At 44.7% G+C, this 144179-nt stretch overlaps 1 protein-coding gene and 1 non-coding gene across 3 annotated transcripts; both read left to right on the forward strand.

The window, feature by feature from the left end:
* Nucleotides 1-2773: 2773 nt before the first annotated feature.
* On the forward strand, nt 2774-74525 carry SMAD6 (SMAD family member 6). 2 transcript variants are annotated; one of them, XM_088452769.1, is made up of 4 exons: nt 2774-4290; nt 33165-33221; nt 38977-39045; nt 73197-74525. In XM_088452769.1, exons 1-4 carry the CDS (start codon nt 3897-3899, stop codon nt 73733-73735), a joined length of 1059 nt encoding a protein of 352 aa, XP_088308895.1. In that variant the 5' UTR covers nt 2774-3896; the 3' UTR covers nt 73736-74525. The 2 variants fall into 2 exon arrangements, with proteins under 2 accessions (XP_088308895.1, XP_088308896.1); XM_088452770.1 differs by lacking the exon at nt 38977-39045.
* On the forward strand, nt 52601-52729 carry LOC148481980 (U8 small nucleolar RNA). Its single transcript, XR_015871832.1, has one exon. It is a non-coding gene; the product is annotated as a U8 small nucleolar RNA (small nucleolar RNA).
* Nucleotides 74526-144179: the final 69654 nt, after the last annotated feature.

Genomic DNA, 144179 nt, shown 5'->3' on the forward strand with positions numbered 1-144179 from the left:
CGCACTCTCCCTGTTTACAATATGGGGGGGGGGGCGCACCAATGCACTTTCTGGCACGAGGCACCAAAATGTTTTGTTACGGCTCTGGTTATTACCTGAAACGCTCAGTGGTTCTCCTGATTGATACTTGTACATTCCTGTGTAAGCTAAAGGTGTTGGAATTACACAGGAAAAGTATTATTTGGAGATGCTGCTGAAATACCTATGTTTGAGTAGAGTGGCTTAAGACAGCTCTGTGCATGTTTGTGCATGGAAATGGTATTAGATAATGTACTGTGTTTCAGAAGAGGATACAGGAATATGATGCAGCATCATGGATGTACAGTTACTAAAACATGCTGCAGCAAGCCATGGTGGCATGAAAGGGTCCTGCAATACACAGAAGCTGCACTGGGAGTGCTTACCTCGCAGATATGTAGGGTAAGACGGAAGGAACCACCTGGTGATAATACTGGTAGTCAGGGTATGAGGGAAGGGGCCACCTGGTCATCACATGCAGGTGTGTGCCGGGTAAGAGGGAAGGGGGTGTCTGGTAATAACATAGGTATGTTACTGGTAAAAAGGAAAGCGGCCATCTACTGTGCCTGATCACACAGGTATATACTGTGTAAGAGGGAAGGGGCCAGCTGGTGATCACACACAGGTAAGCGGGAAGGGGCTGCTATGTGATCACACACGTTTGTGCAGAGTAAGAGGAAGGGGGCTGCCAGATGATAACATACAGGTATGTGCCAGGTAAGAAGGAAGGGGCTGCCAGGTGATCACACACCTATGTGCAGAGTAAGGGGGCTGCCAGATGATAACACACAGGTATGTGCCAGGTAAGAAGGAAGGGGCTGCCAGGTGATCACACATAGGTATGTGCGGGTCAAAGTAAATGAACACCTGGTTTTCACACACAGCTATGTGCTGGGTAAGAGGGAAGGGGCTGCCATGTGATCACACACCTATGTGCAGAGTAAGGGGGCTGCCAGATGATAACACACAGGTATGTGCCAGGTATAAGGGAAGGGGCTGCCAGGTAATAACACACAGATATGTGCCGGGTATAAGGGAAGGGGCTGCCAGGTGATCACGGACAGGTATGTTTAGGGTATGAGGGTTTGGGGGTGCCAGGTATGAAGCAAGGGGCTGCGAGGTGATCACACACAGGTATGTGCCGGGTAAGAGGAAAGGGGCTGCCAGGTGATCACATACAGGTATGTGCCAGGTAAGAGGGAAGGGGCTGCGAGGTGATCACACACAGGTATGTGCCGGGTAAGAGGAAAGGGGCAGCCAGGTGATCACACGCAGATATGTGCAGAGTAAGAGGGAAGGGGCTGCCAGGTAATAACACACAGATATGTGCCGGGTATAAGGGAAGGGGCAGCCAGGTGATCACACACAGGTATGTGCAGAGTAACAGGGAAGGGGCTGCCAGGTGATCACACACAGGTATGTGCCAGGTAAGAAGAAAGTGGCTGCCAGGTGATCACACACAGCTATGTGCTTGGTAAGAGGGAAGGGGCAGCCAGGTGATCACACACAGGTATGTGCAGAGTAAGAGGGAAGGGGCTGCCACATGATAACACACAGGTATGTACCAGGTAAGAGGGAAAGGGCTGCCAGGTGATCACACACAGCTATATACTTGGGAAGGGGGCTGCTAGATGATAGCACACAGGTATGTGCCAGGTAAGAAGGAAGGGGCTGCCAGGTGATAACACACATATATGTGCTGGGTATAATGGAAGGGGCTGGCAGGTGATCACACACAGGTATGTTCAGGGTATGATGGTTTGGGGATGCCAGGTATGAAGCAAGGGGCTGTGAGGTGATCACACACAGGTATGTGCTGGGTAAGAGGAAAGGGGCTGCTAGATGATAACACACAGGTATGTGCCAGGTAAGAAGGAAGGGGCTGCCAGGTGGTAACACCCAGATATGTGCCGGGTATTAGGGAAGGGGCTGCCAGGTGATCACACACAGGTATGTTCAGGGTATGAGGATTTGGGGATGTCAGATATGAAGCAAGGGGCTGCGAGGTGATCACACACAGGTATGCGCCGGGTAAGAGGGAAGGGGCTGCCGGCGGTGATCACACACAGGTATGTGCCAGGTAAGAGGGAAGGGACTGCCAGATAACACACAGGTATGTGCCAGGTAAGAGGGAAAGGGCTGCCAGGTGATCACACACAGGTATGTACCAGGTAAGAGGGAAGGGGCTGCCAGCGGTGATCACACACAGGTATGCGCCAGGTAAGAGGAAAGGTGCTGCCACATGATAACACACAGGTATGCGCCGGGTAAGAGGGAAAGGGCTGCCAGGTGATCACACACAGGTATGTACCAGGTAAGAGGGAAGGGGCTGCCAGATAACACACAGGTATGTGCCAGGTAAGAAGGAAGGGGCTTCCAGGGGGTAACACACAGATATGTGCCGGGTATGTATGAGGGTTTGGTGATGTCAGATATGAAGCAAGGGGCTGCGAGGTGATCACACACAGGTATGTACCGGGTATAAGGGAAGGGGCTGCCAGCGGTGATCACACACAGGTTGTCCCTTATATAAGGGAAGGGGCTGCCAGGTGATCACATACCGGTATGTGCAGAGTAAAAGGAAAAGGGCTGCTAGATGATAATACAGATGTATGTGCCGGGTATGAGGTAAGGGGTTGCCAGGGTATCGCACACAGGTATGTGCCGGTAAGAGGGAATGAGCCGCCTGGTGAGTGGCTCCTTTAAGAGTTAAGAAACTTGAGATTTGTTTGCGCAACAGTCAGTGCAGCGGAGCCGCCAAAGTGTCTAGACTGTCACATGATTGCCGACAGCCAATAGGGCGCCGGCTGCTGGGCCCGAGTGTGTGAGAGAGCGTGAGCACAAAGAGACGGGAATCAGTGTGCAGGGACCGGACCGAGGGAGCACGAAGCAGCCTGCACGTTACCGGGGTACTGTGCACGGGGTTCTGGGAGCGTGTGTAACAGAGCACCGGGCGGACATTGTCCCCATGCAGAAAAACCTGCCTCTAAGAAGCAATTGACTGAATTGCCGTGCAAGGACCGGGAGTCCAGCAGCAGCAGCAGCTTGCAAGGGCCAGGTAGCCGGAGCCTCAGGAGAGTGGACTGTGGAACACTGCCTGCTGATCCGTGCATGAGAGCCCCCGCTACAGCGCTGAGCCTGGATCAGCGGCTTCCATGCAAGTCGTGACTACAGCAGCTTCCCAAGTCCGGACCGGGCACACTGGGCACCCGCAGCCCTGAGCCTAGCTACGGCGCAGCGGCATCACCCCTACCTACCTACACCCCGCCCTGGGCCGCAGCATCCCACCAGCCCGGCTGCGCATTGTGGTCCCCAGGATGCTGGATGTGCGATGCGCGGAGCTCCGTCCTTGCCCGGCGATGTGACAGCTCCGGAGACCGGTATAGGAAGAGAAGCTTCTGCCGCCAGCGAGGAGTCTGCGAGATGTGACCCGAGCGGCCACCTCGGGTTTCTGCTGTATTCCGTGGAGCCCCCAGCCGTCCTGCCCACTGTGCCCTGACTCCTGGTGGCCACCCCGTCCCGTCCCTCTGCTCGGGACCCATCATCTGAGCGCTGTGGTCCCCTCGGTGTTACTGCAGGGCGCAGCCGCTGGCAGAAGATTACGCAGCGCAGTATCCACTTTGGCACAAGGAAATATTACGCACAGAAGGGTCTCTGGCACAGGAGAAGGTGACGCAGCGCAGGGTCCCTCTGGCACAGGAGGGGGGCAGCCACCACTCTGCCTGCTGAGTACAGAAGTGGCCCCGCACAGGGCTGTGCTCCTGCCCACGGAGAGCCCTTCCCGGCTGTGCCACCCCCGCGCAGCCACATGCCGACACCCCCAGCTGGCCGCGGCCACTGAGGCTACGGTGACCCGGGCACAACCCCGGGGGCGCCGCATGTTCAAGTCCAGACGCACCGGGCTGGTTCGGCGCCTGTGGCGGAGCCGGGCGGGCGGCGATGGGGGAGTGTCTTGTTGCGGTCTATCCGAGCCGCCCGCCGGGTCCACGGAGCTGCGGTCAGCTGCATCGGGCGTCCTGAAGCGTTTGAAGGAGCAGGCTCTGTGCGCATTGCTGGAGGCCGTGGAGTCCCGGGGCGCAGCACCTGGAGGCTGTGTGCTGGTAGCTCGGATGGGTCCCCCTCCTCACCTGCTGCTTTGCAGACTGTTCCGCTGGCCAGAGCTACAGCATCCTGGGCAACTGAAAGCCCTGAGCGGGTGTCAGGGAGCCGGAGGACCTGAGAGCAACAATGTGTGCTGCAACCCCTACCACTATAGCAGGTTATGTGGACCGGGTGAGTAAATACAAACCTTTCATGGCCATATGATTTGAAACCATGATGCCCTCCCAATGCATGACACCTCAGGTGGCTTTCCTGTCTGTCATTGACTATAAAATATTTAAAAACAACTATATTTAAAAATAAGTAACACCCTTTTGCTCTTTTCTTGAGACTTTTAAATCAATTACTCCTGGCTGGGGAGCATGCTGGCTCCGAATGCTTTCAATTAGTTATTTTAAAGAGCTGCAGAGAGTGACAGAAAGCTTCTCTCCAGCATAGTCTATTTATTGAGTGGTCCTGTAGATCTCAATATTGGGCTAATGTCAGAATGACTGAAATATTCTCTGTAAAACCCTTCTTAATATGTGTGTGCTATATAACTTAACGTTAACACTTCTAAAGGTAATGTTGAAAGCGACGCAAAGCAAACGCTTGCCAGCAGTTGTGTGTGTATAGTATACAGGTTTGTTTGCATATATAGGCTCCATTTATCAACGAGTTACATATGTTTCTGGTATTTATCAATCATTACAGCGGCGGTATTTTTGTTTTCTTACACCCTTAAAATAATGTATTGCATACTGTATTTATCAACGAGCGGTATTTGGAAGTTACTGCTTGTAGGCTTATTTTGTTTTCTCTGTGGTGCAACCGATGTTATCCTGCGCTGTTGCGCACTATGGCCCAAGCTGCATGACACAGCATCCAGGTCTATGCCCAGACCCACACCTCCCTGATTTAGGCACGCCCCTGCAGTGCCCATGTCCCACGGCTGTCTCTCTGGACCTGTTTGCACAGCATCTATACATAGCGTATTGCTGTGTAAATGCATTTATTAATAGTTGTTTATATAGAGCCAGCATATTCCACTGCGTGTTACAATTGGGGACAAAACCATAATAAGATGAGACTGGGTAATAACATCCAGCGGTAAGAGGGCCCTGCTCACAATTTTTGCGCAGTTTATGGGGGAGATGTCATCGGCGACATCACCGATGCGGTACATCCCCCCCCCGACTTTGCGTACATACCGCGGTTAATTACCGCGGCATGTACCAAGAATATCGCAAAGAACAGCTCTCTCGATGAGAGCTGTACTTTGCAATGCTGCCGGGCAGAGGGACTTCCAGGTTTAACACCCAGAAGTCTGCGCAGAAGGCCGCGGACCGCGGGGGCTCATGGGAGGGATCCGTCCGGATCCCTCCCAGCCAGAGTGGTGCGCTAAAAAGCCCATAGACTTCTATTGGGTAACGCCACCTAAAAATTGGCGTTACCTAGCAACGCGAAGCTGCATTCTGCTGCTTAATACATACGGGGAATGCGGTAAAACCCCCAAAAACTGCATTTTCGGGGGTTTTACCGCATTCCCCGTATGTATTAAGCAGCAGAATGCAGCTTCGCGTTGCTAGGTAACGTCAATTTTTAGATGGCGTTACCTAGCAACGCGAAGCTGCATTCTGCTGCTTAATACATACGGGGAATGCGGTAAAACCCCCGAAAACTGCATTTTCGGGGGTTTTACCGCATTTTTGCCGTTAATACATCTCCCCCTATCTGTGTTAGTTATACACTTTGAGAATGAAATGGTGTAAAATTTTTGATATTTTTTTTTTTTTTTTTGAAGATTGTTGTAAGTTTTTTGTTATATTTTGACAGTTCTCCAGCAGTACATGGGGCCCCATTTGACAGAGACCACCTCTTTAGCATTCGCTAAAGGGGTTATGACCTCCTTTCAATATTTAGCAAACCGCGGTAAACTAAGATTACAGCTATTTGTCCCTGTATCGCCTACACCATCTATAGGGTCCTCATTGCCGCAAATGGTGACCCACCAACAGCATTTCCGGCTTCAGCACAGACTTTACTGTGTCCCCTCCCGGGTGAAAGTGTCATAATAACCGCGTGCAGACTGGCCGCCGCGCATGACAGAGCAACCTGTCGCTGGCAGCGGTAGACTGCCAGCAGCACAGTGGAGGATGCCGCCGAGGAGGGGGGACATTGCTGGACCTCTTCTGAGGAGTAAGTAATTTTGAATACCAGTGGTATATCCGTTAGTATCACTGCAATACTAAACGATATATGCTGGTGGTATTGACTCGTTATTAAATGATGCCCATAGTGTCCATGGAACATTTAAATCTGTTCTTAGACCACACACCCCCTAAGCTGCACAAGCAAGGAATAAAAAATTTCATGCACCAATACACAACACCTTAATGCGCCAAGTCTGTTATGTAAGAGCAGTTTGCATATTATTTTATAATTTTATTAATAGTTTTGCGCCAGGCTTCTCCCAAATATTCTGTTTCTGTATAATCTGGAATAACTATAAACTCGGGATAACCATATTAACCTTGTTAAGTATCTGATGAAACTCAGGACTAAACAAATGTTGAGACGAGGGCTGTATGTCTTCAGCCCCCCCTCCCCATGGACTGTTAATGTCTGATTTATATGGTCCACCTTTCTGCAGACTTCTAAAGTGCTCTTTCAGGGCTGTATACATGGGCGTTGACAAACAACGCTAATTAAAAGCATAGACAAAACTTTTTACTCTGTCCTCGCTTTTACAGAGCATTAGAAGCGCATTCATTAATGCGTCTCAAAGCTTTCCTGTATCATAGTGTACTTAATGAGTTCTGCCATGTAACTCCCTTGGATTTTACAGTGTGTTAACACTTATCAAAGCTGCAGGCAATATTGAAATTAAAATGAAGAAAATGCCAGAAAGTGTGTGCACAGGTCCATTCACTTGCGTTATATATTTGGACTATCTGCGTGAGAGCTATTAATAGACTGTAAGAACGTGTGTTAAATGCAGAGACCTTTAGCTGGAAGCAGGGAAAATATGCAGCCAAGTGGACATCCCTTGTAACAGAATGTGATGTACAAGTTTGAATAATTAATAAGGTTCATTCCAGGGCTGGACTCATTTCAGTCACCATGGTTACTAAATTGTATCCTGTCAAAGTGGAACAGGAGACATTTGGCACCTTGCTGGTCCCTTAGGAGTTGTCTTATCTTCAACCAGTGGTTCCCAAACTGTGCGCCGTGGCACACTGGTGTGCCTCAGGACACTTGGGTGCCTCAGGCTGGTGGTCCAGCACCAAATCATATTATCTTTGGTCAATGTAATGTAAATATGTGGACAAACAGAAGCGCAAACCTGTCCACCATCACATAAGTGACCCTAAGGGTGACAGGTCAGCACAATTTACTTCATTTTACTACTTTTACATGTTTTTTCTGAATTTCTCAATTACAAACTTTTGGCTTAGGGGTGCAGTGAAAACAATCCTGATACTCTAGGGCAGTGATTTTCAACCTTTTCCAACTCGAGGCACACTACAAAAAATTGCCAAGGCACACCACCCGACGATGCGCCGTGTGGGAACAATGAAAAGGCATACACAATAAAACACACTACATTGCCCTCCACAGGAATGAAACTCACTACATTAGCCTCCTCAGGAATAAAACACACTACAGTACATGTGTGCTGAGCTGACCGCCGTGGCACACTTGACAAGCACTCACGGCACACTAGTTGAAAAACGCTGCTCTAGGGTGCTGTGATTCATACAAGTTTGGGAACCACTGTCTTAACCCCCCCCCCCCCCTTTCCTATGCTCATACCCCTTGCTTCCCTGATGCCCGTATTGTGGAACAGTCATGAGTACACCACCCCATTTCTGGTCACACTCCAAAAAGTTATGTGCACATTACTGCTCCAATATAGAGGTTGGAGCCAACTTGTCAGCATCCCCATGTTTCTGTAAAGTACAATGAATTGGAATGGGTATTTATTTCCTATCTGAAGTGGAGGGGGTGAGAAGTAAAGAGCAGGAAGAAACCAGGGTTGGGATAAGTGTTGAGCTCTGGCAATTTTCAGTAGTGGAACGTGGCAGTCTAATGATAACCAGGCACTGGATAATCACTGTGGCAGAGAGCACAGCACTTTCTAAAACGTCTAACAATGCCAACAAGCCAAAGCTGTGCCATGCAGATAGGGTCTCCTCTCACCTTGTCATGTGCAATTACTTTTTGTCCTGGCATTGACAATATAGAGATATTCCAGTTAATGCAGTGTCAATTTCTGACAACGTTGACTGGACAGAGATGAAACTGGCACAGTACTGTATGAACTACACCCTTTTCACAGTTGTCTACGTCTGGCCTATAGCGTTATATATGGGTGGGAGTTCTGAACTGCATTTCTCACTGACACAGAAAGGGCACCTACATCCATATACTTTTAATTAATGTTTGCAGAAATCTAGGGAATACATACACTTTGCGATTACCCCTATGTCTGTAACTTCCAGCAGGGGAGTTTTCCATTTTGCTTTGGTGGGTCATCTTCTCATTTATGCAATTGAGAAGTTCACAAGTAAGGTGAGCCTCCAGCAAGAGGAGAGATCTTATGAACAGACTACTAACTGGGTCCTCAAGCGCCAATAAGTAGAAGACTGTGGCGTTCAATTTAATCAAAAGTAAATGTAGTCATTAGGGATTAGCATTAGTTTAAATGTATCTTATGTTATTCTGCGCTTACATACATACATACATACATACATTCGAATGCAATCGGTAAATCTGCAAACACAGAATAAAAACAACAACACAGTACTTTCAGGGTTTAGAAAAATGCATCATCTTCTAATCAAATCCCATATGATCGTCAGGGCTCCAAGTGGTAGATTGACCTTTTGGACTGCAACCATTGTTTGGAAGGGCACCCAAGTAGATGTATTTATGGGAGTGCTGAAACTTTTTGCATGTATAACATAGAGAAAAAAAATAAAATAAAATTATATATATATATATATATATATATATATATATATATATATATATATATATATACTATAATCTCCCGATCTATTTATTAAAAGCAACATATAGTAAATATTTTGACAAGAAACATGAGAACTGATGCTTGACATAAAGCTGTGATCATAATGGCGGCATAGTTACTAAGTATATCTCCTGCTTTTCTTTAAAGCTGGTTACACACTGGCATTAAATTGCACATTTTTACTAATGACTAACACCAGTAAAGCGGTGGCTGCATATGCTTTGGGACTTCACTTTCTCCACTTACTGCATGTTCACTAAAGTAAATACGAGCCCACAGGTATAAGGTTGTGTACACACCTATAGATATCTGTCTGGTGGGAAGGAAATTCTGGTAATGTATGGGAGAAAATAACTAGTAATTTGCTCCCAAACACTGGAAAACGGACCAGATTTTTCTTCCCACCAGACACATTGGACATACATTACCAGATTTTCATTCCAACCAGACAGATGTCTGACAGATAATTGTTTAGTTTATGCCCAGCATAAGGGTTGGTTTAATAACACTTTGTGAAGTGCCACTGACATTTTCTTGGCACTTGTGGTAACCAAATCAAATAGGTCAATGCAGGTAGACTGAAATGGCTGCTTGTACTAGACTTCAGGTGTATGCCTTATTTGAATGGGATTTATGTGTGGTGTCTTGTAAAATATTACATATATTCTGTATCATTCAAACAAAGGTTTGAATGGTACAGGATGGCTTTTTATACCCCATTCTCAAGTTGCTCTGTGGCACCAATGGTATACAATTGGGAAGCCGGCTGCCGGAATCCCAGCAGCCGGCTTCCCGACTACTTTATCCCGCCGTGGGATAAATGACCGGCGTCTATATCTAGACGCCGGTCATTTCCCAGACGCCGCTCATTTCCCCGAACGGATGCCGGGCGCCGCGAGCGGACAGCCGAGGGGGGGGGGGGGAGGGTTAGGTTTAGGGCACCTGGGGGGGGGACTTAGGGCTAGGCAGCCCCCGGGAGGGTTAGGGTTAGGCTAGGGGGAGGGTTAGGGTTAGGCACCCCCACGTGGGACTTTGGTTTAGGCAGCAGGGAAGGGGGAGGTTAGGGTTAGGCACAGGGGGGAAGTTAGGGTTAGGCACCCCTACGGAGGGTTAGGGGGGGTTAGGTTAGATTAGAGAATACTTACCTTACCGCGATCGGGATTTCCAGTGCTATCGGGCTTTCGCTGCCGGGCTCTGCTGTTTTGTTGGGCTGCTAGGATTCTAACTCCCGGCCATGTGGCAGCCGGCATATCAAACCTATTCCGCACCAATAGCCAAACACTGCAATTTGAAGTATCAATTATTTTAAAAATGTATAATTCTTGTATTTGAAGGAATGTACGCTGTTAAAATTGCAATTATTTAGTGGCCATAATATAATTCTTGTGTTTCAATTTCTATGGATTGGGGAACCAAAGATCACAGGGAAGACTGTGGCACGGTTTTATTAAGCTATTCCACACAAACATCCCTTTAATTCTTTGGGAGTAGAGCACAAAATGCCTGAAAAAGCTGTCATTAAATTAGAGCTGTGTTTCCAGGATTGCATTCCAGTGTAATAGAGGCAGAACACGGCAAGTCCCTCACCCTCCCTTTCTTGGGCAGAAAGCGGCTACAGGATATCTGAAAAGCAGCCCAATGACAAGGATCACACTGTAATCATATGCAGATCAATGTAACCGCGCAGAAAGCATTATAATATATATATGCAGTTCAGTATGGTTACGTAAAAGTGATCCCTTATGGACAAGGTATAAACCCTCCTTTTAGAATTAATAAAGTATCACCATATACTAATATCCACTTACTAAGAAGCGGTATACACCATTTTCCCACAGCTCACAGGAATATTTTCTAAATATCTAAATGTAAAAATAAATATCTGGCAGTGAGGAGTAATGGTGCATACACCCGTTCAGATAAGACAACGATAAAGCTATCGTCTGATCGTCCTGCATGTTCTGGATGATCGTTATCGCTGGTCCCTATAGTAACCTGGTCGATATCGACCAGGTTGGACTGCATGCACGGGCGATGGTCGTTATCTGTGCCCGCGCATTGTCCGTTGTTTGGCGGTTGAAAGGGGCCAGAAAATGGACGATTTAAACAATATCGTTATCGTTTATATCGTCCTACAAAATCTGACTGTGTGTATGCACCATAAAGCTTAGGTACACATTAGACTTGTCGTTTTCCGACTAATTGGAATGACCAATCATCCAGTGTGTGCCCACTACACGAGAGCTCCAGCGTGGTGTCTGTCACATCTTCGGATCTGCCGTACATGCTTCGCAATCTGAAGATGTGACTGATGACCCCATGCATTTGGATGCGGCGGGGGAACGACATATCGTGCGGTTATTCACCAAATCGTAAGGTGTGTACGGACTGCACGATATGTCGTCCGTCACAACTACCGTCGGATGGGTACATAGGTCGTCTAATGCGTACCCAGCTTACGTTTCATACGTTAATGAGCAAAATGCGAAATCCCGCAGTGAAGCATCTGATGACAACTGATGTGCTGTGATCACAGGAACCAATAGAGTTACAGAGTAGATGTGATAAAGTTACATTAGTTCATTTGTGGCCACTCTTTGAGCTGCTTATGACTATGGGTTTTGTTTATCAAGCAGTAATATCTCCTTTCTCCGGGATAAATGTAATGGGTAGCAGAATTTACCAATATTAAGATGATTTAGCTGTCACATAAATGTAATTTGGTGTGAATTGCGGGCGATGACCTCAATGTGTTTTGCAGTGATGTTGGAACACTGGCAACAGCACCCTGATTTTGCCCCAGTGCTACCAGTGTGGCATAGAAGTGTACTAAATTGCGGACCTCCCCCTTAATTGAATGGACTCCTTTTTAAAGTTGTTGTTTTTTTTTTTTGCAGTAAAAATTTTTTTAGCGCTTTTAATTTTGGAAATACATCAAATACTAGTAACAATGCAGCCCCCAGGCTTTTACATTTGGGTCTTTGTCGTTTTTTTTTTTGTTTTGCTGTAAAAAGAGGTTAACAGCTCTTTGTCCTATTTAACGAGGTAGAGAAATCGTTAATTTCTCCTGCGGCCTCTCTATTTACTTGGCTTTCCATCGCCCCTATAGCCTGCAATTGGGACTGCGATTTATGTGCGATATATCAAACTGCAAAAAGATATACTTTTTGCCGTTTTAGAAAAAAAAATGGCATCTCGGGCTGGCATTAGGCATATGGAGTAGGCGCTACAGGAGAAGAAAGCTTTCTCTTCCTGTTTATTTCTCCGGCAGAATGTCAATCAAATGGCTCCCGGCTTCTGTATTGGTTATAGCGGTCAAATACATTGATGAACTGTGCACAGTGCTTAATGCATATTTGAGACCTCTATGGCCCGCACTTGCAAACTACCATATTTAACTGTATGGAAATGATGATCTTCAGACTGGGTAAGTAAAAACATCTGACATAGGTTGTGGTCATAGTATGCTGAAGATGTACTGTATGGCACAGTGGTCATGTGCTATGCCACTTGACATGTGGGAGCTGTTTTGTAGTGGGTCTAGTGCTGTATGTGTAGGAGGATCTTTGTCCTTGGGTGACTGAGAGGAGTTGCAGTCAGCATCCCGGCGTGCTCCAGTAACTCGACCGCCGGCATCCCGAAGGTAAATATCGGGGGTTAGGTTTAGGGTTGGGCACTGAGGGCCTGATTCAGAGCCGCTCGTAAGCGGCCGCTCGTTCGCTCCGAGCGATGTTTGCACCACTGCGCATGCGTACGGATCGTAATATGCATGCGCGAACCAGTCAGAAAATTTTTTGTTCGCTAAATAGCGAATGCTTGCTATTTTGAGTGACAGAATGAGGCGTATGTGGGTGGTAACAGGGGAAGGTGCTTGAAAACAGGGAGTGGAGATCCGAACGCAGGCGTGCTTAAAGGTCAAAACGGGTGTTTTAAGGGTGTGCATAATTAATACAGCAGCGTCATTGACCACGTCACTGGGTTATTTTATAGCCAGAACTGCTCGCAAGATTGTGGTAGCAAAAACCAACCACAAGAATAGCGAGCAGTTCATACGCTGGTCGATGTACTCGATTAATCTAATAAATAGCGGACAGGACGTAGGATGCGAGCGGCCAGGGGGCGTATTTTTTCAAAAAACGACCGCAAGTTTTGTTAGCTCGTTCAGACAAAGAGGCGTGAACAGACCGCAAAGAGCGAATGGTTCATTTGAATAGCCACCCCTATTTTCTGGACGAACGACCGCAAATAGCATCCGGCTCTGAATCAGGCCCTAAGAGCGGAGGGTTAGGTTTAGGGTGCGGAGAGGGGGAGGTTAGGTTTAGGCACTGGGGGGGGAGCGTTGGTTAGGTTTAGTCACTGGGGAAGGAGTGTTAGGGTAGGGGTTAGGGTTAGTGCTACTATACGTACCTATGGGTGTCGGCATTCTGACTGTCGGGATGCCGCTGTCTGTATTCTGACCCGACCTCTGGGAATCCATACCCAACCCGACTGAGAGATCTATGCAGTTGGTCTTAAAAGGTATGCATAATGCTTGCTGTCTGTACACTGTGGCTCTGGGAACCTTATGAGGCAACTGGTTGCTGCAATGGGAATTGCTTGCTACTGCTACAAAGTGAATTGTGAATAATGGACGATGTTCGCTTTTAATCTAGCTGACAGGCTGCATGCTTGCTGTATTGCAATATACTAGATGGTTGCTCTCTTTGTGTAGCCATATTGGTGCAATGTTTCCAGCTGGAAACTGTTACCCTGCTTGCACTAAACAATCAGAATGTAGTTCATGCCAGTACATATCAGTGTGATGTGCTGCCCAACATCAAGTTTTCCTGGCACACATAAATGTCATTAAGTATGTCCGAACATCGCAAGATTTTCCTGCATACCTCTATGGGGTACAAGGGAAACCCTGGATGTAGCGTTCCGATAAATTAAATCCGCCTTAATTGATATTTTATATAGATATAGGCGATTCAATTGTTAGCGCCGGCATCTGTTAGTGCTGAGCACCCAACAGAGCAATTCAATTGTTGCTCCGTTCAGGCTTGGAACAGCCGCCAGTGATGACATTTCTGCTCACCCCTTCTGAGGTGACCAGCAGAAATTTGCGATTAGTCATGGTTTTGGGCACCCTAACCAGGACTTTAGACTGGTTTAGCCGTTCGTTTTTGTCTAAATAGGCGTGACAAGCGCAATAATTAATGGGCACACAAAAACAATTGAATTGCAACATTGGGTGCCCATTAATTAGGGCACCTTTTAAAAATTAAATTGCCCCCCATACATTTTTACAGAATAGGTGGTTTTACTCAAAAAGGGAGGAACGCATCAGAGGATCAGATTTTGAATGCGATGCATAGCGATATTTATTAACGCTGTACACATGACTAATTATGCAAGGAACAGCTCTTCCGATAGGAGCTGTCTCTTGCTAAGAGAGGACATCCGGGTTTATGTCCTGGGAGTACTGCTGCACATGCGCAAGCCGCGGGGAAACACTGGATCCTGTTGTATCCCTCTGGGGGAAGTGTCTGGGAAGAAGCCATAGGCTTCTATTTAACCTATAGATGGTGTTACCCATCGGGAACAAGTGCTGGAAAGTTTAGCTTAGCTTTCTGGAGCTTGAAGCATATGGAGAATGCGGTCACACATCAGAAAACGGCATTTTCTGTGGTTTGACCACATTTTTGAGAATAGTGCTTTCCGCCCAATATCTTATTTGGCAGAAAAATAGCATTTAATAACATGAAGGATGTTGTACAACTTCCAAAATATAATTCAGTATTAATATTGTTTAAACAAAGCAACCTTGTCATGGGTGTATCCTTATTTTATTGCAAAAAAATGTCCTCTTCTATACAGTCCCTTATTTAATAGTGCCCTAATTTCCAGAAGGAGACAGAGCAAAGCTATCTAGGTAGGTAAATCAAACTCAGCCAATTCAGTCAGGCAAATGGGTAAAGATGGGAGCCCCCATAAACACTAAACACTAGTGAAGTGGGCATTATTGATAAACAATGGGTTGCTGAAAGGTATCATAACTCTAATTTAAATTAAAAAGCAATTTTTTGTGAAAGAGCTATTCGGACTGGTTGACATCTACAGAAAATGCTATGGTCTGGTGCTCCTGTGGTGACACCAGTGACTGGGAAGAATGGTTTTCCTGTCACAGAGGTATTGTTTTAAGTATGACACTAGTGCATCATTTACATACCTTTTGATATAGATCTATTTTGGTCTGTTAAAGAAATTATCATTAATCAGGACCTAAATTAGCCCTCGCACATATTTTTGTTTATATACTTGTATAGTTTGGAATATAAATATACCATTTCTTATAGGTTTAATGGTATTTTACGGTTATTAAGTTCTTTAGTTAATCAGATTTGGTCACAAACATTTTAAACACCTGATTTATTGTTTTTGTATTCCACTCCTGCAAGCATTAGCTGTCTGAATTTAAGTTTACATTTGTCATTGTACCCTGGTTATGGGTTAAAAGAAGTACTGTACTCATAAATGTATGCAATATTCATAACTATAACATTTCTGAGGTAAAACTATGTATATAGATGCATGAAATGTATATTTGAGTAATGCGTTGTGTGTGTAAACCTTATTATGGCCTCTACAGTAAATGGGGTAAAAATATGCCCCAGTGTATGGGATACACATGCACTGTAGAAGAATGGGCGGAGTGATTTGGTTCCTGTCGGGAAAAGTGGGTCTGGTTGGAGAGAGGTATACAATAGCTGTCAGCAGCAGCTAGGGAGGTGTTGCCATCGATGGCAAAATAGCAAGTTGCCACCGATCCGGTGTACAATCTGGTGGCCAGGAGGCTGTCAGGGGCAGATTACACGTCAGCGGTGACTGACATCGTGGCCGAAAAGGGGGCGTGGATTATGCAAAGGGGTGGAGCCTGCCAAAAACGGGGTAGAGTCTGCCAAAAACAGGCGGAGCCTCACGGCTTCTCCCGTATTTGTCACTTTAGGGTCGTGCCCAGCACTGTCCGAGATGCTGGGCAGCCCGTACACATGAGAGCAGATGCTGTGCGCGTGTGCACGGAACCCGTTCTCCTCCTGCACACCCGCTGCTCCGCCCCTCCTCCCTCGCACCCTCCCCCCCTCATCCCCCCTACCGTGGGACACTGTGGCCTGCGGGTGGGAGAGCGGGACAGTCCCAGAAAAAACCAGGACTGTCCCGCTGGATGCGGGACAGTTGGGAGGTATGGGTAAGCTGTACTAAACCAGCACCTAACATTGCAGCAGGGACAGGTCACAGAGACACAGCAGAGTGATGGAGATGGTAAGCGCTGCTCAGGGGACAAGAACAGCTGTAGCTATCAGTGGTGGAGCTGTGTCTCCGGTACATACCGCTGTGGGGAAAAGACATAGATTACCAGCACTCCCTACCAAGCTAATTCACCCGAATAGAGGGGGATTATAATATGGAATCAGTATGATTTACCGCCGTACTCATGCCCGGCGGTTGGAATCCCGACAGCGGCATCCTGGCAGAGGAGGAAATCTCGATCGTCAAAGGTAAGTATATACTAACCTACAGTGCACACGGAACGTATTCACAGTGTCACTTTTTCCATATTTTGGTATGTTACAGCCTTATTTCAAAATGGAATAAATTCATTTTTCTCCTCAAAATTCTACACACAATACCCCATAATGATAACATGTAAAAAGTTTTTTGAGATTTTTGTAAATTTAATTAAAAAAAACAAAAAAAACCCCCTAAGAAATCACATGTACATAAGTATTCACAACCTTTGCTCAATACTTTGTTGATGCACCTTTGGCAGCAATTACAGTCTCAAGTCTTCTTGAATATGATGCCACAAGCTTGGCACACCAATCTTTGGGCAGTTTTGCCCATTCCTCTTTGCAGCACCTCTCAAGCTCCATCAGGTTGGATGGGGAGCGTCGGTGCACAGCCATTTTCAGATCTCTCCAGAGATGTTCAATCAGATTCAAGTCTGGGCTCTGGCTAGCCCACTCAGGGACATTCAGAGAGTTGTCCTGAAGCCTCTCCTTTGATATCTTGGCTGTGTACTTAGGGTCGTTGCCCTGCTGAAAGATGAATTGTCGCCCCAGTCTGAGGTCAAGAGCGCTCTGGAGCAGGTTTTCATCCAGTATGTCTCTGTACATTGCTGCATTCATCTTTCTCTCTATCCTGACTAGTCTCCCAGTTCCTGCCGCTGAAAAACATCCCCACAGTATGATGCTGCCACCACCATGCTTCACTGTAGGGATGGTATTGGCCTGGTGATGAGCGGTGCCTGGTTTCCTACAAACAGAACGCCTGGCATTCATGCCAAAGAGTTACTTCAATCTTTGTGTCTCATGGTCTGAGAGTCCTTCAGGTGCATTTTGGCAAATTCCAGACTGGCTGCCATGTGCTTTTTACTAAGGAATGGCTTCCGTCTGGCCACTCTACTATACAGGCCTAATTGATGGATTGCTGCAGAGATGGTTGTCCTTCTGGAAGGTTCTTGTCTCTCCACAGAGGAATGCTGTAGCTCTGACAGAGTGACCATCGGGTTCTTGGTCACCTCCCTGACTAGGGCCCTTCTTCCCCGATCGCTTAGTTTAGACGGCCGGCCAACTCTAGGAAGAGTCCTGGTGGTCCCGAACTTCTTACATCACATACTGATGATGGAGGCCACTGTGCTCATTGGGACCTTAAAAGCAGCAGATATTTTTCTGTACCTTCCCCAGATTTGTACCTCGAGACAATTCTGTCTCGGAGGTCTACAGACAACTCCTTGGACTTCATGATTGGCTTGTCCTCTGACATGCACTGTCAAGTGTGGGACCTTATATAGACGGGTGTATGCTTTTCAAAAACCTGTCCAATCAACTGAATTTACCACAGGTGGACTCCAATTAAGCTGTAGGAACATCTCAAGGATGATCAGTGGAAACAGGATGCGCTTGAGCTCAATTTTGAGCTTCATGGCAAAGGCCGTGAATACTTATGTACATGTGATTTCTTAGTGTTTTTTTTTTTTTTTTAATTAAATTTGCAAAGATCTCAAAAAAACTTTTTACACGTTGTCATTATGGGGTATTGTGTGTAGAATTTTGAGGACAATAATGAATTTATTCCATTTTGAAATAAGGCTGTAACATAACAAAATGTGGAAAAAGTGACGCGCTGTGAATACTTTCCGGATGCACTGTATTTCTACCTCCTAACCCTCCCTTAGGGGTGCCTAACCCTAACCTTCCCCCTCAGTGCCTAAACCTAACCACCCCTTCCGCACCGCCTAAACCTAAGTCCCCCCGGGGGTGCCTAACGCTAACCCACCCTTCCCCTAGCCTAAACCTAACCTACCGAGGGGTGCCTAACCCTAACAATCCCCCCCCCACTGCGGCTATCCGCACCTGGCATCCTTTCGATCGGGATGTCGGGCTCCCAGCGTATGTCTAATGACAGGCGTCGGCATATCGACGCCTGTCTTTAGACCCTTGCCGGGATATGACAGTTGGGAAGCCGGCTGTCGGGATTAGGTCCGCCGCCCCGGCTTCACGACTGCATACCTTTTTTATAATTATAAACCCCTGTTTTTTCGTTGGTTAAACATATGCTGTTATAGTTGCTCCACTAAGGAGAAAGCTGGGGAGTATTTACATGCTCGCTTACTGAGAATAGGTGGGCACTACACATAGTCATACACTATTTCATCTGAAGGCTATATTCATCCTATAGCAGCAAGATACAGTACTGTTCCTGACATAAAAGCCATCAAACTTGTAATGCAACTGGCAAAGTAGAAGAGAGTCTACCACTCAGGAGAAGAATTCTACTCTATAGACATTAAAAGGAACATATGTACCCAATTAACCTTTTTCAGTGGAGATGGACTTTAAAGGTCCCCATACACTGTGTAATTTGTAAACGTTCTGATATCGTTTACGATTTCCCTTGAAATTCTGAATGAACTATTTGTGCCAACAAATGGAATGATTGTACAAACTAGCAAATCATATAGATGTGTCGTTATTGATTTCAAATCGTTAACGATATATCATTTGCAGAAAACAACCTCACTATGCGTCTGCTGGAATGTCAATAGGGGAGGGCTTATCTAGGGGTTAATACACATTGGTGGGGAGGAGTTAATACACATTGGTGGCATAGTGGTTAACATTGGCAGAGCAGGGGTAAACATTGGTGCTGCAGTGGATATTGGTAGCAGGGTGTACATTGGTGTTGTAGTAGAATACATTGTGTACAGGCAATGTACATACTCACTATTCGAGAATAGCCAAATCGCCCCAGTCAGACTATCACACTGCTGTTTCCAGCTGCTCTCTTCGTCCACGTCGTCTGTCACAATATGAAGGAGTGGCCGGGGACATTGTCAACACATTGTACATCACAACGTTCATCAAGCAAAACACCGAACGATGTGTGTCACATTGTGCACGATAGGTCAAAATCTTTCTGCAGGTTCTGTTGATCAACAATGCCGATACACGACGCTGGGGACGCGCATCGTAATTGTCCAGTAAAAAACGCAACTTTTTACATGATTGGTTTGTTACGATCGATTGAAAATGGCCGAATCATGTAAAAAATTGCACAATGATTGGGGGCCTTAAGTATCTAATGACAGCTGGATTCATGCACTAACTGGCTGCTACAGATCGACTCCAACTTATTTTATACCAAGTAAGATATTAGCATAGTACCCTAGGTATAACAGGAACCTTGTGCTTATGGCCTCAGTGTGCAAATAACGAAGAGTTGAAAGGGACCTGGATTCATAATTACAAAAGAAGACCCTCATATTAAAGGATAGGCTGTAGTCTCTATATAATTTCATTATATGGATCCATATATATTAGTCTGATGTAATATTATAGTATTGCTCAGTTAAATTCTATGTATTGCCAGATATCAAACTGTATGTGAGAAGTTCTGTAATGCAAAAAAAAAAAAAAAAATTAATGCTCTTATATGCATGAATATCTTGTCTGTATAAATTGCGTTAAAACTAAACTATAATACTGCCTGAGAGCCCACCCCTACTCTAAGGATCAGGTTCAAGACTGTGCACTTGAACTATACATTATACATAGGTTACATTATACTGCACAGGACTATGGTCTATTTTCTACAATGCATTGCTGTTGTTAATCTGGTACAATATCATGCATGCACTAGCAGTATTTACTATACAGTGTATATTTTTAAGGGGGCCCAAACCATGCGCACTCTTATGGTTAGCCAAGCCTCTGCAGAGGCTGGCCCCACCCCTAAATGGGCCCCTATCACTACATTTCCCCCGGTGGGCCCTTCATGCACCAGTCCGACACTGGCCAAAAGATATTTCAATTTTAAATTGCTGAATGTCATCCCCTCAGGGGCAGCTGGAGTAACAGAACCACACCACCCAGTAAGCCTGAGGGGTCTTTTGCTGATTTCGCCTTTGTATGCGGACATCACTGCTCTCTCCCAGTCTCCTTACTCACAGACACCACACTAACCCAGAGCTACCACGCAGCCCTGGGAACAGCCCACAAGATCTGCCATTTTGGAGGTGCTCTGACCCAGTCGTCTCTCCATCACAATTGGTCCCTGTCAAAGTTGCTCAGATCCTTATGCTTACCCATTTTTCTTGCTTCAAACATATCAACTTCAAGAACTGAGTGTTCACTTGCTGCCTAATATATTCCAGCCCTTGAAAGGAGCCATTGTTACGAGCTAATCAATGTTACAGGTTGAGTCTCCCATATCCAAATATTCTGAAATACGGAAAGTTTTTAGCATGACTGAGATAGTGACACCTTTGCTTTCTGATGGTCCAGTGTACACAAACTTTGTTTAAAGCACATTTATTAAAAATACAGTATAAAATTACCGTTAGGCTGTGTGTATAAGGTGTATATAACACATAAATGCATTATGTGTTTAGATTTGTCCCATTTCCAAGATATTTCATTATTTTATGCAAATATTCCAAAATATGGAATATTCTGATATCCAAAATACCCCTGGTCCCCCAAGTATTTTGGATATGGGAGACTCAACCTGTATGTGCATCACCTGCCAGTGGTTTTAATTTTATGGCTGATCAGTGTTTATTTTCCTAATGGAAACATTTTAACACCTATGCATATGTAGATTTACATATGGTTAATATCTGTTAGCTTATATTCATCTGACAGGGTTATCAGAACGATTTTATGTTGGGGGGGGCAACATAAAATCATTCTAGCGCTGCTTCCCTCTCCTTTTCCCTCCCCTCTCTTCCCTTCCATCTTGCCTAAGCAGCAGCCGTGGGCTGTCAGGGGCTGTGCAGGTTTATAGTAATAGGCTACACAGCCTGTTTTAACTTGGGGCTGATTCTGAGGTGGACACTATATAGAAATTTACGCAAATGAGCAATTACTTTAATTGAGCATGCGTTGGAGCTGCCATGCACATGTCCAATGATGGTGCTGCAGATCTGATCGCAGTTCCCTGGACGCCACAGCCTGTTTGACATACTGCAGCTGTGTGGAGGCAGGGGCGGCGATGTGGCCAGACCTGTGACCCTCCAGTGTTCTGGTAATAAACACAATTATTTACTGTTCTTCAGGTTTAGTCAAGTTCCATGTAGGACCCTCTCTGAGTATGCACCTAGTGTACTTGCCATGACTATGCCTCCTGTAGTGGAAGGGGTTCAGGTATATGTAAGCCTCTCCAGCTGCTATTCACTGCAGTGGCGTAAGTTCATCCCAGACGCCTGGAGGCAAGTTATCATTTACTGCCCCCCTATCCCCCATATTTACAGCCCTAAATGGGCTGAATATATTGTGGGTGATGGAGGAGGTGGCCCTTCAGTGCTGGCGCCCGGTGGCAGGCACCTCCATTGTCTCCCATACTTCTGCCCCTGATTCACTGTTATAACTTCTGACGCTGTAGGAGGGCTGTCATTACTGGACGAAGAGTATAAGAGTATAGGGTGCAGATGACTTCTATATCCTGGCAATTGCTGGAGGAGCTAGTTGTCTTGCTGAGGCCTCAGCTTGTGGAAGCTGGTCTAGTAGAGGAAAGCGCATCAGAGAAGATGCAGCTGCTACCACAGTCAGAAGCACGGGCCCAGCTAGCAGGGAGAGGGTTTATCTGTCACTGCAGGACAAGTGGAGGAGCAATATAACTTATGCTTTGTTAGCCAATCGGCCGCCATCAGCTCTGCCTCTGTATGCTGTGGGGGAGTTATGGTTGGTCACACACAGGGCGGAATTCAATTGTTTCCAGCCCCTTCACGCCCGACGGAGCTATTCAATTGTTGCTTCTGTCCGGCGCGATCAGCTGGCGGTGCACAATTTCATATTGCAGGCCCTTCTAGGGATGTGAGCTAAAATTAGTGAAAAGTGACCTGTATGTGATTGCGCACAGAATATTGCGCTGATCGCGCCCGATGAGTTAGGGTTTAGCTGCGTAAAACTGCTACCCCCGCTTGGGACACTTGGAGATGTCCTCTCCAAGTGTCTCTGAAACCATCCAATCGGCTAGCATGCGTCGCGCCGTTTACATGGCAGGATGACACGGGAATGACCAGTGCTCAACCCTGCAAGCTAGCCGAGTCACTGGACCTGGGTTGATCCGTTTACACCAGGGGTCTTCAAACTTGGCCCTCCAGGTGCTGTGGAACTACACATCCCAGCATGCACTGCCACCTTTTTGATATAACAGCATGCTAAAACTATGTGCAGTGCATGCTGGGATGTGTAGTTCCACAGCATCTGGAGGGCCAAGTTTGAAGACCCCTGGTTTACACCAACAAAAATCCTGGGGTGATGCGCGTCCACGTGCATCAATCCGGGATTTTTAAGTCTGTGTAAAAGGGGTATAAGTAATATTAACTGGAAGAACAGAACTATGTATGCCGCCATCCCTATATATATATATATATATATATATATATATATATATATTTTTTCCCCTTCACTTCTTCCCATTAATTACGGTGGTTTTCCCCTTTCACTTTAGCAGAGCAATGTGTTATTCCTCAGCACACATAATTTACAATCAGGTGCATAAATATTGGGACATTGACAGAATTTTCATATTTAGGCGTCTATTCACCACTACAATGGCTTTGAAATGAAACAAACAATATGTGCTTTAACTGCAGACTTTCAGATTTAATTTGAGGGTAACTACATCCAAATCAGGTGAACGGTGTAGGAATTACAACGGTTTCTATATGTGCCTCCCACTTTTTAAGGGGCCAAAAGTAATGGGACTAACTAAACAATCCTAAATCTAACTTTCACTTTTTAATACTTTGTTGCAAATCCTTTGCAGGCAATTACAGCCTGAAGTCTGGAAAGCATCGACATCACCAGACGCTGGGTTTCATCCCTGGTGATGCTCTGCCAGGCCTCTACTGCAAATTTCTTCAGTTCCTGCTTGTTCTTGGGGCATTTTCCCTTCAGTTTTGTCTTCATTAAGTGAAATGCATGCTCAAATCGGATTCAGGTCAGGGGATTGACTTGGCCATTGCATAACATTCCACTTTTTAGCCTTAAAAAACTCTTTGGTTGCTTTTGCAGTATGCTTCTGGTCATTGTCCATCTGCACTGTGAAGCGCCGTCCAATGAGTTCTGAAGCATTTGACTGAATATGAGCATATAATATTGCCCGAAACACTTCAAAATTCATTCTGCTGCTTTTGTCAGCAGTCACATCAATAAATACAAGGGAACCAGTTCCATTGGCAGCCATATATGCCCACGCCATGACACTACCACCACCATGTTTCACTGATGAGGTGGTATGTTTTGGATCATGAGCAGTTCCTTTCCTTCTCCATACTCTTCTCTTCCCATCACTCTGGTACAAGTTGATCTTTGTCTCATCTGTCCATAGGATGTTGTTCCAGAACTGTAATGGCTTTTTTAGATGTTGTTTGGCAAACTCTAATCTGGTCTTCCTGTTTTTGTGGCTCACCAATGGTTTACATCTTGTGGTGAACCCTCTATATTCACTCTTGTGAAGTCTTCTCTTGATTGTTGACTTTGACACACATACACCTACCTCCTGGAGAGTGTTCTTGATTTGGCCAACTGTTGTGAAGGGGTTTTTCTTCACCAGTAAAATAATTGTTCTGTCATCACCACAGTTGTTTTCCGTGGTCTTCCGGGTCTTTTGGTGTTGCTGAGCTCTTCGATGCGTTCTTTCTTTTTAAGACTGTTCCAAACAGTTGATTTGGCCACACCTAATGTTTTTGCTATCTCTCTGATGGGTTTGTTTTGAATTTTCAGCCTAATGATGGCTTGCTTCACTGATAGTGACAGCTCTTTGGATCTCATATTGAGAGTCGACAGCAACTGATTCCAAATGCAAATGTCACACCCAGAATCAACTCCATACCTTTTACCTGCTTAATTGATAATGAAATAACGAGGGAATAGCCCACACTTGTCCATGAAATAGCTTTTGAGTTGATAGTCCCATTACTTTTGGCCCCTTAAAAAGTGGGAGGCACATATAGAAACCGTTGTAATTCCTACACCGTTCACCTGATTTGGATGTAATTACCCTCAAATCTGAAAGTCTGCAGTTAAAACACATCTTGTTTGTTTCATTTCAAAGCCATTGTGGTGGTGAATAGAGGCCAAAATATGAAAATTCTGCCAATGTCCCAATATTTATGCACCTGACTGTGTGTGTGTATGTGTGTGTAATATATATATATATATATATATATATATATATATATATATATATATATATATATTTATATTTATATTTATTATTATTACCAGTTATTTATATAGCGCACACATATTCTGCAGCGCTGTGCAGAGAGTTTCTTACCATTCATATCTGTCCCCTGCCCCAGTGGAGCTTCCAATCTATATTTCCTACCACATGCTCACACACATACACACTATGGTTAATTTTTGTGGGGAGCCAATTAACCTACCAGTATATTTTTGGAATGTGTGAGGAAACCGGAGTACCCGGAGAAAACCCACGCGAGCACAGGGTAAGTAAATAAATAAATATATATATATTTTTATTTTGCAAAAGTGAAGGACCGCAGAACATGCAGTGAGGTGCTGGAAATGGTCTGTGTCAATACAAGAAGGGGTTACTCATTGCTAGATTCCTTATCTCAGCAAGGCTAGTATTTGCATTCCCTGCCTGGGGCCACTGTTGTAATTACACAGAGAAACAGGTCTTTAGTGGAAAACATCACAGGCCTGTCATGAGTAAACAGCACGATAACTTGACCCTTTCCAGGCATGAGGGGGACACATGCTAGTTTCTGCTAGGTTTACTGCTTGGTCTTGTACCCCCCTGTCCTTACCCTATCCTAATACACAACCCAGTCGGGCATCATGGCCCTTATCCCTTCCCAAAACACAGAACATATACAGGCCAGTACCAACATACTGTAGCTAACCATTTAAAGTGTAGTTACAGTGAAACTGTGCCATATACAGAGCCTTGTGGCTGCTTCGTGCAGCAGATTTAATAGGGGGTCTGTGGTTTATCGCTCAACACCAGTCTGTGTATTGGTGCGCAGGGGAGGGTGGCACTACTGATTGTGGCTTCGGTCTGGTCCTCCCCAAGCCTTCCATTTTGGAGCCATTATTGAGTGGCAAATGTAAATGTTCTGCCACTTAGCCAGTAGTGCAACTTAAGCGAAATGCACTTAATTTTACAATATTTCCACAATTGCAACTTGACCATACTACTTACCCAACAGTGATCCCCAGCACAAAGCTTCCCAAATTTCTGCCGTAATAAAATGGTTTCCGCTCCCTTTCAGCTTGTCACCCGCAAATACCCCCCCCCCCCCAAAAAAAAAATAAAATAAAAATGTACTGCTTGTACATTTGTAGCACTGCTGCTATTCCTCCATCCCAACTGTTCACTCCTCCAGCCATACGGGTTTCAGAACTCTCTACCTCACACAAATACACACTAGCCACATGCGTTTCATGATCTTAGTCGGGGCAATTTATCTCCCTAATGCTGGGTACACACTTGACGATATATATCGCAAGTGCATCGATGGGTATGCACAGTCGATATGCTTGTGAACGATACCGTTCACAGACAAGTCAGGTCGGCCCTGCAAGCACAGCTGATAAATTGTTACATCTGGCTTTGTGTACGTGCCACCTGCCAACTGCTTGCTGCAGGGACAGCCGACACTGACATCTCAACTGGGCAGGCAAAATGACATGCCCGGCCAGTTGTGATGTCATCCCAGACAGTTTGAGCGGCCAGTTGGTAAGTGTGTATAAGTTACCAATCGGCTGCTCTGACAGCAGATCGATTCTTTGTCAAACCAGCATTAGCCATTTTGCTTCTTGAGTAAGTTTAATAGAGCGCTTTATCCATGCGCTCATTATTTCCCGCATTGACTATTGCAATAGTCTCCTTACTGGTCTTCCCAAAAACAGGCTATCGCCATTACAATCCATTATGAATGCAGCTGCGAGGCTTATCTTCCTTGCCAAACGTTCATCGTCTGCTGCCCCGCTCTGTCAGTCCCTCCATTGGTTGCCGGTTTTCTACCGTATTCAATACAAAATACTGTTACTTACACATAAGGCCATTAACCGAATTACACCAACATACATCTCTTCACTCATCTCAAAATATCTCCCAACCCGACCTCTCCGCTCAGCACAAGAACTGCGTCTCTCATCCCCACGCATTACTTGCTCCCATTTACGGTTACAGGACTTTCTTCGGGCTGCACCCACTCTATGGAATGCCTTACCACACACAATAAGACTTACCTCTACTCTTCAATCCTTCAAGCGTTCCCTGAAAACTCACCTCTTCAGACAAGCTTATCAGATTCCAGAACCGACCACATAACCTTCATAGCTTCCATGTCTTATCACATCCCCTCTCACAGTCCACACATAACCTCACATATTGTCTTTCTTTCACATACTCCTGACATTTTGCCGACATTCCTGTGTGACTGGATCATGCAGCCCACCAAGAAACTCTGCATTCTGACCAGACCAAATTGCAATATATATAGCACCTATCCTTGTGTATCAATGCCTGTTTCCCTATAGATTGTAAGCTTGCAAGCAGGGCCCTCTTACCTCTATGTCTGTCTGTTATTACCCTGTTTTGTTCTATCAATGTTTCCAATTGTAAAGCGCAACGGAATATGCTGCGCTATATAAGAAACTGTTAATAAATTAAATAAATAAATTTACAATATAACTCTCAAACTTAGAGGATGAGATATTAACCACTATATAAATGTAATGTTGCCTTGTGGGGTGTGATATGTATTACCGTCAGCCGCATGGTTCAATTCCCGACAGCGGCTGCCCGACCAAGAAGGAAATCCCGATCGTCCTAAAGGTAAGTATTTACTAACCTACCCCTCCTTAGGGGTGCCTAACCCTAACTCTCCCTCTAAGTGCCTAAACCTAACCCCCTCCTCTTCCCCGCTGCCTAAACCTAAGTCCTGGGGGGGTGCCTAACCCTAACCCTCCCCCCCCCTTAGCCTATCCTTAACCTCCCGGGGGGTGCCTAACCCTAAGTCCCCATGGGAGCCCTAAACCTAACCATCTCTCCCCCCACCCCCCCCCGGCAGGTTGTCCGCTGCGGTGTCCAGCATCCGCTCGATCGGGATGCCGGGCGCCGGTCTCCCGGCGTCGGGCAAATTACAGGCGTCTACATGTAGACGCCTGTTATTCGTCCCTAGTCGGGATAAAGCAGTCTGGAAGCCGGCGGTCGGCATTTAGACCGTCTGGTTCCAGACTACATCCCGCCTTGTGTTGGTTTCTTGAGGTTTATTTCAAAGTCTGAAACTGATATATTTTGTTTCTTTAGAATGTGATTAGTATTAGAATTTGTTTCTTTTAAAAAGGCTGGTTGCCCTTTTTTATATCGCTCTCTACAAGTCTCTGGCTTTAGTTGGCCTAGCCTTGTATCTTATACTCTTTGTGAATTTAACATTTAGGATGATTGCTGTCCTTTTGAGAGGCCTAAAATTACTAGTCCTATAGAATGTAAGATTATGAGCCTGGCCCTCTTACCTCCGTCTGTCTATTTATTACCCAGTCTTGTTTTATTACTGTTTTGTTCCCAATTGTAAAGCGCAACGTAATATACAAGTAACTGTAAATAGATAACGAATGCTCCCACAAGACATGGTGCTTATATTTATATAAGCCTTACAGTGTTTGTCCAGTAAAAGGCATCACTCCCTGTAAAGTGCTGATGCCGTGTGATCTGGCAGGGGGAGGAGGGTAAGTGTTCAAGTGCTCAGTGTTATGGAGAATCAGAGCGTACAGAATACTTGTTTCTTTTCTGGGGGGATCTTTGGGTCCTGAGAGCTGCATTTGTTGAATAGCAGGCGTCCAGCGATGCGTGTGGGGATCAGGCACTGAGCATCGTGAGGGGGTGCTGGCTCCCATCTTATTAGGAAAAATAGGGTGGAGTGGGGGCATGCTGCCCGTATCAATGTTTGTTTAGTTTGTTTAATAACAGAAAAGCATAAAGAGATCAGAGCAGTTAATACCCTCATTTGCTCTGCTTTTTACTCATTTGCTTAACCAGTGATTAACACACACTTTGCAAATTGATGCAATTTAGATTTCTTTGTTTATAGTTGGGGCTGATGTAAAATATCTCTTCTGCGGAACAGTACAAGAAGATTTAAAGAGTACACATCATCTTAACACACTGCAGACAGCCATTTTGTGAGCTGCTCCTATTTATCCACTAGTTCACTGAAAACGTGACCTCAGCGAGGCAAGAGGCACAACATTTATCATAAAAAAAAATTCCCATCTCAAAGAAACTGCTGGATATCCTTAAAATGTGGACTGTAATGGCGGAGTTTGGGAACCCCTAATATATACTAATGAGCCTGCTCCTTGGATCTGGTATCCACGTGGGGTCACCAAGGGAGATACCCTTGCTTTCTGTTTGGTGGCAGCGTTCAATTAAAAAGTTGACACCACCCTTAAAATATGACTCATTAGTATATTTTGATGTATATAATAAAGTTGCAAATTTAGCGTACATCAGAGGTTCCCAAATGAGGTCCTCAAGGCACCCCAACAGTGCATGTTTTAGAGACATCCATGGTTGAGGACAGGTGGTTAAATCAAATTGACTGAGGTACTAATTAAGTCACCTGTTTTCAACATGGATATCCTTTAAAACCTGAACTGTTATGGTGTCTTGAGGACAGAGGACTTCATTCAGAGTCGGTCGTTGCTGCCGCACGGTCGTACGCCACCGATGTTCGCTAAACTGCGCATGCGTAAAGTTTGCAATGCGCGTGCACAAACCAGCTACTACGATCAGAAATTTCTCTCTCCTTGAACACAGCCAGGTCGGTAGTTTGAGTGACAGAATGAGGCGTTTGTGGGTGGTAACAGGGGAAGGTGCTTGAAAACTGGGGAGTGGAGATCCGAACGCAGGTGTGCCTAATTATGCGAACAGCGTTTTATGGGAGTGCATAATTAACAAAGTAGTGTCATGGCACACGTGACATGGGTGGTTTGTACACTGACCTGATCGTAGTGCTTAAGAGAGGGTATGGTCAACCTAAAGCTCTACGACCAGTTCCGATGGTTACCGATGGTCTCGATTAATCCTTATATGGCCGGAGATGACGTGTAATGCGTACGAGAAGGGGGCGTATTTTTTGTCTTACGGCCGCATCCTCCCCTTGGTCGGCCAACTAACGATCCGATCTTAAGGACGCAACTTGCGAGTGCATAATTTGCATATCCGGCCCCTTTTCCCTTGCGGCCGCACGGTCGCAACGACCGACTCTGAATGAGGTCCAGAGTTTGGGAACCTCTGGCGTAGATGAAGGGTTAAATTTTACTACGTGGCAATATTGAAGTCCGTCACCTCTAGCAATATTAGCTGTTGTCTTTAAAGGGGCGATTATATGTTCTACAAAACGAGTCACGTGTATGAGTGTGTGTATGTATGTATATATGTGTGTGTATATATGTGTATATATGTGTGTGTGTATATATATATATATATATATATATATATATGTGTGTGTATATATATATATATATATATATATATATATATATATATATATATATATATAATATAATATAATATAATTTTATATTAATATAATTTGTGTGTGTGGCTTTCAAAAGGGATGTGTAGTAAATTTATCCAGAAGAGTCAATGATTTAAAAATTCCGGACCTCAGAGAGAACTCTTGGAAGTTGTCCCTTTCTCTACCCTTTTGGCTTTTATGTCTCTATGGCAGTGATTCCCAACCTAACCTCGGTCCTCAAGGCACACTAACAGTCCTGGTTTTGGTGATATCCATGTTAAAGCACAGATGGTGTAATCAAAATAACTGAGGTACTAATTAAGTTGCTTGTGCTCAAGTATGGCTATCCTTAAAACCTGGACTGCTAGTGTGCCTTGAGGACCGTGGTTGGGAACCCCTGCTCTATGGCTACTTTTGGAACAATGGCCCTCATTCAGAGCCGCTCGCTATTTGCGGTCGTTCGTTCTAAAACAAGGGGTGGCTATTCAAATTAACCGTTCGCTCATTGCGGTCTGTTCACGCCTCTAAGTCTGAACGAGCGAGCAAAACTTGCGGTTGTAAATTTGAAAAATACGCCCCCTTGCCGCTCGCACCCTACGTCATGTCCGCTATTTAATAGTTTAATCGAGTACATCGAACAGCGTATGAACTGCTCGCTATTCTTGTGGCTGGTTTTTTCAACCGCTATTTTGCGAGCAGTTCTGAGTAAAAAAAAACCAAGTGACGTGGTCAATGACGCTGCTGTATTAATTATGCACTCCCTTAAAACGCCCGTTTTGACCTTTAAGCACGCCTGCGTTCTAATTCCACTCCCCGTTTTCAAACACCTTCCCCCGTTACCACCCACATGCGCCTCCTTCTGTCACTCAAAATAGCAGGCATTCGCTATATAGTGAACAAACGATTTTCGGCCGCACTGACTGGTTCGCGCATGCGTATTAAAATCCGTACACATGCGCAGATGTGCGAACATCGGTCAGAACGAACGAGCGGCCGCTTACGAGCGGCTCTGAATCAGGGCCAATGTTTCTTGCAGGGCTTGCTCGAAGTTAGGGGGTGATTCAGTTGTTACGTGGGCGGCGATAATTAATGATCGCCCAGGTTTGCAGTCAAGTTGTTCTTGACGCTCATTAATTATCGCCCTCTTCATGCCCTATTAGACTGGGTTTAGCTGTGTAAAACGGCTAAACCCATCTAAAGTCTTGGTTAGGGCAGTCTTTCAACACTTAGGGCATCCCTAACCACGTGTTTCTTTGGCTATTGCGCTCAGATGGAGCAATAAATGAATTGCTCCATCGGGCTCCTTAAAAAAATTAGCTGCTGGCTAAAACCATTGAATGCCCCCATATAGTTCCTCAAAAAGCTTAGAGAGTCGCAGGCTATGCCAGGTTGACATGATGTGCATTGGGTGCCACCATACAGATAATTGCTCAGACCTGTTGTGCCAAATCAAAACTGTTATACATTTCATTGACATAGCTGAAAAATGACCTATTAAGTTAATAATTCTAGTCTCCTCCTAAACCGACTTGGACTGTGCGGGCATCTGATCTCTGGTGGATGAACCACAGCAAATCCACAGATAGAGAAACCAAATACAAACATTGTAGGAGACAGCAGGAGGGGGGAGAGCGGGGGACCAAACTCTGGAGTCTGTCTCTAGAAAGTAGAATTAGCTGCTCTGTATCAGTTGTTGAACCCAGACTGCAAGATAAACTCATTCTTCCCTGTAATGGTTTTATGAGGTCGAGTCCTCTCTAATGGGGAGGAGAGGAGTCCAGGATTTAGGGAGTTTGAAGTTTGTTATTTGGTCTGGCATGCTTTCCCTTTGAAATAAGATCACTCTCAGTCCTGCTTTCCTCAGGAGGTCCCTCTGCTGTTGAAGAGTAGGAGTGGTGATAATACAGAGTTCGCTTTTTTGCTGGCGCCAGAATGACTGTTTATCTGGAGATCTCGCCAATTACAGCTGCTTTCTTAAAGCTGCAGTCACCACTGCCCCCATCCCTCCCCTCCTGCTCTCATTCAGGGACTCTGTCCTAGGAAATGGCATCTAGTTTCTCAGCAAAGCTCTGTAATAAGCTGCAGGAGGGAGGCCAAACCCTGCCCCCAGCCCTGGCTCTTCTTTCCTTCCCATCTCCTCTCCTGTGCCCTTTCTTCTGTTTCTCTCTGGGTCTGCAATGTTTTTTTCCTTTTACCAAACACGCACAAAGGTGTCAGACAAATTGTCCTTTCTAGCTGAGGTGCCCCTATGTTGGTCGGTGTGTGTGGGGACTGAATGCTACAATTTGCCACAAAAACATTTTAATCACAATTGTTCGGATATCCATAAAATACTAATTGTGCTCATGCTACCCGATTTGTCAATTTTGTCCGTCATCATACCTGAAGGAAAGCATACTAAGATCAATTCTGACATGTAAATGTATGTAGAACACGTGTGCTACAAACACTGCCTTACGTACAAACCTTCAGTCTGTCTGCTTAGTTGCTGTGGCTCATGGCACATTATCACTCTTTTAATCAATTTCATTAAATAAGTGCTTTTAAATTAATTTAATGGGGAGAATTCAATTTGTTTTTTGCATTCCCGATCGCCCCTCTAAACTGACTGGGCGTTATTAAATTAATTCAGTTTTTCGCACATGTTGCACCCAAATAGACCGGCTTAAGACCCGTAAAGCGGCTAAACCCATCTAAAGGGCTGCCTAGCACGCCCAAACTACCAAAAGAACTACTCGAACAAGGCACTCTTCGACGATTTCTATTCGCCACCTCACGAGGCAGTGCGCAGAAATCATGCATTCGCACCCGTCAGCAGAACCAATTAAATGGCTCCAACAGGTGCGCAAAAAACAGCCCCGCTCAAAAACGATCATATTCCACCCAATGAGTCTATGTACTGCAGAATCTTTGTTGTATGGTCATTTGTTTTGATTTGCTATCATTTGAAACTGACTGTCTCTCTCTGTTTTCTTTCTCCAGAATCGCCGCCTCCACCATACTCCCGGCTGTCTCCAAAATTTGAGCAAAAAACTCTGGGTGAGTGCACATTTAATCATAGCCTTAAGTGCCCCGGTAGTTAGATATCCGGTATGATATGTATAAGATTATCAGCAGCTACTGAAAGCAGCAGGAAGAATGGTGTACAAAGGGCAGCTATAGTCAGGTTATTTCCTCGGTGAATTGTTCAAGTAATTGCCATTATATAAAAGGCTGGTCTGAGAACACTGCTATAGTTGGGTTCAGCCTAGAATTTTATTACACCCCTGTTTTGTGCATGGTCTTATTTAACATTAGTTGAAATATAAAAACGGTGGAAATGGGAGTGATAGAATCCTAGAACGGGCTGGTAGTCCGTGCGACTTCATTTTTCTGGCACAAACTTGCGCAATTATTATGTGGTTAGGAGTGTAAATATGGACCTGTGTGTTTATATGTCATCAGTGTTGTTTTGCTGGTCATATCTGCTGGAAATCATTTCCAAGCACCCGCTTTGTTTTTAGTAAACTGTTTACATACATAATCGAGGTTTTCCACACGATCGCTTCTATTGATCGCTTTTTACTTTCCTTTTTTTTTTAACCTCCTTTTTGATTTTCACCTTGGCCTCAAACCCAACGCTGAGAAAAAATCTGGCCACAGGTTGTTCTACAATCAGCTTTATCCGGCTTGGTTCCAGATCATATTATCAAAATGGTGTAAGTTGGTAAATAGACTGCCATCAGCATGCCTATTCGGTCATCTGTTGATGCCTACAATGGCCCAAATGTGTCATCGCCAGCGATTTGCAGGCACGGTGCACTTTTGGTGTTACAGCTGCTGGGTTTAAAGCTGCAATTATTTTTAAATCAAAACCACCCCAGTCTTGCCTTTGAAACCAATTGGTGCTTTAAACAGTGATCTCACAGAAATAGCCTACAATTTGCACCTATTTAAGTAAATACATTTGGGCCTATGTGTACACTTCTATGGACAGCAGTGCAATATACCCAGCGTGGAAGTAACCATGGTTTAAATTATGTTTGCGCCCTTTTTCTTAGACGCTTCCATTGTGAGCATTTTATTGCGGTGTGTATGTAGTCACTGCATAGGGCTCAATAGATCTCTTGCCAGCAGTTTTACTGTCTTTTATCCATTTGTAGCACAACTCTGATATCCCACTTGTGTGACCTGAACCCTGTTTGTCTATGAAATTTGATTTCCTGTTATTTTGCTTAATTTAAAATAATAGGAATAAAACAACGTTTTTTTTTTTTCCGAAACCTGTGGGAGAGTGCACTCCTTTCTTTACCAAGTATCTTCCAGCCCATTGTAAACTTTGTCCATCTGACAAATGTCCAAACTCCCTAAATTCACTATTTACTCCTTGTGTAAATATTATTTCCATTATTTCACTAACTAATTGTGCTGTCTCCATTAGTCAAACAAATTGTCATGAGAGGCCGGATGGTGAGAGTGTAATGTACCGGGCAGTAAAATGAGTAGGTTTTCTCATGCTGTCTGTAGGTTACTTAGGACTGCTGGGGTCTAGCCTACCTGTCACCTATTATATACAGGCCACCAGTACATTTTAAAGACATTTTTCACTACTAGTTTAACTCTTTCATGAACATGGATATCTGATACTTCCATGACCAGACCGTATTTCAGTTTTGCTCTGTGTTTTAAGTATGGGAAATTTAGTGACTTTGTGTACACTAGAAAATACATTTTTATTTTTTTAGTCTTACAGATTGGAATTTTTTTTTTATTTGCTAATCATTGTAATTACATTATCTATAAAAACCGGGATACAATTTACCTGTAACACCATAGTTTTACCACAAAAAATAAGTATATGCCAATTGTTTTTACGTCATGAAATATTTCACACACTTATATAGTGCCTCCACAAATGTACAGTTATTCCTTTCTCACAATTTTTATTTATTTTCATTTGCTATAGCCAGAGGTTTAGTGTGATGTCTCTTACAATTTTCCTTCATGCGTGGAAAGGTTTTAGGGGGAGATTTATCAGTTTGGTGAGAGATAGTGGAGAGAGATAAAGTACCAACCAACTGACTAAACTCATTTTGCAGGCTACATTTGAAAAATGATGGGAGCTGATTGGTTGGTACTTTATCTCTCTCCAAGCTTTGATAAATCTCCCCCTTAGTTAAAGAGTTCACCTTGACCACTGTGCACAGCCTCTGGGTGGGCAGGAAACAGAAATGAGCATTCTTGGCCACATAAGTGAAATGTAGAATGTGATGACTGATAACAGACACACGAACAGTGTTGTCTGGCCTTTTTTTTTTTTTTTTTTTATTCTTAAAAACCTCAGACTCTCTAGTTGATCATTTAGCTGTTAGGCTAGTCTTGTGTGTCTCAATCATGTGTAAATGGATGTGGTATATTTTGTCGACCTTCATAATGTTGGCATGTTGGCTCGAACCACATGGACATTCATCATGTCTACGCTGATGTCAGGTGATTAATTCCGGCTGATCCAGATTCGATTCCAGCGAGTATGAATACCCCTAACTTCCCCTCCTGTAGACTAAACCTTACACTTCCTCTAATGCCTAACCCTCTGCTGCCAGCCCATGCAGAATTACATTTTTACCAATGTCAACATTGTAACTACATCCCGTTTCCCCTACAGTATTAGGCTTTATCACCTTTGTTGGAAGGCTAATCCACCAATTCACTACCTTTTTAGGTCAGTGATTCTCAACCTCACCAGTCCCCAACAGGTCATGTTTTGAATTTCTGTCTGTGGAAGCAGGTGGGATAATAGATTAACTCTCCTGTGCATGACCTAAAGATATCCACAAAACATGACCTGACGGTGGTACTTGAGTACACTTGAGCCACTGCTTTAGGTGCAATAAGTAGTCTTCAATTTTTGTTAAAACTCTTGATATAAATGAAAGCTGCTATTATATCACCCCAACCCCTTCTCTACTACAAGTGACAGATTTTGAGATACCCTAGTCATTCCTAGTCCTTTCTGATTTAGACCATGTACCATGTTAGCAGTGCTTCTTTGCATAATCTTTGCACGGTCTCAAAAATTTAGCACTAGTTGAGCTGGAATTGTTACTGTCAGTGCCTGGGGTCCGGCTGCCATGTTGATGGATCTTTATTGTGCTCAATCCAATTTTCAGTGAGGATCTATAAAAAAAAAAAAACCAGACATGCGTTCATGGTAAGTAAGCCCTCCGTCAGACAAAAATAGTGGGTTCCGCTTGTTTAAATTTTTTTTTTTTTCCAACATACCCTGACATCTCCCAATCAAGCATTCACTTGTTCATTGATTGACTGTGAAATTAGATTGTTATTGTGCTGGTAGAATGTTTTAAAAGTCCATCTTATTCCTGTCCATGTCCAGACTAAAACAAATAAATAAACAAATAAAACTGAATCGGTATGATATGCCGGCGGCTGACTGAAATCCCGACAGTGGAAGCCTGCATGGTACAGAATCCCGACAGTGGTAGGTAAGTACCCTAACCTCCCCCTAACCCTAACCTCCCCCTGGTGGTGCCTAACCCTCCCCGGGGGGTGCGTAACCCTAATCTCCCCTAACCTAGCCACCCCCCTTCCCCGGGGTGAGAGCCAGTTACGTACCCATCCAGACGATCGGGATTCCAGTGGTTCGAGCTGCCGACGTCTGTATTCTGTTCACCTTCGGGATATTGGCGTGCGACGGGATTCGGGCGTCGGTATATCAGCCCGACATCCCATCCGCCGGTAATATGACTGCATCCCAAACCTAACAAACTTACCCAGGGCTTATTTACGACACCATGAGTGCACATTGTTTTTATATAGATAAATCGCCACTGAAAATTGGGTTAAACCAGGTCAATATCAAGTAACCCCAGATGAGAATTTATCTTATTAAAGACTTTTACTATGTAAAACTGTAAGCACGATTTCTCTTTCCGGTCTGAATTTGTGCTGAGGCATTTCTGGAACACAGCACTAGTGGTATTAAGCTTGGCCATTATGTGGATTGGGCTTATAGTTACAGTAGGTGATGGATTACATGGGACATGTTATTGTGTTACTGTAGTAATGGAGCACCTGTATGAAAGGTTCGGTATTGGACGCAAAAACTAAATGCGGATATTAATCTGTACGCAGATTTGCACACACCTATAAATCCACATGTCCAAATATCTGTCACCTTCATCAGCATGCACTTGCATCAGCCCTGTACCTGGTGCAAGAGATCAGTCTGAAATAAAACTGGACTCTGCGTACCCTCCACACTGCATTACCCACTATTCCACCTACCAGTCCTCACTCAACTTGGCCTATGCTCCAGTACAACCCACTTACATCTATTCCGTGGCGATGCCACTCAGATGCGTACCACTCTGGATCGCCCATTCACTTAGTTGCAGGGCATTTGCAGTATTTAAAACCGCAAGATCCTTCTTCAAAATGGACTTGAGCGCGTCTCTGTATTTGCACCTGTGTATGACCGAGCTGCTGAGGCATCCTACAATTATGCCAAAATCAATGCACATAATATTCCAGCCTTCCAGTGATTTCAGTCTTTGCTTTGCAATGGTTTGAGTTCCATGCAGACAGAGCCCCCTGGTTACTATAGTCTGAACATACAATGCAGAGCGAGGCGCGTGAAGGCCATGTTGGGAATTGGTTATGAAGGTTTTCTAGATTATTTGTTGGAAATCATACTTTTATTTATGGGATTTTCTTTCTCCTTTAGCTGTTGTCATGTTGCTCTGTATGAAGCTTATTTTGCAGTCGAGGGTTAAGGACTTTTTATGGAAAGGGAACAATGTGAGTAACTTGTTAAAACAAAGTTTCTTGTGCTTCAGTAGCAGAGGGAGGAAGGAAGGAAACCTGCAGGAATAAACAGCTTCAAGAATGTTAATGTGGGTAATTAAGTATGGTAACTATGAAGCATTTAAAGGCTTCGTGTAACTTTATCCTTCCAGCACCATGTTCCAGCCTGCTTTGTGGTCAGGGCAGTTGAAATTTTACATGCTACAGACAAAAGGAGGGGGGTGGGTGTAACAGGAGGAGGGTATGTAGCCCCTGCAGGCAATCCTGCGATCTCAGCAGGGCTCCAGCGGTGACTTGGTGACAGTATTGTAACCCTCCACTCACCTGGATTATAGAGTATCACAGTGCCACTCGCACATCTGGCGTGGAGATTACATTAAAATAACAATTTTATTTCCCTTGATGTTTTGGTTAGCTATTGCCATTCTGTATGTGTGGAGGGGATATTCCCTTTTTTGTTGCATTGAATGTGATCATGTGGGGTACATTAACACATTTTAACTCATTGATGTGAAAAGTACCAAAAATGGATAGGGGCTGGAATAGAGTAAGATGTACACATCAATGCACTAAAAGTTGTAATGGTGAATTTAATTATTACAGATATGTTAAAGACCCGTAGTGTTGCCTGTTTTTTCTGTGTATTGGAACAAAGTATTGAGAAGGCACCAGGGCATTGACTACTATATATTATATATGTATATGCGTGATATTAATGTATGTGTCTAAGTATAATTTGCCATAATATCCCTTTAATCTGGGGGACACAAATTACACAGGTTCTATTCGGCCACAGAACCTGTGTAAATCATAGGATTAAATGCATATTATGGCAAGTGTATGTATGTATGTATGTATGATGTGTGTGTGTGTGTGTGTGTGTGTATATATATATATAATATATATATATATATATATATATATATATATTTATTACATTTATTATAGCGTGTCCTCTTCAGTGATAAATACTTTTTGGTTGTGTTTACAGATCTCTCGGATTCATACACTGAAATGGATGCCTCAAGCTCACTGTGTATCACTGATGGTGATGTCTCGGGTATGTTTACATTGTATCCAGAGTTTGCTATGCTACTTGTTTTGTTTATTCCTAAAGTATTTAATCAGGCAGTGGCTTTATTCTACATTTGAAAGAGCATCCTGTCTTGCTTTTGTCACTGTATGTGGTAATTCTGTAATGTTACAGCTGGGTAAAGACACTACCTTTTCCCATTCTGTGCTGGATATATAGGAGGTTTTTTACAGCCAGTAGCTTAAGAGTAAGGGTGCATACATACCAGGACGATATCTGCACGATTTGGCCAAATTGGAACGACAAATCGGGCATCTCATGCATTGTGGATGCCTGATTCACGCTCTCCCGCCATCGCATGCGATATCGTGTGATTGGCCGTGCTGCACGGCCAATCACACGATATCGCATGTGAGGCTGTACATATTAATGAATGATGGAACAGTGATCGTTCCGTCTTTCTTTAAATCTTTTAAGTGTGTACCGGCAATCATGCGATGTCCAGGGTGAAGGCAAATCACCCTGAACATCTGCACGATTGCTGGTCCTTTAGGTGTGTACCCGCCCTAAGGACTACTTGGCTTTAATTTATCTTTGATGCCTCGCAGAGTATAGCAATAGTCTCTGCCCATTTCATTCCCATCTGAACTAAAGTTCATGCTATATCTACATACTTGTGTATAAGTGAGGCTGGGTGCACACATTTTGGCGACTGATTGTTCAACAGATAGATTCGCCGTCAGAGCGGCCAATTGGTAAGTTATACACACTTGACTATCGGCTGCTCAATGTCTCTGGGCTGACATCACAACTGGGTGGACATGTGCCCGCCCAGTTGGCATGTCAGTGTCTGTAGTCCCTGCAGCAAGCGTATGGGCGGTCGGTAGGTTGCCCATTAACACAGCAAGATGCAACAATATATCATCCTTGTGCTGCAGGACGGACCTGATATGTCTGTGAACATCATTCACAGACATATCGGGTGTGCACCCCCCATGATGCCCTCGCGATGTATATCGCTCTTTGATAGAAAAAGCAATGTTCGCGATGTGTGTACCCAGCATAAGTTTAGGTAACAATGTCTTTGGAGGGATGAGTTCTCATTTTGTCTAGTTGTTCCTACACAAGGTCAGCAAACCTAAAATATAACCTCTGTTATCAGCCATTTATGACTTTTTCATTTGTATGCTTTTGTGTGTACTGAATGTGCATCTTATTCGCACTACAACTGCAACAATAGTACCGTGCGCGAGTAACCCGGAACACTACTAACGGCTTTGTATGCAGCAGCCGTATGCACCACGGATGCTAACTTCAATAAAAAGGCAAAAGGCCGATAGTAGTGAGCTGTGCCATGCTTTTCGCAAATCACCATTGTGTTCGGTGTGCGACTTTATAACTGCATTGCGGCAAGAACACCAATTCTAAAAACTCAGTACATTATAAGGAACTTTGGATGCAGCTGCAGACACTATAATAGCATAAAATGCTGAGAGCCGCTACCTGTGCTGGAGTGTCTTAAGTCGCACTATATGACCCAAACATGATAGGTGAATAAGGACACCTCTGTATGCTTAATGTGTTTTTATTACCTTCAACTAAGAACTTATAGATAGCAATGGCCCCGTGAAAGGCTTCATGCATTTTCCTTGACTGTGCTTGCTGTCAGGAAGTCTGTCATGCATAGTAGAGAAGGGCTTTCCAAATGGGTAGTGTTCTCCTGGGCTATCCTTCCTTGGATTTGATGAGCTCATGTAGCTTTTACATGTGCTAATGTTCTTGCATTGTAAGTTTGGATTGATTATTGTATAGTCCGCAAAACGAACCCGAACTTGTTGTAGGTTTGGGTGGTGGTTGTTACTACTAATGATGATGATGATTAGATTATTACTACAGTTATTAAGTAGAGAATTGGCAACTCCTCCCTCCCCTGTTTTTCTACCTCAGGAAGTCATAGCGTTTAATTTAACTTTTTATACAATCAGACAGAAATGCCTGAGCCTATCCCTATTCTTTATGGGTGACAGGTCCAGACAGTCTGAAGTCATTAGAGGAGTGGGAGGAAGAATTCATGTTTAAGAAAAGACAGGGCAGGATCAGGTCGGTGGCAATTAATAAGCAGACGCCGTACCTCCCTGTACTTCCACAAGTGGTGCTCATTCTGTCTGCCAGAGAGGTAAGTATTCTGCCATCTACTTTATGTACCAGTCAGGTGCTTAACTCCTCAATGCTAACAAAATATTATGATCATCAGTACGCTGTTATACTTGGAATGGGAGAGGCCCAGTGACTGTAGCCTCAGTCACTGGGCAGTGCCGAGGGCCTCCACGCTATAGGCCTGATTCAGAGTTGTACACTTGTGCACACATCAGCTGCGTTCCAACTGTGTGCATATATGCTAGTGTTTGAAGGAAGCACCTCTGATCCGATGACTGCGCGTGAAGACGCAGGATCCGATCAACATCGCAACCATCGGTTGCAATATTTGTGGCAATCTGGGTAAGCCCACACGGAATGGCCACCTCCTGCTCGATCGCAAGGCCAGAAAATCTGCGTCGGGACTCCCTAAAAACGAGGTTGACACCCCCCCCCCCCTGTTCTCTGTGACACAGGCAGCGCCGCCTCCAAATAACTGACTGTCATGCTGCGGTTTAGGGGGGACTGCTGTCGCAGTCAGTTATTGGCACAAGCATAGTACAGATCCGCATTTCTCATATGCACCAATCCATGGTGGGTAAAGCCATCTTCTGATGGCGTTGCCCTATAGAAGCCTATGGGCTTTTATTCCGAGAGTGATGCGAGAGGGACCCAATCTGATTCCTTCCAGCACCCCCTGCGGGGCGTGTGTCATTCTGCGCATGCCCAGAATTATACCAGAGGCAATTCTGGGTCATAGACACGGAAGTCCCTCATTTGCAAAGGACCAGTAATTTGCAGGACCCCAAACAGTATGGATTTACTGTGGGGAGATCATGTCAAACAAATCTTATTGACTTTTTTGACTGGTTGAGTAAGGAAATAGATAAAGGGGGGGGTGGGGGGGCATAGATATAGCTTATCTAGACTTTAGTAAGGCTTTTGACACTTCCACATCGCAGACTGTTAAACTGGAAAGCATGGGATTGGATACAAAGATAGTTGAATGGATAAGATCATGGCTGCAGGATAGGAAACAGAGAGTTGTAGTGCAGTCTCAAGAGGGAAGTGGAGTACCTCAGGGATCTGTACTTGGACCAGTGCTTTTTAATATCTTTATTTGTGACATTGCAAATGGTATTGAAGGGAAACTATGCCTTTTTGCATATGACACAAAGGTATGCAACAAGGTAGACACACCAGGCGGGGTAAAACAAATGATTTGATGATCTAGGTCAGGGGTGGGGAACCTTTTTTCTGCCAAGGGCCATTTTGATTTTTAGAAAATCATTCAGGGGCCAAACAAAATTAACTTAAAATTTTGCCTCTTATATTTGGTTAAAAACATTATTAACTCACCCTTAATGCGATGGCTGTAAGTAACTGCTTCTCTTTGGTATGTTGCCAGGCAGAGTCTGGAGGGGCAGTCCCTATGGGTGTGTGACAGGCAGATTGATAAGGCAGCCCTGGGGTCCTCTCAGTCCTAACCAGCCTGATGACAGCACTGACTGTACACACCCCCTGTTGTGCCACCACTGCCTTCTTGCCCACGCTGTTAGGGTGAGACCCTGCACGCCCCTGCACTAACCAGCTCAATGGCAGCCATATGACAGCCCCGATTTCCCCCCCCTTGGGCGCTGCCTGCCTGTCGCTGCTGATGGGGAGAGGGCCCTGCATGCCACTCAATGACAGCTCTGACACCCTGATCCCCCCCACCCCCCCCCACCCCATGCTACCTGTCGCCACTGATAGGGAGAGAGCCCCTGCACTAATCTGCCTGATGACAGCCCTGACACCCTCCACCGCTGCGCTACCTCCCACCGCTGATAACCAATGACAGCCCTGACACACACACACCATCCCCCCGCTGTGATACCTGCCACCGCTGATAGCGCAGTGGGGGGAAGGGGTGTGTCAGGGCTGTCATTGGCTACCAGCCGGCGATGACCATCCTGACATCCCCTCTCCCCCGCTGCGCTACCTGCCGCCGATGACAATACTGACATCCCTGCTCTCCCGCTGCGCTACCTGCCGCCGCTGACAGCGGCTACACTACGCTGATTCTGCCGCTGACACCCTGCCGGGCTGGAAGATTTCGCCTTGCGGGCCGTATACGGCCCGCAGCCCGGAGGTTCACCACCCCTGATCTAGGTAGACTAGAGGAATGGTCAAGAACGTGACGACTACAGTTTAATGCAAAATCATGCACTCTCAGAAATCCAAAGGCTAAATAGAGTATTCAGGGCCTGATTCAGAGCCGGACGCTCTGACCAGAGCGCTCGCTCTGAATCAGGGCCCTCCTACATGAAAATGGAGCGGCCTCTTGGACGCTCGCATAGCTGTGGGTGACCACCCACAGCTATAGCGAGCGTCCATGATGACCATCGCGACCTTCGGGCTTGCGACGGAGACCCTGCGGTAGGGTCTCGCTGCCGCAAGCCCTGGAGTGATTTTAGCTCTATCAGAGCCAAAATCACTCCCACTGACATCACTACTGATGTCAGTGGGGCCGGCTTCAGACGGTAGGCGTTCCCATGGGAACGCCTCCGTCTGGCAGCCACGCCCCCGGCACGCCCACCAAAGGGTGCGTGCTGTCAATCAACATCGACAGCACGCCCCCTTTGGTGCGAGACCCGGAGCGATGGAGAGCCCTTCGCTCGCCGGCTCTCGCGCATGCGCCCGACGGAGCTCCCTCCGTCGTGCGCATGCGCAGTGGGGGAACATCGACCCGCTTGCGAGCGGGTCTGAATGACCCCCTCAGTTCGGGAGGCCATATCTCTAGAAGGATATTAATACATTAGCGACTGTACAAAGAAGGACAACTAAAATGGTGCAAGGTCTACACTAGAAAACGTACCAGGAAAGACTAAAAGATCTTAATATGTATAGTTTGGAGCAGAGAATGGAAAGGGGGGACATGATATATAAAGGGTTTTAACAAGGTAAAGGAAGGAGATATTCTTCAAAGAAAGAGAAGTATTAGAACAAGGACATGTTCTGAAACTGGAGGGTGGTAGGTTCAGGGGAAATTTTGAGGAAAAATTACTTCACAGAAAGGGTAGTGGACAAGTGCAATAGCCTCCCATCAGAGATGGTAGAGGTTAAGACAGTACAGCAATTTAAACATGCATGGGATAGACATAAGGACATCCTTCAGAAGAAGTAAGAATCAATAAGGGTTGAGGTAACAATATGTTTAAAAATGGGGCAGACTAGATGGGCCAAGTGGTTCTTATCTGCTGTCAAATTCTACGTTTCTATGATTGCTCTTACTGAGAGAGCTGTCCTTAGTGATTTTCTTCATGCATTCTAGCATAATTAAAGCTGGCATGCATGCGAAAGGTGGCTGGATGCATCACATCCCAAATGCAATGCGTCATGCATCCCGCCCAGAGAGACTTGTAAGGCGAAGGAAAATAAGGGATGTCATCACCATTTTTAAGCACATTGGTTTTTATTATTTTTATCCCTAGATATATTGCTGCCATATGATACGTATTTACAACATAAATTATTTAAAATATTCATATATTCCCATTTGGCCACTACTTTTACTTTAAAAGTACCCTTTTCCAACCTTACGAAGTCTTAGCTGAATTTTAGATGTTATGGGGTATATTTACTAAAGTGCAGGTTTATAGAAGTGGAGGTGTTGCCCAAAGCAACCAATCAGTTTCTATCTGTTCTCTTTTAGAAGTTGCTTGATAAATGATGAGTAGAATTTGGTTGCTATAGGCAACATCTCCACTTCTATAATCTTACACTTTGATAAGGGGTATATTTAAGGCCAGTACACATTAGACCAGGCATGTCAAACTGAAAATACCAACCGGGCCGAAGTTTCAAGGTCTACGAGTGAGTGGGCCGCAACAAAAAAGTCTTCAATGCAATTTTTAAAGGTTTATTATTAATAAAAACCAATGCAATGCCCCCTGTAGTAGTGCCCCTTATGCAATTCTACCCTGTATTACAGCCCCTTTTGCAATGCCCCCTGAATTTGTGCCCCTTATGCAGTGCCATAGTAGTGCCTAGTATGCAGTGCCCCAGTAATGCCCCTTATGTTGTGCCCTCACTAATGTCCTTAGTAGTGCTCCAGTAATGCCCCTTATTATGTTGTTCCCCCAGTAATGCACCTTATGCAGAGCCCCCAGTAATGCCCTTTATGTTGTGCCCTCAGTAATGTCCTTAGTAGTGCCCCTTATGCAGAGCCCCCAGTAATGCCCCTTATGTTGTTGTGCCCCCAGTAATGCCCCTTATGCAGAGCCCCCAGTAATGCCCTTTTATGAAGTGCCCCCACTAATGCCTCTTATGCAGAGCCCCCAGTAATGCCCCTTTATGCAGAGCCCTCAGTAATTTCCTTAGTAGTGCCCCCAGTAATGCCTCTTATGCAGTGCCCCCAGTAATGCCTCTTATGCAGAGCCCTCAGTAATTTCCTTAGTAGTGCCCTCAGTAATGCCTCTTATGCAGTGCCCCCAGTAATGCCTCTTATGCAGTGCCCCCAGTAATGCCTCTTATGCAGTGCCCCCAGTAATGCCTCTTATGCAGTGCCCCCAGTAATGCCTCTTATGCAGTGCCCCCAGTAATGCCTCTTATGCAGTGCCCCCAGTAATGCCTCTTATGCAGTGCCCCCAGTAATGCCTCTTATGCAGTGCCCCCAGTAATGCCTCTTATGCAGTGCCCCCAGTAATGCCTCTTATGCAGTGCCCCCAGTAATGCCTCTTATGCAGTGCCCCCAGTAATGCCTCTTATGCAGTGCCCCCAGCAATGCCTCTTATGCAGTGCCCCCAGCAATGCCCCTTAAGTTGTGCCCCCCAGTAATGCCCCTTTATGCAGAGCCCCCAGTAATGCCCCTTATGCTGTGCCCTCTCCCAGTATAGAACAGACCCCACTTACCTCTATCTTATCTCTCTTCATGCTGGCCGCTGGACACTGCTCCCACGTAGACTCCTGCCGCTCACTGGATCTAATTACATCTAGCAGGGCAGGCCGCTCACATAGCGGATGACGTCACCCGCAAACTGCATCTCTGGGAACGCTGGCCTCTGAAGCGTTCCCAGAGAAGCATTATTATGCAGGGCCGCATAATATATGTTTTTGGGCCCACATGGTTGGGCCACATAAACAGCTTCTTTGGGCCGCCCGCGACCGCGAGTTTGACATCCTTGCACTAGATGATGTCCCGACCGCATAGACGTTGTCTAGTGTGTACCGACCTCGTTAGCAATGTGACCCTTTGGGGTGCCGGCACCAGCAAGTGCGTACATACTTACCAATGCCTGGATCGACAGCGGGGGCCATGCTGCATACGATGTCATTGACAATGCATGGGAGCGCGCATCGTCAGTGGCATAGCCTGTACGCACTGGCCGATGTGGACGATATATCGTTCGAATTGCCGGATCCGACATATCGTCTAGTGTGAACCCAGCTTTAATGTTCCTCTAGTTGGTTCTACCAACTGTGATACGTGTGTTTTTTTTTTTTTTCATTTTGTCTTTTTAAATAGAATAATATTGTCTCTGCCAAAACCACTAGATTCATAGGGAAAATTAAATTAGAAGTGAGGGGATATAGCATACAGTTATTATTATTAATAATAATATCCTTTATTTATATGGCGCCACAAGGGTTCCGCAGTGCCTCACAAAGTACATTAACAAATGACCAAACTCTTACAGTACAAGACAATACAGAATAAGAACATAGTTTATAAAATTGCTGCAGCGATCATAACACTCAAAAAAGCAGCAGGGAGTCCACTACCAACTGTTAAGTGCTCTTGTGGAGAGTTATGAGTAGATGATCTTATGAGTGAGGGAAGGAAAAGCACATAAGGGAAGAGGGCCCTGCTCATGAGAGCTTACATTCTATAGGGGGAGGGGGGGGGAGATAGACAGGGGTGACACAGATAGGGTAGACAGTGAGGAAGAAGCATGTAAGCAGCAGGTTAGGATGAGAGCTGGAAGGCTTTGACGTAGTGAGTCTTGAGACCACGTTTGAAGATTTGTGGAGAGTCTGACAGAGGGAGTTCCAGAGGAAGGGAGCAGCACGGGTAAGATCTTGGAGGCAGGAGTGAAAGGAAATGATCAATAGGCAAGAGAGGTTGGATACATTTGTAGGAAAGGGTGGAAATTAGTGTGATGTAGATGAAGGTGTGGTGAAGTGATAGGGAGTTGAGGGTGGGTGCTGAGCTTAGTGGTTGGGTAGTAGGACCATTGTGGGGGAGAAAAGAATGAAAGTGGAGTAATGGGAGAGGAGAAGGAGGGAAGCATACAGACAGAGGAGGGGAGAGAAGAGGAAGAAGTAGTGGAGGAGACTAGGGGGGGGGAAGGATAGAGGTGGGAACAGGGGGCAGAATAAAGGATTAGGTAGGCACTGAGTAAAGTGAGAATTTGAAGAAAACATGGTCACAGTGTGGATCAGTTAAGAATAGTGTATATGTGAGAACGACAGTGTTGAAGGTTTTTAAAAAATGCTGGTGAACGCGTATGCTTGGCGACCAAAGTTTATTCTTACATTTTTTTTTTTTAATTGAGGGGAATATTTGTGTTTTAAAGGGTTTTGAAAATGAGTAATAAAAAGTGAGGCTAGACAAAAGCAATGGTAAATCAGACCGTATATGCAAGGTTTAGAGGTTACTTTGCATTGGTACAAATAAGAATTTAGTTTTTAGTAAAAACAAGAGGCAGCACAAATAGTAGCAAGTGAGATAATGTCTTTGCAATGACCAGACAAGGAGTCCAGTGTTGCATGTCCTGTTATGCAGCCAGCAGATATTTGTTGTGAAGAGGTAGTGAACTCACACTTGATGCTCCATAGGTGTTCATATGCAGTATTGATAGCAGTTTAGTTGTTTGATGAAATGTTCTCTTTCTGTTTTCCATCGGTTTAATGCCGGTCTAACGCTGAAATTTTCCCTAAAATCTATTTTGCACTTGTGATTCTGCACTTAGGAGTCTGCTAACTCCAGCCAAGGCTAAACAGCCTAGTGAATGATAGTTAAGTAGAGATGTAGCAAAGTGTGTATCCTAATTAATGACAACCCCCCACTGGCCAGCCAATACAGACCCAGCAATAAAATGGCTTAAACAAACATGTAGCACATACCAAACATTTAGGACTTAAGATCAATCATGCCTACACACAATCTAAAGACTGGAGATAGTGCTTATGGCAATTTATATACAATAAAATATTATAAGACTGCAGCAGACTTCAGATATTAATTGCTGATTACCTAAATATAAAATTCAAATCAAGCAGCACATCAGGAGTAATGTTGTGCAGCAGACTTCGGATATTAATTGCTGATTACCTGTTGGAGACAAATCAGTATCAGCTGAGGATATAACCAATAACGCTGAAATTTTCCCTAAAATCTATTTTGCACTTGTGATTCTGCACTTAGGAGTCTGCTAACTCCAGCCAAGGCTAAACAGCCTAGTGAATGATAGTTTCCGACGCTGCAATCCCGCGACTAGCTGATTTCTGCTGGCACTTCCTGAGGTGCAAGCACAAATCCACACTAGTGCCTCGAGGGCTAGTCACGGTTATACAGCATTTCCCATCAGCATCGTGCCCTGCACTTAAGTCGAATAATGCAGCTTGCTTAGTTGCTTTAAACTGCATCTCCCGATTCCTGTGGCAGGGCTGGTGCCATCGAATGAATAGCTCTGGGCACTTATCCTGGGAGATACCTCCCCTCACTTCTGCTCTCTTATAATTATTATTCTGATCTTAAAGTTACCCATAGGGAGTATCATGTTCTTCTTTACTGTCCCTAAAATTTGGAAAAATTGGCTTTCAGTATTATTTAGATTATAGCAAGCCACAAATTCATCCCAAATGTGTTACGTCGAGCTGAGGCCTGGAGTCTTTGCAGTCTTTCACCCCAAACTCTGTAAACCATTCTTTTGATGGACCTTTCTTCGTGCGCGTGCACATTGTCATGGTGAAACAGGAAAGAGCCGTCTCCAAACCATTGCTGCAAAGGCACCAATTCAGTTGAGGGCAATGTGCTACAGAACATGATCGCATTGTTTGGTGCACATATCTGCCATATACGATACCCTCAACATCTCTAGTGTTCCTGGGCACCTTTACGCTGTGCGATTTAAGACTATTATGTTGCTGCTCGCGATGTGCCATTCCGGGATGGCCCATCACTGCAGTCATGTTTAATTGAATCCCCCTCAAAGATAGAAGCACATTTCTCTATAATGTCATTATATGCTGACGCATTAAAGATGTCCCATTACTTGGAACTAAGGGGCCTAGACCATTATACATCCCATCAGTGGACAGTGTGCCTTCTGGCAGGAAGTGATTTCCTGGCATCCCCCATGGCCAGATTCGTATGTCAGACTGCCAGATGGTGAGGTAGGGTTTGTCACTCCACCGAATGCATTTCCACTGTTCCAGTGTCCAATAGCTGTGTGGTTTACACCACTCCAGCTGACGTTTGGCATTGTGCTTGGTGATCTGAGGTTTTTATGAGCCTCTCTGTCATGGACACCTAATCCATAATGGACATTGCTTCCAGAAACTGTTTGGAATGCAATATTTTTTTTTTTTACTTGGTGGTCCTGTTATGTGACCTTGTGTGACCTACGACTTTGCTGACCTTTTGTTGCTCCTATATGTTTGTTCCAACATAAACAGCACTTATAGTTGTCTGGGCAGCTCTAGCAAGGCAGAAATTTAACAAACTGACTTGTAGGAGAAGGAACCCCCTCCTCTGATAATGCCAGTACAGTCACTGTCTTACATCCCATTCTACTGCACATGTTTTACTATGGAGATGGCTTGGCTGTATGTTTTGATTGTATCCACCTGTTACCAATGGGTGCTGATAAATTGCCCAAACACACTAATTTGAACGGGAGTCGACATACTTTCGGCCATGTAGTTTTGTGTCTGGCTGATTCCATTTTTGCATTAGCAATCATGTGGCAGCAACTCAATGCATATACGCATGCAGACAAATTTGGGAAATACATGTGATCTAAGGGACCTTGGGCAAGATGCATCAAGCATAGGACAGCTCTCCCAATAACATCTGTTCTTTGCGGTGTGGGGTCTTCTGGGTTTATGACCTAGGAGTCCTTCTGCGCGAGCAGCGGGGGACCCTGGGAGGGATCCTATATTTTGATAAAGCTGCGTACAGCAGCGAAACGTGTCAGGAACTCACCCCCATTCACTCCAACGAACCCTTTTTCTATACATGGAACTGCTTAAACCAGCACTGGACCTACTTTCGGCACTACCTGATTAGAACTTTTCCCATACATTGGAACTGATCTGGAGGAGGCTTTACCACAGGCAAACTGTAATACTGGTGAGGACTTATCATTTTTATTTGAAGTATCTCCAGTCTTCATTTATCTATAGGACAATTTCCTCCAGCGGTGCCTCAGCTCTATTGGATGATGGCCCCACGATAAAAGGAGTCATAGACACTCAACCGTCTTGCTTACCAAGTCCAGTGTCACAATTTGGAAAAAGCATACGCAACCTTTTCATCTGTTTCACAACTGCTCTTCCTTTTAGGGTTCTGGAAGTGTATAGTGGATACTATTTTATTGCTAACAGTCTAGACTGTATGTATATTACTTTTATGTTATTGCCATTATTTATTATTTTATATTAAAATTCGGTTTTAATCAATTTATATCTGTTTGCATTCAGATTGATTTATCATTAGTTGTAACTTAGTACTGCTATTTTGTGGTTATTCATTCTATATGTTGTTTACTGGAGGTGACTACTCCAGTTTCTTTAGTAGCTGCTTTAGAACGACGACACCCATTAGCGCCTGAATTCCCTTGATTGGGTAATTTTTTCTTGTGTGCTCATTTGTTTATGTACTGTGTAAGTCGCTGCGGAACCCTTGTGGCGTCATATAAATAAAGGAGAATAATAATATTAGGCCCGCTAGTAATAGTTGAGCATTGTTTAAATGATGCAGCCTAACTGAGCATTTTGGATGACCATGTGCATCTCTTTGTGGCCACAGCCTACCCTTCTTTTAATGGCTACTATACCAGCAGGATATAGCTCCATGTCACAAGTACATGTTCTCTCATGACGATTCCAAGAACATTACCGTGTCAATGTGTTCAGTGGCCTCCACAGTTACCAAATCCAAAGTACCTTTGAGATGTGGTGGAACGGGAGATGTGCAGCAACTATGTCATGCTAACCGGGCAATCTGGATGGTAATCTCTTAGGAATATTTCCAGCTCCTTGTTGAATCCATGCAACAAAGAATTCGGGGTGTTCTAGGGCAAAGGGGATCCTCTCCAGTTCCAAAATGGTGTAGCTCAGACCTAGCGGTCCAGGTTTTAAAGATATCCATGCTTGGGCACAGGTGACTTAATTAGTACCTCAGTCTTTTGATTTTAACCATCTGTGCTCAACCATGAATATCCTTAAAACCTGAACCCTTAGGGTACCTTGAGGACAGAGTTTGGGAATTTCTGGTGTAGCTAATAAAGTGGCCACTGAGTGTTAAAGCATTTGGGAATAGTCGCCAAGGATCCTGTGTTTTTTTTAATGCAGGTAATTCTCTCAGAATCTGTTCATATTTTTTTTTTGTCTTTTTTGACTAATGCTGGGTACATGCTGGCAGATATATTGGCCGATAATTGATTGGCCACTATATCTTGTGTACTAGTGATACAACGTCGTTCAGACATGCCCAATATACCTGCAAATCTATTTGGGCATAGTGTGCACGGGTGGTCGGTACACTTGCAGCAGAGGCCGCAGAGAGGGGGCGCAACAATCCCCTGGCCAGCGGGACCCGAGGCCAGATAACAGATGATGGTGGTTCAGTGTGTATGAACAACAATCCATTAGGTGTGTAGCCATCTTAAGGCACATGCACAGGCTGCAGTGAGTCTCTGGAATTCGTTTTATTGACGCAATGCTCCTCCCACTTTTCCCATCACAGAGAGACAAGAGTACTATAGGAGCGATTACATTTACCTAGGAACAGTTTTGTCAAGACTGAAGTACACTGCTTGGCATACTTACTTTCTCTTTCATCCACTAGGGGACACTGGAGGTTGCTTACGCTGGGGTATAGAGGCGTGGATAACTGGAGCCGGCACTTTAAATAATTCAGAAGTGTGAAGCTCCTACCCCTCCATGCCCCATCAGCCCTCAGTTTAGAAAATGTGCCTCTAGGAGCTGGTCACATTATGCTGTGCTCCAGCAATACATGATTTTTATTTTACATTTAGGTTTTAATTTGTTTTTTAAGCATCTTTTTACACTATATTAGGTACCCTTCGCCACCTCTCTAAAGGTGGGGTCCGGGTACCTGGCGCCCTGTTCTTAGTAGAACAGGAAGGAGTGCGCAGCGCTTATTACAAAAGCACTGACAGCTCCTTATCGCCACAGCACAACTCTAACAAGAAGAGTGTGCTGCAGCTGTGAGAGATCATCAGTGAGGGTGTTCCTTACCTGTCCTCCTTATGGAGAAACGGACATGATGAATGGATCTGAGTATATGAGTACCCTGATCCCCAGCACCGCTCTGACCAACAACCAGGGTGTGTGTCAACCCGACTACTGCGCTGATGATCCTACCTCCGGGGAATGCAGTGAGTATGACTGCGCATTCCCCGCTACGACTCCCCACTCCCACCCGCCGCCTGACCGCCCGCTGCCCAGTGACATAGCGCTGCTTCAGGCGGGGGCAGACAAAAGCTGTCCTCAGTCCCTGCTCGCCGCTAAGAGCTTCAGAGGGACGGCGGGGGCGCATAGCGGGACTGACAGTGAAGGAGCTCCTCCGTTAGACGGGGGCAGCCATTTTGGATAATTGATAAGGACGGGGGGCGGAGCCTACACAGCGCGGAAAGCTCAGCCGCAGAGCTATTACAAACAGCATGCCTGCCATATTTTGCTCTTAATGCCTGCATTCTCTCCCTCCTGAAGGCAGAGTGCAGCTGTAAGGCTACAGAAGGCTGGACTCCTGCACATCTGTAATCCTACTACATCCCTGGTACAGACTGTGACTGGGGTGTAAGTGCAGGGAGTCTAATCTGTGGGAAGGTAGTGGGGTGTATCTCCTCCTCTGTGTCCCAGACCAGCCTTCTGTCTCAGATCTGTTCAGTTCTGATTAATGTGTGTCATTCTGAATGACTGTGTGTATCAATGTCAAACTGAATAAAGGCTTCTCAAAAGCTGTTTGCTGTTCTAAGGTAACAAGCATCCGAGTTATGTGATGCTTGTATACCACGATTACTAACTCGCCTCGACAGCCGCTGACATGGTAGGAGTTATGACGGACATAACGTCACAGTTAGCAGAGGCACGCAGGTCTCATCCTCCCTGGGTGGCTGGGTTACCTAAGTCTCTAAACACCATGGTACAGGTTATGGGTACAGCGGTGTCTGCACCCTCCAATTCACACCATTTACAGGAGAAGCCCATGTGGCTTAGTGGGTTAGACGCTGATCTCACTACTGGCAGTGATGGCGGAACCCCTGGTTCAAATCTCCTGAAGGCCTTCCCTTTAAGGGTACTCCTCAGGAGTTAGAGTTCGCCTCTCCCGGGGTGGGATCTGTAATTTTGGCAGTCAGAAATATCCTCAATTTAACTGAGGATATAATTCCTGCGTCCCAGGAGTGTGAATTATTTCATTAACACTGCTGTTTTTCCGCTTATCACAGCAGTTTTCAGTGGCCGGGAAACAGCCGGATAAGCGGTTCAAAATTTCACGTCTGTTTCCGTCTAGCTATCCTTTTCCATCATCCACGCTGGAAAAGTGGGAAACTCCTCCTCCTGTAGATGCGTCTACCTCCCGTCTCTAAGAAAACAGCACTTCTAGTACCGGGAGCTACTGTACTAAAAGACACTTTGGATCGTAAGTGGAAGATGACGCTAATAGCTATCTATACTGCAGTGGGAGCTCAACTTAGACCTACCCTTGTTACCGCCTGGGTTAACAAGGCTGTGGTTTGCTGAGCTGACCAGTGATCACAGGATTGGACTCTGGTCCTTCCAGAGCAGAATTACGCCTACTAGCAGAACACAGTTGCGAGTCTGCAGTTTACCTGGGAGAAGCTTCTAAGAATTGCATATCTGCGTTTGCTATTTCGGGTCTGATTGAGCGCTTGGCAAGCGGACGCAGTATCCAAGCGTGCGGTTCTCCATTCATTGGTGACTTGCTTTTTAACCTGAAATTGGACGAATGGATATCTCAGGCCACGGGGGTAAGTCTTCTTTCCTCTCGTCTACTGCTCAGGCTCCCAGAAGATCTTACACTGAACCTTCGTTTTTCTTTCGTGCACCACATTCCTTTTGTGGTAGAGCCAGAGGTGATCCCACGCTATCAAAAAGCGGCAGAGGTAGAGATCGACCACACACTGTTGTACGTTGAGAGGAGCCTAAAACCAGCTGTAAAACAGGTGGCATGACAGTCTTCCGTCCCACCTGGGGTTCCCTGCGGTGGCAGCCTGCTTGCAGAAATTTCAAATCTCTTCAGAACCGTGGAGACTAATTTCCCTGGGGTACCGAATAGACTTCGAAGTCCCCCCTCCACCTCGGTCCTTTACTACAAGTCTGCCTATACCTGCAGACAAGGCCAGGGTTCTACAGGAGGTTATCCAGTCTGTAATAGTATCATCGGTGCTAGGTCCGTAGCGTCAACGAGGTATGGGGTTTTACTCAAACCTGTTTGTAGTGCCCAGACTGGATGGTTCGGTCAGGCACATCTTAAACCTCAAGTCCTTAAACCTATATCTGAAGATGTATCGTTTCAAAAGGCATCTCTGCAGTCTGTCATTGCGAGCTTGGAACCAGGGGAGTTCCTATTATCTCTGGATATCAAGGATGCCTATCTCCAGTTTCCAATTTGAAAACCGCATCAAGCCTTCCTGCGGTTTACTATACTGTAGGACCACTACCAATTTTGAGCGTTGCCGTTCGGGTTATCCTCTGCTCTCTGCATATTCACATGTCAGTCATGATTGCTCTTCGGTCAATCCCTTATTTGAACGACCTATTACTCAAGGCTCCATCGGTAACCTTCTCTCAGACCAGGCCTTACTGACATATCACACTCTAATCCAACACGGTTGGATAATCAACTTCAAGAAATCAAATCTCATTCTGTCCCAGAAACTCCTATTTCTGGGCATGATCCTGGATCCAGCATCACAAGACAAAGCCCAGGATATCCGTTTGTTAGTTCAGCGGGTCCTCAGACCAAGCAAGGTGTCCCTACTTCTTTGTGTCTCTTGGGGAAGATGGTAGCTGCTTTTGAGGCACTACAGTTCGGACGGTTCCACTCAACAGTGTTTCAGCTGGACCTGCTGTCACTGTGGGTCAGGGTCTCATCTGATTCTACATAGACAGATCCGTCTGAACCCGGTTATCAGAGTGGCTATCCCCTGGTGGACACAATCCAAATATCCTAAGTGTGGGACTGCATCATTGTAACAACAGATGTCAGCCTTTGAGGATGGGGAGCAGTAGTCCTCGATCATCACTTTGAGGGTCGATGGTCCCCACTGGAACAGAAGTGGCCCATAAATGTGTTGGAACTCAGAGCGATTTACAATGCTCCGATAGACGCGACAGAGTTTCTAAGGTCTTGTCAGGTAAGAGTGCAACAGATAACGCGACGGCCGTCGCTTACATCAACCGACAGGCCGGGACTCGAAGTCGCATGGCCATTCGAGAAGTGACTCCGATTCTCTGGTGGGCCGAAAATCAGCAGATTACCTAAGTTGCTAAAACATCCATCCCGGGGAATGGAAGCTTCAGCCATACGTGTTCAGCGCACTGATTCATCGATGTGGGTGTCCTCAGGTGGACCTCCATGGCGTCACGATTGAATCATCACCTCCCAGTATACGTGTCAAGAACTCAGGATCCGCAAGCACAGGCAGTCGACGCTCTGACAGTTCCTTGGATCTACAACTTCGTTTACCTTCTCAGAAGAATTAAACAGGAGTTGGCCTGTCATTCTCGTGGTTCCAAACTGGCCTCGGAGAGGTTGGTTCTTGGACCTTCGGTCCCTATTGGTAGATGATCTGTGGCCCCTTCCTTGGCGGCCGGATCTTCTACAGCAGGGTCCTTGCGTCCACCCCAACTTAGCGCAGCTGCGTTTAACGGGGTGGCTCTTGAAAGCAGTATCTTGTAAAGATATCCCAGACTCTGTTGTTCCCACCATGCTGCGCGCCAGGAAGCCAGTTTCGGCTGCGCATTATCGTATCTGGCATTATTATGTCTTGTGGTGTTCCAGTCGGGGTCTTCCGTCTAGGACTTTTCGTTTTGTCCCGGGTTTCTGTTTTTTTCTTCAGACGGGATTGGATTCAGGCCTTCGCCTTGGAACGGTAAAAGTGCAGGTCTCTGCCCTTTCCATTTTCATTCAACACAAATTGGTCCTCATTCCTGAGGTGCAGACGTTTTCTTCAGGGGGTCTTGCGTATGCAGCCTCCTTTTGTATCTCCGGTAGCTTCTTGGGGCTTGAACTTAGTGCTTCTGTTCCTTCAGTCGCCCATGTTCGAACCTTTGAAACAGGTTGTTCTTAAGTACCCGTCTTGGAAGACTGTCATCCTTCTGGCTCTAGCTTCGTCTCGTAGAGTCTCGGAATTGGGTGCTCTATCCTATAAGCCACCTTACCTTGTGTTTCATGCTGATAGGGCGGAACTCCAGACGGTATCCGCTTTCCTTCCCAAGGTTGTGTAGTCTTTCCATATCAACCAGCCTATTGTGGTTCCGTCATTGGTGGCGGACTCGGGTGATTCTTCTACCGTGGCTGTGGTTAGAGCTCTCCGCATCTATGTTGCCAGGACAGAGTCCATCTGTAAGTCAGTCGTTTTTTGGCCTCTATGATGCTATTTGGAGTGGTTGGCCAGTATCTAGGCAGATGCTGGCATATTGGATTAGGCTGACTATTCCTCAGGCTTATGTTAGTGCTGCCGTCGGCCTCCTTCATCCATTTCGGCTCATTCCACATGTTCTGTGGGTGCGTCATTGGCGGTTGATAGGGGTGCCTCCTCGTCACAATTGTGCCTGGCGCCCAATTGGTCTTCTGTTCACACGTTTGTAAAATTTTACATATTTGACATGTTTGCTGCTTCAGCATCATGTTTCGGCCGCCTTGTTCTGCAGGTGCCGTAGAGCGGTCCCGCCCGTGGGGAAAACTTTGGGACGTCCCCAGCGTAAGCAACCTCCAGTGTCCCCTAGTGGATGAAAGAGAAAATGGGATTTTGGTACTTACCGGTAAATCCTTTTCTCTGATTCCACAGGGGACACTGGACGCCCACCTCAGGGCTCTTAGCCTGCCTGTTCGGTTTGTTCCTTATGTTGCATGTTTTGATTTATTGTGTGTTTTTCTCTCCCTTTTACTCTTTGTTCTCCATCTCCTCTCGGTCTTCATTTTCTAAACTGAGGGCTGATGGGGCATAGAGGGGGAGGAGCTTCACACTTCTGAATTATTTAAAGTGCCGGCTCCAGTTATCCATGCCTCTATACCCCAGCGTAAGCAACCTCCAGTGTCCCCTGTGGAATCAGAGAAAAGGTTTTACCGGTAAGTACCAAAATCCCATTTTAAAATGAAAAGCACTGAGTATTGGTTGACAAGAGAAGTAATTCTAATCTATTATAACCTGCCTCACTTATACAATCATATCCTCCCCATTGCTAACAATGGCACTAAACCTTTGAGTTCAACTGGTGCTGCTTCTCTGGGTACTGGGATTGCTGGTGCAGCAATGGTTATATAGCTCATTTCCAAAGTTATACAATGTTTATTTATAATATAAATTTGACCATGGAATGCGCTACGGATTGTACTAACATACACTCTAGTATGGTAAATGTCGCTCCTTTTGTTCTCGGCAGCTTGTTTCTTACATTGTATCCTCCAATGGTATGTCCCGGAAACAGAAGATAAAATGCATATAGGGCCTGATTCAGGAGAGGACTGCATTGCAGAGTTGCACACAAGCAACTTTGCAATTCTGTCCTTACTAAAATGCAAATGCAGCAGGAGGTGTCTGACACCTTCGGCTGCATACCAGTGCTGTGACCGAGGTCGCAATGTTGGACGGCACCGGCCAGCTGAGTAAGCCTCCGCTTACTCAGGCTGGCCAGCAAGCGAAGCCAGGAATCTACATCCATGACGCTCTCGTGTCACCGCCGGGAGGGCGCCAAAGGATTAGACTGGAAAGCTGCGGTGCTTTGGTTGCCGCTGACTCAGACATTCTGCTGAACCTCTCTCCTCCTTTCCAGTACTCGCCTACTGTGACTGGCCCTCTGGGTCCAGATTCCCGCGGCTGCAGCGGCCATTATTCATCCTTAGGCTGCACCCTGTTCCTTTGTAATACTATTTATATTCTTCATCACCAAAGTGCCATATAGATGGTGTAGGTATATCTAGTCCCAAGGACAAATCGAGCTGCTGAGAACAAAAGGAGCATCATTTACAATACTGGAGTGTATGTTGGTACAACTCATAGTGCATGCTATGGTCAAATTAATTTTTATTCATATACATTTGGAGTTGGTGGCACTTTATTAGTTTGACCTTGCGGCTTTGGAGTGTAGCGTCAGGGGATTGGTTCTTTGTTCTGTTTGTAATTCTGTTTTTTCTACTTCAGGGTCCATAGGGGGTCTCACATGGTTGACCTTTGGGTATAGCTGGACCTGGATCCACGAGCACCACACAGTTAAACCTTTAGCGCCCAGGATGCACTGGGTCATCCTCCTGTATACCCCGCCCCGAGCCACAGGCACCTCAGTTGGTGCCTGGCCGGAGTCGGGTCACAGTTTGCACAGGGGGCTGCTTAGCAACCCCTAAGCTTATATTTATTATTTTTTGAGTTTTTAGTATTATTTTTACTTTACATTCTTCAGAGTGGCAGCGTCGGACTGTCCAGTGGACGTCCACGCTGCCACTCCTACACCCCGCAGGCGCCGTGACGTCAGTAAAGATCTGGGGGACCCCAGAGTCTGTACTAGCCGGGCTCTGGGGGATCCCTGGACTGTGGCTGGATTGACGGGGATCAGGTAAGACGCGCGGGTCGCTGCTGCCGGTGAGTATAGTCTGCAGTCCTTAGCTTACGGACTCTGGGGACAGACTTGAGGCGCTGGCAGTGGCGGCGGGCTCCCCCCTCTTCAGAGACATGGCCCGCACGTCCACTAGACCACCAGGGAAATATGGCGGTAATCGGGAGCCGGCATCCCAGGGGTTAATGTCCAGCCAGGGGAGGCAGCCTACCCTGTTTAAGGCTCCTCCCCTCAGCTCAGCGCGCCTTTCCGTTTGGGTTTGGCAACGCTGTGCTGCTCTCCTCCTACGGCCACACCTCCAGTGAGTTCTCCAGCGGCCATCTTCCCTGGCATGCTGCAGATCTCTCGGGCAGCAGGTGCGTGGACCGGTCCCCCTGTGTACCTCTCCCCTGTTAGGACAGCGTACACAGCACTATAGAATCTTGGCAGGTTGAATGTAGTGGTAAAGGTGCGGTGAGTATTAACTTTCTGCATTGTATGTGACTTTTGCTAGTGCTGACTGTCTGTGCTTTATTTCTACCTACTGTCAGTCTATACCTATCCCTTTTCTTCTCCTACAGCCCTGGCAGGTGTGTGTGGGAAGGGCTTTTCTTGGATCTCACTTATATAAATTCATGTATTTGTGAGGTCGGTCACATACAGTTGTGTGCTACACGGTGCCATATCTGTGGGCTTGTGTGCTGCATGCTTGTGGGTACGCCAAGAGTAACACTGAGCTATCCTGTCGTGTTGATATATATCTGTATATATATTTTATCATGTCTGATGAGGAAGTTGAGCGCTCTGCGGCTCCCACTCTGCTCTCCTGCAGTCGCTGCGCTGCAGGGGTAAATATGGAGGATTTATCACAGGATGGGCTGTGGTGTGAGGTGCCGTCAGTTACCTGGTCCCTCTAACCCCCCAAATTCGGGATAGGCGGTGTTTTCTCAGGTGCTGGCTTCCATCGTGGACCGTCTGGCGGTCCCGACTGCTCTCCCCCATAGGGGGTTACCCCAAACAGCCATCCCCCCTTCTCAGGGTATACCGCAATTATTGCAGTCCCCTCTCGGGTCACAGACTGTTAATCCATATACGGGTTACCTATGTATTTTCAGTCTCCGTCGACTCAGCAGTCCGTCATTCCCTTCCAGGGTCTCCCGCAGGTGCGTCAACCTCCATGGGTGGATGTGCTCCACTTCAGTCCAGAGTTTGGCAGCCTCATCTTCCGCCTTTCAAACTGTTACGCAGTAACAAGCCTCAGAAGGCGTCTAAATGCCCTGTTATGTCATCCCTGTCTGCGCAACTATCAGACTCTGATGCATCCTCGGATGAGGGTGAATTGCCTTAGGACAATGACTCGGATTCCCATGTCCGGGAAGTGGAGACGAAATCTTCCATTAATGTGCCGGCATTGGTGAGAGCAGTGCGGTCCATTCTTGATATAGAGGATGACGCACCGGCCCCTAAGTCCAAGTATCCAAATTTTAAGCAGGCAAAAGTGACTTTAGCTGTTTTTCCTCTATCTGACCAGCTGGCTGATCATATGGCGGAGGCCTGGCAGTCACCTAGTAAGAGGTTCCAGCCGCAGAAATGTTTTAGCATCTAGTTATCCATTTCCTGCAAATCATTGCAAAACGTGGGAAACCCCGCCTGCAGTGGATTCTCATGTTACTCGTTTAATCAAGAGTGCTACCTTGCCTATACCTTCCATTTCATCCCTAAAGGATCCCACAGACAGGAAGGTGGAGACTTGTTTAAAATCAATTTATTCTAGGGATGTGCAGGCTCGGATAGGTTCGAGTTTGCACGTTGAGTTCGGATTTTTCCCTCCAAAAAAACGGAACTCAGAAAGAGGCTAAACGTCCTCTTACATGGACGAACATCATCATTCCTGGACTTTTGTCCAGGAATGATGATGATCGTCCATGTAAGATGACGTTTAGCCTCTTTCTGAGTTCCGTTTTTTTGAAGGGAAAAATCCGAACTCAACGTGCAAACTCGAACCTATCCGAGCCTGCACATCCCTAATTTATTCCCCCTCAGGGACGGTGGCCCGTCCGTCCATGGCCATCTCTTGGGTGGCTAAAGCCATTGAGAGCTGGGCCAATGTCCTCGAAGATACTTTTCCTGGGGAAGCTCCGGAGGTTCAGAGAGCTTTAGTGGGACAGATGAGGGATGCCACTTCCTATATTGAAGAAGCATCTTTGGATGCCAGTCTTCTGACTTCCAATGTTTCGGCGGCAGCAGTCTCTGCTCACCGGTCTTTGTGGCTCCGTTCTTGGAGAGTGGATGCAGATTCCAAGAAGGGCCTGGAGGCCTTACCCTTTAATGGGGAGATTTTGTTCATTCCTGACCTGGACAAAATTATTGATACCCTGGCAAACTCTAAATCTGCGTTTCTGCCATCAGCAGCTGCGCCTTCTAAGGCTAGGACCTCAGCCTTTCGGTCCTTTCGTACTCGGGGTAAGTCCAAGGGACAGTCCTTCCCAAGGCAGTCGTCAACCAAGGCTGCCCCTAAACCAAAGAAGCAGGCCTGGAGCACTAGACTCCCTGCTTCCAAGCCAGAGGATAAGCCTTCAGCCTGATGGGACAGGCCTTTCTATGGGGGATCCCAGACTGGCAGGCTGACTTCTTTAATTCGCTCAGTGCTGGTGCAATACCACCACGGATGCTTGGGTACGAGAAGTGGTCTCTCAGGGGTATGCCCTTTCATTTCATCACAGACCCCCCCCCCCCACCCCCAACAGTTCTTCTGCACGAGTGTTTCTCAGGACAAGACCAAGGTCTTGCAGATTCAGGGAGAGTCCTTGCTGAAAGCAGGGGTCATTGTTGTCGTTCCGCTTTCTCAACGCGGGACGAGTTACTACTCTTCTCTGTTTCTGGTTTCCGAAACCCAATGGGTCTCATCGGCCTATCCTCAACCAGAAGTTGCTGAACAAGTTCCTCCGAGTACCCAAATTCAGGATGGAAACTTTGCATTCTATCATTCTGGCTATGGAACTGGGGGATTATATGGTCTCCCTGGATTTCCATGACACCTACCTCCATCTTCCCATAGCACCTTCACACCAGTGGTATCTGAGGTTTGCTATACGCCAGCTTCACTTCCAATTTCAGGCTCTGCCCTTTAGCCTTTCCAAGGGTGTTCACCAAAATTATGGCTGTCATGGCTGCCAGGGTATATGGCTTCTACCGTATCTGGACAACCTCCTATTGCTGGCAGGCTCTCCGGAGGTACTTCTACAACATCTGCACCTGACGATCGCTTGTCTGCAAGCGCACGGGTGGCTGATAAACTGGAAAAAGTCCTCCCTGATTCCATCACAAAGGATGGTTCTTTTGGGAGCCCTTCTGGACTCTCGTCAGTAACTGATCTTTCTGACTCCAGAAAAGATTTCCTCCCTACAACTAAGAGTTCACTCGGCAATGAGAGTTCTGGGGTCCATGGTGTCGGCATTCGACATGGTGGAGTATGCCCAATTTCATTCCAGGCCCCTGCAGGGGCTGATTCTATCCAAATGGAATGGGTTACCACAAGGAAGAGCCGTGCAAGTTCAATCCGATGGTGGCGTACATCAACCCTCAAAAGGGGGCTCGCAGTCTCGCAGCGATGTCGGAGGTGTCACACATCCTGTCTTGGGCGGAGTGCCACCTACCGGCCATCTTGGCAGTCTTCATACCAGGAGTCCTCAATTGGGAGGCGGACTTCCTCAGCCGTCATGACGTGCATCCCGGGGAATGGTAGCTTCACCAAGAGGTATTTCAACTACTCGTGGACAGGTGGGGACTGCCGGAGGTGGACCTCATGGCCTCTCGTCACAAGCTGCCCGTGTACGGTTCCAGGACAAGAGGCGCAGGCCTGGTCGATGCGCTGTCAGTAAAATGGACGTTTCAACTGGAGTATCTATTTCCTACGATATCCCTACTGCCTCGGGTCCTCCAGAAATTCAAACTGGACGGCGTCACGCTTCTGCTGGTGGCTTCGGCTTGGCCCAGACGTCCTTGGTACGCCGATCTTCGGAGCCTCTCCATCGACGCTCCGTTCCTTCTGCCTCAGCGTCGGGACCTGTTGTCTCAGGGGCCCTGCCTTTACCCAGATCTGGGTCGTCTGTCTTTGATGGTGTGGCTCTTGAGACATCTGCCTTAAGGTCTCTGGGTTTTTCCAGCTCTGTCATCAGCACAATGCTTCAGGCGCGCAAGCCGGCTTCCGCCAGGATTTACCACAGAGTGTGGCATACTTCTTTTCAGTAGTGAGAGTCCAGAAACTACGAACCGCAGGCGTTTCGTGTTTCTAGGGTTTTGGCATTCCTTCAGTCTGGTTTGGAACTAGGCTTACGCCTAGCTTCTTTGAAAGTTCATGTGTCTGCACTGTCTGTGTGGTTCCAGCGTAGGATCGCTACTCTGCCAGATATCCGCACCTTTTTCCAGGGGGTTCTCAGGATTTAGCCTCCTTTTGTTACCGCTGTGGCTCCTTGGGATTTGGCGGTGGTGCTTCGGGCCCTAAAGGGTCCTCCATTTAAACCTCTTGAGTCAGTGGAACGCAAGTGGTTGACAGTTAAAACTGTTTTTCTCCTGGCTATTGCTTCGGCCAGGAGGGTGTCAGAATTGGGGGCTCTTTCCTGTCATTCTCCTTTTCTGATTTTTCACCAGGACAGGGCGGTGCTTCGCACTCGCCCGGGTTTTCTTCCTAAGGTGGTTTCTAAGTTCCACGCTAATCAAGAAATTGTTGTGCTGACATTTCAGTCACCTGATCTCTCAGCTGGTGAGGCTTTCTTAGATGTGGTCAATGCTCTCAAAGTGTGTGGACCGGACTAGTTCCATTTGGAAGTCTGATTCCTTGTTCGTCCTCTTTGTTGGCAGGCCAACCCCTCTTGTGAAAACCAAACAAACTTTAGCCCATTGGCTTCGTTTGGTTATTTTGTGAGGCTTATGCACAGGATGGTTTGCCTGTTCCGGCCTCTGTTAAGGCTCATTCTACTCGGTCTGTGGGTCCCTCGTGGGCTGCTCGCCGTGGCGCCTCGGCTGTTCAGCTATGTAAGACGGCCACGTGGTCTTCCATCCAGAATAAAATGATGAGAGCGCTACTAATTGTTAAAATTAAATGATGAAAGATATAAATTGAACATATGTGAAAATATGAGAGTATTGTGGTAAACACCAAGGTAGTATGAGAAAGATGAAAAAAGGGGTAGAAAATAAAAGAAAAATGACATACAAAAACTGTTTGTTTATCTTTTGAGATTAATTCAGTGGAGACCTGTTAAGATGTTGTAAAACATAATGCAGAGGACCACACACTAACTCTCCCTACCTCTATCCTGAGAAAGAAGTGGCAGCTCAGTCCCATCTGTGTTGTCCTGACGGTGATGTGACCCCTGCTGATGATGGTTGTTGGCGTTTCTTTTCCGCACCACTGCGGCCGCTGGTGATACCGCTGTGTGGAGCTGTATGTTCACAGGTGCTCCAGACCTTTCTGAGGTTCTATGCGTTTGACACCTTCGCCTCTCAGGATGCATCCTTTGGGCGCCGGATTCTCCTTTCAGCACAGGAGTGTATCCCCCCCCCCCTTTAGTTGAACTGCTTAGGGACATCCCCAAGGTCAACCCTGTGGACCCTGAAGTAGAAAACAAGAGATATGGTAAGAACTTACCTTTTGTTATCTGTTTCTACGAAGTCCATAGGGTCCACAGGGCGCCCGCCCTGACTAACCTGGCTTCATATGGGCTATGTGGCTGGTCACCGGTTTTCCGTCTTACTTTCTGTGAGTATGGTTCTTGTGTGTTCCAGTCTTCCTTCTCTCTGTTTTTTTTCTTCCTCCGGCCTTGGCTACCTACCAACTGAGGTCCATCAGTTGGTAGGTAGCCTGTGGTTCGGGGGCGGGGTATAGAGGAGGATGGACCCAGTGCATCCTGGGAGCTAAAGCTTTAACTGTGTGGTGCACGTGGATCCAGGTCCAGCTATACCCCAAGGTCAAACCTGTGGACCCTATGGACTTCGTAGAAACAGAGATAACAAAGGTAAGTTCTTACTATATTTCTTGTGATATACTATAGAGGTACTGCGGTCCCCTTTTTATGCCATATACGTGGTGATGAGGATAAACTACTAATATTGACTCTATTTTTTTTACTACTATAGTAGTTAATTTATATAGTTCAATAAAAATGTCATAACCTGTATACAGGAAGTTGTCACACCTCAGGGTTTTTCAACTTTTTTTTTTTTTTTTCATAATTAACATGAATCCCCTGGAGATGTCTTGTATGTATATTTAAGACCTATTTACCTCCCTTGTATTTGTTTTTACATAGTACCCTTTTGTTGGAAAAATATATTTAATGTGGTTGAAAAATATATTTAATGTTCTATTAACAGACTAAAGTACCCCTTAAAACTGACTGAGATTTACTGCTGACTTGTTGTTTTTACAATATATTCTTGATGGGTTTTCCAAGGTTGCTACAAGGGATGTGTTGATTTATGTTATGTCATGTTGGGTATTTCTTCACATGCTATAAATGCTTTTTAAGGACAGGACCCCTTGTTCTCCCCTGTTATTGTCCTGAAATTTCTGTGCCCTGAGAAACAGGAAAGCCTGTTGTTCTGTCACCATTAATAATTCCAATAACCTTTCCTATAGTGTAAAGTCTCTGAGGGAGGCTGCTATAAATATATTATGTTAGTCAAACTTGGTTGCACTACAGCTATCTGTTAATACGCTCTTCTACCCTACTACCTGGACTCTGTAGTTTGGAATCACTGTGAGAACGAGTACTCCTGTGCCCCCAATGGATCAGCTATGTCTAGCATCAATAACTTGCTGCATTCATTTGCAGCTAGTGTCTGTCTATATAATGTTGGCCACACACTGCAATATTGGCCTGATATTGCAGCATGTGGTCATAAAACTATCCCTGGGCTCTATAATAAGTCGAATAAAATCAGTTGGATCGTTATCAGGGATACTTGGAGATGACTGCTATAGCTGTTTGTGTGTGTGGTCCTCTTACAATCACGTGGACAGGCTCCTGTGATGCCAGAACGGATCATTCTGCTGAGCATAAACCCTGAAATACTGGTTCTTGTCCAAATTGGCCACTGGAGTAAAGCCGAATGGATTCTAATCCTGTCACTGGAGAAGACTGGCAATATTGAACCGTACGTAGACAACTGAACCTATAAACTAGATCGTCCCGTTGATTGATGGCTCAGCACAACTAGATATACTATTGACTGTAAGGGAAAATAAACCCAAACTGCTGCTCGATCAGTAAGAAAACAATACAAATTGAGGTTCCCAAGGAAAGCATTTATCCGCACCCTGCAATCATCTAGTGTAGAAAAATGTATGTGTTGCCATGTTTGTGTCTCCTCCATGACACCTACCTGGAGATGACTTTCAGTTGACCACTCAGTTGTAGCTCAGAGTCTCCCATCTCAGGGTGATGTACAAGGCACATGAAGGTGTATTAAACTCTATGCTATTTACAAGATTACTTTGTACGTCTTCTGGTTGGATGGGCACAATAAGGCCTTTCCATCTTGTCTAGGGAGTTCTTTTGACTATAATACCCATATTATCCCTGTTAGTGCTGGCAGAAGTTTTTTTTGTGCTTGTGGCAGCATAGGTCAGGTTCTGGTACCCTCTGAGCTTTCCTTCTCTCAACCTGGACTGATGCACCGCTGTAACTCATAAGTAGTGACCTATCTAACCTGCAAATTGCCAATACCTGGAACCCAACAAGGCTTAATTAAAGGAGTTTGCTTTCCTTAATTTACGGAACAGAAGCCGCCTTTCTTAAACCTCTAAGTGTTTCCTTTACCAAGTGCTTCACAAAGACCCTCAACATCTTTCCTCTGCCCCACTTCCCTTATATTTTCTCTCCTCTGTCCTGATCTCCCACCCAACATTCCAGGTCTTTGCTTCAAATTCCTCTGCTTTGCTTTCTCCTTTCTACATTGATGTACTCCTCCCCTCCTATACATTCCTCAGCTCCCCCCTCCCCAGATCTAGCTTTTCTAGAAGACGTGCCCTGCTCAGCACAGGCAGGATATGGGAGCAATATAGAATGGAGCCAGCAATTTCACACTGCTCAGCCTGTGCTTGGGATGAGGCTGCTGCGGGATGTTTATTTGAGGGCAGGGTAACCTCAGACAAACATCCTGCTTTTATCCTGCTTCTAAACCAAAACCTCTGCACAGGCGAGACCGCAAGATCCTGACCTTGTGAGGAGGGGAGTGTTTGCCTGTGAGGCTTCTGCCTGTGCTGTTTCAAAGTGAATGAACTGGCTCTCTATATGGGCACTTTGTTACTCTATGACTGGTGGGGGTGGAGTAAGTTTAGAAAAAATATAATATGGTGCAGTATGTTGAGAGTAAATTCTGGTTTCCATTGTAGGTCTGAACTGGGGTATTGCAGTCTGAAGTGATCTTGAAAGAATATTCATGGCAAGTTTACTATAGTGTTTAATGCTTTTTTTTTTTTTCCTCTTCCCCTCACTTTCTTTTCCATGGTAGTGATCTTGTATAACTGAGTAAGTGAGGGCCGGGCAGTGGGCCTGATTCAGAGTTGTACGCTAGTAGCATTACAGCTGTGTTTGTGTACGCAGCTGCTATGCAAAAATATGCAAATGACGTAACAGCTGCTGAGAGATGTACTGAGATGCCCCTGCGACTTTACAAATCAAGCATCTGCGCGATAAAGTTGCAGCATCAGTGGCAGACCATTTTATTGCCCCAGTCCTAAATCAGTATGGTTCCGCAGAATAGCCAGAGCCATGTTTCCTGCGCACCGGATCTCAGAAGCAGGCAGAGACACGCCCCCAAAATGGTCACAACGCGCTGGCATTTTTTCCGCCACATTCCATTATTTCCCCCCAAATGCTGCTGGCTTGTCACTCGCACTGTGAGTAAAACATTGCAGAGAGGGACTATAGCAAACTACTTTACCTCTGCATGATTAAAGAAATCCAGAAAACATAACCTGTTGGGGAATACTTGTATAAAACCATTCATCTTTACAGCTTGGCACTACAGGTGGTCTAAACATGGTATCAGTCACTCCACATGATTGTATAACAGGAATGCTAGCAATTAATGAATACATTTAAAAAAAAAAAGCCTGCACCTTATTTATACGTATTAGCCTTAAAACATACAGTGTAATTAAAGTTATTAAACAGCTCATTCCTGTCCCTTTTAATGCAGTTGCTTTCCTTGGCGCTTGCCTTATGCAGTTGCTGTTTGCACACAATTCACCATCCACATAATTCTATTAACTGGAAAGAAGAGGCGTCATTGCTGATGCTATCAGAATACATAACATTTGGCTTTAATTACAGAATTTGTGGGAACCCATAAATAACTAATAGAGAAATATATATCCTGTATAGATAATTGTTTTTCTATAGCTCCACCCCCAGTAGCTCCTCCCACAGTTCCTGAACCTATTTTTCCAGAAAAATAGCCCTATGTGTGTGTGTATATAATAATATATATATATATATATATATATATATAATATATTCAGCTTGCTATAGATTATGCTATATTTATTGGCTATAGATTATGCCACGTGACTGAAATAATAGAACATAATTGTGTCTTTTGTGGTAGAAGAGAAACAAAACCCCAAAAAGCTTTTACATGGGTGGCATATTTAAATATGTACACTATGATCTATGAGACGTCTGCAGCAGTTTTCCACGTTAGGAGCTTCTCTAAATAAACAAGTATACGGTTACTGACAGCTTGTGGATTGGTTCGGTTCATACATGGGGCAGGGAAAGCCTCTACGGCTCCTCCTCTATGACCTGTATCAGATCACATAATGTTCACTGTTCTAAAGATGTGGGAGGAGCTTCAGGTATTTTACCTTCTTGGTTGTGGTTGTACCTTTTAAGCTGCATACACACACAGCTTTTGTTTCGAACGATTTTGTTTCTGAACGATTTTCTGAAGTGTAATGAACGATTTTTTTGAACTACAAACGATTTTTGCATATTCCCTTAATGAAAATCGTTCAGTTGACAAGTCTGACTGAACTACAAACGTGAACGCGCATGAACGATAATCGTTCATCATTTGACTCAGAAAGTGAACGATTTTTTTAACGATAATCGTTCAAAAAATCGTTGTGTGTGTATGCAGCTTTACTATTTACTATATAGCAAAAGTAACTCTCTGCACGCAATGGCTATGAATAGCAATGGCACTCCAGTGACTTTGGGACTGCATTTGCATACTACAGAAAGCTGCATTTGCAAAAGAAAACAAAAAAAATGTAAATTCCAAATACATGGCATTTATTGCAGATCTTTTGTCATAAATGAAGTAATGTTAAATAAAATCAGTCCTTTTAAACACCCAGGCTTTGGCACTTTGACACAATGAAGTTACAGGCAGTATGGAATATGTGGCTAGTTCTGTTACATTGCCTCTGGTTATCGTGTCATTACATAAGTCTCTGGCAGGAAAAGTTCTGTCCTGCCCCTATCTGAGTTTGCCAGTAAGGCTGGGGAGATTTAGGATGTGTGCACTCTACGGGAGCCGTCTCCTCTCAGACCACAGAGCTCTTTGATGTCCACTCCAAGCTGCTGTCACAGACTTTCCATTTAGTGCAAGAATAGCCAGGCCTAAAGTAAAATCATATGGTTCTCTCCTTGCCCCCAGAGCCTGCCGTGGGATAGGGGGGTGGGGATGAGTGGGTTCTGAGAGAACGCGTGGTGAAGGGATGGCGGCTGGTATCGAGGGGCACTTTGTGATAAAGGACAAATCACAGTCCAATGTAATTTTATTTTGATTCGTAAATGAGCTTCTGAGGATAGGGTTTGGGCATCCACAGAAGTCCTAAATGGCTACTTAGGGCTGTGTTTTTTCTTTTTAATTATCGGCACTGCTTCATATCTGTCCAGTTTTTTGTTTATTTTAAGGTGACCTTTACCCTATGTCTAAATGTATGACTCTTAACAGTTTTTGCATGGATCCTTCCCCTCGCCCTACTTTGCCCTACTTTCCCCTCAATGGCCGCAGGATGAGGCAGCTTCCTGTGTGAGGGGCCCAGGGCAGGGGGGATGAGGTCTGGCACGTTGGAGTAACCCTAATCAGGCTTTCTTATCCTTCTGCAAAATATTCTGCCTTCTGTCTTATCTCTTCCTTTTTCCTCCCTCGCTCAACTTTTATCTATTAAGTTATTTGAAAACCAGCTAGCTGCTTCTACAGAACTGTACCAACTTAAAGGGACCCTCCCTGACGCCACCATTTCATTTTTCTTCCAGGATACATGGGGTCTGGTTATTGAGATATACATGACAGACTGAACACCAGCTGTTTTTTTAATGTTAATAATATTAATTCTTACGTCATATTAAAACAGAATCGACAGCAAAGCATGAATGTAGAATCTATTCTGCTACTTTGCAAATGTATTGGGGTCTACTGTGTGCCAGCGTCATTCATCCTGTGTGTGCTGATACAAGCTAGCAAGTAATCAGCAGTACATTTATATGTTATGAGTGGGGGTATAAGTATTGTTTTAAGCACTGAACAAAGTCTATCGTGTGTAAAACCATTAAATGCTGATTTGTTTTTTATCCCTAAAGCACAGGTTCTCAAACTCTGTCCTCAGGACCCCAAACAGTGCATGTTTTCCAGGTCTCCTCACAGAATCACAGGTGAAATGATTAGCTCCATCTGTGGATCTTTTAAAATGTCAGTGAGTAATGAATACACCTGTGCACTTGCTCGGTGACCTGCAAAATGTGACCTGTGTGGGGTCCTGAGGACTGAGGGTCTGATTCAGACCCGCTTGCGAGCGCTCGCAAGCGGGTCGATGTTGTCCAAGTGCGCATGCGCGAGACCCGAATAACGACGGCCAAGCCGTCGTTATGGGTCTCGTACCAAAGGGGGCGTGCTGTCGATGGTGATTGACAGCACGCCCCCTTTGGTTGGCGTGCCGGGGGCATGGCTGCCCAGACGGAGGTGTTCCCATGGGAACGCCTACCGTCTGGGGCCGGCCCTACTGATGATGTCAGTGGGAGTGCTTTTGGCTCTGATAGAGCCAAAAGCACTCCAGGGCTTGCGGCAGCGAGACCCTACCGCAAGGGTCTCGTCGCAAGCCCGATGGTCTTGACCATCGCGACCATCATTTTGGCCACTCGCTATAGCTGTGAGTGGTCACCCACAGCTATGCGAGCGGCCAGGTGGTCGCTCCAAAAAGTAGGAGGGACGGCCCTGATTCAGAGCGTCCGGCTCTGAATCAGGGCCTGAGTTTGAGAACCTCTGCCCTATAGGGTATCCTTACCCCAGATTTGTTCTCACTGAATATTGTGCACTGTACCTACCTTCTCTCCTCTGCCTCCTGCAACATAAACTTCTCTTCACCACATTGAGCTTTCCCTGGTTAGTAATCCATTGTAACCCAACAGAAATCTTATGGCTTCTGGCATATCCGTTATTCTGTTTGCAGCGAGTAGAATGCTGTTTAGGTGAGTTACATTGCAGTCACAACAGCATGCTTTTAGGTCATATTTGCTCTGTTAAAGGAACATTGTCATTCGAATATTTAGGGGGGGTGGAGGAGGATTGGATTGTTTAAAACAAAATAAATACCGTAATCAATGCTACAAAAATGTGAGGTCAAGTTTGTTCTTTTTTTCCATTGTCATATTGATTTGGAATCGCTGGTTCCACTGTGTCTGAAGCAGATCATTACACAGTCAGTTCATGCCTAATGGTTTCTCCAAGCCATTCATACGGCCTTTTTCAGGCTATCAAAGCCTACATACACATGGGTAATTGTATTTGCACTCAAAGCAAGTTACTCTAAAGCAGGAGCAGCCAAACCAGTCATGAGGACCCCTAACCGTTCATGGTTGGTTTACAGACCACCTTTGGATCTGTAAAATGTGACCGTTCGTAATAAATACACCTGTGCACCAGCTAAGTGGTCTGGAAAACTTAAACATTCTTGGCCCTCGAGGACTAGGTTGGCCGCATGTTCTGCAAATTATAACCACAAAGTTCTTTGTTGTTAAATAAAAAACAAAATGGACTGAGGTCTGCTTGCTATAGAGTTTTGGCCATTGTTTGCCAAAACGAGGGTGAATATTGTTAAAGTATTTATCATTGAACTCTTGTGATCACTATTGTAACAATCGTTTAAGCTCCAGGCTTGATCCACTGAGCACAATTAGAACAGCGCACCGCAGTTTGGTGTGTAATGCTCAGGCAAGCCTATTAGTTGGAGTAGTGCAGTTTCGCATTGTAATGCACAATAACACACAAAAAAAAATACACATTCATGTAAATACTATCATGATCCTTGAAAGGGGATTTCCATCTTCAGATGATGTACTGCTTTGCACAGGCACATGTGCAACTTTTACCACACACTGATTTCAGCTTTCCATTTTCTGACTTTCGCCCTAGCCTTTATAATATCCATGTAGCTATTTTGTAGCCTTTGGATACACCATAGCTATTCTATGGATGCTATGTGCAGAGCTTATTTAATGTCATTTCCAAAGGCAATGCAATACACTGCAGCCTGGATGATGTAACGACTTTGCTGAAAAAACACAGGAGAGGGCCAAGCCAGTGTTTTGTGAACAGCCTGTTCATTCAAAGGAAACCATTTACAGCACTGAGATTATGGTGTTCATGAACAAGTAGTTCTGCGAGTTGCAGGCAGCCGCAGGATTTTGGAGATTTAATCGTAATATGTAAAGCGGGAATAATTTCAAAGGCAAAACCAACCTGGTTATGCTTCTTTATTGCCATTTTCTGAAATCTAGAGGCTAAATCAATTAAATCTTTTGTCTGTCTGCAGCTCATAGGCTATTGCATTTACCACATAGTTTGCGTGTTCATGAATATTTTGCAACCCACTGAATTGCTGCCTCTGTTGTGTGCAAATTACATTTATATTATAATCTGTTTTGTTTGACTCATCCTTGTCTTGAAGTTATGTAAAGTGTTGTGTCGGAGGTGCCAAAGTATTTACTACTGTTTCTTGTTTCTTTTTGTCTCATCAGACACCAGCCTCTCTCTTGACGCAAGCAAGCAGGGGCACTGGTGCAGTGTAGCCTATTGGGAGCATCGGACACGCGTGGGCCGTCTGTACGCCGTGTGCCAGCCATCAGTCAGCATCTTCTATGACCTACCTCAAGGGAGTGGCTTCTGCCTGGGCCAGCTCAACCTGGACAATCGGAGTGAGGCTGCAGCCAGGACACGGGGGAAGATCGGACTTGGCATTATGCTAAGCAAGGAGGCGGATGGGGTGTGGGCCTATAACCGCAGTGAGCATCCCATCTTTGTTAACTCTCCAACGCTTGATGCACCCACCTGTCGATCCCTTGTTGTGCGCAAGGTGATGCCCGGATATTCCCTCAAAGTGTTTGACTATAAAAAATCGTGCGTCCTTCAGCATCTTCCCCCACCCCCTGAATATGCAGATGGACCTTACGACCCTCACAGTGTACGTATCAGTTTTGCTAAAGGCTGGGGGCCATGCTACTCTCGTCAGATGATCACGTCATGTCCTTGCTGGCTGGAGGTCCTGTTGGGGCGGTAGCGATCAGTCTCTGTTATCCCACTTCTCCCTTCAGTTAATATATAAATTTGTACCACTCTGAGCAGACACATGAGTGGGTGAGCTCCCTTGGTAAACCCCTTTGCTGTCAGGGAGGCATGCATTATCATGCTATTAGCTATTTAAGCACCACATCTCGTGCCTCCTTTTCAGAAGATGGGGTTTTCCGAATTAAAACACAGCGTTAAATATGGAATTAAAGGGGATCCATTGCTGACGTTGTACCACCACGTTGTTGGGTAAGCCTGCCATTTTATCCTGGAGAGATTTTAATACTTCAGCATAGTGTTTAAGAACCGCTGCTGTGAACACCTATATCAGATTTGGTGGTGCACTTCTTTACGCAGCATTACAAAATGACGACCCTTTTGTTCACAGGAGTTTCATAATGCCATGTGACAAACCTTTCAGGTGCCATATTTATTAACCTCTTCCTTAGAGCAGGGGCCTGGGACTGCCTTGCTTGCTTTGATTTTTATCCCGCTTTGCAGTGTACACTCGGCCTCTGGCATGGAAAGGGTTAATCTCCTTGTGAACAGCAAGGTCCCACCCACCTGCCCCTCAATTTTCAGTGTGGAGCCTCCCCCCCACAAACACTCCTTACAGACTCTCCCAGATACCATGCCCTAGATTTAATATAAAATGTTTTATATATTATATGGAAATATATATTATACTTGTAAATACGGAGTCCTTTTTACAATGTCATTATTTATGTATGGTGCAATGTGTATATGAACTTAAATACAAATAAAATGCACTTTGGCTTTTACAGTTCTTCCAGCACAGAATCAATAAACAAAATCAATATAGTGAAAATCTATTTGATATTTGTTTTTTGTTTTTTTTGTCTTTTTAAAAAAAAAAAAAAAAAAACTTTATGGTTTAAACAGATGTGCACATCAGCCATTTCATGCAAGGCTATAAGGAACCAGAAATTGAAAACAGAGAGAACAAATAAGTTATTTTGCAGTCATTTACTATTTAATTGGATTTGTGTTAGTTGCATGCAGTGATCTTGTGTTATCGGCTATTATAGGCTCCCAGAGGCTCATGTCAGTTTTCTTCAGAGGCCTTTTGTACAGCAGAGAGGCAGCATTAGAATTGCTCCAGGAGCCACATTTACAGAGACAATCCTCCTTGGTGGTGGTTTCCATGGTAACGGAATAAAGACCTTGTACTGGAATGTGGATTTCATTAGTTGCAAATATAATTTGTTTGCTCAAAAAACACTTCATTAACCATGATCTGTTTGAGAATGATCCAAGTTATAACAACTAGAGGTTCCTTGGTAAAGTACCTTGCTTACTATGACACTTTTTTTTTTTTTCGCTTAAACTATGTAAATATGTTGCACAATAAGCCACAAAGCACTTATGGATTTAATTAAATTGCTAGAGAAAATGATAGCCTTCCTGCAAGTCCCATCTCCCCTGCCTGCAGACTTCATATGTGCTCATATTACACAGCAATACTTTGCATGACACCTCTGGATTCAGTAAGTATGATCATTCTTCTGAGGTATTGGAAAATTGCACAGAAACTGCTACTAAAATGTTTTTGTATCTTCATAAAGTTTTGGCCTAATGAAGAAGAATCTTTATATAGACCCTTTCACCCAATAGGACTCTAAGCACTTATTCAGGTAGCCTTCTAGGGTGTGCTCACTTGTTTTAAGTATCAGAGTACCCAAAGTCTACATTGCAGCTCTCGATGTCAAGAACTACAGCCCCCAGGAATGTAGAAAAAAGTTAATTTAAACATCAGGCATTTCAGATTTAAGCAGAGACGTGTGAAGCCATGGGAGGATATTTTTCAGAGTTGGGTCTATGTGCAAACTGACAGGAGCGTGGTACTAAGAAATAAGCAAGAGAAAGATGCATAACCTGTGGAAGCAAGGAATAAGAAACAAGTGAGTGACAAGCTGTGCATGTGAGACAGTGCTCAGGGAGCCTTGCTGTATTAAAGAGATTTGCTAAAGCTTGGTACCAGGTAGACGATATAGTGGATGATTTGTCGTTTTGAGGCAAAGCGGAACGACAAATTGTCCACTGTGCGCTCCTGCTCATCGTATCTTCAGATCTGCCTACGGTGCAGGCCAATCTGAAGATCCGGCGGCTGACACCATGCATCTGGATGCGGCTGGGGAACAATATATCGAGCTGTCCGTACACCAGATTGTGCAGTGTGTATGGACTGCCCCATATATCGTCCCCTGGCTGGTTACACACATCATCTAGTGCAGGCCTGGCCAACCTGTGGCTCTCCAGCTGTTGTGAAACTACAAGTCCCAGCATGCCCTGCTACAGTTTTGCTATTCGGGAATGCTAAGGCCAGGCCTGATATAGTGTATACCTGGCTTAAAACTTTTGATACACTCAGCAGCTAGACCAAGTGTTCCAGTGGAATCTGTATGAATGATCCCCGATTTCCCCCCCCGGGAGCCCCTAACCTAACCCTCTCCAAGGCTGTCCGCGCCCACCGTCCGACTTACCTTCGGTCGATATGTCGGGCTCCCGGCGTAGGTATAATGACAGACGTCGGGATTTCGACGCCTGTCATTAGTACCCTGCCGGGATTTGACAGTCGGGAAACGGCGGTTCGACCGTCGGCTTCCTGACTGCATCCTGTTCCAGTGTATGCTGTACTATCTTGTGGAGGGGAGTCTGTATCCTGCTGTTTGGTGAGAGATATTGCTGCATTTAAATTCTATGACAGCACTGTAACAATAGACTGTCTCTGTGTATATAAGGGGCCCAACCATGCACACAGCGATCCTCAAATACAACCTGAGTTGTAATAGTTAAACTGTTTTATTAGCTCTGTTACCTTACATTGTGTCCTGGACATTACCACCCAGTATAAGGTAGCATTCATCTATTTGAGGATAACTTTCATTGAAACGAACAGTACTTGGCGTACATAAATATCCATGTGATTGTATAATTTTCTTGCTTAAGTAACCAAGTACTATTTTGAAGCATTAAGTAGTATTCTGAAACGTGAAGGAATTAGGACTAGAGAAATATTTGAACATAATATGCATCTTTGAAGACAGTTACTTTGTTTTTGCTGTATAGTTCGTTAGGAAATATTTGGTAGGAAGCATCACCTAGATGTATGTACTGCCTGTGGTGGAGAGCAATTTCACAGTGATGACCACATCAACATGAACCAAGTGATGTCACATGACAGCATTCATAGCTCTCCATTAGCTGTGTAGAGGGGACGGTTTTAGCTTGTTATGGTAGAGTGGGCAAGGTTTGACAGTTTGTTAGGCTGCAAGCCTTTTGACTGCATAGTTTATTTGTTCATAGTGTAATTTGATTTTTAGCCCGTTATGCAGCAATTCCTATTAGCTTTTTCTACACCAGACATCGGGGGGAGATGTACTAAACCTTGCAGAGAGATAAAGTGGCGAGCAATAAAGTACGAACCAATCGGCTCCTAACTGCCATTTTACATGTTGTATTTGAAAAATGACAGGAGTTGATTGGTTGGTACTTTCTCTCCCCACATTATATATGTGTTCTTACACATTTTAAAGATCTTACACATCTTTGCTGCAGACGCACCAAAAAGCCCCTCTTAGTGCGCCAGGTCCCATGATACTCTGCTAGCGCCGGGTGTCTTTATTTTTATTCTTTGCTGGAAATCCATCTAAGTTGCAATGCGATGTGACTAGGACGCACCAGCAAACTGCTGATCAATTTGATATGTGACACTTGTATATCTGTGTGCAACTGAGTCTCTGAATCTGTATATGAAGTGCTATAATGTAGCGGCCGCAGCTTTTTTTCATTCCAAGCTCCCTTGTGCTTCAACTACAGACTCTGTCGCACACAGTGTCGCATATCTAATTAATCTTAAACTTAGACACGGTTTTGGCAAAAAAAAGACATCTGACGCTAGCAGAGTTGCACGGGACCTAGCAGCTCACTGTGTGTCGTATTGAGGCTAGATGAGGAAACATCTGTATCTCTCTCCAAGGCTTAGTACATGTTCCCCATAGAAGGACTGTGCAGTGACTGCTCTTTCTTCTTCTTGCCCACCGGTAAATTCTACAATACTTCTTGCACCTTTAAGCTGTTGGTGGATCTGAAGTGCTGTCTTTTAATATCATTTTTTTTTATAAATGGTCCTTAATTTATATCAGCAGTTTATAGTCTGTATTAAGATGGGACTTAATATTAAATCATAAGGTGATTAGTATGCTACTATCTCTGTATGATTTAATATTTTGTCGTCTTTGTATTAGAAGGGTATTGGGGGTGGTTTGTAATTATCACACGCTTGTTCACAATACATAAGCACTGTATATTAGGCTGCAAGCCTTTTGGCTGCATAATGGTTTTCTTGTAAGTGTTTGTTCAAAGTGTAATTATATTTTGATACCATAAATCAGAAGGTGACCATCCATTCAGAAATCTTTGTTATTGAGAGACTACTTTTAACAAATTGCTGTGCGTTTGGATACCGTCCATCTTAAACACCTGCTTTCTCCATATCCTGGACACTCCTTACTGTACTCTCTGCTTGGATATTGCTAGAAGTTGCCACTTTGCTTGCTGCACTTATTGATCTTTTTTCTACACAACTGTGTCTATTATCATTCATGTGATATTGTCATTTTACCTTTATGCCACTGAAATTTGTACTGTCATTGCTTCACAACTATGCAAATTTAACATTGTTTATTTTAGTATATTACTGCACCCTTAACAGCTCCAGATTATTCATCTTCATAATATACTATTGTAGTTGTGCTTATACCTGTATATTTTCCAGTAGTGCTTTTAATACGCATGTTTGACATTTTATACTGCACGGTTTCTATATCACACAGCCTCCATTGCTACTGCAATTTATACTCTTCCTATTTCTTTCATCTAAAACATTTCACTCTTTCAACTCCTCCTACCTCAGCGACTAGATAATCCTCTCTTCTACCACTTGTTCTCTCCTCTTCCCCTGGTCTCTTCCACCTCCTCCCTGTGTCTTCCCTCCTCTTTCCCGCTTCTACCCCTCTGCTACCACCGGCCTCTCCCATTCTTCCATTTTCAATCACTTGTCTCGCACCAAGGTCCTACTTCCCCACCACTAAGACATGCACCCTTCCTTCTCTCCCAGCCACCTCTCCTCACCTCCACTTGCATCAAACTAAACTCACTCCTTGCTCGCCACCTGCAGTTTTACTTCCTCGTTCAGAAGCCTGCACCATCCCAATGCTCTCTTAATCTCCCTCCTCTAAATCAATCTCGCCTCCATGATAAAACAACCCTGATGATCTCATTCACATCTCTTCCCTTAACTCTGTCCCTCTCTCATGTGCCTTCTGCATTGCCAGATTTGCCTAACATACTGTGGTCCCCACCCATGACCTCTTCCTCTTCAATCCCTGAATCTCCTAGCCATCACTGCAGACACCACTTCTATCGTTATACTCTCCTCATGTGGACTCTTGTTGGCATGGTGGTTTATGAGTCCTTTTATCCCCCTGCTGCTGCTTCCAACTCATACCCTCAGAACCATGCCTTTTTATTCTTTGTTTTGAGTTCGTACTATTTACCCTGTACCCACCAGTTTACCTTTGAGTAGCTGTCTTCTATCATCCACCTGGCCCTATCTCCAAATTCCTTGACAACTTTGCCTCCTGGATTCCCCAATTCCCTCAGACCTTCCTTCCTTTATTTTAGGTAAATTCAATATCCCCATCGATGAGCCCACTGCTTCTAAACTCCTTACCCTCACATTATCATTGGTCTCTCTCAAAAGACCTCCTCATCCGCCCATGTGAGTGGACACTCGCTTGAGCTGGTCTTTACTTGGTGTAGTGATATCTGGCTTTACCAATTCCCCATTTCCTTTCTCTGACCATCATCTTCTTTCTTTTTAACTTATCCCTCATTCCTTCTCTACCTCAGCCTTGTAAGGCCACCATCACCATGCGTAACCTTGAGGCTATCGATTCACTTCTCTCCCCCATTGTCTCTCCTGCCCTAAACCTGCTGTTTCCCTATACAATGTCTCCCTTATTTCTGTTGTAGACTCTTGCTCTGGCGGTCACTACTCGCAACTCCACATCTCAACCTTTCCAAATGCACCAGATAAGTGTTCTCGAACCGGTGAGCAATAGTGGAGGAAATCTATTTCCTCTGTCAGGTGTATACTTTTGACCTAAATGCTGCTCTTTCACTCTGTAAACCCCTTCTTTCAGGACCCTTATCTCCTCTCAGTCCTCCAACCCTGTCATCTCTTCATCACTTTCATCTCTCGCCACCGAACCGCCCAACCCCCCTCCCCAATTCCTTGCCTTCCCTCCTCTATGCTCTTGACTTTGCCACCCACTTCGCATCTAAAATTAAATCCATACATCAGGACATCACATCCCACCAGACCTTTGTCATCCCATCCTCTTCTTTCCCAGCTTACCTCTCCCATCTAATTTACCAACTCTGGCCTCATTCTTTCAAATATCTGGAGATAAAGTCATAGCCCAAATCACCTCCACCCCGCTCACCACCTATCCCCTCCCTTCTCCACTGCTCCCTCTCTGCCATTGCCTGTTCCCATCTTGCTCATCTCTTCAATCTGTCCTTCTCATCAGGCAGTGTTCCCTCTACATTCAAGTATGTCCTTGTCTCCATCATTCTTAAAAATCCCACACATGATCCTGTCACGCTCTCTAATTACTGCCCCATTTCTCCACCCCTTTGCCTCCAAATTCATAGCGTGTATTTGTACAACCGCCTTACCACCTTTTTTTCCATCTCACTCCCTACTTGACCCATTTCAGTCTGGATTTTGTCCTGTGCTCACTACAGTTAGCAATGACCTTGCTGCCAAATCTAAGGGCCACTACTCTCTGCTCATTCTCATTCACCTCTGCTGCTTTTGACAATGTGGACCACCCTCTCCTGCAAATCCTTCACTCCCTCGATCTGCGTGATACTGCCATCTGGCTGTCCTCCTATCTCTCTGACTGTTCTTTCTGATTATTTCAAAGTCTTTCTAATGATTCCACTTCTCCCCCCACTTCCTCTAACATTAGGTGGTTCCCAAGGTTCTGTTCTTGGAGCTCTTCTATTTACCATTTGCACATCCTCTATTTTTGATCTCATCAGCACTTCTGGCCTGCAATATCTTCTCTATGCTGATGACACTCAGATCTGCCTCAACTTACTCGTATCTCCAGATGTGTCTTTGCTATTTCCTCCTGCAAGTCCCAGCACTTTCTTAAACTTAACATGTTTAAGACTGATCTGAATCCCAACCTCCTGAATAACCTCCTCTCCCTCAATTTCATTATCTATAGACCGCACCACCATCTCACTAGCTGTTGTGACTGACGTTGCAACCCCCTCCCTCACTCTTTAACTGTACTTCTTTCCATGTCTGTCCCCTTTCCCCTTATCTCACTCTCTCATTCTGACCCATACCTCATATGACCATCCCCCACCTTTTCCCTATCTCTCTTTAACCATATCCCTCATCTATTTTTCTCCCACTTGCCCATTCTTTCATCTCTCTTCCCTGCTGTTTTCTGATATAGGGCTCTTTGTACTAAGCCTTGGAGAAAGATAATGTGGATGGAGATAAACTATCTGCTTCTAACTTTCATTTTTCAAGCACAGCCTGTAATGTGCCAGGAGCTGATTGGTTTGTACTTTATCTCCATCCACTGTTTCTCTCTTTCTCTCTCCAAGGCGGACTAGAACCATGTGAAGTAGTTATAATTATCATTTATATGACGCCACAAGTGTTTGCAGCGCTGTACAATAAATAAAAATAATTCAATATAGTCAGTTTTGCATTATGTCCTGATAAGTGTGCACCACTGTGATTTTATGTCCATGCATTGCCTATTTTTTTTAGATTAAATTGATGTTTTAAAAACACATAATTTAAAGTCTTTCACCTCCCTTTTGAGATGGTCTGGATTATACCTGGTGAGCTTCCCTGGTTGGAGAAAATAAGCTCTTTTATAATTTGCACATTGGTATGAGGTGCAACATTGTATGACACTTGGGTTGGTTTATACATTTATCACTAGGGGGCGCCCTTTTTTTCCCCCCTACATATAAACTACTCATCAAAAGTTTTAGAACACCCCCATTTTTCTAGTTTATTGAAATTTAAGCAGTTCAAGTCCAGTGAATAACTTGAAATAGTACAAAAGTAAACTACTAGATTTTTTTTTTTTCTAAATTAGGTTAGCTATATTTCAGTGTTAGAAATAAAAAGTCCTTTTTCAGGGAACAAGTAATGGGTTAAAACTTAGTTGTTCTGCAGCAATTAAATAGAGGCTTGCCTGGGCCATGAAGCACCGCCAGTTGACTACGGAAGATTGAAAGAAGGTCTTATGGAGCGATCACTCAAAATTTTAACATTTTTGGTTTATTATGCAGGGTTTTTGTTTGCCGTCGAGTACACAAAAAGATGGTTACTCAGCGTCTGAGTTTATTTACTAAGCCGTGGCTTGTAGAAGCTTCTGCTTCCTGGCGTGTTTAAGCCCAAAATTTTAAGTTTCAAAGGGCATGTTTTGCTATTAATAGTTTTGAAATTTCAGGCTTAAACATGCCAGGAAGCTGGGCCTTTTATAAGCTGCCACTTAGTAAATAAACCCCTGTGAGAACAGCTGTCAAACATGGAAGAAGAAGCGTGATGGTTTGGGGTTCTTTATATGGATCATTAGTTGGCGACTGACATCCTGAGACAGAAGGGCTACCACAGTATTTTGCAGCGCCATGCAGTACCCTATGGTCTACACCTAGTTGGTCAAAGGTACATCCTACAGCAAGATAGTGATCCAAATAATACCTCCAATAAACACAGATAGTTGGAGCTGTACATAACTAATCAGTACAAATTCCTATAAGCGGCAAATCCCTTCCTCCTCTCTCCTTCCGTCTTAAAATTGGACCACCTTCGGGAGCGGGCCTTAATTATTTCTTGGCTGGGCAGGATAATGGTACTTGAGATGAATCTCACACCCAACTACTCTACCTCTTTCAGACCCTCCCTATTAAAGCTCACTGTTACAACTGCATCAGTGGTTTGTTCGGTTGGTATGGCGATTTAAACCACCACGCATTCGCTTTTTAACGCTTCGTTGTCCTACTAATGGTGGGAACAAATTCCCTAACATTCATCTTTACTATTTTGCTGCCCATTTAAGTCCAGCTGTAACTTGATTTGTGACCGCACAGGTCCCCCGTTGGGTTCTCCTGGAAGTTAGGGGTCTATTTCTAAGCCTTGGACGGAGATAAAGTCCAAGCCAACTAGTTCCTAACTGCCATGTCACAGGCTGTGTTTGAAAAATGACAGGAGCTGGTTGGCTGGGACTTTTATCTCCATCCACTTTATTTACATCTAAGGCTTCATAAATAGACCCCTTAGTTCCTGCAATGTATCCTCTATGATATCCATTGTTTATGTTTCAGTCCCTGTTAAGCCCGCTCTGTGCAATACCATCCGGTCATTGCTTTTATCTCTGTCTATTTGGGACTATTACAAAACCCATTATAAGACCATCACTCCCTTCTGGCAAAATCCAGTATTTCTCAAAGGTTTCTGTCAAGCCCGCTTTTCCCTCTGGATTGAAGGATGTGTTAGGGTGGTTTCTGATCTCAACCCTAGCCGATGTGCTCATCTGGGTTCTTTATAGAGCAAATTTGGGATACTAACTATTAGCCCTTTTGCTTACCTTGAAGTACAACACTTTATTGACTCTCTTACCTCTTGCTCTATTAATAGACATTTGACTCCCCTTGAGACTGCCTTACTGACCCTATCCTGAAGGGACTTATCGCTGTCCTCTAACCTTTTAGTTCATGCTAAATAGCCCGTTACACAAAACCGTAAGCTTCAGTGGGAGAAAGACTTGGAATGTCCACCAGATGTGGATACTTGGCATGTGGTAAGAGAGAGGGTTTCTTCTATCTCCTTCTTGGTTAAAGAGAACACATGCAAGATCTACTATAGGTGGTAGGGGGATGATGAGGGAATGTGGCAGCATTGGTTCTTTTTTTGCATATCTTCTGGTTATGCCCAAAGATAGCCAGATTTTGGAGTTGCTCATCTCCTTTGTGAAGATTTAAATGTATCAGTCTAAAGCTGGGCATCCACTATACAATTTTTTGTCAGATATCTGTCCAATCTGGCTGGTTGGAATGAAAACCTGGTAATGTATGGGAGCAAATGACAATCGACCATTTGCTCACAAACACTGGAAAATAGCCAAAAATGGTTGTTCAGACAAATTGGTTAAAACACACAAATTTAACCCATTTGAACAATTTGTTTTGTCCTTTTTTCAGTGTTTAAAACCATATGATCAACTGTCCCCTACTTCTCAATGTTATACATGTTATGATATGCGTATACCTGATGACTTTGTTTTGTTTGTTTCTGTAAACTGAAATCTTTTTCAGTAAAAAATACCTGATTTAAAAAAAAATAATTTAGAGTTATGGTAAACTTATCTAGATAACTCCTTTTCTTTGAGACCACAGTCTAAACCCGCCTGTAGAAAAGCCAGAAATCCTGAACACCTTAGGATCATACTTCCTATGGGAACACCATTGACCAAAATAATGCCAAACTCTGTGATAGATGCAGGCTTTCGTGCCCTAAGCATCGTTTGAATTACAGAACTGGAAAAACCTTTCGCCCTTAGGATGGAAGATTCAAGAGCAAAGCCGTCAAAGCCAGACGAGGAAAGTCCGGATGCCAGCAGGGACCCTGTGTTAGCAGATCCTGCCATAGAGGAAGAGGATACGGACCGTCTATTGATAGACTCTGTTTGTCGGTGAACCAATGACGTCTGGGCCAAGCCAGAGCCACCAGTATTACTGTTCAGCCTTCCTGCTTGAATTTCCTGAGAACTCTTGGGAGGAGAAAAGAGATACACCAGCTTGAAGTCCCATCTTACTGCCAATCGTCCACAAAGGTTGCTGATGGGTCTCTGGACCTGGACTCGTACCTGGGGCCCTTGTGGTTGTGATGTGATGCCATGAGATCGATTTCTGGTAGACCCCATTTGTTTACCAGGAGCTGAACCACTCCCGGATGGAGAGACCACTCTCCGGCGTGTATGACCTGACGACGTCTGCTTTCCAATTGAGTACTCCTGGTATAAATATTGCCGAGATGGCCGGAAGCTGACGTTCTGCCCAAATCAGAACCTTTGTCACTTCTTTCATGGCTATGTAACTTCTCGTGCCTGCCTGATGATTGAGGTAGGCTACTGTAGTCGTGTTGTCGGACTGGATCTGGACTGGCTTGCCCTGGAGCAGGTCCTGCTCTGTGACAAGTGCTTTGTATACTGATCGCAGTTCCAGAATGTTTATTGGCAGATGACTTTCCTGGTTTGTCCATCTTCCCTGAAAGGTGTGGTGACCTATCACTGCCCCCATCCGCGAAGACTGGTGTCTGTGGTGAGAAGCACCCAATTTGGAATCCAGTATGGGTGCCCTTGTTCAGATGATCCTTTCTCAGCCACCACAGGAGGGAGTGACGAACCTTTTGGAGTGAGAATGATCCTCTGGGACCTTATTAGATGATACTGTCCGTTCCACTTGGAGAGAATCAAATTTTGCAGAGGAATGGAATTAAACTGAGCACACCACACCATGTCGAAGGTGGATACCATTGATCCTAGGACCTGCATTGCTAACAGACTTGCAATGATAGGGCCACAATCTTGACCTCTGGCAGAAACACCGTTTGTGCCCGAGACTCCAGAAGAGCTCCCAGATATACCATTTGCTGTGTTGGAGAAAGCGATGATTTCTTCCAATTGATGATCCAGCCATGCTTTTGTAGGCAGGCTATGGTCCATTGAAAATGGTTTGTTAAACAACCGGAGTCTGTGCCAATATCAGAAGGTCATCCAGATATGGCAGTATTCTGACGCCTGAGATGGGCCGTCATGACCGCCATTATATTGGTAAATAACCAGGGAGCCGTACATAGGCTAAAGGTAATGTTGCTGAATGACAGCAAACCATAAAAATTGTTGGTGGGATGGTCTAATAGGAACAATAAAGATATGCATCCTGACTGTCCATGGAAACCATGTAATCCCCAGGCTCCATTGCCAAAATAATTGACTGGAGAGTTTCCATATGAAACTTTGGTACATGGATAAACCTGTTGAGGGTTTTTAGATTTAGTATAGGACGATGAGCCCCATTCGGTTCTGCACCAGGAATAGATTGGAATAATAATGCCTTCCCTGTTGCGACACAGGAACCGGGACTATTACCCCCACCTGCAGCAGAGAGTGAATGGCGTTCTGAAGGGCCTTAACTGCATCTGATGGAGAATCTGTGCAAAAAAACTTCTGGAGAGGAGGTGTCCTGAAAGTGAGGGCATACCCCTGAAAGACCACTTCTCGGACCCAGGCATCTGTTGTTATTTGATGCCAATAATCCGCAAACTGAAGAAGTCTGCCTCCCACCCTGGGATCCCCCAGGAGGAGGCCCACCTCATCAGGCCGAGGGTTTGTCGTCCAGTTTAGAAGCCGGACATCTTGCTGGGCCAGACCTCTTAGTTTGTCGCCTTGTTGTCTTGCAAAAACTAGTTGGCTTAGAGGAAGACTGTTTCCTTGTTCGTCCCTGAGGATGGAAGGACCAAAAAGAAACCAGCCTAGACTTTATAGTTGCCATAGATTGCAGACCTTCTGACTTTAAAGCTGCCAGAGTTTCTAATATTTTATCCAACTCTGCTCCAAAAAGTGCCTTTCCATAGAAAGTTAAGACATCCAGCGCCTTCTTTGATCCTGTATCAGCCTTCCAGGCGGGCCTTCTTTGATCCTGTATCAGCCTTCCAGGCGGGCCACTATTGAAGCTTCTGATGCTTTAGAAGCTAAAATTCCAGCATCTACTGCAGTTCCTCCCAGATAGGAAGCCGCTTCCCATATAGCTGGACGAGTAACAACTCCAGATGCTGAAAATCTAAGACCTGCTTCAATTTTTCTATCTGTGGAATCCTTCAGAGAAGATGCTGACAAAATAGGCAATGTAGCATTTCTGATTAAATGTATCACATGAGCATCCACAGTGGAAGGTACCTCCCACTTCGTACATACAGAAGCTGGGAAAGGATACAATGATGTTATTTTTGTTCAGATACAGGAAACTCCATTTTGGCCACCTTCTGGTGGTGATTAAACACTGGAGCCGTCTTACTATGAGCTGGTTCATCATCCTGAATATCTAGGATTGATTTAACCGCCCTCACCAAAGAAGGAACATTCAGTGTGGATGGATGGTCCTCCTCCCCCGAACTAGACCCTGGAGTGGAACCCTGGGCATCATCTGATTCCTTTGAAGATGTCTGAATCCATATGTTGAGCAGACTGATACTAAGGCGCCCAAGTGCAAGTTATCTTTTTAACTACCGGTCTGCTTTTAAAATTAGATGGTGCCATACTCTGACTAGAATGGCCATAAACATCCTTCCAGGAAGGATGCATAGGAGGTGCAAACATAGCATACTGTTGAAACCCCATCCAAAGAGGCTTAGTGGGAGAAGCCATACAATCCACAAACTGCTTCATTACCTGGGACAAAGGATACCCAAGATGGCTCTTGTCCGGGGACAGGTAAACTGGACTGGTGAGGTGGCTCTTTATAAATGACAACACAAAAACCATCCTTTAAGTCCCGAGGGGACAAACAGGCCATACATGAAACCGGCAGAGGGGGCTCCCCCTCCTTTTTCCCTTTATCTTTTGCCATGTTCAGTGGTTACGGTAGTTTATTTTCAACTACCTGCCCACAGTTTTTTCCTACCTGGTTTAAACATTATAAGGTACCACGTTTGTGAACACCCTGCCGACAGTTCTTGCCCACTTGAGTTGCAGTCTGCCTGTTGTTTAGCAGTTCTGAACATTCTGTCCACCTGGGATATATATCATCTGCTGCTTACCAGCTCTGAACATCCAGCCCCAAGTTCTTGCCCACCAGTTTGATAACAAGACTAGACTGTAGCACATTTATTTGGAGAGTTATACATTGTATGGTACCAGGGAACTTCGCCTCACAACCAGACGATCTTCATTTAAGGACTCTGGCCCTGAACACCCAGCCTAAAGTTTTTGCCCACCAGCGTGTCTTTAAGACCCAGTTATTATTATCAAAGTTGTCTGCTATATATACTGTTTCATTAATATTCCTTAATTGACACTCAAACATTAGACTCCAATACCACAGAGCGCTTTTTCTATTTGTGTACATGTTCAGTAAAGGCAATAAATGCAATGTTATGTGGCAGCCTTCACAAAATCTTAATGAATGTAAAGTACGCAAAGAAAAACCTTCTCAAATACACGTGGAGGGTAGGCGGAGCAACCCAGACATGCAAAACCTTTCGTAGGGACTGGGTCGGGGGAGGAGCTGTCAGGGGAGCGCAGACCTCCCCTAAGCTGCATCAACCAGCCGGGTATGCTGTCCTCATGGCAGCAGACATGCGCCCGCCGCCGATCTCCGGCATCAAGACGATAAGGCCCCGGAGGTCTAATGAGGACACGGATGCTCCTGGGCCCTGACTGCAGTGGCTTCCGGTGCGTTTCTGGCGCCGGAAGCAAGGACTACCACGAGCGATTCCTCGTAAGCGAGGAATTGTCTTACCTAACATCTCTGTGCGTCCGGTTGCAGTCCGGGACCCATCATCGCTGCTAGCAAACTCAGCCGAGACCCGCTGGAATCACCAGGTCTATTACTGGTGTTGCGGCCCGGCGGAGGTAGATGGAGTCGCAGTGCAGGTGTCTTAATTCATTAGTATTACCACCTCAAAAACATAGAAATTAAACAAAACATAAAATAAAAGCTTAGGACTGCCTGAGCAGTCCCCTGTTACAAAGGTGCGTCTTAATCCTGCCGCACCAAACTAACAACTGAAGGCCTGTGCCTAGGGGCGACGTATATATGGAGGAGGACCTGAGGCATCCTGGGACCTGAAGCTTTAACTGTTTAGTGCCTGTATCTCTCCAACCATAATATCCCCATGGTATCCCTGTGGATCCCTATGGACCCTGAAGAAGAAGAAAAAGAATGTATGATTTCTTTTTTTTTTATCTACAATTGTTTGTTCTCGGCTTAAGTACATTGTGACATTAAACTGTAAAACTTTGACCAGTATTGTACATTTTACTAATTTCATGTGTCAGCCCCGTCCATCCCTCGTCAGGCACTGTAGCAGCCAGTTTGGGCCCACATGGGGACACCGGGATGCCATGTGGATGGACCCAGCCAAAGCGACATTTACCTAATACTCCATAAAATTAAAATACTGCTCATGTGAATAAGAGGGACACCAGCGTGGCTTCACAGATCTGTCATTATGGGTTTGGTTCTGAGTGGATCTGTGTCTGTTTGGAGCATGTATGTGTTCCCTATGTTTACACAGTTTTCCTCCTTCTGCTCTGGCTTCCTCCCACACCCCATAGACATATCGTTAAATGGGGTCTGAAAAAAAGTAAAGCATTGTGTAACATGTAGGTGCTTTATTAATAACTTAATAAAATAAAACACAGTGTACAATAAGGTTGCTTTGCAGTTAGCTCATATGCATGGGCAGAGTTTAATTTTACTGTGCCCTTGATATCAATTACAGCCAAGAGTGCTATGCGGCTGGGGCTTCTATGTTCTCCTTGTGTACATGTGGGCTTCAACTCTGTGATCTGCTTTGCTCCTAGAGTCCGAAGACATACTGGTAGGTTAATTGGCTTCTGCCTAAATTGGCTCTAATGTGTGAGTCTGGGGTAGAGAAAGATTGTAATCTCCACTGTGGCGGGGATTGACGTGCCTGAATAAAATTCTCTGTTCAGAGTTGTGGAATATGTTGCCGCTATATAAATAGAGGATTATAATAATTGCATTCATGCATTTGAAACATGCAGCATCCACCTCAGCTAACTGCCAGCCTGTGCATTTTGCCTTTCCTGTGTAAAATGATTGATCTGGTCTGACAAGCCCATTTATTGTACAAACTCTCCTTACCGAGATAGGTTATGAGGCCCCATAAACTTAAAATGAAATGCTGGTTTGTTCTGTCTACAGGGGCTCCCTGATAACATCTATGGCAAAGAGGGAAACAAAGAGAGGGAATGGGAATGGATGAGGGGAGAGATAAACAGGGGAGCCATGAGGAAAGTTGGAGGGGGGAGATGAAGGGACCGTCTTCATCTAGCAGTTACAGAGCTGCCTGAAATTCTTTGGGAAACATGACTCAGGCGTTAGACCTCAACATATTTTAACCTCCTCGTTGCTAGCAGTGCTGTGACTTCCCATAAGAGGGGACAAGTTTTCCCACTGCCCAAGTCAGATGAAGCACTGTAGTTGGTAGAACTCTGTCACCTCTATATGTCAGTCCACTATCTCTGTTTCTAACAAGAAAACGCAGATGCATCTGCCCAGGAGGAATCTCCCTGAGAGCTGCAATAGAGTGATCCATCAGTCTGGATACTTCTATCTGCCAATGACTACAGTGACAAGTGCATATGGTTATCAGCAGACGGGGTGCTGGCGTGATACTGGGCATGAGAAGTTCATTACTATTTTGTATTGACCTTACAGTTATCCACTTTTTTAAGGTCCCTTTTTTCCAATATATTTTAATTAACTCCTTCATTCCCAGCAGCTCAATCCACAGGTCCCAATTGTCAATTTGTCCACACAATATTGCTGCTTGAGTTGCATAACCAGATCACACAAACACAAGGGTCTGCTGATATAACATTCCAAACAGGTTGATTAGTGGTCATCTCCTAATTTCCTCTACTGCCAGGTATAATAATCACCATATCAATTTCAAGCACATAATGCTTGGGTCCTGTGCTCATTTTATGCTGGCCATACACCTGCACGATTTCGGGCCAATCGGCCGATTTCCGACGAGTTGTACGATGAATCGTGTAGAAATCGTGTATTCTTGGAGTAGGATACGATCCGATGCATGCTCCCGCAGCTCCTAAAACGGATCGTATGATCAGATGTGCAGCCCATATGGTGCATCGTAACGTGTGGAGATCGTACCGTGTATTGTGTGCATGCGATGCATCGTGCGTCCATTCATGTCATTTCAATGACTTTTCCCTGATGAGCGCGTGAGGCACATGATCGATCGTACGACAGATCCTGTGCTAAGAAAAACAACAAATCGTGCCGTCGGGACTGCCAGGGAGCTCCGGGGAGCCGTGAGGTGAATCTTATCTAATGCTGGTCGTGCAGGTGTATGGCCAGCATTAGGGTCACTAACAAACAAGATTTAAAGAATTAAGGATTAAACAAGTAAATGTTTTCTACCCTATAAATCACTCTAGTGTGAAAAGAGGAGACATCTTCTGAAGTGCTAGAAGGATTGTGCAACAGTTATATTTTCTTTATATATTTCTCAGGTTATGGACTATTGGCCTGATTCTGAGTTGAGATTAAAGCAAGAATGAGCAAGTAACTGTGCACCTTTACAAACCATGTAGCATTGCAAGGGTTGCCAATATATAAATTTTTTGGCATGCGTAATAAAGACTGGCTGCTGTTGCGTGTAGCCCACAAACGCTGGACAACTTTATTTTTATTCTGCAATTTAGATTTTAGTTTGGACACCCCCCTCCCAATCTACATCAGGCTTGCCGACATTTAGCTCCCTCCTTCCGGGAGGGAGCTGTCGGGCTTACAGGGCTGGGGGCGTGACGCGGCCGAAGGGGACGGGGCCCGGCACATGACGCTGCATTGGGGGTGGCGCATGGGGCGTGACAGCGCGATTGCGTCATCGTGGGTTCGCCCCCTCTTCACAATACCGTGATTAATGGCATTGTGCAGCTGGGGGCGGAGCCACGATGATGCAATTCAGCGCAAATCGTGTCACCGGACCCCCTGCTGCTGGGGTCTTTACTTAAAATTGCAGGGGGGTGCATACACATCGCCGGGGCCGGGAGGATTGCCTGCCTTCCCGGGAGGTCGGGAGCGGCACCCGATTTTCGGGAGGCTCCCGACCAAATCGGGAGGGTAGGCAAGTATGATCTACATTTCTCTGTACATGTTATATCTGCCCCACCTGCAGTGCAGCATGGTCTATATCTGCCCCACCTGCAGTGCAGCATGGCCTTACCAAGGTGCAAAGTTACTTGCTCTTTCCTGCTTTATTCCCAGAATGAGGCCCTGTGACTGGACCTTACTCCAGTATCTGCTACAGATGTTTCCTGAGCAACCTGAGTGGCCTTAGGGCCTGATTCAGAGCCGCTCGTAAGTGGCCGCTCGTTCGCTCCGAGCGATGTTCGCACAACTGCGCATGCGTATGGGTTGTAATACGCATGCGTGAACCAGCCATTGCGGTCGGAAATTGTGTGCTCGCAAAATAGCGAATGCCTGCTAATTTGAGTGACAGAATGAGGCGGTTGTGAGTGGTAACAGGGGAAGGTGCTTGAAAACGGGGAGTGGAGATCCGAACGCAGGCGTGCCAAACGGTCAAAACGGGCATTTTAAGGGTGTGCATAATTAACAAAGCAGCGTCATCGACCACGTCACTTGGTTGTCTTTTAGCCTGAACTGCTCGCATGATTGCGGTAGGAAAATGCTACCACAAGCACTGCAAGCAGTTCAGATGCCTTTCGATGTACTCGATTAATCTAATAAATAGCGGAGATGACGTAGGATGCGAGCGGCCAGGGGGGCGTTTTTTTAAAAATAGCGAGCGCATGTTTCGTTCGCTCGTTCAGACATAGAGGCGTCAACAGACCGCAAAGAGCGAGCGCTCTATTTAAATATCCGGCCCCTTTTTCTGAACGAGCGAGCGCAAATAGCGTCCGGCTCTGAATCAGGCCCTTACTTTGTCACTCCTGGGGTATAAGGTTCCCACTCAATTTCAGTAACCGCCTGTTACTGACTCCTCACACTGCGTGGTAGAAAGGCTAATTCGAACTTTGGGTCTCATTCAGACCCGGTCGCAAGCGCTGAGCACTCGCAACCGTGTCAATGTTGACCCACTGGGCATGCGCACGTTGGAGCCGGCTCCGACATACGCATGCGCGAGATACGGCTAGCGACGGACGCTCCGTCGCTACGGGTTTCGTACCAAAGGGGGAAAGCTGTCGATGTTGAATGACAGCTCGCCCCGTTTGGAAGGCGGGCAGGGGGGTGGCCGGCCAAACGGAGGCGTTCCTGACGGAACGCTTGCCGTTTGGGGGCGGCCCCACTGACATCAGCAATGATGTCAGTGGGGAGCTTCCTGCTCGATCAGAGCAGGGTGCTCCCTGGGGCTTGCGCTTGCCGAGACCCAACCTTAGGGTCTCGTCGCAAGCCCCGATGGTCAAGACCATCGCGACCATCACCCTGGTCAGTCGTTAAGCTGTGGGTGGTAACCCACAGCTTAGCTAGCGACCTGGAGGCCGCACTTCAAGATGCAAGCGGCCGCCCTCATTCAGAGCGACCGCCTGCATCTAAAGACCGACTCTGAATGAGGGCCTTAGGACCTCATTCAGAGTCGGTCGAAGCGGCCGCACGGTCGTACGCCACTGATGTTCGCTATACTGCGCATGCGTACAGTTCGCAATGCGCGTGCGCAAACTAGCCGCTACGATTCGAAATTTCTCTCTCCTTGAACACAGCCAGGTCGGTAGTTTGAGTGACAGGATGAGGCGTTTGTGGGTGGTAACAGGGGAAGGTGCTTGAAAACGGGGGAGTGGAGATCTGAACGCAGGAGTGCCTAATTATGCGGACGGCGTTTTGTGGGAGTGCATACGGTTTATGGGAGTGCATAATTAACAAAGTAGCGTCATGGCACATGTGATATGGGAGGTTTTTACACTGACATGATCGTAGAGCTTAAGAGGGGGTATGGTCAACCTTAAGCTCTATGACCAGTTTCGATGGTTGCTGATGGTCTCGATTTATCCTTATATGCCCAGAGATGACGTGCAATGTGTACGAGAATGGGGCGTATTTTTTTGTCTTCCGACCGCTTCCTCCCCTTGGTCGGCCAACTACCGATCCGAACTTAGGGACGCAACTTGCGAGGGAATCAGTTGCATAAACGGCCCATTTTCGCGTACGACCGTGCGGCCGCTTCGACCGACTCTGAATGAGGTCCTTAATGCTTCCAGCTGCAGTGTCTTCACATTTAAACAAGTGAGGGGACTTAACCTTTATTTTTTTTATTTTTTTAACTCCCATTGCTATTTACAAACTGCTGCTAACTCCTGAGCATGTTCAGAATAGCAGAATAGCAGAGTATTATTCAATTCTGCTATAAGACCCAGTAATTTCATGTTCTGTTTTTGCATGTAGAACAGAGACATGCAGAATACACCCACAAATACTCTGCTACAATCACATTTTTATTTACACATCATTTCACTGTAACCTTTCCTGCATTATTTAAGCATGCAGTGATTACTCCTATTCTTGGGTAAAGGGGACCTTCTTTCCACAATCAGTCATATTATTAATTATTTCCAGTCTGAAGAAACAAACTTAAGGACAGTAGTAACAAACAATATTAATCTTATAGCTTACCACAATGATTTATGTTTACAAAACACCTCATTTATGTATTGTAATTGGAATATCAAGCTAAGGGGTTTATTACTTGGAAAAAATATATATATTTTCAGTATGGACATTAGAAAATGTTTTTTACAGGCTTAAATACAAAGGATGGAAGAAAGAGTATGCATTTTATGGTTTTAAAATGATCATCTATGTCACAGTTGGATTATCCCATTTATGCAAGATGGAGAAACATACTTACCTGCTTTTCAAAAAGCATTTCAGGGAGATTGTGAAAGCACCACCTATGAGCGCGCTTAGTACAGCTACATCTGAGAGGTGTGCCCTAAATTGATTTACATCCAAATGTAAATGACCCCCATAGCAGTTAGTAAGATCTATGTGTTGATGAAAACACACTGATACTTTTCAGAAAATACATGTAGCCATAGGGATCATTGTGCCCAGGGCCGGGACTACCACTAGGCAAACTTAGGCGGCAAACAAAAGTGCAGTCCGCACTACACTACTAGTATACCAAACACACAGCCGCCGGCAGCTGTGTGCTTTTTAGCAGCTGATGAGAGTCAAACAGACTCTTATCGGCTGCTGCGCCCACTGCCGGAGCCAGGCTGGAGCTCACTCATGAGCTCCATCTTCCGGCTCCCGCAGTGGGTGATGGGAGAGACGTCATGACGTCTCTCCCTTCATGCAGAGCGGGCCGGGCCGGTAGGAGGCTGGATGGAGGAGTACTGCACACTGGTGGGACCGCTACTGGGGGACACTGCATAGAGGGGGATTACTACTAGGGGCACTGCTGAAGGGACTACTACTACTGGGGGCACTGCACTGGTGGGACCACTACTGTGGGCACTGCACAGGGAGGGATTACTGCTGGGGAGGAATCGGTATGATTTACCGCCGGACCCATGCCCGGCAGAGGAGGAAATCCCGATCGTCCTAAGGTAAGTACTAACTAACCTATTTCTACCCCGTAACCCTCCCTTAGGGGTGCCTAACCCTAACCTTTCCCCCCAGTGCCTAACCCTAATCCCCCTCTAAGTGCTTAAACCTAACCTCCCCTTCCCCGTGGCCTAAACCTATGTCCCCCGGGGTGGTGCCTAACCCTAACCCCCCCCTTCCCCTAGCCTACACCTAACCTCCCAGAGGGGTGCCTAACTCTAAACCTAACCCTCCCCCCCGCGGCTATCCGCGCTCGTCGCCCGGTGTCCCTTAAATCGGGATGCCGGTGTCGGGCTCCCGGCATATGTCTAATGACAGGCGTCGGCATATCGACGCCTGTCTTTAGACCCTTGCTGGGATATGACAGTCGGGAAGCCGGCTGTTGGGATTAGGTCCGCCGGCTTCCCGACTGCATACCGCTGGGGGGGACTACTACTAGGGGCACTGCTGGGGGGAGGGCTGCTACTGGGGGGATTACTAATGGGGGCACTGCTGGGGGGAGGGCTGCTACTAGGAGCACTGCATTGGGGGGACCACTCCTGGGGTACTGCAAAAGGAGGGTTACTACTGGGGGCACTGCATAGGTGGGGGACTAATGGGGGCACTGTATAAGGGGTACTACTGAGGGCACTGTATAAGGGGCACTATATTGGGGGCACTGCATGGGGGGGCCACTGCTGCCGGCACTACTGGGGGCACTGTATAAGGGCTTGTGTAGCTATTGAGGGTGGGGCAGGGGGGAGTAAGGCTGAAGAAATGCCTAGAGCGCCAAGAAACCTTGCGCCGGCCCTGATTGTGACTTATACCCAATGCAGGGAAATTACACTAATGATCCCATTTAAATATACAGTATGTAGCTCTATTTTCTTTTTTTATATAACAGTTACATATTGGGGGTAAGGATAACGATTTGCCTGAAGATGGTTAAAGGGGAGGTTGAACTCCTCGGATTACGGGGAAAAATAACTTATTTTGGCTCTGATGTTTGTTATGCACATGTAAGCTGTAGTTACTGGTGATTACGTTTTAAGAGGAATTCTAAAGCAAGGATGAAAAAAATAAAACAAAGGACAGAGTAGCCGGGACAAGTAACCACTAGATACGTTGCTTTCTCCTGCATCAAAAGTGTGCCTCTGGTCACCATTATGATTGGCTCCTTAGGGCTCATAGACTGGGGTCTATTTATTAAGTTGAGAAAGCCCTTTCTGTAGTGTTTTTACTGAAGAAAGTGTTTCTCTCCACTTTTCTCAATTTATTAACATGCTAATACCGGAGAAATCAGAGATAGGGGCTCACAAAGATTGCACTGCTTTGCTATTCATCACTTAGTAATGCCATCTTGAGATTGAGTTACCATATGCCCGGCTATGGGTACATGTGAAGCTGGAAAGGCTTCGCTTCGGCCCTGTTTGGTACAGTGACTGGCCACACCTGTGCATTTTGAGGGATTCACAATGACGACGTAAGAAAACCTGTGCAGAGCTATTACTAATTTTATGTGCCTGGAGCCTCTCACACAGGAAACTCCAGTTACATCCTACTGGGGCTTCCTTTTAGTAGAGAGCGGCACTAGTGATATACTGTACAGCGCTAAATGTCATACCTGTAAGAGCTAAATATTAGAAACTAATTCTAAGTATTCCCAGAAGTTTTGCATACTATTGACAGAGCAAGGTATGCTGTTTTTGTATGGGGCACAGACCAGTAGAATGCTTTTTATTGGGGTGGCAGGAGGTGTAAGGCTGGCTACACACTAGATGATCTGTACCCAGCCCGACATCCGCAACGATGGGCCCCGGCGGGGGGAGCCGGCATTGGCAAATGCATACACACTTACTAAAGTGGGCAGTGGCGGAGCGTCGGCGGAAGCCGACCGGGAGAATGCGTCCTCCCCTCCGTTTTCGCGATCACCTGGTCGGCTCCGCCTCCGGCTTTCCTCATTGACTGATACTGGGAGGAGGCGTGGCCGCCTCCTCCCTGCATCAGTCAGTGAGGAGAGATAGAGCTGACCGTGAGAGGAGGTGTGCCAGCCCTACACAGTGTGACTATGGAGCAGGTAAGTCGAGGAGAGGGGGGGGGGGGAGTGCGGAGAGGGGCGCTGACAGAGGTGGGTGAGGACCCAGGGAGGCCCCACTAGGTCTAGTTACGCCCATGCAGATACTATAATCTGAATAATCAAGGACATATTAAATACTGCACTAGAGTTACTGTGTGAGAAATGGGGCAGGTTATCCACTACCAGTTTTTAAATAAATGCAGCCCTGTAGATGCAGGTGTCCCTGATTAGTTGCTTTAGTCATTTGAAATTCTGTTTGTAATTTCAGTTCACATTTTTCCGTTAGATCCCTGACTTAGAGAATAAGTACATGGTTGTGCTGTGTCTCAGCTCTTTGAAGTCACTCCTTACATCGGCCCCTTCAATACACGGGTGATACATGCAGATTTTAATTTTTAGTGGCAGTCACGGCTATGTCAGTGGTGGCGTTTAATGTAGGCACAAGCCCCACATGGATGTTTATGTTCAAAAAGATCGCAGGGGAAGGATTGATTTGCTAAAGCAATAAAACAACAAATAAGTACAGTACGAAATGATAAAAAGGCAAATGCATACATTTTTTTACTCAAAATAATAGGGATAAAACATCAAGTTTGTGATACCTTATGGTTAATATATATGGCACAGTGGTTAGCACTGACAGCTCACAGCACTGGGGACGTGGGTTTGATTCCGACTACAGCACTTTCTGTACATACAGTGCCTTGCAAAAGTATGCACACCCATTAGCATTTTTCATGTTTTGTTGCCTCACAGCCTGGAATTAAAATGGATTGTTTGAAGGTGAGCATCATTTCATTCACAGAACATGCATACAACTCTGTGAAGTTGTGTTTTTTTTATATTGTGATCAAACAACATTTAGGACAACATAACAGAAAATGTCAGCGTGCATAACTATTCACCCCCCTAAAGTCAGTACTTTGTTGAGCCACCTTTTGCGGCAATTACAGCTGCAAGTCGCTTTGGAGAAGTCTCTATGAGCTTGCCACATCTTGCCCCTGGGATTTTTGCCCATACCTCAAGGCAAAACTGCTCCAGCTCCTTCATGTTGGATGGTTTCCGCTTGTGAACAGCAATCTTCAAGTCTGACCACAGATTCTCAATTGGATTGAGATCTGGGCTTTGACTTGGCCATTCCAACACATTTAAATGTTTCCCCTTAAACCACTCGAGTGTTGCTTTAGCAGTATGCTTCGGGTCATTGTCCTGCTGGAAGGGGAACCTCCGTCCCAGTCTCAAATCACAGGCAGACAAACAGGTTTTACTTAAGAATATCCCTGTATTTTGCACCATCCATCTTTCCCTCGACTCAAATCAGTTTCCCAGTCCCTGCTGCTGAAAAACATCCCCACAGCATGATGCTGCCACAACCATGTTTCACTGTGGGGTGGTGTTCTTGGGGTGATGGGATGTGTTGGGTTTGCGCCAGACATAGAGTTAAATTTTAGTCTCATCTGACCAGAGCACCTTCCTCCATACATTTGGGGAGTCGCCCACATGCCTTTGACAAACTCAAGTCGTGTCTTCTAATTTTTATCACTAAGTTATGGCTTTTTTCTTCTCACTCTTCCATAAAGCCCAGCTCTATGGAGTACACGGCTTATTGTGGTCACATGCACAGATACACCAGTCTATGCTGTGGAACTCTGCAGCTCCTTCAGGGTTACCTTTGGTCTCTGTGCTGCCTCTCTGATTAATGCCCTCCTTGCCCGGTCTGTGAGTTTTGGTGGACGGCCCTCTCTTGGCAGGTTTGTTGTGGTACCATTTTCTTTCCATTTGATGATGATGGATTTGATGGTGCTCCGGGGGATCATCAAAGATTTGGATATTTTTTTTATAACCCAACCCAGAATTGCACTGCTCAAAAACTTTGTCCCTGACTTGTTTGGAGAGCTCCTTGGTCTTCATTGTGTGATGCCTCTTGCTTAGTGGTGTTGCAGCCTCTGGGACCTTTCAGAAAAGGTGTGTTTATACTGACAGATTATGTGACACTTAGATTTCACACAGGTGGACTTCATTTCACTAATTATGTGACCTTTGAAGGTAATTGGTTACACCAGATCTTTTGAGGGGTTTCAATGGGGATGTTTAAATATGTACATGCCAATTTTCAGAATTTTATTTATAAAGATTCTTTTTTATATATATTCTTCTCATTTCACTTCACCAAATTAGACTATTTTGTGCAGATCCATCACATAAAATTCAGATATTTTTTTTTTTTAAATTACAGGTTGTAATGTAACAAAAAGGTAAAAAGCAATGAGGTGTGACTACTTTTGCAAGGCATTGTAGTTTGTATGTTCTGCCCTTATTTGCTTGGATTCCCTCCAGGTGCCCTAGTATTGAGTTTGTGGGCCTGATTCAGAGGTGTTAGCACTGACGATGCCAGGCGTAGTGACATAGTGATTTTTTTGCTACTGCTCATGCGTCCTGATTGTGCCAGTCCAGATTAGCAGTTGTAATTTCTGGCACATGCTGGGAGAAGTGTATTGAACATGTAGTGAGCGTTCCTGGGCGGTGACAGGGGGGTGTCTTGGGTGAGTTGGTGAAAGTGGTTGCGTACACAGCACATGCACAGACTGTATTTGACATAGGGCTGGTACAAGTTTTGATGCTGGGACCGATGGTGGCGTCTAAGCATGCACCAATTGGCATTGCAGTGTGTACGGAAGCTGAAAGTGGGCGTCTCTGTCCTTGCACATTCAGACGCACAGATGTACACAAGGCAAGGACTTTGTAGCGGCATTTGCATAAAGATGCAGACGGGCGACCGCCAATAGACGCAGCTACGCCAGCCTCTGAAGCAGACTGTGTGCGTTTATGTGGCAGAACACTTAGAGGGATCGGTATGAAATACCGCCGGACGGTTCAAATCCTGATGACGGAAGACCGGCACCAGTGAAGATCCCGACAGTAGCTAAGGTAAGTACTAACTAACCTAACCCTTCTCTAACCCTAACCCATCCTTAGGGGTGCCTAACCCTAACCCCCCTCTAAGTGCCTAAACCTAAGCCCCCCTTCCCCGCAGCCTAAACCTAAGTCTCGCGGGGGGGGGGTGCCTAAACCTAAACTCCTAGAAATGCCGGCGGCGGCTATCGTGCCCCCGCCAGAGCAACAACTGAATTGCTCTGTCGGCCGTCGTAAAAAAAAGCCGCCGGCAGAACAATTGAATTCCCCCATGGTATTTAATAAAATATAGAAGAAGCTGTACAGATATAAATTCAATTCATGAAATACTATCTAAAAACAATTGATTACATCAACTGCATAATAAAAGGATCGTCATATCCAATAAGCATAGTGTGTGGACAGGGGCATATTCAATTAGGTGCGTGAAGCTGTTTTCTGCAAAAAAGTTTTGCTGATGATGCCAGGGCAGAACTATGGGAGGCAATGGAGGCACCTGCCGTCGGGCTCCAGCACTGAAAGGGCACCTCCTCCATTGCCGACAAAATATTCACCCCACTTAGGGCTGTAACTATGTACCCGGAGAGTACCGTCATGGCCGCCCAATACATGGCACCCCTCCCCTGCACCTGAGAAGCCACCATACACTAGTGGAGAGATCCATGTCAGACCATCAGCTGCTGCCTTCATCTAGCTATAGCCTGTCTGCATGCCAATTGCTACATTACAGTGTCAGCAGCTGTGATGGGGGGCACCAAACTATAACTTGCCTCCGGGCATCTGGGATGAACGTAATTTCGCCATTCGAAAATTTATCCCCGTATTCAATTCCAAAGACTTTTCGCCGGTGCGGAAAGTCAATGCATTGGAATAGGCAAAAAAGATTCGCCTATGAAAGGAGGCGAAAAAAAGTGCAAAATTTTGGTTTTGGGGTGCAAACTTGTGGGAACCACCCTGTACCCTTTGGACAGCCCCCCAAAGGTAAACTGTGTCAAAAAAAGTAAAAAACAAACGTAAGAACACCCCAAAAAATTACTTTGAAAAATGGGGCGAAAAAGTACAAAGTTGGGGGACAAACTTAAAAACTAGGGAAATAGACTCCAGGGGGAACCCCAAGTATGCTCCAGGTGTTATTAAGATTGCAGGTGTTTGCGGCAGGTGTATTTTTAACGTTTTTTAAAACCTCACATTAGCAACTTTAAAATATGCTAGCAACCATTTTCATGTACCCCAAATTTGCTGGGACTACTTATTTTCTCCCTAAAAAAGCTGCAAAATGCTATATTTCACCACTTGTGCAAAGACGCTAATTAGCAGCTATTGAGAGCATTTAAGTACCCCAAATATCTTCAGTAGGGCTATTCGGGGGTATCTATAGTGATCCCCAATGTTAGTGCATCTTTTGGGGGGTGTCAGGCTGATTTCCCCAAATCAGACAGCACTTTTCACCTGTTTGAGTTTTGCCGGGTCCCGTTTTCACGTCCTTTGGAATTGAATACGGGGATAAGTGGTGACGCGCCCAAAACTTTTCCGCGATGACGGCGAAAAGTCTGTCATGCGAAAAGTACGGGACTTTTTGCACCTAATTGAATATGCCCCTTAGTGTGTGTTATTGCTTGTTCCTATTAAAGTGACTGAACTAGAAATGGCTGAAAAATCAGTAGTTAGATCCTCCTTTCAGTATAAGGGCTTAGTCCACAAAGATGGTAGTTACCATGTGTGTCAACGCTGGAGGGAAAGTCCAATATTGTTGGTATTGAAATAATCCAAAAGGGGTAAGTCCTCATCAGGTGTGCAGTGTCTGTAGTGGAGCCATAACAATAATGTCCTGTGCCCGGAGCGTTTTAAGAGAGGAGGGGGCCCGTGTGCAGCCTCCGTTTGGGCCCGCTCCTGTCTGACGGCGGCTCAGCAGCACTGAGCGCTGTAGATTCTGGCTTCATGCCATAATCTACAGCGCATGCGGCCAGAATCTACAGCACATGCGCGGGTCTCCGGGAGAATGGCGCCCACGTCTATTTTCCTGGGGACATTCTTTTATGCGCGTGCGCAGATCACTTGGAAAATGGCTGCCGCTAAGGCGGGAGCAAAGCAAAAAAAAACAAACAAACTTTATATCAGGACCAAACCATGTTGCAATGACAGAGGTGCAAATATATATATTTTTTTCGCAATTAGGGTAAAAACTGGCTGCTTTTGCATGTAGCCCACAAATATTGGACAGCTTTATTTTTACATCTGCCCCACCTGCAGTGCAACATGGTTTTACCAAAGTGCAAAGTTTCTTTTGCTTTGCTCCCAACCCTAAAAGAAGTAGTAGTATTAGCAGCAGCACTAGATTGGCACCTGCCCATAGCCAATTACATAAACTTTTTCTCACTCTTATGCAAAGTGTCTATACCAGGCTGCACTAAACATTTTATTCGGCGGGTAACAGGGAAAACAGACTTCTGGATCGCAAACTTTAGGGGAGACATTCCAGAAATTATATTAATCATATTGTGACCCCAAAAGGTATAAACGCCTCAACCATGCTGCCATAGCCAATGAGTTTGCAAAATATTATGCTTGGCTTTATAATTTACGGGATGATGGTGATACCCTTCAGCCGTCTCATACCACAATCCCAGACTTCCTTAAAGGCATCCCCTTGTCTCACATGAGGATGTTTCGACTTTAGTGCCCCTTGGTCTGAAACAGAGGATCTGACCTCTATAAAATCTCTGCCCACTGACATGGTCCCTGGCCCGCATGGCTTCATTAATAACTCCTATTTAAAGTGCAAAGATGTTTTAACTTCTACTCTTACCTCCCTATTTAATTCAGCTACAGATCTTGAATACAAAAATGCTTGCGGCAATGGTCATCACTATCCTCAAACCCGGGAAAAGACCTTTGTGGTCTGCAAGAATTATAGACCGATATCTCTCCTTAATACGGATCTCAAACTCTATGCCAAAGTTATTGTGACTTTATTAAATACGTATATCCCAAAGCTGATCCATCCAGACCAAATGGGCTTCGTTCCTGGTCATCAGGCTTCTGACAATACCTGTAGGGTTCTTGACATAGTGGAGATATCCTAATGCGGTAATGAAAGTCTGTTACTCCCCTCGATAGATGTGGAAAAGGAGTTTGATCGTCTCCACTGGTCTTTTCTTTATGCGGTCTTGGCTAAATTTGGCTTTAAAGGGGACATTATTAGATCTATCCGCATGCTCTATTGGGTCATTTTCCCAGAATGTTTTGCAACGACCTCCTTTCTACCACTGTTCCCTTTACAAATGGTACCCACCAAGGATGTCCGCTCTTGCCCCTCATTTTTCTCCTGGCTATTGAACCACTGGCCTCTAGTAGTCATATGTCCACTGATTTCCCTGGTATTATGGTTGATAGGGATTCCCATAAATGGTGTTTTTTTTTTGTCGATGATTATTGGTAACCAAATCAGAGATCTCATTGCTGGACTTGCAAAAATTACTTCTCCATTATGTAAAGCTTCTCTCTACAAATTAAACAAGAAAAAGGAAAAATGTTCCCCAAGCACTCTGCAAAGGACCAGCAATGAGACTTGAATACTGCATGATAATAGAAATACCAACATCTCAGTTTGAATATATTTGCAAATATAAATTTAAGCCACCAGGCAGTGTCAAGGCTTCTCTGTTCTGGTGGTCCCTAATGCTATGTGAAATAGCACCCACTTTGGGTCATATAATTGCATCATTTTAAGCTACACGAAAATAGCACATACATTAATATATTTAAATATATCTAGATATTTATAAGTATTGTCATTGGGTAACTGGTAGTCTTTCTCTTAGATTAGTGGGATCCTCAGGACCCCACATGGTTCACGTTTTCCAGGTCACTGAGCAGGTGCAAAGGTGTATTCATTACTCATTGACATGTTTTAATAGATCCATGGGTGGAGCTAATTATTTTGCTTGTGATTCTGTGAGGAAACTTGGAAAACGTGTAATGTTTGGGGTCCTGAGGACCGAGTTTGAGAACCTGTGACTTATGGCGAGATGCACTAACATCTCGTCATACTTACCACCGGACACCGCCTCCCTGCTGATTGCATATGCACTAACATATGCGATCAGCAGCACAAAGGACAGCTCTTCCGATAAGAGCTGTCCTTTGCGATCTGCCCTGCGCCGTGGACTTCCGGGTTTATGACCCGGGAGTCCATCTGCGCAAGCGCAGAGTGAAGCGGCGGCCGTGAGGCATTCTGGGAGCGATCCGATCGGATCCCTCAAAGCAGCGCGATGTGGTAGAGGGCCATAGGCTTCTATAGGGTAACGCCAACAAAAGCTGGCGTTACCCTCCGCATCGCAGCTCGGCGGCCAGCTGATTGATGCATACGGAAAATGCGGTAAACGTGTTTTACCGCATTTTTCGTTTAGTGCATCCCGTCCTTAGAGGTATGCTTCAATTATTCCCATAGAGATCTTGTCTAAGATTAGACTTGTATTTTCTTTTGGTATTCAACGCTCAAATCTTCTAACCCGATGGCCCAGATGAAATCTCAGGCTCAGTGGGCAGTCAACATAGGTTTTGCCCCTACCAAAGAACAATGGTGTTCAATCTATCTCTTCTCCCACCAGTTATCCAGCAGTTCCAACCATATTGAAACACAGGTCAAAATTTTAAATAGTCTGTATCTCACTCCCACGAAACTCCTCAAGGTGTGGCCTGATGTTTCCTCATGCTGGTGGAACTGCTCTAATCATGGGGCCTATTTATTAACATTATTTTTACTAAAATAATGTGAAAAAAAGGTGTTTTCACACCTAATTCACGTTATTTTAGTATTACATGAATTTACTAATAGGCAATTGGAGTAGAATTCACAAAATTCTACTCCAAATCCTAATTATCACACAATTTTAGTAAGCAGATTGCATTTCCCTTAATTGTAATGGGAAATGTGATCTGGCCAGATTTACTAAAAATATATTGTGCAAAAATACCGGGGGAAGCCCTGTGATAATAATGCCACCTGGAGATGGCGTTATCCAGGGTTCCCTGACTCTTGCTCTGCTCTGCCTGTCAGAGAGACAGCTCTCTGTGATCAGATTTGTGTTCTAAAGTACTGATTAATGTAAAAAAAATATTAAATACCCCCCAAAAAAACACCTGCATGGTGATGTCCCTGGTCAACTGCTGCATAGAGCAGCTGACCGGGATCACAGTGTAGGAGCCGGGAGACCAGCTGACCGGAGCACCAGTGGAATTCGCCGGAACACGATCACTGAGGTAAGAGTAATCTGAATGGGGGAAAGTCGTGGGGGGTGGGGTGCCGCGGAGGAGCCCGCTATTGCTGTATTTGGTGGCAGCGCATGCGCAGACACATTCACCCTGTATTTTTTTCCGAAAAATACAGGGAGAAGTGTGCGGACACATGTTGTTTCTCGTTGCTGCTAATTAGGACCAAGGTCCTCATACATGTTCATTGTTGGAATTAAGCACATTGATATATAGATTTTGTATTATTTTTTATGAGAAGATATTAATAATATTATATTATATTTATTTCATTATTTATTGTTGCCGGCATTTTTATATGTTGATGTATGAATTGGTGTATATTTTTTTATGGGAATAAATTTATTATATGAATTGCATCTCAATCAATCGAACAGTGCTCTCTAGTAAGGCTATAGGCCTTATAATTTTTTGCTCCACATTGTGATTACAAAGGGCACAACACCCTTTTTTTGAGAGCGGCAGTTCTATTGTGGCGTACACTGTCACCTACTAGATTAGCGCCCTTAATTTCTTTTGTTTTAATTTTGCAGGGACAGAGCTTTATCCCTGCATTCGGATGTCAGTACATCCATGTAATATTTCCTAAATTCGCAAAGCAGAAATATCACACTACAACTGCATTTTAAATGTGAATTGTAGTAAATAGGACCCCATGTCTGAGTTGTCCTTACATTGTAGCCTTGTGTAAGGAGGTTCACCAACTGGTCTCTAAGTTTACTTTGGATCATTAAGACTTATGTACAGAAGTGGCACTTTTACATTTATACCATCGAGAATTTCCAAAATGTCATAGATATGTATTAGGCCATATATTACAATGGAAGCACCAAAACTTCCAGTGCACAAAACTGGAATAATTATGCCCCCCCCCTCCGCTATAAGATGCAGGTTACTTTTACTACAGAGTCTTCCAATGTCCTGTATTCTATCTCTGCCTCATCCCCTATAGTGAAAAAAAGGTTTCCGAGGCACTATGTGACTGAATGTGATGGTAGGCCCCAGCGCACTGATGTTGCGTTTGTTGCTGTCACACCTCCCCATTTTAGCTTTCTTGAAAGCCCTGATGCTCCTTCTACCTCACCACTTTAGATCTACCTTATTTGGGGGCATCCTTTGTGTAGCACTGGGTCTGATTCAGATGTGGACGCAGAACACACAGCGTTTTTGGATGCAGCTGCTGTTTGTAAATATTCTAATACTGCAGGAATACGTCTGAAGGAGATCGACGACACTTGACAGCATGATAGATCCGTATGCCCCGTCCGAAGATGCAGCATCGGATCACCATTGTGACCATTGCAGTTTTGACCATCTGAGAAAGCCAAAGGCTACTCAGAATGGCCCTCTTGCCTGCGTTGCCAAGGCCTAGAAATCTGCGTCTTCCGGCAATTCAACGAAAACGACCTGGGTTGCTGTGAACAGGCGTTGTATCGCTTGAAACTGATTTCTTCTATGGCAGGATAGATGCCTTGGTGTACAGTTGAAACAAAAGCTTAGCCAAGTATGAGAACTATATGGAAAAATAATCTGTACCAAGGCCATACTATTGATTATACATATATATGTACGAGTTGAATAAATTTACTCTATGGGGTATATTTACTAAAGTGAGAGTTTTTAGAAATGGAGATGTTGCCCATAGCAACCAATCAGATTTTACTTAACATTTAACTAGCACCTTCTAGAAGATAATAGCTAGAATCTGATTGGTTGCTATGGGCAACATCTCCATTTCTAAAAACTCTCACTTTAGTAAATATACCCCAATGAAAGGTCATGTTACCTTATTTATTGCATCACCCTCGTAAATTGTTGATAAATATATAAATAATATGGATAATATAACAAAGCCGGACTGATTTCCATTCTAAGGGGTCAATCCAGTTAGGTGTAATAGTAAAGCATCCTGAGCCCATTCATGTGTGGGGTTGCTTCTCAGGCAAAATTGTGAGTGAGCCAACTCCCTTGGCTAAGAACACAGCCATGAATAAAGAATGGTACCAAAACATCCTCCAAGAGCAACTTCTCCCAACCACCCAAAAATCGTTTGGTGACGAACAATGCCTTTTCCAGCATGATGGAGCACCTCGCCATAAGGCAAAAGTGATAACGAAGTGGCTCGGGGAACAAAACATCAAAAGTTTGGGTCCATGGCCAGGAAACTCCCCAGACCATAATCCCATTGAGAACTTGTGGTCAATCCTCAAGAGGCGGGTGGACAAACAAAAACCCACAAATTCTGACAAACTCCAAGCATTGATTAGGCAAGAATGGGCGGCCATCAGTCAGTATGTGGCCCAGAAGTTGATTGACAGCATGCCAGGGCGAATTGCAGAGGTCTTGAAAAAGAAGGCTCAACACTGCAAATATTGACTCTTTGCATAAAATTAATGTAATTGTCAATAAAAGCCTTTGAAATGCCTGTAATTTTACTTCAGTATACCATAGTAACATCTGACAAAAAGGTCTAAAAACACTGAAGCAGCAAACTCTGTGAAAACCAATACTTGTGTCATTCTCAAAACCTTTGGCCCTGGCTGTAATATTATTTGCAAAAGAGACCTTTAATTTTCAGACTCTTATTGTCTGTTATCGCATATTTTTAATGAAAATGCGATAAACTATTGCTTTTGCGATTTTTTCCCTGTATTTTTCGTGTTTTTATAGCAATCGATCTTAGACAAATGTGATAACACTGTGATTACTGCACATCCTTTCTCCATCTGAACATTAAAAGTAACCATCCATTCAGAGGTCGTAGGGGTGTCTGATAATTATTGAGGTGATAGTCTGTGTGTGCCGCCAAGTTTGGAGTGTGTGTTTATATATGTATATATTAATAAGTAGGAAGGGGACTAGATCCCCGAAACGTTGAATAAAGACATCCCAGCAAGGGGGTTTGTACACCATTGATTCATCAGTCTCCGAGTGACGCCTGTTTGCCCGATTCCAATATTGAGGGTGCTATCCCTCTAGGAAGGCACCGGAGCAGGATATTGTTTTGATTTACGAGTGCCGGGGTTTACCTAACAGTCTATATAAATATATATATATATATATTTATCAGTAGTCTTATATAAATATATATACATTTTTTGTAAATACTGATTGTAATATCAAAATTAAATAGTTGAAAAAAAGTTTGCTACATGCAAATTAGATAAAAAAAATAAAAAAAAAACAACAAAACTTTTCTGTTCCAAATTTTTACGCCTTCAAAAACCATGTCGATAATTAGAATTCGGGAGGTGAAATTTTAATACATGTGAAAATGAAAACTAATTTAAACTAATTTCTATGGTTCCGGATGTTTTTACTGATGCAAACAAATAACACAACAAAATTTTGCAATAAAATTGCAATAACACATATATTACATCTGCTGGAAAAAAATGCAATAAAAACACGAAAAAGCCTTTAAACTGCATATTATCGCAAAACAGCTTTGATACATATGCCCCTAAGTAACACCTAACCCATAGGTTCACAAACATTTTTGAATCACGGCGGCCTAGAGTATCAGAAATGTTTTTACGGCACCCCTAAGTTTAAATCTGTTTTGAGAAATTAAAAAAAAAAATGAAGTAAAGGGAAGTAAATTGTGCTTACCTGTCATCCTTAGGTATAGGTATGTGGTGGTGAACAGGTTTGCACTTCTGTTTGTCCACATATTTACATTACATCGACCATAAATAAATTGATTTGGTGCTGGACCACCAACCTGGGGCACCCCTGCAAGTGTCCTGAGGCACCCCAGGGTGCCACGGCGCACAGTTTGGGAACCACTGACCTAACTAGTTATTCTCTAAGGTTATTTCCTACACTAGTCTGCCACTCAGTGGTGAAAGAAAGAATTGCATAGTTAACTCATCTAGTGACTACCTGCACTTAAATAAACATTAATAAGACTATAAGCCCCACAAGTCTTGCAGACCCTAAATTGTGGCAGAAGCTGACAACCAGCTTCCTGTGTATTAGTTTTATTTCCTTTAATGCCTTGATGAAAACAGCTGCAGTGTATATCCCATTAAGTTATGAGGCAGAAAAGCATTTACATGGCAGAGTGTTTGTATTTTAGTGCACATCCCTAACCTCCTGCCTCATGTGATGCTGTGGAGCAGCAGGGGATGCGAGCAGGTCATGGCTGGAATTCACAGCTGCCCTTGCTTTCATGAGGTCACTTTCTTTTCCTCATTAGTGGCTGACACAGCCTGAAGTGCTGGTGACAAGTGTGACTCACTGCTGGGTTGGGCCCTCACCCCCTGCGCTTGTCATCCTCAGGTTTCCTATTGTGTTGTGCCTTAATTATGGCTGTGCCCTGAGCCAGACATCCCCACCTCGTGTCTCGCTGTGGGGTCACCTCAATCAGCTCAGGCTGTTTTCTGTGGGACACAGTAGTGGGGGTTGGAAAGGGATCAGCGGGTCCCATCAGGTCCTTTCCTCTGCCTTAAATTGGGAGAACATGGCAGCCTGCCAATTCTTCAATCAAGAATTAACTCTGAAATACTCTGTCACATTTCTAGCTGCCCTCAGGATGAAGGGAGAGGAGGACTTAGGAAAGACAATGGAGAAGAAATGCAGAGATGAGCAGAACTTTGCAGAGTCCTGGCTTCTCATGCTGTGTGATATAATAACCTGTAGCGTAATATAGCGACATGCAGAGCGGTATAATAACTTGTGTAGCATAATAAAATGGCACTCAGAGTGATATAATAGGATATGCAGATATGTACAGTACAACTACAGGGTTATACTCCCAAAAAATAGCAAATACACACAAAAGGGATAGAATAACCAGAAATTGATAGTGATATGCAGCAAGTATTGTTCTGCAGATTATTACACTGACAGGGATAGTAATATAATTTCTTGCAGAGCATTTGTAGAGTGAGTGACTTTATATGATTTAGAGTAAAATAATAGAGAAAAACAAGAAAATGTAGGTAATAACATTTATTAACATTTATTGGTACAACCTAAAAGTAAAGTCACAATATTTAGTTTAACTTGCAATACACATATTAAAGCCTATTGGTGGTTTGTTGATCCAACAGGATCCATATACAGGACCACATTTAGGGACATATTTACTAATTATCGGTTTTCAGACCCTATTTTTAGGCTTTTTATCGCCACTATTCACGGCAATAAGAAATTCACATTCATCGGAATGTAATAAAATCACAGGGACTCCTAAAGGAGCCCATCTATGCGATGTATAAAGAAGTATAAAGAAGTGAAACCCTCTCCCTGTAATTTTTGCAAAACAGTAGTCCATCATCTCCATCATCTGGAGATGGTGTTATCCTATAGTAGAACCTATGGGGACTGCGGCTGCTGTCTGATATGGGGGGACCGCAGCAGATGTGTCCCTTCTTTTATACATTCAGGGAATCCTTAGGATTTGCGGGCATCCCCTCAAAAACCGACGTTTTTGGGGAATATATTGCAATTATTATTTTATAAATAGGCCCCTTAGAATAAAGAGTAAATGCACCTAGGTGGTGTAATTTTTAACCTAGGATAAGCCATGTTGTGCTGCAGAGGAAGCAAATCTAAAACATCTAAACAAAGGTGGGCAGGGGAGGCCTGCATCCACTGCACTGGCTCCCCTTCCCTTCAGAACCCAATTCAAGGTGCTCACACTCGCTTACAAAGCCCTCACCCCTTCCTCTCACATTTACATCTCTGACCTCATCTCCCTTCACTCTCCTGTCCGCCCTCTTCGCTCAACACATGCAAGGCGTCTCTCAAGCCAACTGATTACTTCCTCCCACTCCCACCTCCAAGATTTTGACCGTGCTGCTCCCCACCTTTGGAACTCTCTGCCTCTCCCCATCAGACTCACCTTTCTACAATCCTTCAAACAGGCTCTCACTACTTCATCAAGGCCTTCCAGCTTGCATCCTAATTTGCTGCTACATTCTCCTTCCTCCCTGTCTACCCCATCTGTGTCACGCCTGTTTGTCTGCCCCTCCCCTTTAGAATGTAAGCTCTTGTGAGCAGGGCCCTCTACCCTCTTATGCTTCTCCTTACTTTATTTTCATCTACTTCTTACTCCCCACTAGGGCACCTAACACTTGGTTGGTTGCTAATGCTCTGTTGCTTATTTGGGTGTTTTGGTCACCAGGAATTGGTATGTAATGCTGGTGGTTGGGTAAGTATACTTACCCTCCCCCTTCACACCCTAACCCTCCCTTCTTGTAACCTAACCCTAACCCTCCCCACCCCGCACCCTAACCCTCCCTGTTAGTGCCTAAACCTGTCTCTCCCCTTCATGCATAAACCTAATCCTCCCCACTTAGTGCCTAACCCTCACCCCCCCAGTGGTGCCTAACTCTAACCCTCCCCCTAGGGGTGCCTAACCCTAACTTCCCCCCCAAAACCTAACGCTAACCCCGCTATGTAACTTAAACCTAACCCTCCCCCTCTGTGGCTAACACTAAGGACGCCCAGGACTTACCTCATTCGGACAGCCATCCTTCTGTGTTCCAGTGTTGGGATTAAGAAAGGCGTCGGTATTTCAACGCCTATCTTAAGTCCCTTGTCAGGCTTCAGCCGTCGGGATTTAGACCGGCAGTCTGCTAACTACATCCTGGTTACCAGTGTAGCAATGTATATTATCCATGTCCTTGTCCTGCATTGTATTGTATTATACTGTTAGTCACTTTTTTGTTTATGTACTTTGTAAGGTGCTGCGGAACACTTGTGGTGCCATATAAATAAACGATAATAATAATAATAATAATAATAATAATCCTAGCTCAATTTATTATTCATTTTCTGCTGATATTTTTTACATAATACTATTCCCACCAGTAAATCCAGTTAAATACATTGATACTTTCTATTTACAATCTTTTTATTTAGTGGACATGTGTTATACCCATACTTGCCTACCCTCCCGTAATGGCCGGGAGGCTCCTTAAAATTGGGGCGGAGGACACTCCCTGTCGCTCCAAAAGTTTTTGGAGCCGTCGTTACCCTCCTGCACTTCCTTGCAGCCTTTATTTATATGGCACCATAAGTGCCATATAAATAAAAATACATGCAGCCAAGGACATGGTTTATACAAATTGATGCACTAGCGATCATAACACTCAAAATAAGAAGCAGGGCGTAAGCAAGTGTTAGGTGCCATTGTGGGGAGTAAGGAGTAGATGAAAGTATAACTAATGAAAAGCACATGAGAAAAGAGGGCCCTGCTCGTGAGAGCTTACATTCTAAAGGGGAGGGGCGGACATTTAGGCATGACACAGATTGGCTAGACAGGGAGGAAGGAGCATATAGCAGTGGGTTAGGATGAGAGTTGGAAGGCTATGATGAAGTAATGGATCTTGAGAGCCCATTTGAAGATTTGTAGAGAGTTGGAGTGTCTGATAGGGAGAGGGAGGGATTTAGGAAGGGAGCAGCACAAGCAAAATCTTGGAGGCGGGAAGGAGGAAGTAATTCGTTGTCACGAGAGGTGGCGAGCATTTGTTGTGTGAGTGTAAAAACCTTGAATTGGGTTCTGAAGGGGAGCCAGTGTACAGCTTGTAGGAGAGGGGAAGCAGATGTAAAACATTTGGAGAGGAAGAGCCAAGCAGCAATATTGAGGACAGATTGGAGTGGAGTGAGTTGGGAAACAGGGAGGCCAGATAGGAGGAGGTTACAGTAGTCCAATCTAGAGATGAACAGTGAGTGGATGAGTGTTTTAGTAGCATCCAGGGTGAGAAAGGGTCTGATCCTGGAAATATTTTTGAGATGGAAATGGCAGGACTGCGAGAGGTGCTGAATGTGTGGCTTGAAGGAAATGGAGGAGTCAAGGATAACTCCAAGACAGTGCACTCTGGGGCTAGAGGAGATAGTTGTGCCATCACTTGGTAATGAAATTGTGGGAGGTGAGATTATGTGGGAGGATGGGAAGATGATCAGCTCAGCTTTAGATATGTTAAGTTTAAGAAAGCACTGGGACATCCAGGAAGAGATAGCAGAGAGACAGTTGGAGATACGAGTGAGGAGAGAGGGTGAGGAAAGGTAGATCTGAGTATCATCAACATAAAGATGATATTGGAGGTCAAAAGAGCTAATGAGTTCACCTAAAGAGGATGTATAGAGGGAGCAGAGCCGTAAATAGACTTTTTGGTGCCCTGTGCCAGAAAGAGCATTGGCGCCCCCCTAATTTTTCAAAGGGACATAATGCACCCAAAAAAGGGCCATGGCCTCATGGGGAAGGGCCAGGGAAGAGATAGGGGAGGCCAGGAGATGCTGGGGATGAAATAAGAGGAAGCTACAAGTGAGAATGATAATAAACAGAAATTTGACAGGCCCAAACAGCGCCCCCTGACCTGTGGTGCCCTGTGTGATGGCACCGGCCGTCCTACCCTAGCTACGGCTTTGAGAGGGAGAATAGGAGAGGTCCAAGAACAGAACCTTGGGGAACATCTACTGTTAGTGGAAGTGGAGTCATGAGAGGAGACAGAGAAGGAAAGGTCAGAGAGGTAGGAGTACAGCCAGGAGAGGGCAGTGCCACGTAGAGCAGAGAGCGCAAGGAGAACAAGCAGAGAGTAGTGGCCCTTGGATTTTGACTTTTGTGAAGGCATTTTCAGTGGAGTGGAAAGAATGGAAGCCAGACTGAAATTGGTCAAGGAGACAGTAGGAGGAAAGAAAGGCGGTAAGGTGGTTGTAATCAATACACTCAAGGAGTTTGGAGGAAAAAGGGAGGAGAAAGATGTGTCGGTAGTCAAAAAGAGTGTTAGGATCAAGAGTAGGTTTTTTAAGAATGAGGGAGACAAGGGAATGTTTGAATGAAGAAGGGACAGTGCCAAATGAGAGGGAGAGATTGATGAGGTAGGCAAGATGGGAACAGGCAGAAAGAGAGAGGTGGCAGAGGAGGCGGGAAGGGATAGTGTCAGGATGGGGGTGAAGGATACAGGGGAGAAGGATGTCAAAGTTGGTAAGATGGATCGGGAGGAATGGTCTGGGAAAGGAGGGATGGAGTACTGAGGGACTGGTAGGATGTGATGTTCTGACATATGGAACAAATTTTAGATGTAAAGTAAGCGGCAAAGTCAAGGGTAGAGAGCTAGGAGGGGAGGCGAAAAGGGGGTGGGCAGATATGGGAGTTAAAAGTGGCGAAGACATGCCGAGGGTTTCAGGACTGGAAGAAGATGAGGTTCTTGAAGTATGATTATTTGAAGAGGGAAATGAGAGCATAAATTTAAAATGGAGGAAATCTGCCTTAGAACGTGATTTCCTCCACTGTCGCTTGTTGGTTTGTTGGCACTGATGCCTATCTTAATCATGATGCCGGAACACTGAGGGATGCCAGACCGAATGAGGTAAGTCCCGGGCGCCCTTAGCGATAGCCGTGGGGGGGGGGGATAGGTTTAGGGAGTGAGGTTAGGGTTAGGTTTTTTGGGGGGAGGTTAGGGTTAGGCACCCCTAGGGGTAAGGGTTAGGGACCACTGGGGGGGGTAGGGTTAGACACTAAGGGGGGAGAGTTAGGTTTAGGCACAAAGGGTGGGTTAGGTTTAGGCACTAACAAGGAGGTTAGGGTGCGGGGTGCACCTGTGCACCAACTAGGAGATCTGGAAAACATGCACTGTTAGAGATGTACTGCTATAGAGCCCAATATGTACATATATGTCCAGGGCAGTGCTAGGTTCTTCTGCTGCTCCTCCAGGCTCCTGGACTTGCTCCAATGCTCTGGAATGTTGCCCACATCTAAAATAAAAACATTCTGCTCAGGCAGGATGGCCCTACTGCCGCATGTAATGGCTTACTGTGATCACTGGTCCTGTATATGCTGGAATTATTACACACAATACACTTTGTATGATGCTTATTAAAGTACTAATTCTGCCCTCTTCATTGACAGGCCACACTCGCTCTAAAATTAAGCATTTAGAAAGCCCCCTCTGGGAATCCTGCGTTTGCCACTGTTAGGGGAGAAGGGGGGGGTAAGTATACTTACCCAACCCCTGTCGGAATACCAACCATCGGGATGCTGCTGTCGGTATTCTGACAGGAGGCCTTTCCGACTGCTGGCATTACATACCCATTCCATATATATATATATATATATATATATATATATCACATACGGTGATGTATGTGTTTCTTTGCCGGACTGCAAGTCCCCGCTAGCGCAGCGGTGTTAGGTGATTCCTAGTGTGGTGAGAGGGGTTGTCTCTCACCTGAACTGCCCACATTCTGATGAAAGCAGCTCCGTCCAAGGGAGGCTGGAGTGAAATCTGTGCATTCTGCATTAGCAGTGGAGGTGTGGAATTCCAGGTTTTCACATTTACACAGACCCAGCTGGAATAATCACTGGAGCTCAGGAAGGGTTTAAAACTCTCACACACCTGTTGCTCATTGCTCCTGATGCTGGACAATCTGGCCAGGTGATAGGCTGGGAGTGGTGGTTAGCATTAGGGTGCCAGGACTTGGAGGGTCCACAGACATTAGCACAAAGGGTGCTGAGACTTTTATGTTTGTTTATTTTATGTTATGTGCCTGTATGTGTGCAGGCCTAAACTCACGTATGCTAAGGTGCAATGTTTGTTGCTATTAAAAAGCCACTGCTTTACCAAAAATACCTGTCTGTCTGGAATCCTCATTTCTATACCCTGTGTTACACTAGCAACAGGATGCCGTCACTGCAGGTAAGACACGGGGACAGGGTGACGTCATCAGCGGGCATCCTTCCGTTGGTGTAGCACGGTCTTGGAGTGCCACAGAGATACTGTCTTTCTATCCTTACTTAAGGAGGGGTAAGTTGTGACTGTCTTTGCTGTAGGAGTGTTCATTTTAACCTTTATGTGCTTTGTCTTGATAAAGGTGCATGCCAGCACCGAAACGTCGACATGAATTACATGTAGCTGATTTGGTAGTACAGCGGATTGTTGCATTTAAAGACCTGGGGTGTCGCCCCCAGTTTGTATACTATACTACTGAAGTTCAAATGTATTCCTAATGGATCTGGACACCCGGGCCCTGTGTATTAGTGTTTAAGTGAGTGCCGGACATTGCTATATATATATATATATATATATACACACACAAGATACCCAGAGATTCAGCAATTCCATAGATCACTGATCCCACCCACGATAGCACCCGGTGAGGCAGACATCTTGGGTGCATGATATAGGTTACAAAGTGTGGAGTGAGCAATACCTAGAGATATGATACACAATGGAGAAGTAAATATAGAAAGTAGGATAGTTATAGGGCGCCCACCTATTATCGCTGAATATGCAGGCTGGCAGCTCTCCTAGGGGTCCACCAACACCCTAAACCCGGAAGGTAAGTACAAGCACCACAAAAAATTGGTAGCTCCAAATAGCCTATACCAGACATAGGAGACACACAAACCAATAAATAAAACAGGGATGTATATGTTGTATTAATACTTCTAATTCAAATTGCAAAGTGTTTATTGTATTAATACTTCTGAATAAAAAAAAAAAAAATTATGGACAAAAATGCACAACTCTTATATCCAAGTATAAAATATAAAAAAAGCACTAATCCACGGCACTCACCATTCCTAGATTTGGGGTGCAACATGGTATGTGACCACATTGTTTAAATAGAAATCACAGGGGCTCTGCACTCACCATAATAACTAACAATAATAATAATAAACATAATAAACAGTGGGGTTTTGGTTTATGAATTGATCAATGCATTTAAGCTTGCAGCCCCCGTCACGGGACCCCACTTTACTGCAAGTCCCTACTCTATTGCTCAGAATTATAACATGGACATAGCCATCACATTAGTGTTAAACACAGGGTATGCTATCAAGGTTTAAAGCTCACAGCAACTTTGCTTTTAAATGTGAGACCGTTACCAAGCACACCTGTTGCAAAGCACCTAGGAAAATAGCTGACACAAGTTAGATAACTAGTTAAGAGGAGTGCATGAGAAAATGTGATCACAAAAATGATTAATTATAAAAATTAATCATAATAAACAATGGGGTTTTGGTTCATGAATTGATCAATGCATTTAAGCTTGCAACCCATGTGTAATTTATGTGTATATTATCATTGGCCAATGTTGTTTGTCTGATATGTTTTATTCATATTTTTCATACCAATATACGTGTGGAATTAATACTGACATAGCTGATTTTCTACATATATTTATATTTAATTTTTTCACACCAAATATTTGTTTGTACCAAATCAGGGTTTGGTGTTTCACAGCGCTGTCATTTTCTCTCTTTTTTTTTTCTATGGTTAACGACCCATGACAGCAGCGTGAGACATCCATTGCCACTTCTATCAGTGTGGTCATATTTATCCTTGTTCCTTTTGCAGCGCCGTTGGTTGTACATTTTTTTTTTTTGCTTGTGTGTAGTTCCAGACTATTGGTGCATATGTAATAGAGGTGAATGAACATGGATATTAAGGCCAGTGGCTCAAACTTCAATATATAACACAGATGTAGTTACAGTATATGGCCTGTGTCCCATACACATGAGGCAGATGCACAGGATCAGCAGACTGGTCTGAAGAGCCTAGAGAGTTACTTTTTAATCCAGGCTTCGATGTCTGGCTCATGGAGGTCTGGAGTAATGTTCAGGAGGCGGTTGCACTGCAGGACTGAGGGCCAAGATAATGGCCGGGTTCCAGTCAGACAGTAAAAAGGTTGACAATGTTTAGAAAGACAACAGATGTTAGACAGGCAATAGGTAAACAAGGACAAAAGGTTGACATGGTTAAAAGGTCGACACAAAACTGTTTTTTAGGGTTAGGCACTTACAGGAGGGTTAGGGTTAGGCACTAGAAGGGACAGTTAGAGTTAGGCACTTATCCCGACGGTTAGGGTTAAGCACCAGGAGGGAGGGTTAGGGTTAGAAAAAAATATGTCAACCACTTTTGTGTCGACCATCTTTATGTCGACCTTTTGACTATCGACCTTTTGTACCTGTCAACATCAATCCATGGTGATCTTTTCCGTGTCGACCTTTTGTCCCTGTCAACCTATTGTCTGTCTAACATCTGTTGTCAATCTAGACATTTTTAAACTAATTCCTGTCTATCTTTTATACCAAACCCACACCGGCCACACAGCGAATCTGGAAGTAGGCCTGTGGCTTTTGGCAGATGTAGCTAGTCCCCTGAGTGACTCCCCCACCTGAGGCAAAGATCAGCTGAGCATGTGACATTGAAACCTGGCAGATGGGATGCATCAGAGGTGGAATGCAGTGCCATAAGGGAGGCCAGGTCAGACCCTGTAGCTGGGAAAGCAGCAGTCACAGGCCAGGAGTAACTCCTGTCCAGCAACCTGGTAGGTAGAGTGTCCGGGCCAGGTCTCAGATGCTGCTAAGCTGTGAGAGGCGAATATGAATATTCCTCTCCAGGAGCAGTGGGGGAGGGTGATTCTGGGTTTCTAGTAAGCCTGATATACTGTAGCTGAAGCTGATAGCTGCTTCCTTGCATTGCTCTGAGTATATTACCTGACTTTTTGGGCGTATGTTTGAGGATTTCCTTATGTCAGTACACAATGAGGATTTTATACCTGCTGTGTTCAACGGTTTTTTGTTTTTGTATTTTACTCAAACCTAATAGCAAATGCGTATTTTGATATCAAAGCAAAATGTCTTAAACCATAGTTTAGGTGACTTATGCTATCGGTGTAGAACTGGATGCACTTTGTGATGCCTCTGACTCAGTATATGGGTGTAAACTACTATTTTTATATACAGCTTTTTTGATTGTAAATTATGTTCAATTAGTGTCCAGTACATGTTTGGCCCCTGTGTCTCTTCCCTATTTTTTCTCTGCCTGGCAGTACTTGGGGCCTGATTCAGAGATTTATGCTAACCCGATGGTTAGCACACATCTCCGATGTTTGGAGGACTGTGCATGTGCAGCTCTCCGACTGCAAGTCCACTCGCAGTGTGTCCCAGCCGCAGCCTGATTGACAGGCTGCAGCTATTGGGAGGCAGAATGGGGGCGTTCCCTGGCAGCGTTCCCGGAAACGGGGGGGTGTCGCCCCCATTTTCTGGGAGGGACGAGGTCAGGGTCTGCATGGGTGTACACAGACTTTCTGGCCTTGCAAGCTGCCAGGACCCGGCCAGACTGCGGGAAGCTTTAGCTCCAGCAGCCTGGTCAATGGAACATCGACAACAATCACGACCGATGGTCGCAATTGTTTCGATGGTGACCCCAGGCTGCGACCTGGCCCGCAGCGCTGGGATCACGCAAATGCAGCAAGGAGGTGTGTGACACCTCCTTCTGAATTTGCATTTTAAATGGACGGAATTGCACAGCCACTTGTGTGCGGCTGTGCAATTCCGTCCATCTCTGAATCAGGCCCTATGTCAGCAACACTTCACTCTACTGACACACAAATGTAAGTCATGCAGAATGAAATATTTTGTGGGCAAATCAATTAAGAGCGATGGCTACGACATGCCATGAGACTGGCATGGAAAAGCTGGTAACGGCGGGTTGTTGCTCTGCCGTAATTATCCATGAGGTGTGCTGCCGCCACACATTGCATAATTTGTCTACTTACCAATCCCACCCTTTGTGCATTTATTGTATTATGAGCAAAAATTTCTAAAAACAAAAAAGTAAATAAAACAGGAATTACAACATATACACCGATCAGCCACAACATTAAAAACCACCTGCCTAATATTGTGTAGGTCCCCCTCGTGCCAAAAAAACAGCTCTGACCCATTGAGGCATGGACTCCACAAGACCTCTTAAAATACTGTATCCTGTGGTATCTGGTACCAAGACATTCGCAGCAGATCCTGTAAGTTGTGAGGTGGGGCTTCCATGGCTCAGACAATGTGAAACATAGAATTTGATGGCAGAAAAGAACCATTTGGCCTATCTAGTCTGCCCCTTTTTTTTTTTTACTGTTTTGATAAATGGAAACATAGAATTTGACGGCACATCCCACAGATGCTCGATTCAGATTGGGATCTGGAGAAATTGGAGGCCAAGCCAACAGCTTGAGTTCTTTGTCATGTTCCTCAAACCATTCCTGAAGGGTGCATTATCCTGCTGATAGAGGCCACTGCCATCCGGGAATACTGAGGGCCAAGATAATGGCCGGGTTCCAGTCAGACAGTAAAAAGGTTGACAATGTTTAGAAAGACAACAGATGTCAGACAGGCAATAGGTCAACAAGGACAAAAGGTCGACAAGGACAAAAGGTCGACATGGAAAAGGTCAACATGGTTAAAAGATCGACACAAATTGTTGACACAACTATTTTTTAGGGTTAGGCACATGTTTTTTAGGGTTAGGCACTTACCGGAGGGTTAGGGTTAGGCACTAGAAGGGACAGTTAGAGTTAGGGATGTACTTGGTCTGCAACAATGTTTCGGTCGGTGGTACATGTTAAACTAATATCCACATGAATAGTAGGACCCAAGGATTCCCAGCAGAATATTACCCATAGCATCACGCTGCCTCTGCTTGCTTGTCTTCTTCACATAGTGCACCTTGGTGCCATCTCTTCCCCAGGTAGACCACGCACCCGCCGTCCACATGATGTAAAATAAAACATGATTCATCAGACCAGGCCATCTTCTTCCATTGCTCCAAGGTCCAGTTCTGGCGCTCACGTGCCCATTGTAGGCAATTTCAGAGGTGGACACTCTGACCAATCTGCTGCTACGCCGCCCCATAGGCAGCAGGCTGTGATGCGCTGTGTGTTCTGATACCTTTCTATCACAGCCAGCATTTACTTTTTCAGCAGTTGGTGCTACAGTAGCTTTTCTGTGAGATAGGAACCAGACAGGCTAGCCTTTGCTCCCCACTCACATCAATAAGCCTTGGTTGCCTGTTCCCCTGTTGTCCATCCTTGGATCACGTTTGGTAGGTACAAATCACTGCGTTCCGGGAGCACCCTACAAAAGCTGCTGTTTTGGAGATGGTTTGACCCAGTCGCCTACCCATCACAGTTTGGCCCTTGTCAGAGTCACTTGACGCCTTATGCTTGCCCATTTTTCCTGCTACCATCACATCAACTTAAGAACTGACTGTTCACTTGGTGTCTACTATATACCACCCCTTGCCAGGTGCCATAGTAATGAGATCATCTGTGTTATTCACTTCATCATTTACTGGTTATAATGTTATGGCTGATTAGTGTATATAAAATACTTACTAGTGCATTAAATGATATTTGTGCCTCCATGTGCAAATCTCCTTGAAGATGAGAACTGTACTGCAGTATAGTTATTTTGGGTGGTATTTACAAGAACATCTGGTGATGTTGTTTGCTATAAAGTGGACATTACTGAGGAAGTGGAATATGTTACACCAGAATTACTCATAGTACTGCGATGTTGACACAGGCAGTACTTGACTGTGTGGTTGATCTAGTGCCTGTCAGAGACATTAATGGAATGTTCTAGGTCCCAAACAACATTGGTTGAAACACTTTCTTTATTCAGAAACTAGTGCATGTTCCAATATTTTATTTACACTCAGGGAAAGGGATCGGATGTAATCTTGGATTATTTTAACATTACTACAACATTTTTCTGCAAGTTCCCGCAGCTCGTTAAGTGTTGGTTACATACACAACCAGCTATAGGCAAGAGTGCCACTGGCTATCTCAAGAATTTACATTGTTACTTTACATGATAATTTAAACATGTACATGATTGTTGAACCTAAGCTGGCCACACATGGCCAATTTGGTCCTAAAGCAAGGGGCCCTTTATGTCCCAGTAGGGTGACTCTACATCAAACAACTAGATCTCACTGTTATCACATTAATTATAATCAGTTATAAAATGCATCAGATTGAGGTGTAACAGGACGAAGCTAAACTTGTCACTGGCTTTTTTAGCATACCTCCTAACCGTCCCGGTTTTTCCATCTGCCGCCACAGAGTCCTGCAGTCAGGAGGTTGGGGGAAATGCTGTCATCGCCACCCCTGGTAAAAGTGAATGGATGCCGCGTGCATATGCACAGCATCAATTCAGTGCAGGGACGATGCTTGGCGCAGCCCAGCAGCTTCAGGTGACATAAAAATAGAGGATGACACTATGGGGGCGTGGCCTAGCAGTGATGAGGCCAGGCCCATTTTTGGACCACTCTGAGGTTAAGAATTAAAACCCCAAAATGTTAGGTATGCCTACAGCATTTTACAGAGAATGTTTAATCATTCACATCAGTACCTGGCCTTTATTCAGAGATGAAAGCAAGACACATCTGACAGCAAACATAAGATGCATACATGGGAAAATCATAGTTGTCTTCCCTCCCGCATCTTGCGGGAGTCTCCAAGATCACTCTCTACTCTCCTGCTGCCACAGATTGTGAATCATACATCCCAAATTATTCACTGCACGTCAGCTCAACCTGCTGGGAGACCACTGAGCAAAGACAGTTATTTTTGCAGTCACTGTGGCTGTTGTCATTGCTTAGGAGCCTTTGCTGTCCTTGCTCACTCTTGGTAGTGCTCCAGCAGGATGTTCACAGGGCCAATGCAATTGTTTTTATGGCGTCTATTTGTTTTGGACGCAATAGCTGCCGGCGCCTGCTTCTCTGCTCACACCCTCAGTAGGGTGCAAGGAAAAATGTGCGATAAACCCATGGTTAGGGTGCCCAAACAGCAGTATGGGTATCCTAATCCATCTAAAGTCCTGGTTAGGGCACCCAAACATGGGTTTAGTCATTTTACATGGCTAAACCTGGTCTGATATCGCGCGATGACCACGATAATTAATGGTCGCCCAGAACATTTGAATTGCAGCACTGGGCGCCCATTATCGCCGGCCACAAAACAATTGAATTGCCCTCACAGTGTCTTCTTATGTCTGTGTCTATGCTGCAGTGAGAGGCAGCCTATGCTGCTGCTGCTAGTGTGAGCTGTGACTGAGGGTAAGATTTTTTATTAGTAATCTTTAGTTAAAATACAGGGCAAGATTTTACTCCCAATGTAAGTTCCTCACTGTGAACACACAAAAAGAACAATACAACAAAAAGTTTTTACCAAAAGATGGACCAAATTCAGAGTTGAACGCTATGCCAATTGTCACGCAGCTAATCGATTATCAGCAGTCTGCGCATGCGTCACAGTTGCATTGCGCACGCATGGCAAATTAATTGGGATTAAGCTCACTGTGGAGGATTCACTCGCAATTGACAGGAAGAGACCATTCTGTGAATGGTTATGTGGACTTCTGAACATAAAGCTGGAATGCCGGGGCCATTTCCTGGGCGTGTACTACCCAGCGTCTGCGATCACTCACAAAGACGGTTACTGTGGCCATTCTGAGTAACCACAGAATCACTTGAGGAGTCAATGTTTTCAGGATCTGCTTCCAATGCTGCGTTTGTGTAGGCAGTTGCAGGCAGCTGCGAGGGCTTCGGTGGCCGTCTCAATACAAATTTTGCCAGATGATGCATTAGCATATTTTAGCAATTGCTGAGCAGCAAAATTCACAAATGCGTTTGCATTAGCATACAACTCTCAATCAGGCCCTATTCTCATTAAAGTAAGTCTGTAATTTCTTATCATATGTGGTAAACCAACAGTATTTAGGTGAAATATGTGATAAAAAGTAGTTGAACAAAATATATGTAAAATAGAACATCAAAATATTAGTTACTTCGATATGCGTGATCTAAAAGGTAAGTATATTTTATGTAGCTGGTTAATACAGCGATTTGTGGTGGACTATAAGCAGCCAATAAATAATGAGGCGAAATGCGTCATCCTCCCACTGTCGGATTCTTGCGGGTTTTGGATTATATAAAGGTCCCAGCAATCGGCCCATCTTCACTCCGGCTGTTGAGAGAGAAGCTAGCAGACATAGTCAGTCACTGTCATTCATACAGTGTGTGTGTCCAGACGGGGTGTTGGGCTGAAGGTGGCTGCTGTGTTGTCCATAAAGGGCTTAGGCTGCAGTATATAAAGGGGGGCTTCCTTCAGTGGGTGCTGCAGCTGCTGTGTCACTTGTCCTGTCAATTAACTGTGGCTGCTGCTGTGTTGTTGTCCTGTCCATCAGGCTAGGGCTGCAGTCCATAACGGGTTGCTGTGTTGTCCAGGGGGGGTACTCTGTTAATTAAGGGTGCTCTTCCCCAGTGTAAAAAAAAATAAAAGTACTTTTCTGTGTGTGTGCATTTGCAACTTAGCTGCGCTATTATTGTTTGGTGACAATGCTGCAGTTTATCGTCCACGTATTTGTGACTCTGCAGGTGGTCTGTCTGCTCTCTGCAGGGGTTCTTAGTTGTCCATAAAAAAGGGGTGCTGTCTGTGTTGTTCATCAAGGGGCTGCTGCCTCATTCAGAGGTGCTCTTCCCAGTGTCCAAAAAAGTGTTTATTTTTATTGTGTGTGCGTTAGCAAAGCTGCGCTATTACTATTTTGGTGACACTGTCGGCCAGGCCGCAGTTTATCGTCCACGTATTGTGACACTATAAATCGTAGTGCAGTGTGTTATTCTTATTCATAGAAAAATCTTGTGACACTAAGTGGTAACGCAATGTCTTATTCTACTTAATAAATAATGAATCTTGTGACACTGTAAGTGGTAGCGCAGTGTGTTATTCTTATTCATAAATAATCTTGTGACACTGTTAGTGGCTGACACTGTAGGTCATTGATACAGCAGTGTAATATTTAAAATTGGTACAAACTGACGTGTGTGCTGTACCCCACTTCATTCGTGTCTGTTGATATGGAGAACGATCAGTTGAGAGGAGAGCAGGAACCACATACTAGTGCTGGAGCTGCTGCCAATGCCACCAGTCATGACAATACTAGTATATCTACGTCATCTACTAAAGCCGATGCCCAAGGGCATACAGGGCTTAAGTCAGGGCACCTAAAATCAAGAACCAATCTTTTACAGTGGTGAAGACGAAAACATCAAAGGGAAAGTTAGCTGCAGAAAGACATAAAATTGGCAATATGCCAGTTTCACCACATGAAGTGACAAGGAAAGGCTAAGACCTTTATTTATGACTGGTGGTTCTGCTTCTCATGATGATGTTAGCACACATGCTGACATAGATTTTAATGTCCCTGTACAGGTTGGGAATTGCTTTCTAGTAAAGTGGAATCTTTGCAAAGGGTTGTTTAACATTCAATTGTTTTTTAAAGCACTACTAGTAGTCTTCCTGGTCCCCTTCTGGGATGAAAATCCACTCCCAGCAGCAGCAGGCATAGCACTCAAAGATTCATCTAGGGCAAGGACTGATGTGAATGAGTGAAATATTTTTTGTAAATGCCTCCCCTCCACCCTCATAAATTTGCTTTGGAATAAAAAAATGAAATTAAATTTACTACTAATCAAAGCTTTATTTCCCTGCCTTCAACTACATACATACTCCATCTCCCTCAGGCCTCTTGAATAATAAAAACATTTGTTTCCTGATGTGCCATGTTGGAAGTTGAACTGCCATTGCTGCTGCAATCTTTGACATGCGGTTGCTGAATACCCAAAATTTCCAGAAATGTTTATGGGCACAGACAGCATCTCCTGCATGCCCCTTTAATTTAAACAAATATTCTGAACCACCGAGTTGATTTTGTGGGCAAAACATGGGACATATTGTTCACCCATGTTCTCCCCTCCTCCCTCAAAAATTTGCTTCAGAATCTAAAAATGAAATGAAACTTACTACCAATCACCCCTTCCTGCCCCTGCCTTCAACTACATACATACTCCAACATCCTCAGGCCTCTTCACTAATGAAAACATATGTTTCCTTATCTGCCATGTTGGACGTTGAACTGCCACTTGTTTGTGCTGCCCACTGATGCCATTTAGCTTAGTCAGCCAGCTAGCTTGGTGCAAATTTTGGGCCTAAACCGGATGAAAACAATATTGTGAGGTGGTAAAAATTGACTGGAAATGAGTGGACATTAATGTTATTGAGATTAACAATACTATAGGAACAAAAAACCCACCAAAATATGTGATTTTTAGCAGATTTTATAAATTTTTGCAAAAAAAATACAGATCAAAAACCAAAAACACGCAAGGGCAGGTTTTGGCAAAACCAAATCCAGATCCAAAACACAAGGAGATACAGATCCAAAACAAGGGGGTCGGCGCACATCCCTACATCTAATACAGAAAAAAACATACTTATACCCCTTTCAGGCATACCGAGATTCCCAAGCTTTTGGCCTGCCACTGACAAAATTATTGGATCTCGCGTATGTCTGAAAGGCACCTACCCAGGAGTACGTTCCCGGGTAGCTGACCTGCAATTGACCAGGGTATATCCCGTGACTTAAGACCCGGGAAGACAACCCTGCTCTTGTCTGATTGGCCGGCTACGGCTGCCTGCTGCATGATGATGCAGAGAGAGAGTGTGCGTGCCGGAGCGCAGTGTGTGCGCTGGCACCGGGTGCAGAGATACCAGCTTATATTGTAGGGTGACCCACACTGTGTAACTATTGCAGGATGATCTGAGGGTGTTTGGGGTGACCTGCATTCCTCCTCTGCTGCACAGTTACCAGTTGAGAATGGGCTTATGGCTGGCACAGAGTGATCGTGGGGTGTCTGGTGCAGGAAGCCCGGTGCAGAGTGCCCGTGGGCTTTTTGGGGTATGTGCCCGTGGAGTGCAGAGTGCCCGTGGGGTGCCCATTGCAGGGTGCCGTGGGCTACAGCGCGGAGTGAATCAGGTGTTACTTTAACAATGAAAAACCCTGGTTATGTCTGAAAGGGGCCATCCCGGGAATTTTCCAGGTCTTAGGTGTGAAAGGGGGTCTCGTCCAAAAACCCAGGATTTTGCACATGAGAAATTCCTGGGTCGTATGTCTGAAAGTGGTATTAGCAACATATTCTCAATTGACCCGGCAAGAAATAAAGTAGAATTCACACACAGTCAAATTGCATTTGGAATTTATTGCATAGGCATCAAATTTATTATGTACTGTATATTGTGCTGAGTGAGAAGAAAATAAATATCAAAGCGAATAACTGCAAACAAGAAATCCAGTATTGCAGAAGGCAATCATAGTACCAATACTTACAAAATTTCCCAAAATATATTGTTACTAATATTATAAGCATTTAGATACGCCCATAGGTGGAGCTAGCTCCCTGAAAGTCAGAAAGTATGGGAAAAAGTAAAATTTTGTTACCTATGCAGAGTTGGAAGCAACCACAATATTCCGTCAACTCAGCATAGGTAGCGTGGTACCCATGCATGAGATCATGTAGCGTGGTACCCATGCATGAGATCATGTAGCGTGGTACCCATGCATGAGATCATGTAGCGTGGTACCCATGCATGAGATCATGTAGCGTGGTACCCATGCATGAGATCATGTAGCGTTGGTAGGTACCCATGCAAGTGACAAGAGTAGATGCACCGGAGATATGGCAGGCAGTGAGGCTTGACTGTGAGCACAATAAATGCTCCAAAAAAAACTCTACACATATAAAATACACTATAAAATAAATGGTGTAGGTAACAAATACATAAGTTTATTAGAGCCATGTAAATGCTATGTAACCGAATAAGATGCAAATATAACTTTTTTATTTTTTGTTAATGTCCACAATAACAAACATATGGCCACAAACAGAGTAATGCTGGGTACACACTGGCCGACATATTGGCCGTTCAATTGAATAGTCGATATATTGTGTGCATGTCGGTCGATGTGTACAGATGATACATCTGTGAATGATGTTATTCACAGACATATCGCGTCTGCTGTACAGCACAGTCGATGGCAGATAAATCTGCTCATCGTGCTGTGTGTATACGGGCGGTCAGCTGACCGCCCCGTTCACTTGCTGTAGAGGCTGGTGGGGAGGGGGGCGCGGTGCGACCCCGGCCAGCAGGACCCGCGGCCAGAGGCAGTGATGGTTGTCCAGTGTGTATGAATAAACATCATCTGTTCATATATCTTTCCAGCAGGGGCGAATTGGGATTGAAAACCAGCCCGGGAAATTTTTTGGAAAGCAGCCCTGATGGGGGCGGGCTCTGTTGAGAGGACGAGGTCCTGCTGAGGGAATGGGATACTCCCTCCTTATAGAGCCTGATTTGTACGCAGTCGCGGTGCTACTACTAACCCCTTGCAAGGTGCACACTCGTGTGTGTGTGTGTGTGTGTGTGTGTGTGTGTGTGTATATATATATATATATATATATATATATGTGTGTCAGGTCCATAAATATTGGGACATTGACAGAATATTCATATTTTGTCCTCTATTCACCACCACAATGGCTTTGAAATGAAACAAACAAGATGTGATTTAACTGCAGACTTTAAGATTTAATTTGAGGGTAATTACATCCAAATCAGGTGAACGGTGTAGGAATTACAACGGTTTCTATATGTGCCTCCCACTTTTTAAGGGGCCAAAATGACGCGATCACGTGGCCATGCCCCCGCTTTACCCACAAATGCTGGTCACGCCCCCTTGATTTGCCGATCTGGCTGCCCCCTCACGGAAGGGGCAGCCAGAAAGTCGGCAACCCTGCCTCTATTTAAAAAAAGGGGAGTTTAACCCCCTATTGTTCCTCAGCACACTGAATTATACTTGCAACAATATACAGTATGAAGACTATATGGTAGTAGAAATTCAGAGATATTAGTTGCATGCATTTGCAAATACATGGGAAGTTGCTAGGCCACGTCACGGCTTCTCTGTCACTAGCAGTCCCTAACACTAAGGGTTTCACGTCCGAGGCCCTGCCTCTATGTAGACTAGCCTCTGGCACCCACTGTCCATCTCTGGTGCCTAACATTACATCTGTGGCCAGCCAGCTCCAGCCGGTTAGAGCCTCCGCTATCATACTCCCTGTCATGCTCCAGAGTTTTGATATAAAAACTGTGTTCTTATACATGTGTGCCTCCCTAGCCATTGACCTCACCGCACGTCACTGGCTCCAGCATTATCAATTCTGTTCTCCTACACCTGCACAGCTCTGTAGCGACTCTGAGAAACAAATCTTTACTGCGCTAGGCACTGTTGATAAATTGAAATAGAATATCTATATCTGGTTTGCTGTCTGTTTAATAAACAGGAGGCATGTATTAAAATATAAACTGATATTTAATACATACGAAACGATCCACATATAAACAACAATAATTGCAATCATGTACACTTGAATAGGAATAGGACATATAAAAAACTACAAAGATCATATAGCTCTCTTACTGTAGTGTATTAATATGAGAGCATGGCTTGATACCAAATCACTGAGGTTCCACAGCACAACGTTTTGATACTGTCAGTATTGCAACAATGTGGCTTAAAGTATCAATTTGTTTCCAATGTAAAACAGCTAAATTCCGCTGTTGAATGGGCATTCACTACTGGCGTCCCAGTGTGAAATAAAGTCACGCTGGAGGATTTGAAGGTGGAAAGGGGGAATGAATTGTAGTACCTCAACCCCTGAGTAGCTGTGTCCACACTGATGTCCGTCCTGACCCAGCTAGTCCGCTTTCTTGGAGCCGCAGCTGTATGGAGCCGGCTGCTGTGCAGCGGAAGACCAGGGCTGCCTACGGAGCGGTTGCTGTATATCGGCTGGTGGTGAACTCCGGGGATGAATCGTCACCTTGTGAAGAACCTCCAAAGTGCAAAGCGGCAAGTGGTATATTGCTGTGGAATACCCTCAGGTGCCTGGGTGATGACGTCAACGCGTTTCGTCCCATAAAAACCGGGACTTTCTCAAGACTGTGTGCCGTAGCCAGTGGCACTTCCTTAAATCCCTCCAGGCATTAACTATAATTGCTTAATTAATTAAAATCACCAGTTGATCATATATCTTTTAGTTCCCTCACTTCTAATTTATCACAGTTTGTTGATGCACATTTACAAAGTCACGTAGTTAATTTTCAGTCATATGTGAAAGATACCAAACATATATTACAAAAAACTGCCGAAGTATCCTGGACAAGGGGGTGGGGTTTTCTAACCCTTGATGTCCAGGCATTATATACGAATATCCCACATTTAGCTGGGATTGAAGCAACAAAAAACTATTTAGAGGCAGATTTAACATTATCTAAAGAACGCCGTGACTTTGTCTTAAATTCCATTTTATTTATTCTCACTCACAATTATTTTTTATTTGACAACACTTATTACTTACAGGCACTTGGAACGGCCATGGGGACCAGATTTGCGCCAAGCTTCGCCAATCTCTATATGGGCCGCTTCGAGGAACAATACATCTGGAGCGGCCCATATAGGAATAATCTGGTCCTATATGGCCGTTTTATTGATGATTTATTTATTATTTGGGACGGGGGTTTAGAGAGAGCACTGGCATTTGTTAATTATCTTAATTTAAACACTTTTAATCTTAAATTCATGCATACATTTAGCTATGATGCTATTAATTTTTTGGATATTGCATTTTCAATACAAGAGAGCTGTATAGTCCATTCTAACTATGTAAAACCAGCGGGGACTAGTAACTACTTGCATTTCTCCAGTGGTCACTATCAACCATGGATAAGAAATATCCCTAAGAACCAAGTACTAAGACTTAAGACTTGTTCAACTATCAATGTGATGAGGATTTTTTCAACCAAATGGAAGAAATGATCCTCCATTTTGAAAGAAGAGGTTATCCAAAAGATTTACTTAATAAAACAAGGGAGTATGCTAAAACCTTGAACAGACTAGATCTTCTCATGGACAAACCTGAGGGAGTTATAGGGAATAGTAATGATAGGAATAGTTACAAGAAGAAGAGGTTCAAAGAAGGGGTTGGATGGGAGGAAGAAAGACTATTTTATATATCAAAATTCAACTGTAAATCAGGGAATATCAAGAAAATTATTTATAATAACCTGCCTATATTAAATGAGGACTGTGTTTTGAGAACCTGTTTAACAAATAAACCTAGAGTTATTTTTAAAAAGAATTCCAATTTGAAGAATTTGTTAGCTCCAAGCGAACTCAAATCACTCAGAAGTAATCAGAGGACCAATACATGGCTAGCATCTGGACTGTCAGGCAACTATAGATGCAATAAAAGGGTGTGTTTGACATGTAAACACACATTAAATCATGCGACTAGTATCACCTCAAATGTGAACGGAGATATATTCCCGATTAAACAATATATCAACTGTGATTCCACATACTGTGTATATGTTTTACAGTGTTCGTGTTCCCTGCAGTATGTGGGTAGGACTACGAGATCACTTAAATGTAGATTTAGGGAACACGGACGCAATATTATTAATAAATTATCTACGCATAGTGTTTCACGTCATTTTTTGCATTGTCATAAAGGTGATCCATCGAGTCTGACAGTTGTAGGAGTAGAGCAGATCAGAGTCACCACAGGAGGGGGCAACAGGTTCCACCAATTGTTTATGAAAGAGTCAGCTTGGATCTTCAAATTGGATACTCTTTATCCTGCAGGACTAAATGAAGCATTAGATCATGTCTCATTTGATTGATGTTGAACCTTATCCAATTAGTCGAGTTAGACTAGCAACCCGTTGCCATTCTACGATTGTTAGAGGAGGGATTGTTGTGGCGAGGGACGTCTGTCGCCGCCTCTATCAATATCTCTTCCTATAATTTCAATGTCAGGTAATGGGATTCTCTATTAAAATTTTATTTTAATATTATCATCATTTTACTATCCCTCTCCTATATATTGAGGCATCCATTTACGAGGGATGAGATATCCGAATTTTATAATTTGACATCTGTCAGTCCATACTATATGTTTGTATGTACATGTGTCAAGTGTATGTATAGGTGCTTGTGCATGTATATGCAGATGTATAAATATGTTCCATTTCAATTCTCCTTGGGTAGTGCATGGGGATACCTTATATATTCTAAGTAATTTTATAATATTTTTCCACTTGTTTTTTATTTTGTTTTGTTCTTGTTTTTGTGGTTATGAGCATGTTTATGTATGTGTGTGTGTATGTATATATATGTGTGTATATATATATATATATATGTGTGTGTGTATTTATGCATGTATTCATAATTGTTTACAAGTTTCCATTAGTACTGTTATATATGCTCTATTTAAATGTTCTCTTGAGAAGTATTAGGTGTATGTTTAACGAAATACAGGTATAGAATTTAGATAAGGAAGTTTTTGTGTTCAGAAACAAAATTTCATAATAGTTTTTTGACAATAAATATTTCTATGATCTGAAGTATCGACTCTGATAGTAAAATGCTGGCTATGTGGTTATAGATTAGAAATTAAAATAAAAATATGTAATAGCCGCTTTACTAATATAGTACACTAGTGATGTCAGTAAATCAATATAAACAGGAGGCTTTTTTGTAGATTCTAATTTGTATTGTAATTGTATTTTTATTTTAATGTTATTGTTATTTTTACTATGACTATATTTTGCAGATTAATAAATGTATACTTTCAGCTCTGTATATATGTATTACTATTAGGTTTTATTCTGATATATGGAGTAAGACACAGACTAAAAGATATATGATCAACTGGTGATTTTAATTAATTAAGCAATTATAGTTAATGCCTGGAGGGATTTAAGGAAGTGCCACTGGCTACGGCACCCAGTCTTGAGAAAGTCCCGGGTTTTACGGGACGAAACGCGTTGACGTCATCACCCAGGCCCCTGAGGGTATTCCACAGCAATATACCACTTGCCGCTTTGCACTTTGGAGGTTCTTCACAAGGTGAAGATTCATCCCCGGAGTTCACCGCCAGCCGATATACAGCAACCGCTCCGTAGGCAGCCCTGGTCTTCCGCTGCACAGCAGCCGGCTCCATACAGCTGCGGCTCCAAGAAAGCGGACTAGCTGGGTCAGGACGGACATCGGTGTGGACACAGCTACTCAGGGGTTGAGGTACTACAATTCATTCCACCTTCAAATCCTCCAGCGTGACTTTATTTCACACTGGGACGCCAGTAGTGAATGCCCATTCAACAGCGGAATTTAGCTGTTTTACATTGGAAACAAATTGATACTTTAAGCCACATTGTTGCAATAGTGACAGTTTCAAAACGTTGTGCTGTGGAACCTCAGTGATTTGGTATCAAGCCATACTCTCATATTAATACACTACAGTAAGAGAGCTATATGATCTTTGTAGTTTTTTATATGTCCTATTCCTATTCATGTGTACATGATTGCAATTATTGTTGTTTATATGTGGATCGTTTCGTATGTATTAAATATCAGTTTATATTTTAATACATGCCTCCTGTTTATTAAACAGACAGCAAACCAGATATAGATATTCTATTTCAATTTATCAACAGTGCCTAGCGCAGTAAAGATTTGTTTCTCATTCGTTTTTGCTGTGGAGACCTTCAGTCTCTGGGTTTCTGACCAAACCCTCATTACTTGCAGCTGGCACGTCCTATATTATTCCTTTTGTATTGAGCGCCGGGATATTTGCAGTCTTTATTGCAAGTAGTTTTATTTTTATTTTTCTGTAGCGACTCTGACCCTTTTCCGGTGAGCTGCACGAGACTTGCCTGATACGAGCTACCTGTATTTTACAAATTCTTCAGGGCAGCGTTTCTGTGTTTGCTACTTCCTACTGTGTCTAGCTCCATGTTTCTGCATTTCTAGAGACCCTTCTTAAACAGCCTGCTAGGCTAACTGCCTTCCCAGTGCTGTTATCCTACTACCACCCAGTGGCCGTCTATACAATTACAAGTCACTGGACTTTGCTACATTATCTACACAAATCTCACTGTGTGGCTCCATTTTTCTACTTCGAATTGTTCATTTACTTTGTGATCCTCAAACCAAGTAGAGGAGGGTCTCCATCAGCACTTATATTAGCACTACAGCCCTTATTTGTGTAATAACATACGTTCCTGTAATTCAGCTTTATCTTGTATCCTACAATGCATGCTGATTCTGGGCCTGATTCAACTTGGATCGCAGTTGCTAATAGGCACGCAATCGACCGATTGTTGCGTTCTGTGCATGCATATGCAGCGCAGTGCGCATGCGCGAACCTGTCGCTGCGATGGGGACTGCGATCACAGGAAGTGCCATTTGTGGGAGGTGAAGGGGGGGTGGTCGGTGAAACACAGGCGTGCCAGTGCATTTGAATGGCATTACAGGGGCATGCATAAATTCGCCACTGCGATCCCTACGCAGCCTGAGGACTGTGCAAGGAAGTTAGAAATTCCTGAGTAAGATCAGAGCTTGTGCAAGTGTGCGTGAGGCTGCGATGGTACTCTATTGTACTGATGTTTGCGCATTCTTGGTAAACATTATGGATGTGTGTAAGGTAAAGTGGGCGTCCTTATGTATTGCTGCAGCGGCATAGCGATCACAATGGATTAGCATATTATCGCAATTGAACTGGGTGCATAATTGCTATTGCAATCACAGTTGCGATCAGTAGTGAATCAGGCCCTCTGTCCTTATTTCTGCTTTAGTATGTCTTCAAGACACAAAAAAGCCACCTGCTACTTGTAAACTAATTATACTGAAAGCACTTGAAAAAGTGAGCTTTCAAGCTAAATAGAGCCCCCTAACCCTACATCTGATTCAGATGTAGCCCCAACAGTGGAGTCCCCTATGTCAGTGAAAGACATTTGTCTATTGTCATGATAACAATCAAAGCTGACATGAGGGTGATCAGTATTCAAGTCTGATCTTGCTGATTTGGGATCTCGCACAAACAAACTAGAACAAGAGATCACAGATCTGAGATCAGAATTTGAAAACTACGAAGACCATCTCGAAGATATAGGAAACCGTAGGTGACATAGGGGTCTATTTACTAAGCGGTGTTGGGAGACAGAGTGAAAAGTGATAAGAAAGTGATAAGGTGCCAGCCAATCAGCTCCTAACTGTCATGTCACAGGCTGTGTTTGAAAAATTACAGTTGGGAGCTGATTGGCTGGCACCTTATCACTTTCTTATCACTTTTCACTCTGTCTCCTAACACCCCTAAACATCTGTGTCAAAAATATTCCTGAGTCAGTTGCTACCAACCCTCTCCCCTCTTACCAAATGGCCTGTCTTCTTCTGACAAAAAAAGCTCAGTCTGCATCGAGCCCAGAGAGCGCTCCACCCAAACACAAGTTCAGATCAACCTCCAAGAGATGTCATCATCCAAATCCTCTATGGCATCTGCTATATATATATATATATATATATATATATATATACATATACATACATACATACATACAGTACCAGGGCCGGATCTAGGGGTGTTCGACCAGTGTGGTCGCACAGGGGCGCCACCGATAGAGGGCACACCCCTCCCCAATATCCCAATTTCAGCGGGACAGTACTGCCGAAGTGGCCCATGGGTGGTCAAATTGGGAGGTTGGGGACCCCCACCGCCGCAGTTGTGTGGCGGTGCCGGACCTCCAGTGTATGAATAGATGCCACGCGCATGCGTGCGGCATCCATTCACTGTCGGCAGAGGGCTGAGAGAAGCCCAGCGGGCTGGGCTTTACCCTCAGCCTGACGTTATTTGGAGGCGTGCCATGCAGGCATGCCTCCAAATAACATCACGCAGGGGGCGTATGGAAATGAGGTCACACCCCCAATTTCAATTACAGGGCGCTATCTACCGGGCCAGCACAGGGTGCTCAGACCCCTGGAACCGGCCCTGTTCAGTACTGTGCAAAGGTTTTAGGCAGGTGTGGAAAAAATGCGGCAAAGTAAGAATGCTTTAAATATATAGAAGTGTTGATAGTTAATCGTGAATGAACAGAAGAGAAATCTAAATCAAATTAATATTTGGTGTGACCACCCTTTGCCTTCAAAACAACATTAATTATTCTAAGTACACTTGCACACAGTTTTTGAAGGAACTCGGCAGGGGGATTGTCCCAAACATCTTGGAGAACTAACCACAGATCTTCTGTGCATGATGTAGGCTTGCTCGAATCCTTCTGTCACTTCATGTAATCCCAGACAGCCTCGATGATTTTGAAATCAGGGCTCTGTGGGGGCCATATCATCTCTTCCAGGACTCCTCGTTCTTCTTTACACTGAATATACTTCTTAATCACATTAGCTGTATGTTTGGGGTCGTTGTTCTGCTGCAGAATAAATTTGGAGCCAATCAGATGCCTCCGTGATGGTATTGCATGATAGATAAGTACCTGGTTGTATTTCTCAGCATTGAGGACACCATTAATCTTGACCAAATCCCCAACTCCATTTGCTGAAATGCAGCCCCAAACTTGCAAGGAACTTGCACCCCCACCATGCTTCACTGTTGCCTGCAGACATTTATTATTGTACCGCTGTACAGTCTTTCAGCAAACAAACTGTCTTCTGTTACAGCCCAATATTTAAAATTTTGATTCATCAGTTCAGAGCACCTGCTGTCATTTTTCTGCACCCCAGTTCCTATGTCAACTCTGCATAGTTGAGTCGCTTGGCCTTGTTTCCACATAGAAGGTATGGCTTTTTGGCAGCAATTCTTCCATGAAGACCACTTCTGGGCAGACTTCTCCGAACAGTAGGTGGGTGTACCTGGGTCCCACTGGTTTAGGCCAGTTCTGAGCTGATGGCACTGCTGGACTTCTTCCGATTTCAAAGAGAAGCATAATGTGTCTTTCATCTGATGCACTGTTTTCTTGGCCGACCACTGTGTCTATGGTCCTCCTATCAACACTTCTATTTTTCAAAGCATTCTTACTGTGCAGCATTCTTTCCACAACTGCCAAAAACTTTTGCACAGTATTGTGTGTGTATGCATGTATGTATGTATGTATGTATGTATATATATATATATATCATCCTTTTACAAAAAATATAATATTGTATGCAAGATACATTGATGACATATTGATAATATGGGATGGATTGGAGGAAGATTTTGCTAAATTCATAGAATATATCCAAATGAATGAATATAATCTGTCCTTTACTTACAAAATAAGCAACAAAGAAATCGAGTATTTAGATCTGGTGATACAAAGTGAAAATGGTGAAATATTAACCCGGAATTATATTAAGAATGTGGATACGAATAGCTACATCCATTTTAATAGCAGCCATGCAACTAGTTGGAAAACGAACATACCTTATTCACAATTCTGCCGCATAAGAAGAAATTGCAGTTCTGATGACGTATGCAAAGAACAAATTAACACATACGTCGAAAGATTTAGGGAAAGAAAATATCCGGAGGATATAATTACAAAAGCAGCCAGTAGAGCCAATGCAAGAAACAGGGATGAACTCTTACAATATAAACCTAAAAAACAAGATTTCGATAAGATGGTGTTTGTAACTGATTTTAGTAGTAAGGATAAGGCAATTAGAAAAGCCTTTAATAAACATTGGGGGGTACTTAAATCCAATAACATATTGAATTCCATTCTACCAGAAAAACCTTTTTATAACATTTAGAAAAGCAAAGAATTTAAAAGATCAACTAGCTCCAAGCCTTTTGAGACCACTGGGAGAAAATAAAAAAACATGGTTACAAGGCACAAAAGGTTTTTATAAATGTAATACGTGCAATATATGCAAATACACAAGCAGAGTCACAAATAAATTTAATAATTTTAATGATTCCCACTTTTTTAAAATAAAGGACCTAATGAATTGTTCAACTTCATGGGTCATATGTCAACTTGAATGCCCCTGTCATTTAAAGTATATAGGAAAAACTCGAAGAAATCTTAAAATAAGAATACAGGAGCATGTTCGCAGTATTAAAAACAAGTTGGATAACCATTCTGTACCTAAGCATTTTATGAAATATCACAATGCAGATCCTATAGGTCTAACCTTTAAAGCGATCAAATTGGTACAATTGGGAGAGAGAGGAGGAGATAGAGAGAAAAAACTCTCGCAAAAAGAGATGTATTGGATATATACATTAAATACAATGGTCCCATATGGCCTAAACGAATCTTTTGAAATTGCAGCATTTTTGTAATCAATGGCCCTGATTCAGAGCCGCTCGTAAGCGGCCGCTCGTTCGTTCTGACCAATGTTCGCACATCTGCGCATGCGTACGGATTTTAATACGCATGCGTGAACCAGTCAGTGCGGCCGAAAATCGTTTGTTCGCTATATAGCGAATGCCTGCTATTTTGAGTGACAGAAGGAGGCGTATGTGGGTGGTAACAGGGGAAGGTGCTGGAATTCGAACGCAGGCGTGCTTAAAGGTCAAAACGGGCGTTTTAAGGGAGTGCATAATTAATACAGCAGCGTCATTGACCACGTCACTTGTTTTTTTTTTACTCAGAACTGCTCACAAAATAGCGGTTGAAAAAAACCAGCCACAAGAATAGCGAGCAGTTCATACGCTGTTCGATGTACTCGATTAATCTAATAAATAGCGGACATGACATATGGTGCGAGCGGCAAGGGGGCGTATTTTTCAAAATTACAACCGCAAGTTTTGCTCGCTCGTTCAGACTTTGAGGCGTGAACAGACCGCAATTAGCGAACGGTTTATTTGAATAGCCACCCCTTGTTTTAGAACGAACGACCGCAAATAGCAAGCGGCTCTGAATGAGGGCCAATGTGTGTATATATACGTATATCCCCTCCTCACAAAAAGTTGGGAATAATGATTATTGTTTGTTTGTTATATTTATTTTATAAGAGGAATTTTAACTGTTATTATTATGGATATATTTTATTTTTTGTGATATTGTGTATATTTATAGGTGTTATCATTTTTAATGTATTATCATGGTATTTTAAATTGAGTTGGTAATCTCATTTTAGAACTCTAGTTTTAATGTCTCTTAAAATATATACCTCGGAAGGTGAAAATATAAATGTCTTTATTATAACATATATATATTAATAAGATGTAACCTATGCCAAAATGGCAGAATGTAATGATAATGTCTATTAGAAAATGGCCACCGGAGACAGTCAGATGACTTTGTTTAGGTCCAAATACCGGGTTATTGCCCGGAATTAAGCTGATAGGATTACCATAGGAGAATGCGGGAAAACTACAACGAAGCTGAGTGGACAGCGAGAACGGATGTGGATTAGCAACACCCACAAGGGCTATTATCTAAAATGATGGCACCCGCGCTCTTTGGTGCTATATGCCAGTTCTCAAAATGGCGCCTGAAAAGTATCGCAGGATTTGGCCCCCGCGCATGAGAGGACGGGTGTGGATTAGGAACATCCACACGCGCCAACATCTAAAATGGCGGCACCCGTTGTTTGTGGTGCAACACGCCAGTTTCCAAAATGGCATCTGTAAAGTATCGTGGGACTTGGTCCACGCGCATGCGCAGTTTAGTCATTAATGGCGGTGCCGGAAACACTGCATATGGCCATTTCAATTAACTTCTAAGGGGTATAAATAGGAGACAAGATCACCTAGTGACATCCTCCTGACGAAGTCCAGCCTAGAGAGCGTAAGAGACAAAACGCGTTGAGGACGGGGTGACGTGTGACGCCAGCACTTTTCTCCAGCTGGGCAGTGGCCCTTAAGATAAGCAAATCTGAAAGAATTTTTAATGTAATTGTGATTTTATCCAGGGGTTTATTTTTGAGGGGTGTATGTAATAAAATTGTGTCAATGCTACACCATGAGAGCATTTTTCTTTTTTCTATGTATTCCCTCTAAACTCTGAACATATCTGATATTGGTGCCAGTTAAAGAGCGGAAGAACCCTGATACGGAGTTCCAAGAGTGTTTGGTTATATGCACAAATATATAACCCATCTGGTACGGGCATTTGATTATTTTTTCTTTTAATATCCACATTAACAAAATTATTACACTATGAGGCGCTATGTTTTCACTTTTTGTTTTACATACTGTATATATATATATATATATATATATATATATAATAGTCCAAAGATCCGGCACTCAAGTCATAAAGTATGTTATGTTGGCTTGACAAAACCAGGAGGTTTTGGTCAGAACGTGCAGAAAGTCTGCTAGTGGATAGACGGCAAGGACCAGCGATGCGCGTGCACGCTGGGTCCTTGCCGACCCCGACTATCTCTCCAACATGCCGGTCAACCTGACGACAGTCGTCAGGTTCGGCATGTTAGGAGATAGGAAGCCGGACGTGCAGCAGCGGCAGCAATGAAAAGACGTTCAGTGAACGTCTTTCACTGCCGCTCAGCACCCAGCGACTTGAAGGTCTGAACGCTAGTCGTTCCGACCTTCAAGTCTATAAATGGATAGGCCCCTTTAGATTCTGCTCAAAATGTTTCTTTTTATTTAGTGACTATTTAAAGTGTCTGCTATATTATTTTCGCTCTGCTGTAATTTAATAGCTCTTCTTATGTCTTGGTTTATTGTTCTATATATGTACATGTTCTGAATTTGGGATGTAGTCATAACGACAAGCAGGATGCTGGCACTTAGAATACCGGCGCCGGAATCCCATCACCTGTCAGAATCCTGGCGCCAGCATCCCGATGTTAAGTATTAGGGTAGGGGGAGGGTTACGGTTAGGCACTATGGGGAGGGTTAGGGTTAGGCACTAGGCTGAGGGTTAGGCACTAGGCTGAGGGTTAGGGTTAGGCACTAGGGAGGGAGGGTTATGTTTAGGCATTAGGGGGGAGGTTAGGTTTAGTGTGCAGGGACAGAGGGTTGGGGCTTAGGGTAGGCTTACTTACCTCTAGGCATCAGGATTGTAACCTTGTCGGGATGCCGGCGTGGGGAACCCCTTAATTTGGCATGTTCCCTGAGCTTTAAATATCATTGTTCTGGAATTACCTCTAGATTTTGTAAACTTAACAATGTACTATGCAATTTGTCTTTTAATACACTTGGTACAGAGATAAGCATGGATTAAAAGTAAAATATATTTGGCTGTCCCACTCTTTGACCCAGGGGCTCGCAGGGCTGGTACGATTTTAGTAAATTTAGTTAGTACTCTCCATGTACATTGCTGGCTGCGGGAGGCAGGCAGAGGATGCTCCATGGCCGCTCTGTGCTATAACTCAATCGGATCAGCTGGGCAGCTATACCTCCCTAAGCTCCTCTTGGTCCCTGCAGGGCAGACTTGGAAGGTGCGGTAATTACGGAGACGTAAGGATATAGCCATCAAAACATCGATGGTTAACCACTTATAGGCGATGGTTTTGTAAATAATGACTCTCTGTGAGAATAATTACGCATTGCACCTCCACTCATATATAATAGGATGGAAATTATTATATTTCAGTGGCCATGGAGGTGCTGGTAAACTATCTGATGATGGCCATGTTGAAAGAGCTGTTGGCCTCTGATTAATGCAGTCTGTGATAACTGATCACTGCACCACCACCCAAATATGTTGGGGTGCTGGCAGCCTCTCTGATGGTCATGGTGGGGCTCTGGAAGCCTCTCTGATGATGGTCATGCTGAAGGCACTTGTGGCCTCTCCAGTGATAATCATGCTGGAGTTTCTGGTGTCATCTTCATGGTGGGGGATCTGGCACCCTCCTAAATAATGTGTAATTTAAATATTTGAGTGATCATAGGTGTCAGGACTGCGACTATTTCAGTACATAAAGATAGACTACTATTGCCAAAGTTCCATTGTGGATATTGGAGGAGCTATCCTGCTTGCTGGCATGCTTCTCATTCAGGGGATAGCGTGTTAAAGTGATCATCTGTTTCCTAGGTGTCGACAGGTTGTGGGATTCCTAGATTGCTCATTATTTCAAACCTGATTCCATTTGGGTCACATCAGGGCAGTTGCTAGCCAATCCGGCTCCCAGTGCGAGCATTCAAAATGCGCCCTCTCCCCCCCCCCCCCCCGTTATAATATTTTCACAAAAATTTCTGTTTTGCCCCTACTGTCATAAATGCTCCACAAACAACCTTACACTGCCCAGACATAACATTGTCCATACCCACCTGGCATAACATGTTCCACACCACCTGTCATAGGCCCTGATTCAGAGCCGGTCGCTATTTGCGCTCGCTCGTCCAGAAAATAGGGGTGGCTATTCAAATGAACCGTTTGCTGTTTGCGGTCTGTTCACGCCTCTAGGTCTGAACGAGCGAACAAAACTTGCGGTCGATTTTTGGGAAACTACGCCCCCTGGCCGCTCGCATCCGACGTCCTGTCCGCTATTTATTAGATTAATCGAGTACATCGAACAGGGTATGAACTGCTCGCTATTCTTGTGGTTGGTTTTTGCTACCACAATTTTGCGAGCAGTTCTGGCTAAAAAAAAACCCAGTGACGTGGTCAATGACGCTGCTGTTTTAAATATGCACACCCATAAAACGCCCGTTTTGACCTTTAAGCACGCCTGCGTTCTGATTTCCACTCCCCGTTTTCAAGCACCTTCCCCTGTTACCACCCACATACGCCTCATTCTGTCACTCAAATTAGCAGGCATTCGCTATTTTGCGAGCACATGAATTTCAGGCCGCACTGACTGGTTCGCGCATGCGTATAACGATCCGTACGCATGCGCAGTTGGGCAAACATCGCTCGGAGCGAACGAGCTACCGCTTACGAGTGGCTCTGAATGAGGGCCATAGTGTGCTCCACACCCCCTTGCATAGCATGCTCTATCCCCCACCTGGCATGGCATGCTCCATACCCCCTGACACAGCATGCTATACACACACCCTGACTGTAATAACATGCTTCACCTTCCCCTACTGACATAGCACATGCCTCACCCCCCCAACTGACAGCACATGCTGCGCCCCCCAACTGATATTACACATGCTGCACCCCCCAACTATTACACATGCTGCACCCCCCCAACTATTACACATGCTGCACCCCCCAACTATTACACATGCTGCACCCCCCAACTGACATAGCACATGCTGCACCCCCCACCCCTTCCCCCCCGCAGAGGTGCAGTTACCTGGTGAAGCACATCTCTGCTTGTCCCTTGCCCAGTGCCCAGTCCGGAGTGCAGCAGTTGGGAGCGGACAGCCGGAGCCCCTCCCACTATGTGAGACCAGAGGGGACAGAACTTAATCTCGAGCGGCATCTGGAGTGCGACCGTGAAGTGTAGAGGGCAAAAGTGAAGGACGGAGGTCTCAGCCGGCGTCCGGAGTGTCAGTGCAGCGGATGTGAGTGCCAAGCGGATAGAGCGGAGAGCTAGGGCCCTTCCTGTCATGTGACACCCAGGAGGAGAGGAGGGAAGGCGGCGACTGGATGCGAGGTTACTGCCGCCGTGATGATTGGTTAGGGACACGCTGACAGCGCTGTTGCAGGACCCGGTAATTTTTAAAGTTTGAGTCCCACGCTGTCTGTAGCGCAGCGCATATTTTTGCGATCATTGGTCAGGGCGGAGCGCCCCGTGCGATTGCACGGGTTGCCTGCCCCTAGAAACGGCCCTGGGTCACATGTTCTGAAACTTCCTATGGATCACAGACCTTTAGTATAAAGCCTGTTACTAACTGTGTCTTAGTGTCTGTGCAACGTTGCTTTCAGGTCTTTTATTGGACTCCTGCCAGATCCCCGTTGTGCCCGTGGATTGCTGTGGACTTTGTTATATTCCAGATTAACTTCTGATGCCAGTTATCCACTGCAGTACAGAGCCCAACATTCCTATTGTCTAAGTATTGCTTTTTGCTCCATCATTTGTGCTTTCATCATTTTGCTGCACTTTACCTGTTGTCTTTTCGTTCCTATGGATATTGAACTCATCCTTGTTACAGTTGTCAACTGCACCGTTACAGTGTCATCTCCGCATCACGGGGCTCAACCCCGCTCCGTACTCTAGCCACATCAGAGGGCTCAGCCCCGCTACAATCTTCTCCGCATCACGGGGCTCAACCCTGTTACAATCTTCTCCACATCACGGGGCTCAACCCTGCTGTAATCTTCTCCGCATCACGGGGCTCAACCCCGCTACAATCTTCTGTGTAATCATGGGGCTCAACCGAGCTACAATCGT

The sequence above is a fragment of the Taudactylus pleione genome, unplaced genomic scaffold (assembly GCF_031769625.1).
Source record: "Taudactylus pleione unplaced genomic scaffold, aTauple2 ptg000556l, whole genome shotgun sequence".
Classification (NCBI taxonomy): domain Eukaryota; kingdom Metazoa; phylum Chordata; class Amphibia; order Anura; family Myobatrachidae; genus Taudactylus; species Taudactylus pleione.

Excerpts from the sequence above, each read along its gene's own strand:
- SMAD6 (XM_088452769.1), top strand. The coding sequence starts at position 3,897 with ATGTTCAAGTCCAGACGCACCGGGCTGGTTCGGCGCCTGTGGCGGAGC. Across the intron at positions 33,222-38,976 it reads ATTTGAGCAAAAAACTCTGG|ATCTCTCGGATTCATACACT; the intron begins GTGAGTGCACAT and ends TTGTGTTTACAG. Across the intron at positions 39,046-73,196 it reads CACTGATGGTGATGTCTCGG|ACACCAGCCTCTCTCTTGAC; the intron begins GTATGTTTACAT and ends TTGTCTCATCAG.